At 48.1% G+C, this 143578-nt stretch overlaps 2 protein-coding genes and 1 non-coding gene across 4 annotated transcripts; 1 reads left to right on the top strand and 2 right to left on the bottom strand.

Moving 5' to 3' along the window:
* Positions 1-5584: 5584 nt before the first annotated feature.
* TRNAS-GGA (transfer RNA serine (anticodon GGA)) lies at positions 5585-5656 on the bottom strand. Its single transcript has one exon. It is a non-coding gene; the product is annotated as a tRNA-Ser (tRNA).
* A 36597-nt stretch (positions 5657-42253) lies between these two features.
* Positions 42254-65955, top strand: IGFBP5 (insulin like growth factor binding protein 5). 2 transcript variants are annotated; one of them, XM_070771965.1, is made up of 4 exons: positions 42254-43395; positions 58260-58489; positions 58736-58906; positions 61325-65955. In XM_070771965.1, exons 1-4 carry the CDS (start codon positions 43062-43064, stop codon positions 61454-61456), a joined length of 867 nt encoding a protein of 288 aa, XP_070628066.1. In that variant the 5' UTR covers positions 42254-43061; the 3' UTR covers positions 61457-65955. The 2 variants fall into 2 exon arrangements, with proteins under 2 accessions (XP_070628066.1, XP_070628071.1); XM_070771970.1 differs by having other exon boundaries at positions 42257-43395; positions 58787-58906.
* A 7144-nt stretch (positions 65956-73099) lies between these two features.
* Positions 73100-102152, bottom strand: IGFBP2 (insulin like growth factor binding protein 2). The gene is made up of 4 exons (XM_070771955.1): positions 101676-102152; positions 76981-77210; positions 75817-75957; positions 73100-73620 (listed from the first exon to the last, which is right to left on the bottom strand). Exons 1-4 carry the CDS (start codon positions 102094-102096, stop codon positions 73456-73458), a joined length of 957 nt encoding a protein of 318 aa, XP_070628056.1. The 5' UTR covers positions 102097-102152; the 3' UTR covers positions 73100-73455.
* Between the last annotated feature and the right edge of the window lie 41426 nt (positions 102153-143578).

Below are 143578 nucleotides of genomic sequence, written 5' to 3'. Positions count from 1 at the left end.
ATTACACAAGCATCTCTGGAAATGTCCATCCCATGCTGGACAGATGTCCTGAATTATCATAGTACGTACGGCCTGGTTGATAGCCAAGCCATAATATCCCGAGAACCCATTCTGCTGTCTCTCGTGGCCACTGGGGCTAGAGACTTTCATCAAAATAACTCAAACCCACCTGCCAATGTTCTCCAGGATTCCTGATTCATTTCTTCAGTTTTCCGAAAAAGACAAATCACTGCTAATCTTGACAAACTCCCTGATCTTTCTTAGGCCTCCATTCCCTCATCTGGAAAATGAGAAAACCAGGTCAGACAATCTCTCGCTAAAATCTGATCCAAGGCTAACACTATCATCCTGTGATGACTCCTGCTGGTAAAGTAGCAGGTGGTAGGAGAGAAGGGACTCAGGGTTTATGTGGGTGTCACCCCGACCTCTAGGTAGAAACACCCGTGGCAATGAGCAAAGGCTGAAAATCTGAAAAGTGTGTGTATTCACACCTGAGAGCTGGATGGCTTCCTAAGGCTCCAAGAACACAGAGCAAGGCCAGGGGCTCAAGCTGCCTAAGGGGACGGTACAGCTATCGGGCTCAAGGAGAGGGTACCCAGCTCCCATACACCTGCACCTGGACCGCATAAAGATAACTCACCTGGGGACTGGGGATTACTCTGGGGGCTGACATAGGTGGCTCCCAAGATCAGAGGAAAAACTGGAGGCCAGGTTCAGGAAGGCTGGGTCCAGAGGGGGTCAGGGCAAGTGTGGGGCAGCGAAGAAGCCCAGTGTGCCAAGAGCCCCTCTGGAATGGGCTCTACCAGCATGGCTCATCCGGCTCACTAATCTCCACTAAGTCTCAGGAGAGAAAGTCCACTAGCCTGGGGCATGGACCCACCTCTTGGTTAGACCAGGGCAGGACTTTACTGAGACCAAGTCTGCACCCATTTCCTAGGTGGCGCAGTTGGTAAAGAATCCACCTGTCCATGCAGGAGATGCAAGAGATACAGGTTCAGTCCCTGGGTCAGGAAGATGCCCTGCAGGAGGAAATGGCAACCCACTCCAGTATTTTTGCCTGGGAAATTCCATGGACAGAGGAGCCTGGCGGGTCACAGTCCATTGGGTCACAAAGAGTCAGATACGACTGAGTGAACACACATGCACTGCACCCACGGGTAATTCCACCCTGTGAAATCAGGGTGGTGTTTTCAAAAAAAAAGAGAAAATGGATCTTGAGCAACTGATACATATGTTCTCATAATCATGAAGTTTCACCAAAATGTCAGGTTGAAAAGCACTAGAACAGGCGACCCAAGGACACTACAACAACTCCTTCTATGGTAATTTCTAGGGAAAGGCCTATACAAACCCCTTCCTGAGACTATCTGAATGGATAGATTTGCCTAGAAATAGAAGAATGAGCAAGGTGACATCTTTAGTTGTTTCCACATCTACAAAGAATCAAAGTTTCAGGACAACCAAGGGGGCCTGGAAGGGTTGATGTTGTCCTTTAGTATATCATTTTATGTGCGATAGTACAAAATCAGGCTGTGGCATTCTTGGCATGGTGGTGGTGAGGCAGAAGGGGACACGATGGGGTGAACTGTTGCAATAACCACCTTTAGGCTGGCTGGGTAACATCTAATTTACGTGTAGACGCGCCTTCAGTGTTGCAGGTGTTTACGTCAAGATAGACATCTAGATGTGTTGATAGGCTGCAGGCAAATCGCCCTCCCTGTTGGAGCAGCACCTGGGATTTACAGACTTGGAAGAGGCCTCCCCATGCAAGCAACTGTCAAGAATGATGGATGCTGGAATCTCAGGTTGGAAGGAGGCATGAACCAGAGACCTGAGCCCCGGGAACCTGTTGGAACATAATTCTATTCTTTTTTCCCTCGACTGTTTAAGGACTGGTGATCCTTTCCAAGTTGCCTAGAGGACATGGAGCCAAGGCACCAGAAAGGTGATGGGAAAGATAGTAGGAGCAGCTTAAGAATTATTTCTGGGACGTGGGGGTTAGGTAAAGGAGAGGGGAAGGAGATCAGAGGGGAGTTGGTAGGGGACCCAGTGGGGGAGAACAAGAGGTGATTTTATGTCAGTAAGAAACTAGAACAATTTGCCTTTGGAATTACTGCTTTGGACAAGAAATTCTATTCTGTATTCTAGCTTTAATATCCATCACCTTTCTCCTCATTTTTAAAGCTCAAGAGCCTTTTTTCATGACCTTCCTGAATTACCCTGCCCAATTTATCTTTCTTTCCACTTCCCATTCCCCTATTTCCTATTTAAAATCTGGGAAAGATTTGCATGTTAAGCCTTCAAGATGTTAAAGCCCACAGACGTTAAATAGCAGCTATCTTTTTCATGCATATTGTCCTGACCAGATTGAAAAGCATTTTCACTTATACAATCTCATCTGATTGTCACATCAGCCTGTGAAAAGGGTAAGGCTGGCCTTGTTTTTCTTCAAAGTTAGGAAACAGTAATAGTGAAATAAGGTTATATGTTCAAGATAATACTGTACCTGGTGAGGAATCAAGCAGAGAGGTTAACCTCAATGTGTTTTTTTTAGAATTAAAAATATCTTTCATACACATATGTTTAAACACTATTCACAAGTTTTACAGTGTGGTGGTCACATTCAATTACTGCAACAGCACTGATCTTAAATCTGCTTGCAAGTAGCTCACAAAGAATCATCTTTCTCCCCCAACTTTACTGAGGTATGATCGACAAAAAAAAAAAAAAAAAGTATATATTTAAGGTGTACAGTATAGTGTTTTTATATAAGTAGATGTCTAATGATTACCACTAGATAGCATATTGAAAAGCAGAGACATTACTTTGCCAACAAAGGTCCATCTAGTCAAGGCTATGGTTTTTCCAGTAGTCATGTATGGATGTGAAAGTTGGACTGTGAAGAAAGCTGAGCACTGAAGAATTGATGCTTTTAAACTGTGGTGTTGGAGAAGACTCTTGAGAGTCCCTTGGACTTCAAGGAGATCCAACCAGTCCATTCTAAAGGAGATCAGTCCTGGGTGTTCTTTGGAAGGAATGATGCTAAAGCTGAAATGCCAGTACTTTGGCCACCTCATGCGAAGAGTTGACTCATTGGAAAAGACTCTGATGCTGGGAGGGATTGAGGGCAGGAGGAAAAGGGAACTCGATGGACGTGAGTCTGAGTGAACTCCAGGAGCTGATGATGGACAGGAAGGCCTGGTGTGCTGTGATTCATGGGGTCGCAAAGAGTTAGACATGACTAAGCGACTGAACTGAACTGAATGATTACCACAATTGAGCTATTAAACATATCCATCCCTTCACATGTTACCATTCTTGCATGTGTGTAGTGTGTGTGGTGACAACACTTAAGACCTATTATTCTTTTAGCAAATTTTAAGTATACAGTACAATATTAGAGGGCTTCCCTGGTGACTCCCATGGTAAAGAATCTGCCTGCAATGCAGGAGACCTGAGTTCGATCCCTGGGTCGGGAAGATCCCTTGGAGAAGGGGATGGCAACCCACCCCAGTGTTCTTGCCTGCAGAATCTAATGGACAGAGGAGCCTGGCAGGCTACCATTCATGGGGTGGCAAAGAGTTGGACACAACTGAGTGACTAACTCTTTCTTTTCATAGTCACCATGCTTCACACTAGCTTCCCAGAATTTACTCATCTTATAACTGAAATTTATGCCCTTAAACCAACATCACCCCATTTTCCCCACTCCACCCCCCAGCCCCTGAAAACCACCATCTTGCTCTCTATTTCTCTGTGTGGTTAGTCACTCAGTCATGTCCAACTCTTTGCAGACTGCCAGGCTCCTCTGTCCATTATGCTTAGTGAGATAATCCAGACACAGAAAGACAAAGAGTGCATAGTATCACATATATGTGAACTCTAAAAATGTAGAACTAGAGAAATAGTTCATCCACTTTTTGCAAATGTCAGATGTTCCTTCTTTTTTAAAGCTAAATAATCAGTTCAGTCACTCAGTCATGTCCAACTCTTTGTGACCCCAAGGAGTGCAGCACACCAGGCTTCCCTGTCCATCACCAACTCATAGAGTTTGCTCAAACTCATGCCCATCGAATCATGCCATCCAACCAACTCATCATCCTCTGTTGCCCCCTTCTCCTCCTGCCTTCAATCTTGCCCAGAACCAGGCCCTTTTCTAATGAGCCAGTGCTTTGCATCAGGGGGCCATTGTAAATATATTCATTTTCTTGATCCATTCATCTCTTGACAGACACTGCATGGTTGTCTCCATAGCTTAGCTATTGTGAACAATGTTGCAATGAGAATGGGCATGCAGATAACTCTTCAAGATCCTGATTTCATTCCTTTGAACAGATACCTAGAAGTGCAAATTCAAGAGTTCTTTCCCTAACTCCACACTACCTGATATCTATGATCTCCTCTGCTCACCAGAGGGAAGCATGATTTGCTCTAAACAACAGGAAGGAGAACACAGCAAGGCTACTTCTTGAAATGGGAGCCTATTCCAGATGCTCATCTAGCTGGGAGATACTGTCTAATCCATGCATTATGAAGCCATGCACAGAGCCAACAATGCATCACTCTGCCATCTTTGTTTTGCGGCACTTGTAATTTGGGTAGAGCATGATCCAACCTGAACTTCAAAGCTGAGTCCTGATTGGCCTAAGCTAATCAGATAATTCCATCCAACTTATCATAGGAAGCCATGCCGTGTGGGGCTACCCAGGACAGGCGGTTCATGGTGGAGAGGTCTGACAGAATGTAGTCCACTGGAGAAGGGAATGGCAAACCATTTCAGTATTCTTGCCTTGAGAACCCCATGAACAGTATGAAAAGGCAAAAGGATAGGATACTGAAAGAGGAACTCCCCAGGTTGGTAGGTGCCCAATATGCTACTGGAGATCAGTGGAGAAATAACTCCAGAAAGAATGAAGGGATGGAGCCAAAGCAAAACAATACCCAGCTGTGGATGTGACTGGTGATAGAAGCAAGGTCCGATGCTGTAAAGAGCAATATTGCATAGGAACCTGGAATGTTAGGTCCATGAATCAAGGCAAATTGGAAGTGGTCAAACAAGAGATGGCAAGAGTGAACGTCGACATTCTAGGAATCAGCAAACTAAAATGGACTGGAATGGGTGAATTTAACTCAGATGACCATTATATCTACTACTGTGGGCAAGAATCCCTCAGAAGAAATGGAGTAGCCATCATGGTCAACAAAAGAGTTCGAAATGCAGTACTTGGATGCAATCTCAAAAATGACAGAATGATCTCTGTTTGTTTCCAAGGCAAACCATTCAGTATCACAGTAATCTAAGTCTATGCCCCAACCAGTAATGCTGAAGCTGAAGTTGAACGGTTCTATGAAGACCTACAAGACCTTTTAGAACTAACACCCAAAAAAGATGTCCTTTTAATTATAGGGGACTGGAAGGCAAAAGTAGGATGTCAAGAAACACCTGGAAAGTGAAAGTAAAGTCATTCAGTCGTGTCCGACTCTTTGCGACCCCATGGACTGTAGCCTACCAGTCTCCCCCCTCCATGGAATTCTCCAGGCAAGAGTACTGGAGAGGGTTGCCATTTTCCTTCTCCACAGGATCTTCCCAAACCAGGGATCGAACCTGGGTCTCCTGCATTCCAGGCAGACGCTTTAACCTCTGAGCCACCAGGGACTCCAGAAACACCTGGAATAACAGGCAAATTTGGCCTTGGAACACAGAATGAAGCAGGGCAAAGGCTAATAGATTTTGCCAATAGAACACACTGGTCATAGCAAATACCCTCTTCCAACAACACAAGAGAAGACTCTACACATGGACATCACCAGATGGTCAACACAGAAATCAGATTGATTATATTCTTTGCAGCCAAAGATGGAGAAGCTCTATACAGTCAGCAAAAACAAGACCGGGAGCTGACTGTGGGTCAGATCGTGAGCTCCTTATTGCCAAATTCAGACTTAAATTGAAGAAAATAGGGAAAACCACTAGACCATTCAGGTATGACCTAAATCAAATCCCTTATGATTATACAGTGGAAGTGAGAAATAGATTTAAGGGACTAGACCTGATAGACAGAGTGCCTGATGAACTGTGGACGGAGGTTCGTGACATTGTACAGAAGACAGGGATCAAGACCATCCCCATGGAAAAGAAATGCAAAAAAGCAAAATGGCTGTCTGGGGAGGCCTTACAAATAGCTGTGAAAAGAAGAGAAGAGAAAAGCAAAGATATAAGCATCTGAATGCAGAGTTCCAAAGAATAGCAAGGAGAGATAAGAAAGCCTTCTTCAGCGATCAATGCAAAGAAATAGAGGAAAACAACAGAATGGGAAAGACTAGAGATCTCTTCAAGAAAATTAGAGATACCAAGGGAACATTTCATGCAAAGACAGGCTCGATAAAGGACAGAAATGGTATGCACCTAACAGAAGCTGAAGATATTAAGAAGAGGTGGCAAGAATACACAGAAGAACTGCACAAAAAAGATCTTCATGACCAAGATAATTACGATGGTGTGATCACTCATCTAGAGCCAGACATCCTGGAATATGCAGTCAAATGGGCCTTAGAAAGCATCACTATGAACAAAGCTAGTGGAGGTGATGGAATTCCAATTCAGCTATTTCAAATCTTGAAAGATGATGCTGTGAAAGTGCTGCACTCAATCTGCCAGCAAATTTGGAAAACTCAGCAGTGGCCACATGACTGGAAAAGGTCAGTTTTCATTCCAGTCCCAAAGAAAAGCAATGCCAAAGAATGCTCAAACTACTGCACAATTGTACTCATCTCACATGCTAGTAAAGTAATGCTCAAAATTCTCCAAGCCAGGCTTCAGCAATACATGAACCATGAACTTCCAGATGTTCAAGCTGGTTTTAGAAAAGGCAGAGGAACCAGAGATCAAATTGCTAACATCCTCTGGATCATGGAAAAAACAAGAGAGTTCCAGAAAAACATCTATTTCTGCTTTACTGACTATGCCAAAGCCTTTGACTGTATGGATCACAATAAACTGTGGAAAATTCTTCAAGAGATGGGAATACCAGACCACCTGACCTGCCTCTTAAGAAATTTGTATGCAGGTCAGGAAGCAACAGTTAGAACTGGACATGGAACAACAGACTGGTTCCAAATAGGAAAAGGAGTATGTCAAGGCTGTATATTGTCACCCTGCTTATTTAACTTCTATGCAGAGTACATCATGAGAAACGCTGGGCTGGAAGAAGCACAAGCTGGAATCAAGATTGCTGGAAGAAATATCAATAACCTCAGATATGCAGATGACACCACCCTTATGGCAGAAAATGAAGAGGAACTAAAAGGCCTCTTGATGAAAGTGAAAGAGGAGAGTGAAAAGGTTGGCTTAAAACTCAACATTCAGAAAATGAAGATCATGGAATCTGGTCCCATCCCTTCATGGGAAATAAATGGGGAAACAGTGGAAACAGTGTCAGATTTTATTTTGGGGGCTCCAAAATCACTGCAGATGGTGATTGCAGCCATGAAATTAAAAGACGCTTACTCCTTGAAAGGATAGTTATGACCAACCTAGATAGCATATTCAAAAGCATTATTTTGCCAACAAATTTCCGTCTAGTCAAGGCTATGGTTTTTCCAGTGGTCATGTATGGATGTGAAAGTTGGACTGTGAAGAAAGCTGAGAGCCAAAGAATTGATGCTTTTGAACTGTGATGTTGGAGAAGACTCTTGAGAGTCCCTTGACTGCAAGGAGATCCAACCAGTCCATTCTAAAGGAGATCAGTCCTGGGATTTCTGTGGAGGGAATGATGCTAAAGCTGAAACTCCAGTACTTTGGCCACCTCATGCGAAGAGTTGACTCATTGGAAAAGACTCTGATGCTGGGAGGGATTGGGTGCAGGAGGAGAAGGGGACGATAGAGGATGAGATGGCTGGATGGCATCACTGACTCGATGGACGTGAGTCTGAGTGAACTCCGGGAGTTGGTGATGGACAGGGAGGCCTGGCGTGCTGTGATTCATGGGGTCTCAGAGAGTTGGACATGACTGAGCGACTGAACTGAACTGAACTATCATAGGAATGGGTCCAGTAAAGGAAACCATAAACAAAACAAAAAGACAATCCACAGAATGGGGGGAAATATTTGTAAATGAAGGGATTGACAGGGATTAATCTCCAAAATATATGGATACAGAGAGCTCATGCAGCTCAATATCAACAAAACAAACAACCCAATCAAAAATGGGCAGAAGATCTAAATAGACATTTCTCCAAAGAAGACATACAGATGATAAAAAAGCACATGAAAAAATACTGAGCCACACTAACTATTGGAGAAATGCAAATCAAAACTACAGTGAAGTATCACTTCACACCAGTCAGAATGACCATTATCAAAAAGTCTACAAACAATACATGCTGGAGAGGGTTTGAAGAAAAACCTCCTATGCTGTTGGTGAAAACGTAAATTGGTACAGCCACTATGGAGAACAGTAGGGAAGATCTTTAAAACACTAAAATAGAGCTACCATATGATCCAGCAATCCCACTCCTGGGTATATATCCAGGGAAAACAATAATTCAAAAAGATACTTGCACCCCAATGTTCATTGCAGCGCTATTTACAGTAGCCAAGACATGGAAGCAACCTAAATGTCCATTGATAGGGGAATGGATAAAGAGGATGAACTACATATAAACAATGGAATATTACCCATCCATAAAAAAGAGTGAAATAATGCCATTTGTAGCAATACGGATGGACCTAGAGATTATCATACTAAGTGAAGTAAATCAGACCAGAAAGACAAATATCATACGCTATCTCTTATATGTAGAATCTTAAAAAATGATATATATGAATGTATTTACAAAACATAAACAGGCTCATAGACTTTGAAAACAACTTATGGTTACCAAAGGGGACCCGGGGGGTGCAGGTGATAAATTAGGAGTTTGGGATTAACATATATACACTACTATATATAAAATAGACAATCAACAAGGACATATTGTAAGCACAGAGAACTCTACTCAATATTATATAATAACCTGTATGGGAAAAGAATCTGAAAAAGAACGGATATATGTATATGTATAACTGAATCACTTTGGTGTACCCCTGAAACTAATACAATAGTGTAAATCAACTATACTCCAATATAAAACAAAAATTAAATTTTTTTTAAAAAAAGGAAGAATTGGTCCAAGAAAGAACAATAATTCAAATAAGCCAATCAGTTCATGGTACCCTTCTGGGAATCACAATAATTAGTTCAAGCTAGCCCCCAAAAAATAAGCATAGGACCATAATCAACCTCATGGGCATATGACCGATACAGTCACCCAGGGCTGTTCACTTACTAGGATTCCCTAATTGGTTTAAATTCTGGTTTTTCTTTTGTGAGTTCAGTTCAGTCGCTCAGTCATGTCCGACTCTTTTCGACCCCATGAACTTCAGCACTCCAGGCCTCCTCGTCCATCACCAGCTCCCGGAGTTCACCCAAACCCATATCCATTGAGTTGGAGTTGCCACCCAACTATCTCATTTTCTGGCATCCCCTTCTCCTCCTGCCCTCAATCCTTCTCAGCATCAGGGTCTTTTCAAATGAGTCAGCTCTTCACATCAGGTGGCCAAAGTACTAGAGTTTCAGCTTCAACATCAGTCCTTCCAATGAACACCCAGGACTGATCTCCTTTAGGATGAACGGGTTGGATCTCCTTGCAGTCCAATGGACTCTCAAGAGTCTTCTCCAACACCACAGTTCAAAAGCATCAATTCTTTGGAGCTCAGCTTTCTTTATAGTCCAACTCTCATATCCATACATGACCACCGAAAAAACCATAGCCTTGACTAGACGGGCCTTTGTTGGCAAAGTAATGTCTCTGCTTTTCAATATATCTAGGTTGGCCATAACTTTCCTTCCAAGGAGTAAGCATCTTTTAATTTCATGGCTGCAATCACCATCTTCAGAGATTTTGGAGCCCCCAAAATTAGAGTTAGCACTGTTTCCACTGTTTCCCCATCTATTTGCCATGAAGGGATGGGACCAGATGCCATGACCTTAGTGTTCTGAATGTTGAGCTTTAAGCCAACTTTTTCACTCTCCTCTTTCACTCTCATCAAGAGGCTCTTTAGTTCTTCTTTGCTTTCTGCCATAAGGGTGGTGTCATCTGCATAGCTGAGGTTATTGATATTTCTCCCAGCAATCTTGATTCCAGCTTGTGCTTCCTCAAGCCCATCATTTCTCAAGACCTACTCTGCATGTAAGTTAAATAAGCAGGGTGACAATATACAGCCTTGATATACTCTTTTCCTATTTGGAAGCAGTCTGTTGTTCCATGTCCAGTTCTAACTGTTGCTTCCTGACCTGCATACAGGTCTCCCAAGAGGCAGGTCAGGTGGTCTGGTATTCCATCACTTTCAGAATTTTCCACAGTTTATTGTGATCCACACAGTCAAAGGCTTTGGCATAGTCAATAAAGCAGAAATAGATGTTTTTCTGGAACTCTCTTGCTTTTTCGAGGATCCAGAGGATGTTGGCAATTTGATCTGGTTCCTCTGCCTTTTCTAAAACCAGCTTGAACATCTGGAAGTTCACGGTTCACATATTGCTGAAGCTTGGCTTGGAGAATTTTGAGCATTACTTTGCTAGCCTATGAGATGAGTGCAATTGTGCGGTAGTTTGAGCATTCTTTGGCATTGCTTTTCTTTGGGATTTGAATGAAAACTGATCTTTTCCAGAACACTCAGGACAGGCCTGGCACATAACAGTTCAGTTCAGTTCAGTCGCTCAGTCGTGTCTGACTCTTTGTGACCCCATGAATCGCAGCACACCAGGCCTCCCTGTCCATCACCAACTCCTGGACTTCACTCAGACTCACGTCCATCGAGTCAGTGATGCCATCCAGCCATCTCATCATCTGTCGTCACCTTCTCCTCCTGCACCCAATCCCTCCCAGCATCAGAGTCTTTTCCAATGAGTCAACTCTTCGCATGAGGTAGAGTGCTCAATAAATATTAGCTATTAAGGCGCAGGAACGGCTGAGAGGAGCTACCCCACGTCCGAGGCCAGGGGCCGTGGCCGGGAGGAGCAACCCCATGTCCAAGGAGCAGTGCCTGCATGGACGCAGGAGGGCCTATAGGAGCTCTTCCACGTTCAAGGTTAGGAGGGGTGCCGGTGAGGAAATACCCCTTTTCCAAGGTAAGAGAAATCCAAGTAAGACGGTAGGTGTAGCAAGATGGCATCAAAGGGCAGACACACTGAAACCATACTCACAGAAACTAGTCAACCTGATCACACTAGGACCACAGCCTTGTCTAACTCAATGAAACTAAGCCACGCCCGTGAGGCCACCCAAGACTGGCGGGTCATGGTGGAGAGATCTGACAGAATGTGGTCCACTGGAGAAGGGAATGGCAAACCATTTCAGTATTCTTGCCTTGAGAACCCCATGAACAGTATGAAAAGGCAAAAGGATAGGATACTGAAAGAGGAACTCCCCAGGTTGGTAGGTGCCCAATATGCTACTGGAGATCAGTGGAGAAATAACTCCAGAAAGAATGAAGGGATGGAGCCAAAGCAAAACAATACCCAGCTGTGGATGTGACTGGTGATAGAAGCAAGGTCCGATGCTGTAAAGAGCAATATTGCATAGGAACCTGGAATGTTAGGTCCATGAATCAAGGCAAATTGGAAGTAGTCAAACAGGAGATGGCAAGAGTGAACATCGACATTCTAGGAATCAGCGAACTAAAATGGACTGGAATGGGTGAATTTAACTCAGATGACCATTATATCTACTACTGCGGGCAGGAATCCCTCAGAAGAAATGGAGTAGCCATCATGGTCAACAAAAGAGTTCGAAATGCAGTACTTGGATGCAATCTCAAAAATGACAGAATGATCTCTGTTCTTTTCCAAGGCAAACCATTTAATATCACAGTAATCTAAGTCTATGCCCCAACCAGTAATGCTGAAGCTGAAGTTGAACGGTTCTATGAAGACCTACAAGACCTTTTAGAACTAACACCCAAAAAAGATGTCCTTTTCATTATAGGGGACTGGAATGCAAAAGTAGGAAGTCAAGAAACACCTGGAGTAACAGGCAAATTTGGCCTTGGAATACGGAATGAAGCAGGGCAAAGACTAATAGTGTTTTGCCAAGAAAATCCACTGGTCATAGCAAACACCTTCTTCCAACAACACAAGAGAAGACTCTACACATGGACATCACCAGATGGTCAACACAGAAATCAGATTGATTATATTCTTTGCAGCCAAAGATGGAGAAGCTCTATACAGTCAGCAAAAACTAGACCAGGAGCTGACTGTGGCTCAGATCATGAACTCCTTATTACAAAATTCAGACTGAAATTGAAGAAAGTAGGGAAAACCACTACACCATTCAGGTATGACCTAAATCAAATCCCTTATTATTATACAGTGGAAGTGAGAAATAGATTTAAGGGACTAGATTTGATAGAGTGCCTGATGAACTATGGACTGAGATTCATGACATTGTACAGGAGACAGGGATCAAGACCATCCCCATGGAAAAGAAATGCAAAAAAGCAAAATGGCTGTCTGGGGAGGCCTTACAAATAGCTGTGAAAAGAAGAGAAGAGAAAAGCAAAGGAGAAAAGGAAAGATATAAGCATCTGAATGCAGAGTTCCAAAGAATAGCAAGAAGGGATAAGAAAGCCTTCTTCAGTGATCAATGCAAAGAAATAGAGGAAAACAACAGAATGGAAAAGACTAGAGATCTCTTCAAGAAAATTAGAGATACCAAGGGAACATTTCATGCAAAGATGGGCACAATAAAGGACAGAAATGGTAGGGACCTAACAGAAGCTGAAGATATTAAGAAGAGGTGGCAAGAATACACAGAAGAACTGTACAAAAAAGATCTTTATGACCAAGATAATCACAATGGTGTGATCTCTCATCTAGAGCCAGACATCCTGGAATGTGAAGTCAAGTGGGCCTTAGAAAGCATCACTATGAACAAAGCTAGTGGAGGTGATGGAATTACAGTTGAGCTATTTCAAATCCTAAAAGATGATGTTGTGAAAGTGCTGCACTCAATACGCCAACTAATTTGGAAAACTTAGCAGTGGCCACATGACTGGAAAAGGTCAGTTTTTATTCCAATCCCAAAGAAAGGCAAAGCCAAAGAATGCTCAAACTACAGCACAATTGCACTCATCTCACACGCTAGTAAAGTGATGCTCAAAATTCTCCAAGCCAGGCTTCAGCAATACGTGAACCATGAACTTCCAGATGTTTAAGCTGGTTTTAGAAAAGGCAGAGGAACCAGAGACCAAATTGCCAACATCCGCTGGATCATGGAAAAAGCAAGAGAGTTCCAGAAAAACATCTATTTCTGCTTTATTGACTATGCCAAAGCCTTTGACTATGTGGATCTCAATAAACTGTGGAAAATTCTGAAAGAGATGGAATACCAGACCACCTGACCTGCCTCTTAAGAAATTTGTATGCAGGTCAGGAAGCAACAGTTAGAACTGGACATGGAATAACAGACTGGCTCCAAATAGGAAAAGGAGTATGTCAAGGCTGTATATTGTCACCCTGCTTATTTAACTTCTATGCAGAGTATGTCATGAGAAACGCTGGGCTGGAAGAAGCACAAGCTGGAATCAAGATTGCTTGGAGAAATATCAATAACCTCAGATATAGAGATGACACCATCCTTATGGCAGAAAGTGAAGAGGAACTAAAAAGCCTCTTGATGAAAGTGAAAGAGGAGAGTGAAAAAGTTGGCTTAAAACTCAACATTCAGAAAACGAAGATCATGGAATCTGGTCCCATCCCTTCATGGGAAATAGATGGGAAAACAGTGGAAACAGTGTCAGATTTTATTTTGGGGGCTCCAAAATCACTGCAGATGGTGATTGCAGCCATGAAATTAAAAGACGCTTACTCCTTGAAAGGATAGTTATGACCAACCTAGATAGCATATTAAAAAGCATTACTTTGCCAACAAAGGTCCGTCTAGTCAAGGTTATGGTTTTTCCAGCGGTCATGTATGGATGTGAGAGTTGGACTGTGAAGAAAGCTGAGAGCCGAAGAATTGATGCTTTTGAACTGTGGTGTTGGAGAAGACTCTTGAGAGTCCCTTGCAAGGGACTCCTTGTAAGGAGATCCAACCAGTCCATTGTGAAGGAGATCAGCCCTGGGATTTCTTTGGAGGGAATGATGCTAAAGCTGAAACTCCAGTACTTTGGCCACCTCATGTGAAGAGTTGACTCATTGGAAAAGACTCTGATGCTGGGAGGGATTGGGTGCAGGAGGAGAAGGGGACGACAGAGGATGAGATGGCTGGATGGCATCACTGACTCGATGGACGTGAGTCTGAGTGAACTCCAGGAGTTGGTGATGGACAGGGAGGCCCGGCGTACTGCGATTCATGGGGTCGCAAAGAGTCGGACACGACTGAGCGACTGAACTGAACTGAACGGATTATTATTTAAAGTATAATAATACTCTTCTTCATGATATTGTCCATGGTTATCTTGCATTGACATTTATCGCGTAAGTTGATGTTTAGCTTTTTGTGGATACATGTTTCCCTGGTGGCTTAGACGGGAAAGAATCCACCTGCATTGCAGGAGACACAGGTTTGATCCTTGGGTCAGGAAGATCTCCTGGAGAAGGGAATGGCAACCCATTCCAGTATTCTTGCCTGGAGAATCCACATGGACAGAGGAGCCTAGGGGGCTAGAGTCCCTGGGGTCAAAAAGAGTCGGGCATGACTGAATGACTCAGCACACACACATACCTGCTTCATCCTTTCCAGAAAGCTCCTTCAGGACAGGGAACCATCAGAACCGACTTCTCTCTTCTGTGGTGCACAGGAGAGGGCTCTGAGCTCAGTACTCGCCGAAGAATCCTTGAGTCAGTGGCCCACCTGCACCAGCTGGTGGGATGCAAGGATTTTCCTCCCGTCAGCTTTGGAAAAGTCTAGCTTTCTCATTTGCAAGATGGAGGATCTAACAAATTAACTTTAAAAATTGGCCAGTTAAGGGAAGTTTCTGAAGCTTCTTGACACGATGGGGGCAAGACATTCGCTCTTTGTGCCAATTGGAAACAACACCCAAAAAATGAGGCTCCACTACAGCTAAAGAGATTTGAGTTAGGTATCAAGAACTTCCTCGCTCTACCGGTGCTTTGGAGTGTGTTGCTATTTCCTTCAGGGGATCATCCCGAACCAGGGATCAAGCGATTGAACCTAGGTCTCCTGCATTGCAGGCTGATTCTTTACTGTCTGAGCTACCAGGGAAGCTGGGGTGAGGAGGATAATTTGGGGGAAAAGGAGGCGGGAATGAGGTGAAGAATTAATGATATAATTTCTCTCCAGCAACCCGAGCTCCTTGGGAGAAAGGTGTGGTAGGAACACTAGGTATTCTTATTCTGAATCAGAATGTTTTCTCTTTAAATCCCTTCTTCTCTTAATACTCTTAACAAAATGAACCATTTCTAGGAAAAGGGAGTAGGAGATCTGAGAAGTGGTTTTCCAGTTGAGTGGAGTGTTTTGGAACCTTTCAACCAGGTTTCCCAAACTTTCTTTTTTTTTTTCCTTTCAGGATCAAATGTCGCCAACTGACCAGACACCATTCTGTCTAAACAGGAAATCTCCTATCCCTGACCCCAACCTTCTCCTCCCTTCTCTCCTCATTATATTTACCCTTTGACCTGAACATAATATAAATATTTAATCTCGTTTATTACCTGAAGATCATCTGTGTTTATTTAGTGATAGTTACTTGAAAACAAAACAAAAACTACCGGATGGGATCAAACAACCAGCACATCTGATTTTTCCACTAAGGTAAGACTTTTTGGCGTTTAATTTAGATAACTGACTGGTCACTTCCCAAACACACTCGTCTCCTTGCTCTTGGCCTTTCCTAACATTCTCTCGAATACAACTTTTCTCTCTCTGGCAAAATCCGACCCACCTTTCAAACCCTATTGCAAACAGCCCCTTCTCTGTGAAGACTTCCCTGATGGCCCCACCTCACTCTGCTGGATCAGAGCTCCCTTCCCTGTCTTCCCAGAATGCCTTGGGTGGACCTACATCCTCGGTCTTATCACAATATGTAATTCCCTGGCACCTACTAAGAAGTTTTCGGAGAAGGCAATGGCACCCCACTCCAGCACTCTTGGCTGGAAAATCATGGACGAACAAGCCTGGTAGGCTGCAGTCCATGGGGTCACTAAGAGTCGGGCACATCTGAGCGACTTCCCCTTTCCCTACTAGAAGGTTTTAGAGGACTCCAGAATCACAATCCTTAACATCAGACGCTACAACTTTCTAGTTTCCGGAACAAAGGCAACTGTCTTAGCTTTTCGATGGGCCAGGGAGCTCATCTTACTAGATTTTATTTAATAAGCCCTCGACTTTTAGGAGATGCTATGCAGTCCTTGGAGGCTGGATATAGAAAAGGAAGAAAAGGGAATTGACTGGAAGAATAAAGATGGCGCTAAGGGAAACTAGAGAGAAGAGGCGAGGGAAGAGGAAGGATTTTTCTAAAGAGGGAAGAACATATCATTTGGGAGTGGCCGAGACCCCAAACATCTAACCCCTAAGTTATTATCTCACACCCCAACCCTGAGGCCACCACAGCCTATGGTTTGGGGGTGTAGGTTCATCTGTCAGTCAGCTCTGTGTTAACTGCTCACCGAGGTCTAGATTACCGCCCTGGAGCAGGAACAGGATGAGGCATGGGCAGGCAGGTTCCCTCGGTCTGTCCTGGCACAGCTCACAAAGTCTGCCTCTTGGGCAGGACCTCGCTTTGGGTCTACCCTGCCCCTCCCATACCAAGCCTGATCTCCTTAGCCTGGGACTGGGAGCAGCCCAAGTCGGATCCCTGGGGATCAATTTCCCCTTTTAACCACTTGTCAGACCTTGCCAGCCCCTTGCTCTCAGTGACCCATGACTGCCCCAATCACTCAAGGGGTGACCCAAGGTCCTTACCATGTGATCCGGCCCCTGGTGACTTCTCTGCACTTTGTCCCTACCTGGCTTCCTTGCTGCTGCTATTGCTTTTTTTTCTTTTTTTTTTTAAGTATTTAGTTAAGGCTTCCCTGGTGGCTCAGAGGTTAAAGTGTCTGCCTGGAATGCGGGAGACCTGGGTTCGATCCCTGGGTCAGGAAGATCCCCTGGAGAAGGAAATGGCACCCCACTGCAGTACTCTTGCCTGGAGAATCCCATGGAAGGAGGAGCCTGGTAGGCTGCAGTCCATGGGGTCGCAAACAGTCGGACACGACTGAGTGACTTCACTTTCACTTTCACTTTCTTTCCCTAGTGGCTCAGATGGTAAAGAATCTGCCTGCAGTGCAGGAACCCGGGGTTCTATCCCTGGGTCAGGAAGATCCCCTGGAAAAGAGAATGGCAACCCACTCTAGTATTCTTACCTGGAGAACCCCATGAACAGAGGAACCTGGCCAGCCACAGTCCATGGGGTGGCAAAGAGTCAGATACTTTAATGGCTGTGCTGGGTCTTTGTTACTACGCACGGGCCTTCTCTAGTTGCAGTGAGTGAGGGCTACTCTCTAGTTAGGTCCCCTGCAGCATGTGGGTCTTAGTTTCCGGAACAGGGATCAAACCTGTGTCCCCTACATTGGCAGGCAGTTTCTTAATCACTGAAATTGTCGGTCACTCAGTTGTGTCCAACTCTTTGCAACCCCATTGACTGTAGCCTGCCAGCCTCCTGTCTATGGAATTCTCCAGGCAAGAATACAGGAGTGGGTTGCCATTCCCTTGTCCAAGGGATCTTCCCAACCCAGGGATCAAACCCGGTCTCCTCCATTGCACGAAGATTCTTTACCATCTGAGTCACCAGGGTAGCCTACTAGACCATTAGTGAAGTCCCTTGCAGCTTCTTAAATACACTAAATAGGTTCCTTTCAAAGCCCTCTGAACTTGCTGTCCCTTTTCTGAGGATCCACTCTTTCAGAGACATGCCTGGCCTGCTCCCTCCTTTCTTCAGGTCTCTGCTCAAATGTCACCTCTTGGGAAATGCCTGCCATGACCACCTTACCTAAAGCAGACCCCCATCAGTAACCCCTACTTGCCCTGCTGTACTTACCTTCCCCACACTCACCTGACATTACATCTTCTCTGCACTTGTTCATTGCATCCATTGGTTTTTCTCTGCCTCTCCTTGTACATACTGTCCCTGATTGCAGAAACTGTATTGTGTTTACCAACATGTCATCAAAGCCTGGCACATCACAGATGCTCAGAAAACAACTGCTGAGTGCACGGCAGAATGAAGGAATCTGACCACCTCATTCACAGTGAAGAAGCCAGGGCGCAGGTCAGGAAGAACTTGTTCAAGATCATACATGCAGACTCATGTGTGATAGATCCTGAGTCAGCCATGTCTCCTGGCCCTCAGATGGAGGCCAGTGGAATCCGGGGAATGGCCCCCTCACTCACAAACCCCCCCGAAGTGGATTATGAATGGATGGGAAACTTAGCCCCAGACAGCCCAGTGCTCAAAGTTGCTTTCTGGCTACACCTGAGTCTCTTCACATCTCTTACTCCAAGTACGTTCTGAATCCAAATGAAAAGGTGCTTTAAAAAAAAAAAAAACAGGGACGATGTTCACAGGCTGGGGTGACCAGTCCTGGACTATGCCCACAGAAGGCAGGACAAGAGTCCACTGGATTTGATTTGCAAGCGGTTAGGGCAGAAGGAAGCCCTAACAACAAAGAACAGTTGGAACTGGAATGGGTGTCCGGGACAGGGGGAAACACTGTGAGAACCCTAGAGAAACAGGAGAAAGCCACAGCTATCCATTTATCCATTTATGTGACATTCAGCAGATACTCATTGAGCACCCTCTGGAGTGTCTGATGATATGCAAGGACTGGGTGGGACAACCTGTGAAGCTTCACAGGCCCAAGGAACCTGATCCTGTGTGACTTGTCCCCAAGAATCTCTCTGTAGAACTTCATCAGCTGAATTCCTGAGCACTGGGGAATCCCCTACAAAGAACATGACACGTTCTTCCTCTTCTTTGCTCTGGCTCAGTGACTCAGATAACAATGACATCCACACCTGAGTGATGGATGCCAGACCCTTTATAGCTCATTTTGTCCATCCCCTGCCCCTAAAAACAAACAGAACTTTTGTAAATCCAGGCAAGGATGGGTCATTCTTAGAGATTCCCCCAGCAGAGTTAGTCCCATATTTCCTTTGTTCAACACTGTATTACTATTCTCAGACTTTCAATCATAAAGCTCCTCCTGGAGTTTGTCCTCATAGCTTTCTGCTACACCTTTTCAAGTGTGCTTTTTTAAAGTCAGTCTCAGTCATCACAGATAATTCTCTAGCCATCAGACTCTGTCTGTACCATTTACAGTAAAAGTGAAAGTGAAAGTCGCTCAGTCGTGTCCGACACTTACGACCCCACGGACTATACAGTCTATGGAATTCTCCCGGCAAGAATAGTGGAGTGGGTAGCCTTTCCCTTCTCCAGGGCATCTTCCCAACCCAGGGATCAAACCCAGGTCTCCCGAATTGCAGGCAGATTCTTTACCAACTGAGCTATCAGGGAAGTTCCATTTACTAAAGAATACATTAAAAAACTAATCAGCCAACAAATATGCACTGAGTATCAGTGATACACAGAACTCTCTGGTAAGTTTGGGGAGACGTTCAAAGAGAAGACAGAGGAGAGAGCGGTGGGTCTGGAGGCAGATATTAACTTGGAATCACAGCTCTGACACTTGTCCCCATGGGGACAAATACTCTTCCCCGTGGAGTTTATCATCTGTGAAATGGGGTGAGCAGTCCCTGCTCTATCACCCTGGGTTGTTGTGAAGCTCAATAAAGATGATCATAGGCAGGAGCTTTAAAACTGTAAAATTCCACAGAAGTGTGAGTCAGTTGCAAGACTGTGTAGTGGAAAAATCCTGAGCTTACAGCCACAGAGCTGAGCGGGCTTGAATGTCAGTACTGATTCCGTCACCTACTTCCCCTAGGACTTTGGGCAGGTCATTTTACCTCCATTTCCTTCTCTGTAAAAATGGCTTATGTGCAAATAGAGACACTGCACACAGAGTATCCTTCATTGGTTCCTACTACCTAACAGATTCTCAGCTTGGATTTGTGCATTCCTTTGCAACTAATGGGGTAAGAGCAGTACAAATCAACAACCAAGAAGAGAGTGTAGTGGTGAACACCTTGGTCCAACCAGACCTGAAGGGTCAGCCTGAGGATCAGTGAAAAATGAGACCAGAAGGGCTGTGACATGAGGGAGATGGGAGGGAGAAATGCCAGCCAAAGGAGTTTGGGCTTGAGAGAATCATTTATGGGCATTATGGAGCCATGGATGGTCATGGAGCAGTAGGATAATAGATGAACAGTATTTCTGCTCTTTGGGGAAAGTGGCTCAAGAATGGGACACATTCTATAACTGTTGGGTTCTTCACTCCAGGGCTAGGTGCTAAGTAGTTGGAACAGAACACAGGTTTCAGAGGATCAAGGTCTGACCAGCACCTCTTTTGCATAGCTAGAGCTCAGAGCAAACTTGCCCACATTTCTAGAACTCAGGCCTTGTATTAGTCATAAATAGCTGTGTAACAAATTACTTCAAGAAGTAGTGGCTAAAAAGCACAACACAAAAAACTACTGTCTTACAGTTTCCTGAGAGTGTCCCAGCTGGAAGGTCGGGGCTCTGGGTGTTTCAAGATGCCAGCTAGGACTGCAGCTGCTGCTGCTGCTGCTGCTGCTGCTGCTAAGTCACTTCAGTTGTGTCCGACTCTGTGCAACCCCAGAGACGATAGCCTACCAGGCTCCCCCGTCCCTGGGATTCTCCAGGCAAGAACACTGGAGTGGGTTGCCATTTCCTTCTCCAATGCATGAAAGTGAAAAGTGAAAGTGAAGTCACTCAGTCATGTCTGACTCTTAGCGATCCCATGGACTGCAGCCTACCAGGCTCCTCCACCCATGGGATTTTCCAGGCTGCAGCAAGGAACCTCAATCACTCACCATGTGGACCTTTTCACAGGGTTGTTTGAGAGGCTTGTGGGATGGCCTCTAGCTCCCCAGAGTGAGTGTCCAAGAGAGAGCATGGTTACAACATCTTTGATGCCCTAACTGCAGAAGACACCCACCTTCACTTTCATGGTATTTTATTGGTCACACTGACTAATCCCAGTACGATGTGGGAGGGGTCTAATAAGGGAATGAGCAAGGATCTATGGGAGTTTTCTCAAGGGGATTGCTACCATGGTCAGAAGAGTGAGATACGGAAGAGAATGATCTTGGGACCAAACAGACCTGGGTTCAAATCTCAGGTCCTTGACTTACTCCCTGTGTGATCTCAGCTGAAATCTCAGGCTTTGATTTCTTTTCTGTAGAATGAGGGGGCTTCCCTGGTGGCTCAGATGGTAAAGAATTCACCTGCAATGCAGGAGACCTGGGTTTGATCCCTGGGTTGGGAAGATCCCCTGGAGGAGGGCATGGCAACGCACTCCAGAATTCTTGCCTGAAGAATTCCCACGGACAGAGGAGCCTGGCAGGCTACAGTCCATGGGTTCACAAAGAGTCGGACACAACTGAGCAACTAAGCACAGCACAGAATGAGGATAAAAATAATAGCTCCAGCATCAGAAAGAGTACAGGAAGTTACAAGGTGTTCCTCATAAAACTTTTGGTCCAGGTCAAGCCCAGAAGCTGTGTTTGGTAAACGGGAGTTTGTTTACTGGGATTACAACACAGGCAGGTAGAAACAACTGTTCTAGAAGCAAAAACCATCTCTGTTGTTAGGGAAATTAAAATGGAATTAGTCTTGCTCAGGCTTCAAAAGCAGGTGAGCAGGCCTCTGACTGACTTCTGACTCTGCCTGGACAATGTGCCTGCCAGAAAGCACAATTGTCACCAGCAAATCAAGAGGCACTTTAGATAAGAGAGGGTGTAGGTCTTGGAATTTCTGGATCCCCTGGGGACCTGGTCAGCCCCCAGGGGTCTAGAAAATCTTGTGACTCACAAGGTGAAACAGACAGCATTGTAAAAGTTAAAGAAAAACCAGAGCTGGGTTTTTCCATGCAAACTGATGACAAACCCACAAAACTGCAATTTGAAGTCTCACCCATGGAGTGGACACACCACCAGGGACCCTTTCCCAGTTGGGACTTCAGATTGCTGTCATTCGGGATTTCCCAGCACTGTTCAAGTCTGGACATGGGTTTCAGCCCAACTGGGTGATGTATATGCTGCCTACTCCTCTCCACTGTTTCTCTTTCTTTTCTTCTAAGAACTGTGTATTGAAATTAAGTTAAATAATCTTTTATAAAAATTGAAATTGTTTTTGGGTAGCCAGCGGTTTCTTTTGTAAACAAATCCTGCAAACCTAAAACAAAACTTTCAGCAAAACATCTGTGGTAGACTGAATAATGCCCCCCAAGGATGTCCATGTCTTAATCCCTATTCTGTGAATAGGCTACCTTATATGACAAAAGGGGCATCCTCAGGCGGTGCTAGTGGTAAAGAATAAGCCTGTCAAATCAGGAGATATAAGAGACGTGGGTTCAATCCCTAGGTCGGGAAGATCCCCTGGAGGAGGAAACAGAAACCCACTCCAGTTTTCTTGCCTGGAAAATTCCATAGACAGAGGAGCCTGGCAGGATACAGTCCACGGAGTTGCAAAGAGTCAGACACAACTATGGCAAAAAGGATTTTATAGATGGAAGCCAATAATATTGACATGGGGAGATTGTCCTGGACTATCTGAGTGGACCTAATGATGCAGTCACAGAGTCCTTATAAGAGGCAGATGCACTTGACTCTCTGGGACCCTGGCCACTTTTCTTCCTCCTCCACTGCTCCCCTCAAGAGCTTTGCAGAGTCAGCTCACAAATCACTGCAGAGAGAAACCTGCTTCAACCAAATTCATCCCAGCATCCCCAGAACAGCCTTGGAGAGAAGGCTCCTTGATCAGCGCACTAGAGTTTCCAACTCTTTGCAAACCCCCTCCAGGCAGGGAATTAAAACAAAAAGACAGGGAAGGAGGAGGAGCTATCTGAGAACTAAGCTTTCCCCAAACACTTGAGCAAGTCTTAAACATCCTGAGGACTCGAGCCCGACAAGTTCTAACTTACCAAGAGCTCTTCCCCGCTAGCTGTACCAACTAATTACAAGGGAAAGGTTGAAAGGGGAGTTCTGAGCTTTTCGTGACAGTGCGGTTTTCTCTTTTACTCTCCTCTCTCCTCCTCCATCTCCCTTCCCCATTATCTGATTCCTAGCAACACTCTGTTGCAAGTAGGTAGGAGCTGGCTGGGCCCACTGAGCACAGACTCGAATTGGATCCCCACCTCTACACACTGCTCACCCATCAGCATCCTCCAGAAAAAGGTTAGCAAAAAGCCTAACCTTCCCCTCAAGACAGCATTTAAAGGCAACATTAATTTCTCCTTGTACAAGTAATGCATATTCATGAAAAAGCTACTAAGAAGACACTTAAGATCATTCTTCCAACCACCAGAGATAACACACTATCAATATTTTGATGTACAGTAAATTCTTGACATTCCCAAGAACTGTATTTCAAGATCTTCATGAATCTCCAAATTTAAGAAAAAGGAGGCGGCAAAGAGAAGGCCCACTGGAGAGGAGCACGGGCTGAGATACAGGGAGGTGCTGAGCTACTTGCCCCAAGCATGCTTCTCAGGCCCTGCCTCCAGGTGTGCTGGCGCTGGCCAGACTGCCAGGACCTGTGGCAGAGCATCCTGCCCTATAACCATGCCAAGCTGTGGCCCGTCAGCCGCACTTGCCTGCCCCCTGCTGAGGGCCCCAGGCCCTGCATCCTGGGCCACTTTTACGAGCACAGACCACAGACCCATAGGACGTAAGCCCAGTGTGAACCCCACGGGCGAAGATATCTGGAACTGTATGACATTGAGTTGGTAGCGATGACTCAGAGGAAGAGGGGGAAAACGTGGAGGTCAGGCCGGAGACTTCTTGGGAGGCAAGCTACTGTCCTGCCTATGGGTGTGGATACGAGGGAGAACTTTTAGACTTGGAGAAGAAGGGTCTGTGGCTGGAACTTCTGGAGAGTGGAAAGATTGGATCTCTGTCTCTCGCTGCTGGACAGAACAAGGCAGTGACCGTACATATCAGCCAGTCATCAGACTTCTAGATGCCAACTATGCCATCCTGCAGTATTTCTTTCATAAACGTTTTCCCATCCAGTGGCAGAGAGTTTCTCCTTTTGGATCGTGCGTACATTGACTAACATCAAGAAGGGCGTCCACTTGGTGTTGTTTGACCACAGTGTTGAGGGCTTTGATTCGTGGCCTGAGCAATGTGAAGTCTGTAGGCCCCCATCTAGTGTCATTGTATGGGGCCGTCCCTAGGCCAATTCTTGTAAAAACAACCTGACCATACCTTCCAGGAGCTGGAACTACTGTCTGGGCCACCTCAGTAATCAAGGGCTTGTAGTTCCTGGCTTCCTGGGATCTCCTGGGTCCAATTAAGGGTCCGTCTGGGTCCTGCCTTTAAATTCTGGAAGCTACAAGAAGAACGTTCTCACATCAGATTTACTGGCTGCTGCTGCTCTGAAGCAGCCCCTGGTCTACGCCCCTCCGGTTCAGCCCCTGTGCCCTCTGCCCTTGTCTTCCGTTTCTGCTGCAGAGGCTTCATTGGTCACTTCCAGGAACCCTCTCCTCACCTCCGAACTAGAAGCTCATCCCTATGACTGAGTAATTGCAGTCCCTAACCTTCTGTGATTTCAAGACTGCCACCAGGACTCAGAGCTGAAAGTTAAACTAGCTTAAAGAGTTATTTGAAGGCAGAGGGTTCTGCCCACCCTGTGAACAATGAATTTGATCACCCTGAGCCCAACCCTACCCTGGATTGTATGGTGTATAAAATTATTATTTTGTTACTTTGAAATTTGAATATGGAGATAATAAACCAGGAATATATCTTCCAATCATAGATAAATATAATATATAGATACAATTTTTGCCTTAAAGAAAAAGGAAATATTAGGGGCAACCAACCTCAAGAAGTTTTACAAAGAGATTCTAACTCCATGGAAGTAACCTAAGCATCTAGTATCATACAAATAGATAAATAAGATATGACATATTCCATTATATATATATATATCACATTTTATATATACATCATACATATCACATCTTTTATCTGTATATATCTCACCTTATTTTTTATGACTGAATAATATTATATTATGCTGTTGTTTAGTCGCTAAGTCATGTCAGACCCATTTGTGACCCCAAGGACTGTAGCCTTCCAGGCTCCTCTGTCCTTGTAATTTTCCAGTCAAAAATACTGGAGTGGGTTGCCATTCTCTTCTCTTCGTGACCCAGGGATTGAACCTGCATCTCCTGCATTACCAGATGGATTCTTCACCACTGAACCATCAGGGAAGTCCCAATATTATGTTTTTTATATATATTTACATATATAAATATATATTTATTTTATATATATAGTGGAATATGCATATGCTCAGTTACAAGAGAGAATGAAATTTTGCAACAACATGGATGGACTTGGAGGCTATCATGCTTACTGAAATAAGAGGAAAACAAATACCACTTATATATGGAATCTAGAAACACAACAAGCTAATGAATATAACAGAAAAGGAGCAGACTCACAGATATAGAGAACAAACTAATGGTTACCAGTGGGGAGAGGGATGAAGGAGGAGCAAGAGAGGAGTAGGGAATTCACAGTTGCAAACTATTATGTATAAAATAAACTACAAGGATATATTCTACAACAACACAACCAGTACTTTATAACTGTAAATGGATTATAACCTTTAAAATCGTGAATCACTAGATTGCACACTTGTAACATATAGCGTTGTGCATCAACTATACTGCAATTTTTTTAAAACAGAAAGAGAAAAAATGTATTTAAAATAATGATCTAACAATAGTTTTAAAAGAGAGAGAAACTGTAACTCCATACCTAATCTTTAGCACCATAAGCTTCAAGGATATCTGTTTGAAGCTGAGGGATGGATAAAGTGCCACCCACTTTACAGATGAGGAAACTGAGGCCAAGGGGAGAGATCAATTTGTCTGTGGCCCTCAGCTAAATGGGAGTCAAAATGTAGCAAAGAAGGGAAATGCTTTGGCAGTGTCTTCAGAGAATGGGCTGGTGCGTGCATTGGCCAGGGAACAGGGAAGCCAGCAGGAACCCTGACTTCCCACTTGCACAAACAGGTTGAGCCTCCAACTTGATCAAACCCAAGTTTTATAGGATCTTCAGCCAGGCATATTGTCTGGGATTGGAAAATGAGACACTAGTGAGGTTGAACAACCTCCTACTGGCTGGTGGCCGCTCGCTGAGACAGGGCATGTGCCCCCAGGTATCAGAGCTGGGGCCAGTGCCTCCCCAGAAAAGGCAATCAGGAAGGAGAGATGCTCACCCAAATGTCACAGGAACACTTGGTTCAAGACTGTGTGTCCTACCCACACAAGCAGGGTAAGCTTGCCAGAGCTGAAAATCTAGGACCAGCCCGCCTCCCACCCCTGCCCTGCACTTAACACTGCTTAATCCTGGTCAAGTCTTCTGACAATTAGCATCATGCAGTAACAAATCTGCCTTGAACAGAAACATCCAGACACCCCAGACTGGCAGTTGAGCTTACACCTCCATTCCAGGACAACCAAAGAGCTCAAGGCAATGCTTTGGATTTCTGTTGTAACCTGTAAAGCTGCCTGTCCCTCCCATGCTCCTCCAGGATTGAGCCTGAGGCTAAAAGCCCTCACTTGCCACTCCCTTTGCACCGCCCGGAGCCAGCTGTGTGGAGTCCTCCATTCCTAGACCTGCCTGGGACTGATTCATCCTCTGCCAGATTTCCCTGAGTCGCAGCCCAGAGCCTGTTCTCACCGCACCCACAAAGCCCTGCTGCAAGCCCCTCTCTTGCGCAGGAACCTCTAAGAGTCTATTTCTTTTTCTTCCACCACGCCTAAGCTCCTAAAGCTTGTCTTCATCTTTTTTCTCCTCAGTGGCTCATCAAAGAGATGGAGGAGGGTGATGAGAACAATCTTCAATAATGATTTTTTTAAAAAAGAGAGAGAGAAGGGGGAAAGATCTACATGCTACTCTTAGAATTTTAGCTAGCTCATTCTTCCAAATGGCCTAATGCGGATTGAATTTAGAAAGATCAATCACTCAAATTTTAGAAGGGCCCTTGGAATTCCCCAATGATCTCCAAGTTCTTGGGAAATGTTTAGAAAGAAAAATTAATAAATTTTGGAATCATTCAAAATACACACAAAAAATTATTTCAGACCCAGATATTGTTTCCTCCTAAGATGCAGACACACTTTTATACAGAAACTCTTTGGTACCCATATCTCCCACATGCAAATCTATGCATATTTCACCTTCACACAAACTCAGAGTCACCAGGGACTGTGCACACCCCAGGCAGATTTGTCAAAAAAAAAAACAAAAATATATAAATACAAAAATATAGCAGTCAAATTTGAATTTCAGATAAGCAACAGATACAATTTAAATATGTCTCAAATATTGCATTGTTGTTCAATCATTAAGTCATGTCTAACTATTTGCAATCCCATGAACTGCACCATGCCAGGCTTCCCTGTCCACCACTATCTCCCTGAGTTTGCTCAAACTCATGTCCATTGAGTCAGTGATACCATCCAACCATCTCATCCTCTGTTGCCCCTTTTCTCTCCTGCCCTTAATCTTTCCCAGTATCAGGGCCTTTTCCAATGAATTGGCTCTTCACATCAGGTGGCCAAAGTATTAGAGCTTTAGCTTCAGCATCAGTACTTCCAATGAATATTCAGGGTTGATCTCCTTTAGGATTTACTGGCTTAATCTCCTTGCTGTCCAAAGGACTCTCAAGAGTCTTCTAAAGCACTACAATTTGAAAGCGTCAGTTCTTCAGTACTCAGCCTTCTTTATGGTCTAACTCTCACATCTCTACATGACTACTGGAAAAACCATAGCTTTGACTCTACAGACCATTGTTGACAAAGTGATGTATCTGCTTTTTAATATGCTGTCTAGGTTTGTCTAGCTTTTCTTCCAAGGAACAATCATCTTTTAATTTCGTGGCTCCAGTTACTAACCACACTGATTTTGAAGCCCTAAAAGAGCATGGAATATACTTATATTAAATTTATTCATTGTTTATTTGAAATTCCAATTGAACTGGCCATTCTAAACCCTATCTGGCACCCCTAACCCTAAGGGATCTACCTCTAGGTCCCCCACAAAAGTACTCTCACCTAGCCTCATATAGACACTCTACCTTGAACATGAACTTTGATCCATTGTGAATGTTCTCGATTTTCATCTGAAAATTACCACGGCTAAGGATACAGGAAGAAGAAGGCTATTTTCAGGCCCTTCACCCATTTGCCTTACGCCTGATCTCACTTAGGAAGGCAGTCAGTGGCTCAAAGTTTGATGTGTTGCAGTGTGCAAACTCACCAAGTGGCAAAGATCTGTGGTATCCCAAAAGATTATTAGCACACTTATTCTAATTTTCCCCTCCACAACAGTTCTTGTTTAGACTAAGAAAAGGCTGTAAGTATAGCTCATATGAAAAGTTTAATTCCCAGGTACTAGAGCCAGGACTCTGCAAGGCCTTTGCCAGGTCAAGAGCTTTCTCTACTTCCCCCACCCCCAACATTTCCATTGTCAAGATGAGTGGCAGAGGTTTGCTGAGACACACCAGTCAGAAGATATGACAGAAATTCAGACCTCACTTGAATTAGAAGGGATGCTAAAGAGAGGCATGAGGGGTGAGGGGCACCATGAAAAAAGTATTAGTCACTCAGCCATGTCTGGGTCTTTGCAACCCTATGGACTGTAGCCCATCAGTCTCCTCTGTCCATGGGGGGCACCATGGGCTCGGCCCAATTATAACCTAAAGACAGTGACAGAAGTGGAGACCAAAAACAAATCCTGAAGCTACTCCACAGAGAAAGTAAGAGGACAGGGAACAGAGAGAAGTGAACACAGCTAAAACACACACACACACATACCCCTAAAGACTTAGAAATAGACATAAATACACACAGAGAAACAGAGACCAGAGAGGAGGGAAAGCTGCCTTGTTTATTCTTGTGAAAGGCATCTGGATTTCTCGGTGTGATCTTGACTTGTGTTTTTTTCCTCATTTTCCAGCTGGACTGAATGGTGAAATGCCTGGCATGAGAGGTGGTGTGAGTCAGTCGCATATCCAAGTCCATCCCTCTGCCCCCTGCCCTGCTCTTTGCCAGACCACACAACCTCTCTGCCCCTCCTGCCAAGCATGGCTTAGCTCACTGTCCAGGTAACACACTTCAAAGGCTTGGGAGTGAGATGGAGTGGGCTGGACCAGCCTCCTAGGAAGGGAGTAGATTCCCCTCCCAGACCAAACACTTCTCGTCAATTTTCTTGAATGTCTTCCCTTCCTCTCATATCCCTGATACTTTGAATGACCCCTGGAAGTTAAAAGTGGAAAACCCAATTTTTCACCAGGGCTTTATTGTCATTCTCTTTTGCACTGCCAGCCTGCGCAGCTTTAGTGTTGTGGGGTTGACCAGATGTCAGCCAATGCCAAAGAACAGCCTGGCAATAATAGAGTCTGTATGTTCATCCCTGGAGTTGGTTTTCGTTTCCATGGCAATCAGAAACAAAAGGAGGTACTAAGTGACCAGAGGGCTTCCCAGGTGGCACTAGTGGTAAAGAACCTGGCTGCCAATGCAGGAGATGTAAGAAATGCAGGTTTGATCCCTGGGTCGGGAAGATCCCCTAGAGGAGGGCATGGCAACACATTCCAGTATTCTTGCCTGGAGAATGCCATGGACAGAGGAGCCTGATGGGCAAGCTCCACAGGGTCGCAAAGAGTTAAATACGACTGAAGTGACTTAGCATGCATGCATGCAAGTGACCAGAAGCCATAGGACATCAACTAAAGTGTGTGTACTATTGGGATACTCCCGAGTGTGGGTCTTACGGCCCCCAGGCTGCCTACATCTCTTAAGGTATTTCCTTTAGACTACTGGGTACTAACTATGTCCAATTTCTTATTGAAAACTGTAAAGACTTATGCACTCAAACACATTCATCTTTGTGTCTCTGGTAACACAAAGTGAAAGACAGTGCCTAGGGTAAAGTGCTCTCATTCAACATCTGCTAACTTCATTTGCTGATATCTTCCTCTGACTTTATTGAAACACAACAGAACTTGAGAAACTTGAAAATAACTTAATACTTCTTCCTCTCTTAACTCTTTTCTCTCTTGACAGTTAGCTCTATGCATGAGACATAGTACTGTCCCAAGGACTCAAAGTCCTATTATTGTACTGGTGGGGAATCTGAGGACAAAAATGGCATTGACCTGTCAAACACTGGGGTAGGCAGTATTCCAAAATGACTAGTGACCCATATGCTCTTCTCTAATCCCCTCCCCTTGAGTGTTGGTGGGACATGTAACTTGCTTCTAACCACTAGAATATGGCAATAGAATGTCAACTCCTGTAATTATGTCACCTTATATGGCAAAGGTAAAGGGACTTTGCAGATTCAATTAATTTGCAGTTGACTTTGAGTGAATCAAAAGGTAGATATCCTGGGTGGGCCTGCCCTAATCAGTTCAGTTTAGTTGCTCAGTTGTGTCCGACTCTTTGCGACCCCATGGACTGCAGCTCACCAGGCCTCCCTGTCCATCACCAACTCCTAGAGTTTATTCAAACTCATTTCCATTGAATCAGTGGTGCCATCCAACCATCTCATCCTCTGTTGTCCCCTTCTCCTCCTGCCTTCAATCTTTCTCAGGATCAGGGTCTTTTCCAATAAGTCAGTTCTTTGCATCAGGTAGTGCAGTTTCTACTCCAGCAGAATGAATATTCAGGGTTGATTTCCTTTAAGACTGACTGATTTAATCTCCTTGCTGTCCAAGGTATTCTCAGGAGTCTTCTCCAACACGACAGTTCAAAAGCATCAATTCTTCAGCACCCAGCCTTCTTTATGGTCCAACTCTCACATCCATACATGACCACTGGAAAAACCATAGCTTTGACTAGATGGACCTTTGTCAGCAAAGTGATGTCTCTGCTTTTTAATATGCCGTTTAGGTTGGTCATAGCTTTTCTTCCAAGGAGTAAATGTCTTTTAATTTAATGGCTGCAGTCACCATCTGCAGTGATTTTGGAGCCCAAGAAAATAAAGTCTGTCATTGTTTCCATTGTTTCCCCATCTACTTGCCATGAAGTGTTGGGACCAGATACCATGATCTTAGTTTTCTGAATGTTGAGTTTTAAGCCAGCTTTTTCACCCTCCTCTTTCACTTTCATCAAGCAGCTCTTCAGTTCCTCTTCACTTTCTGTCACAAGGGTAGTGTCATCTGCATATCTCAGATTATAGATATACCCTAATGAGGTGTACTATAAATGTTCCTTGAAGTTAGAAACTCAAACCAGTAGAGGTTATCCTTCTCCTGCTCCCTTTCTTTTCCTTCTCTCTCTCTTGGAACAGATAATTTTTGGTGTGGGTACAGAGGTTTGCCATCTGTAGAGTCAGGGAGTCACTTCTGCCTCTGAGTTTCCTGGGACTCCTCTCTCCTGCCCAGTCCATCCCAGCTGTTTCAAAGGTTCATTTCTCTCCACATGCCCCAATCTCTCCCTACCTTGACATGATGAGCAGTTCTTGACTTCTTTCACCAAGTTCAAATCAAACAAGGGTCCTCCATCATTTCTTCCTCCCAGTATCACTTCGCTGCCTTCCTGAGAAACTGAACAATAACCAGGTTCCAGGCAATAACTTGAATTCTCCTCCTAAGCTCAGAACAGGGTGCTCTTCTTTGCATAGCACTCTCCGTCTGGGCATTCCCGCTCACACTGCCACAATTCTGTGGACAGTCCTTGGATCTTGCCCACCATCCCTGCTATCGTCTCTGCGCTCAGGGCAACTTCAGCTGATGTACCCTGTCTGCCACCTTCTCTCCATCTTTTTTCAGTGCTTCCTCTGGATCATCTGTCTCCCACTGCATCCTCTCAGATGTCCAAACTCGGAAATCTCACAGTCACTTATCCTTCACTAACCCACTTTCCTCAGATATTCTTTTATTGATCACCAATTTCCTCCTCCATAATATAGAAGGAAAGCATCTCCCTATTTATTAGGTAGAAATGTTGGGGTGGATTTTCAGCATGCAAGAAGAAAGAAGCTCCATAAATATAACTGTGTATCTGAAGCTGAAGCATTATGTTTTCATTTTGTTTTAAAAGTGCAGTCAAAGGGAATGGAGACAGTGAAGAGAGCTGTGTATATGGGTCAGGACAGCCATGGGATGGGCTTCCCTTAGTGGCTCAGCAATAAAGAATCCACCCGCACTGCAGTAGATGCAGGTTCAATCCCTGGATCATGACAATCCCCTAGAGAAGGAAATGGCAACCACTCCAGTATAGGCTACATAGTATAGGGTCGCAAAGGGTTGGACACAACTGAGCAACTTAGTGGAGTGGTGGAGCTATGGAATAATGGTTGTTTCCAGCTGAAGAATGGACTCATGGGGATTTATTAAACTATTCTCTCTACTTTTATGTATACTTGACAGTCTCCATAATAAAAATACGATGTGTTTTGTAATAAAATTAAATATCCAATTAAATCTTTTTTTAACACAAAAACATTTTGCGTTGGGGTAGAGCTGATTAACAATGTTGTGGTAGTTTCAGGTGGACAGCGGAGGGTCTCAGCCATATTATACATGTATCCATTCTCCCCCAAACCACCCTGCCACCCAGTAAATTAAAAAAAAAAAAAAAAAGTCAGAGTAGGATGCTGCTTTCATAACCTCAAAGAGTAATGATAGTCTGAAAGTGAATTGTAACAGCACCTCTCGAACCCAAGTTTCTCCCCAGCCCCCAACCAGCCTGCATCCTGTGACTTGCCAGGGGCTATGAGCATTTCTGACATCTGTTCTACAGCTGTGAGAAAACAGCTAAGTAGATGGATAGCTATATATACGCATAGGTGGTGACAATCAGTAAATTATTAGTGTGTTTTCAGTTTTCAGTCACTTGTTTTTAGACCATGACAACTCACCTCTGGGTCTCTAAAATACAGAGCATTGTCTCCTCAAACTACCACAACCGACACTCCAGTTCCTGCCTGAGTCCAAGATTTATATAGAATTCCTGGTTTTCAGACCAGGGCACCATATGACACAGGTGGTCACATCTTCAGGACCTGAACTGGTGGTTTGTGGAGCAGAGAGTCACTGCACCAGACAAAGTGGGTATGCATCTTTCCGAAGACTAAATAAAACCCCTGTACCTTTCCAGCCTGTGGCTCCTGATGTGGCTTTTGAGTCTTCTTTGGAGAATTCCATGGACAGAAGAGCCTGGTGAGCTACAATCTGTGGGGTCGAAAAAAGTCGGACACGACTGAGCGACGAACCCACACAAACACACACATTTCCAGCCTGTGGCTCCTGATGTAGATTTTGACTCTCAACTTCTAGAGCCAATATTGACCTCGTGGGTTTCTTCCCAGACTCCCAGGATAGAGTTGGGTGCCCTTCATTCCCAAGTCCTAGTCCTGGCCAACATCAAGTCCCAGGAAGTGCTCCAAGTAGGCTCCAGCTGGCTCTAACACAGGCCCCTCCCCCACTCCCCCACCCACACCCCCACTGCCCATTGCCATCTGGCCAGGTTTCTAACTGGCTGCAGAGAGTAAGTGATTGAGGAGGATTTAATAACTATCAACAGAGGAAATTAAAATTTGTTTGATTTCATTTCTTTCCCCTTTAATACTTGGCAGTCAAGAAAAGATAACTAGAGAAAGAGCCTGGCTAACTGAGAAATCAATCCAAAGAGGGTAGGGGGGCGGGAATGGGAAGGAAGAAAGAGGAAAAAAACAGACTTTGTTCACTTATCCACAAAACTTTAGAGTGTCTGTGGTGTGCCCATCGCTGTTCTAAGCATCTAACAACACGATGGTGAACACAACTGTCCAATCGGCTGGTCTCGGGGCACTTTCTAGACATAAACAGGCCAGGAAAGACAATGAGAATAAAGAAGATCTGAAAATTTCAACTATAAAACTACCCCATGGAAAGGGGACTGAAGAAGGCATTGTGAATAATAATAATTACCACAGGGGTGTTAACTCCATGTTGTAGATGGAATTGTGTCCCCACGAAATTCATATATTGAAATCCTCACTCCCAGAATGTGCCCTCATTTGGAAATAGGGTCTTGGCAGACTTAACTGATTAAGGTGCGGTCACACTGGAGTGGGATGGGCCACTAATCCACTATGACCAGTGTCCTTATAAAAGGGGGAATTCGGACACAGACACACACTCAGGGAAACAGCGTGTGAAGATTGGAGTTATGCTGCCATAAACCGAGGCGCTACCAGAAGCTAAGAGACAGGCCTGGAACAGATCCTTTCCTAGAACTTTCCAAGATAGTGTGGCCTTGCCAGCACCTTGATCTCAGACTTCTGGACTGAGACATAAACCATGAGACATAAAATTTCTGTTGTTTAAGCCTTTCAATTTGTGGTGCTTTGTTACAGCAGCCCTAGCAAATTAATTCACAACGCAATAGGTGCTGTGCTAAACAAGTTACACAATTATCTCACGTAACCCTCACAACCACTGACAAGGACCATAACCCATTTTACAGAATAAATTGAACCAGAGGAAGGTTAAGTAATTTGTCCAAGGTTGAGCTGCTATAACTTAAAATGAAAGAAGTATTCAAAGCCTGGGGCTCAGGGAATGCAGCCCTCCACACTCAGTCCACTCTAATTCAGTAAACCCCACCTCTCTCTCCACTCAGTCTTTAGATCTTTGCTCCAAACACACATTGTCTCTTCTGTTGGTTTATGGTTAAGATGCTCCTACTTCCTATTTGGTAGTCAAATTGGTGCCTCTACCTGTTCTAAGTCTGTACAAGCAGGATGACCTAGTGAGTCATGATGGCATGCTGAATGTAGCACTCATTCACCAGCAAACAAGTGGCTGACCACCCTGGCTTCATGACCTCTCTGTGTGCAACCTCCAATATCCGCCCCCAAACACACACACACATATCAGCCATAATAGTACAGGCTATTCATGTTATTTATTTGGAGCTTTTTCTCCAAAGCTCATCACCCAGTTGTGTGCAAGTTCCTTACCTCAGCCTTGTATCCAATAGAAGACATTTTTCGTTTTTCAAAGGTGTAGAAGTCATTTAACTGCATTGTGATTGTCATGTGCTAATGGGCCAAAGAGTAGGTATGGCTTTGATCCTGAGACAACCCGTAGGAGCTGAGCAAAGGCTGGGTGTGCTGAGACTGTTATAAAAGTAAAGGTTTTGCAGTATTGTTTTGTTTTTCAAATGATTTGAGGGGTTTTCCTGGGAAATTTTGCTTATACTCAGTTTTTGTATGTCAAACTGACTTTAACCACTATCTAAGCCATGACTCCACTATGGCTTAAAAAAAAAAATAGTGGGAGACTTAAATCATCAGACAGGACATCAAACATGTGCATGCCAAGCTCAAAAACTCTGCACCATAACAGTTAAACCATAATCACAACATGAACAGTGATTTATTTCCAGCAAAACATCAACCAAACATCAACCCACACACTAAATTAATGTTGTCATTTTGGGTTTTGTTGGGTTTATAGTTTTGATTAAGTTTATTTACATATTTGTTGGAGTTTACAATGAGATAAGTATATGGAGCCCATACCTTAATATGTTTCTACATGTTCAGGTTACACTACAATTAACATATTTTAAGTCCAACAATAGGAGTACATTGGAATTTATTGTAATTTTTAAAGAGGTCATAAATTACTCACATTTGAAACACAAAGGTTGACCAGATCAGTATATAAGGTTACAAAGTAGAAACACATCAACATGAATTTTAAAACAGCCAGAATGGTAAAGAGATAAAGCTCATTTAGGAAGATGTTGGGATAATTAGGGGGTGGTAAATGTTTTTCATTCAACAATAATTTATGGAGTGCTCTCTGCTCCAGGAACTGTACTAGGAACTCACAGCCAAGAGGTAGGGAAAGAAGGAGAAGTGGAAATATGATATCAAGATGAGTAAGACCTTGGGTCCTTCAGGACATTTAGTCTAATGGGAAGATAAGGGTACAATAGGTAATCTTAAGTGCTAATGAGGTTCATATGCATGCTAAGTCACTACAGTTGTGTCCAACTCTTTGCAACCCTATGGACTATAGTCCACCAGGCTCCTCTGTCCATGGGATTCTCCAGGCAAGAATACTGCAGTAGGTTTCCATGCCCTCCTCCAGGGGATCTTCCCAACTCACGGATCGAACTAGAGCCTCTTTTGTCTCGTGCAATGGAAGGCAAGTTCTTTACCACTAGCTCCACCTGGTTCATATAGATGGCCTCATTGGAGGCTCACAACAACCCTAAGGGGTAGGCAATATTATTCTCCCATTTTATTGATGAGGACACAGAGGACCACATGGGATAAACACTGCTACTCAGCTAGGTGCTCTTAGAAAATCACACATGGGAGTCAGAGAAACCTTCCAACGTAGACATGGTTTCATCTGGGTCTTTCATGATGACTAGTATTTCACCAGGCAGCACAGAGAGGGAAAGGCATTCTTGTCAGAAAGGACAGTTGTACAAAGCCATGGGGGCACAGAAACGCATGGTTTCTCTGAGGAATGGCACAAAGGTGTAGACTGGCCCAGCTGAATCGGCTGCCTGGAAGGGGTTCTCGCCCATCCCTCAACCCTAGGAAGGGATCAAGCCGAGTCATGTCACTGGACCCTTCCTTCCCACACTAGTAGAAAAGCAGTGCTTCCTGATGGTTTGGAAACCAGGCTCAACTCTTCCAAACCGAACCATCACATACAGCTATACAGACTGTGCACTGCACAATAAGAGCCCCAATTAAGAGGCACGTATCACACACAGACAGCATAGATACATACATTCATTATGACACTTACAGGAAAGGGTAAGAAAGTTGATTTTCCCTCATAAAATCGGTATGTTATAACACTTTTCTGACAAATAGAAGAAAGGTACTAACATCTTGGGGAAGGGCATCTTTTCCTAATTCACACAAATGTGCCCTATGGGCTACTGGTGGTAAACTAGCTCTTAATGATTCTCCTTCTTGCACTGTGATGAAACCTATTCCAATCACACACTGTTACTTTATTTGACCTTTTCATGATGCAAATGCATTACATCAAACCTGCTTCAAGCAGGTAACACTTTCACTTTCCTCCTATCCCATGTCATTCCATCTTCCCTAATCAGTCCATCTGTATCCCTCCGAGATGTGGGTCTATCCACACTGTCCTCTGACTCAAAGGATCACTTTTCCTGTTGTTGTTGTTGTTGAGTCACTAAGTCCTGTCCGAGATCCCATGGACTACAGTACTCCAGGCTACCTGTGCTTCACCATCTCCCAGAGCTTGCTCAAGCTTATGTCCATTGAGTAGATGTTGCCATCCAACCATCTCATCCTCTGTTGTCCCCTTCTCCTCCTGCCTTCAATCTTTCCCAGCAACAGGATCTTTCCCAACGAGTTGGCTCTTTGCATCAGGTGGCTAAAGTATTGGAGCTTGGCTTCAGCATCAGTCCTTCCAATGAATATTCAGGTTTGATTTCCTTTAGGATCAACTGGTTGGATCTCTTTGCTGTCCAAGGGACTCTTAAGAGTCTTCTCCAGCACCACAGCTCAAAAGCATCAATTCTTCCATGTTCAGCCTCTTTATGTTCTAACTCTCTCACTCTTCCTGGTTAGTCTCATTTTCCCAAAACTCACACAGAGCCCTGGGCCTACATGTTGTCAGGACATACCAGGTCCCATGACCCAAGAAGACAAGAGCCCTCAACCAGAAACATGAAACCCTCTCTACTCTGCATATCTTTCTGGTTCCATATGCATTATTATTTGGTAGGGGGAGTGGGGTGCTGCCCACTCAGCTTCCCGAGGGGTTAAACCCGTGGCCCCTGCAGTGGAAGTGCAGAGCCCTAACCACTGGACCGCCAGGGAATTCCCAACATAAATTCTTAAAACTATTAACTGATATATTGCTTGCATAGAAATATAAATCATTCTGAGCTGCAGTTGACTCCAACTTCTTCAAAAGACAGCCTGAGGTCTGTTTAACCTCTAGTTCAATGGCCGCCACAGCAAGCCCGGCTACAAAATGAGCTCAAAAGAAGTCCGTGGGTTCGCCCTCAAAATCGTTCTAAGAAACTTCATAAAACCTAGAAAAACACTGTGCAGAAAGGATACGGAACTATTTCAGGAGGAGGGCTCTCTGCAGAGGGAAAAGTGGCATGGGCTGCAGCCAGGGGTGAGCTGTTCTCTGTAACATTGTATTTCTTTAAAAATAAAACAATAAATAAATAACCTCTAACAAGATGGCGGCAAAATCTTAAGGTGGTAAATGTGTATATCTAGGGGATATCTACTCTACTGTCTTATCCCCTGCTTTTTGAAACCTGGAAATACACCATAATTAACATTTTAAAATGTGAAACAAAAGGACATTTCTCTGCACTTTGGCTGAAGACTATTTCCTAATTATTCACCAGAGAAGCTTTAGGGCATCCTTTGATGAACCCCAAGTAATCAAGTTCTGACCTGGCCCGTCCTCAGCTCAGAGGGAAAGTGATTGTGAATACAGCTGCTGGGGGGACTTGGAAGATCTCCTCGCTCCAGGTGGATTGGTACTATCACAGCAAAGGGTGGTGCCAAGGTTGGGGTGGTGGACAGTGCACCCCGGGGGCGTTGATACGAACGTCCATCCGTGCTGTTGCTTCCCCTGCCCCCCATTCCTGTTGTCAGACTTCCACCAGCGTCAGCTTTTCCTTCTCCTGAGGAGGCGTGTTTTAAATGATGTATCCATTCTGCCACCTAGCCTTCAGCTCCATCACTACAACAAAGCTGCCTTAACTAGCTCTTCTGCACAGATCTCAATCTTGCTGAATTTCCCTAATCTTGGGGAGTAGGAAGGCACAGGACCTGGGTGACTGGGGAGACTTTATTTCTTAAAGGTCACCGTACCTTAGATTTGGACCAGGATGAAGCCGTAGCATTGAAACGCCCACTGTGAAAGGGCATTTTCCTTTGGGAAAGGGACCAGTCAATCCCATAGGACCTTTAAAAAGGAATAATAACTCACAGTTTAGGCAAATCTGTCAAGGACAGAGGGGAGAGCAATGACTAGGAGTGAATAAAGACAAAATCCTTAGCTAACATTTTTCTTCTCCAATCAGAGGAATCCATGATATTTTATGTCCCATTAAAAGCCTTGCTTCCCCAAGTCATCAGGCATCACCCTGGACTCAAAAATCACCTAGAAACTCATAAAAAATGACCACAGGAAAGGACTCAAACTTTATAAAACACAAATGCTATGTACCCTTGAAAAAGTTGTCCATACAGAAGCACAAATCTTTTACTGGGTTGCATTTCTTAAGATATTTGGTTAAATCGTTTAAAGGAATGGGAAAGGGTGATCTCTGGGGAACTGGACACAAGTGAACGATATTTAATTTCTTACTTTTCCAAGAAAGATGTAGTTGAAAGGCATCAATACTGCTTGGAAAGCAGTACTAGGAAGCCCCTGACAGAGAAGGAGGAAAGGGACCCCAGCTTTTTAATATTTGAATCTGGCAGGCATAAATGTGCCACCCCCCTCCCCGCCACAAAACTAAATTCATTGATGCAAACTTTTTTCCCCCAAAAGCAACCCTCTAAAGGTGCTTGTGACAGATCTAAGGCTTCAGAACTAAGGGGAGGGGAAAATGGAATTAAGAAAGGCTCCAAGGCATCTCCCATAATCCAACATCCTGGAACAGACCCTCCAGTCCACTGTCAGATGCTAATTACCAGCTCCTAGGGGCAAAGCCATCCAGCCAGGAGCCCATCTTTGAGCCAAATTGCCATAGACTAGCCCAGGCTACCGAGAAAGTTCTCTCTTAAGCCCTCCCAGGGAGCCTGACTCCCTGAGGGTCCCTTGGATGGCAGCTTCTGTCCCATCAGCCAACTGTCAACCTCTCATGACATAAGCCTGTTTGTTTCTCCATGGAGAGACAGACAGTCACGATGTATACAGACCTGCAGAGTACCCCTCTCCCTCTCCCTGGCCCCCTGCCGCCCTACCCCACAGACCAGCTCTGGCTTCCTTTCTCTCTACCCTTTTCGTCTTCTCTGTGAATCATCCCCTCTCCCTTTTACCTGTCTTCACACATTTTATTTTCCAGCCACTGGAAGTCGGCTAGACAAAAAGACGTGTCACTGAGGCCGTCTCTCTCAGAATAGAGGGTGGCTGGAACTAGGCAACTCATGTTTCTCTGGAAGCAGCACCACAATCTCCCCATTCATCTGAAATGCTACCAGTGTGCCCAGAGCCGGCTTTGCTGCGGAGTCAGTGCAGAAATAAGAGCAGGGGCCGGGACACACACAACACCCTGTCCGAACCTGACACAAAGGGGAAAATAATACGTGATCTCCCTCACTCCTCAAATATTCCAACCAGAGTTGGGAATATTAATTTTCCTCCTACCTTACCGAGCCCCTAGACACAGAGGAGAAGCAATACTAAGGAGCCTTGCTTGCTTTTTTTTTTAATCATTACACACAGCTCCTCCTCCCTCTCCCAGCCAACACTTAAAGCCCCTCTGGCAATACAAACAAAAGAAAACTTAAAATTTTTGCCTTGATTTTAAAATGTGCCTTTCAGCAAGTAGGTAAGTGGGAAGAGAGATCAGGATCTGGGGGTGTTAACAGCATAGAGTGAGATGCTTCTGAACCCAACCGGGAAGACAAATATTTTCTACCAGCAGAAGGAATTCTTATCGTAGAGGAGGGTGCAGTCTAGTGGCAAACTTCATGAAATGCAACCCCTTCTCCAAAGGGAAGTTAGAGCCCTTCCAGAGCGGCAAAGAGAGATGTAAAAGGGGTAAGAGTGCTGACCCAAGTTCCCCAAACAGGACAGCCACAGCTACTTAGCTCTCTCAGACGGGGCTCTGAAGGCCACACCCCCCATGCCAAGTGCAGGAAAAAGCTAAAACCCCCACCTTCCTTCTTTGAAAACATTCACTTTCTTTCCTTTCACTAAGGAAAGAAGGGTCCCTAGGGTCCCCCATAGATCCTCTGAGGTTTCAAAAGGGATCAGGGTGTTTCCGGTCAGGATCAGCTGGGCCAGCAGCTCCAATTCCTGGGCTATGCCTGCTCCCAGGAGGGTCCCTCATAACCTGGGGTCCCTCTGGTCTGTTACCTATGCCCTCCAGGGCTGTGGCCCCATAGAAATACTCCTTTCAAAGACCCTGGAGGGGCAGGATCACTCCACTCTGCCTTCCTTGCCTCCGACAACCCCACAGCAGGGCAGGACACAGGGGGCCTCCAGGCACGGTTTTCAGAACCAGCATTTCCTCCCAAGTGTCAGTCTCTGTAACTCCGTGCTGCCTATGATGCTGCTGCTATGCATGTCCCTTGGTACAAGTACACACAGTACACACACACAACACACACACACACACACACGCACACACACAGTTTCCCTGGGCCAACAGTGTAACTAAAGAAAAATGGCCCCTTCCCCCTGTGACCAAAGACAGTCACTTCACCAGCAACAGAAACACTAGATTAAATCCCCCTCCCCAGATTTTTAGGGAGGAAATTTAGTTTTTCTTTTCTATTTCCCCTCACCACCCATCCCTGGCCATCTTACACTAACACCCACTCCAACACACACACACACACACACACACACACACACACACACACACACCCTTACTTGGTCACTCAGACACCAGCAGACAGCCATTTCCCAAAGCTAAGGTAGCATTTCTTGGGCACTCTATATATCCAGTTGGCTAATAAGAAAATTCTCCCTCCAGCCTGAGCCTTGGCTAGCTAAGGGGTGGGAGGGACGGGAGACGACTTGCTCCTTATTGTATCCACCGTGCTGCAAGAACTCTTCTCCCCCTCGACCCCCACCTCCTCTCTGGGCAGCTCCAGCCCTGTTCCCCGCCCCCGCCCCCCCCCCCCCCATCCCCTCACCACTTTCTTCCATTCTAGGGAGAGGAGGGAGCTGTTCAGGCAGCGAAGGGGAGCCCCCGTGTGTCTAGAAGGCCTCTCCCCACCCCCACCCCGTGTGAGCTTGTACTCCTTGGCATACTTGCCTGGGTTGGGTGTTGGGGAGCTCAAATTGCAGCTACAAACTGGCTGCCAGCCAGGGGCCGTCTATTTAAAAGCGCCGGCTCAACCCGAGCCCGTAGTCTCTTTGGAAACTTCTGCCGGGGGGAAAAGAGCTAGGAAAGAGCTGCAAAGCGGTGTGGGTTTTTTCCTTTTTTTTTTTTCCCCCTCCTCTTTACTACCCTCTCCTCCGTTTGCACCTTTCTTCGGGCTTCACGCAGAACCTGCGAATTTCGAAAAGGTGCTAGCAGAGTGGGAGAAAAGAGGTGTTAGGGGGTTTGGTGTGTTTTTTCTTTTTTTTTTTTAATTTCTTGATTTCCACATTTTTCCCCCGCCTTCGCGGCTGCAGCCGCCGCCTCTTACCTGTTCCGCAGCAGCCGCGCGCCGCTGGCAGCTGAGGGTTAGAAAGGAGCAGGGTGTACTTTGAGATCTTAAAAATTCTGAAGAAGAAATCTATTTTTCTCCCGCAACCACCCCCCCCCCCACCTGCCTCTCCTCCACAGCCTCCGAGCTCTTTTTTCCGGTGGTTGTTTGGGGGTGAACCATTTTTGGCTCCCCCGCCGCAATTCTGACCAGGTCAGACTCGTGCGGAGAGGGATTTGTTTCTCCAGCCTCCGATTCCTCTGCGTGCACCTGGCGCTGCTCCCTTTCCCCCTACCTGTTGCAAGTCTGTAATCTTTGCAATTCAGACTTGCTTGCAGGCATTCCAGCCCTCCATCGCTCCCTACATTTTGCAATTGTCCGGGGGAGGGCACCTGCTCTACCTGCCAGAAATTTTTTTCAAAAAAGAACAACATTGCTCCGCGTGCCCTCCTGGCCCCTTTCTCCCTGCACTCTCGCGCTCCTGCCCCGCCCCAGGTAAAGGGGGAGACTCGGAGAAGATGGTGCTCACCGCGGTCCTCCTTCTTCTGGCCGCCTGTGCGGGATCGGCCCAGGGTCTGGGCTCCTTCGTGCACTGCGAGCCCTGCGACGAGAAAGCCCTCTCCATGTGCCCCCCCAGCCCCCTGGGCTGCGAGCTGGTCAAGGAGCCGGGCTGCGGCTGCTGCATGACCTGCGCCCTGGCCGAGGGGCAGTCGTGCGGCGTCTACACTGAGCGCTGCGCCCAGGGGCTGCGTTGCCTCCCCCGGCAGGACGAGGAGAAGCCGCTGCACGCCCTGCTGCACGGCCGCGGGGTTTGCCTGAACGAAAAGAGCTACCGCGAGCAAGCCAAGATCGGTGAGCGCGCTCCGTGTGCCAGGCAGCTACACGGCGCACGGGCGGGGTGGTGGGGGGTGGGGGGGGGCACGGGACAGGCTGGCCCCGCGCGCTCTGCCCAGCAAGTGGCTTAGAGCCGGGGTGCTGGCCGGGAGGAGGGCGGGGAGGGTCCCTGCACTTCGGAATCGGAGCCCCAGCCGATCCTGCTACCCCGGGGGTCGATCTAGCCGAGCCTCTCCGGGTTTTCGCTCCTTCTCCTCGTCCCTACCCCCACCTTCTTCACCTCACCCCTCCCCCCTCGACTAAACGGTGACTCTGAGCTCCTATTTCTTCTCTAGATGCAAATCCTCAGGTACTCAATCTCCAGTCCGAAAGTGTGCATCTTACGTGAACAATTCCCTCTCCACCACCCCCAATATGTTGTAGGTTTTGTTTGTTTTTTTCTGAACTTGAAAAAAAATGCCTTTTGTTAAAATATTGCTTCAACTGGGACCTGGAGAGAGAGGCGTTACCGGTTTTCGGTGCTAATTCTACCTTTGTCCCTCCCAGCCCCCTACCCCGCTACCAGTCCCTCCTTGACGTTTCTATTCTCCTACCCCGCCCCCCCACACACTCGGGCGCACACGCACACTCACGTGCACACATAACACACGCACGCACGCACCCTTGGTAGCTCTTGCCTTTGGGGCGGGGGCTTTGATGCCCCTCCCACGTGCACACTCATTGCTCTTGACTTGATATGATTGACTGGTCGTCTGTAAAACATACTGAAATGCAAAATATCTCTTTTTCCTCCCAGGAAAGGAGAGGTGACTTTGGGCAAGCTCAGAGGCGGCGGGGAGGTGGAGTAAGTCGGGGGTGGGGAGAGTGAAGGAAAGGAATAGGAAAGGTGGGCTTGATGTTCCAGGGCTGGGTGTTCCTGAATCGAACTCCTTTCCCCTGCTCCTATTCAGATTTTACCTAGGAAGAAAGGTAGATAAAGGGCTGGGAAACAAGAAGAGATGTGAAATTCAGACACTGCAGCTTCCCCTCCAGTGCTAATCCCCCACCCTGTCACGTCGCCCCTCGAGCTTTCAAACCAGATCACAAGTGGGTGTGGTGTAAATGGAAGAGGGGCCCTGGAAACGCAGAATGCAAAATCAAGGGGGCGGAGACGGAAAAGCCACACACCAGGCGCCTCCCCTCCACCTCCACGTAGCCCCGCCCCCGGGTTGCCCCACCCCCAAATTCTCAGTGCTGGGGTTTAAAAGGTTGACAGAGCTGCTTGTTCAATTGAAACAGTTCGGCTTCCTCTTGGAAAGTTACTTGATTTTAATTTTTTTTTTAAGTTTAATGAACTGTACACAAAAGTCTGGGTTCTGAGCATTGGTCCTCCCCCAAAGGAGTTAAGACTTGGCTAAATTGTGTTTATTCTGTACGGTATTTTCTTACTGGAACAATGCCCTTCCCTCCTACCTCCGTCCATTACGAGCACCCCAACATGAGTTGTCTTAACTGCAAACTACAGACACTCTCATGTAGGAAAGGAGTGCGTCTGCGGTTGAGAAGAGAGGTACGAGAGCTTTCCTGGGCTCGACGTGGATTCCCGCAAATCCTGCAGGTTTTGTCTGTACAGCTTTGCAAGAGGTAGCGTTTCTCCAGTTTACGGCCAGCAAAAAAGGGAGAGAGGGCAATGTGCAGGCCCCGGAGGCCCCCGAGGACGGTTGGTGAAGTTATTTTTATTAAGAGCCAATTTTCAAAGGCGGCCCCGCCCCCCCCACCCCCCTACCCCCACTCCCACCCCCCCGCCTTCATCTTGTGAGATGTGGTGTGGAAAAGCTTAGCACGGGCACCGAGGGGGGAAAAGGCATGAATCGATTTCCTGGCTTGGGAGAGAGAGCTCTGGGTAACAATCCGGTCACAGCGAAAGTATGCAAGGTATCGCTTGGCCGCATTCTGGCCCCACTTTTATTTGCCCAGCCGTGTGGTTGGTGTGATGTGGTTGGTGTGGAGGGTGAGCGCGCGCAATTGCTGGGAGAGCAAACTGGCGCATCCAACTTTCCAATTCAATCCCAAACCCTCCCCCCCCCCAACACACACACAAGGGCTATTGTCCCAAGCAAGATGAGATGCCCTTTAGACTTCTCTGCAGCCCCTTCCTCAGCCCCCACCTTCAAAGTGCCTTGAAGCACGGAGGGGCCTCCCTCCTCCCCCCACCCCATCCCAACCCCTCTGAAAGACTCCACCTCGCCTAAAGCAGGTGCCTGATCCTCTCTGATGGCTGGATGGCTGCCCTTGACCGGTAGCTGGAACTGATGCCTTCCTCCCGGACAGATGAGATGGGAGTGGGCCCTCCTGGCTGGAGTTTTTCAGTTTGGGTGGGTCTCCCAAAAGTTGGAGATGGTGCAGCGACAGTACTTAAAGAGAGGAAAACGAACAGAGAAGAGGGAGGAGAGTGTCCGCTCCTTTGGCCAAAATTGCTGCCCCCCCCCCCCCCCCCCCACCGACTTCCCACCGCCACGCCTCTCTACCAATAACGAGCAGTGTGAGCTGGAATTTGCCCCTTCCGATGTAGATTTAGAGACAGACATAGATGATATATGTATATATACACATATAACCAAAAATATGTGTATAGAGAGATAGATGTAGGGTTTTTCAACAACAACAAAGCCCATTTCTAGAATCAGAAATGGGGAGCAAAGGAGAGAGAGATGGCTAGCCGCCAAAGCTTGTGGGAGGAAGAGCGCAGGGCCGGCGGGGACTGGTGTTTTGCTAGGCGCGTTGCTGGGCAACGGGAGAGGGAGTCCGCCTGCGAGCCGGGTCCTGGGAGCGCTCTGGGCCCTGCATTTTATTTTGGCCAGTTCAGGGGCAGAGATAGATATAGAAACAGAGGGCGGTGTGTATGAGGGCTGGAGCTATTTATTGGACCAAGCTCAATAAATATGGGTGAGCTGGGTCGAGTCCGGGGAAGGACCGAGCTTTGCTCTGGCATTCTTTGGAGAAGGAGCCTTGTGGCTTTACTGGCCCGCATACTTTACCCGGGTCTGGAAGATCTCTCTTGTGCTTGTGAGACATTAAGTTTGGGATACAGGGAGAAGTGGGTGCTGGGTTTCAGTTCTGTCATTGAGAAATAAGAGAGAGGGGAAGAGCAGAAAATATGCTTCTCGGAAAGAAAGAAAAATTACCTAAATAAAATTGCATTCAGCCTTTGCTTCTTTGAGGGGTTTGGCCCTCCATCACCCTGGCTTCCATTCCCAGCCTAGTCCAAATGCCCTGTTGAAATCAAGTTCCAGGGTTAGGTTTATTGGCCAAATTTGTGTCTGGATTGAACAAGATCATGGAAAACTGAAGGAGCCAGATTCCTTTCCCACCCGTATCCCCTCCCTTTGAAACAAGTCTTTGAGAGGCTGGCTGTGCCCTGAGCCAACCAAAATGGGAACTGGGAAGACAAGAAGAGGGCTCTTTTAACTTGACTTTTCTTTCCTCCCCCCTCCTCTCCCTTCCTCCTCTTTCTGCTGTGTCAGCTCAGACTGGAAGAGCAAACACAGTTGGCCACAGTGAGAGTTCATTTTTTTTCCATTTCTCTTTTTCTCCCCCCTACTTTCTTATCCCTCCCTCCCATCCCACCCCCTTCTCTATCCCACCCCTTTCTCTATCCCACCCCCTCCTCCATCCCCCAACCCCAAGACACCCCCAGGGGGCTTGGCTTTTCAATCAGAGCAGCTGTGCTGGTCCTGGGGCTCAGGGTTGGATTTGAGCAGGCAGGTGGGCTTGCAGCTGCAGAGGGAGGACCGGGCTGACCTAGGAGCCAGGGGTCACTAGAAGGTTACAACAAAGAGCATGGGAGCAGGAATCCCCACAAAAACCTCGGTCCCATTAAGGCGGGGAAGGCGGGAGGAGCTAGCAGGACAGGAAGATGATTTTTGTCTAAAGCTTTTACTTTGTACTTGAGCGATGTATTTAAAACTCTGGGTTATTTAATGTATGGAAAACAAAATTTTGGAGAAGGGACCACCACACTCCAGGCCCACTGCCTGCAGAAACTGGAAGAACATTGTAAACAGATCAGGTACCTATGAGGTCCCACGGGAAGCGGAAGTGAAAAGCAGAGAATGGCTGCCATGACATGGATGCTATCTGGTGGGGTTTTGTTTGCACGTCTGTTTTGCATTTTTACTATGGTAGGTCCAGAAGTTACCATCCCCAGAGACCGTCCTTCAATTGTAACCTGGAAATATGTTTTCCAAAACAGTAAGATTTATTACATATCTGCAAAAATAAATAAGCAAATAAAAAAAACAAAAACAGTTCTAAGCTTTCACTCCCCTCTCCCTCTATCCACAGAATTCTCCATTCTTGTTTCCAGCTCCAATTCTTTCCATGGTTTCTGTTATGATGTCTTTTTCTTCTTCTTCAATATAAATCCAAAGAAGTGACTGGGAATCTTTATCAGAGGTGAAGTAGCCCTTCCTGCCTGGCCACTCAGCTTAGCTAGGTTTGAGTGTCTCTCCAGGAATTGTCTGGGTATTGGCCAAAGAATGCTACAGCTGGAAGGGACCTGCCATGATCGCAGCATCTTGGCAGTCAGGCCCTCATTTTACAGATAAGGACGCTGAAGCCCAAAGTACAAGTCACGAGCCTAGAATTAGGTGCAGGGTTAGAGGCAGAGCCAGGGCTAGAACTCAGTCTTAGAATCTTGTTGAGCCTAGCCCTCCTAGTCCTAGTTCTGCTCTCCCTGGCTTTCTACCATAAGTCCCTGGGGCTCTGGCCTGGGCCTGGTCTAACCTGCAATGAGGCCTTTGGCAAATATTACCCAATGCTGTCATCTCATAGCAGGAGGGGCAGAGGGGGCATGATATGAAGATGAAATAAGAGCTCAGAACTGGAAGTGCTCCGTTTGAGGAGAAGCAAAGTGGCCCCAAGGTGGAGAAAGCAGTACCCCTTTATTTTCAGCCTTGTTCTGTTCCATCCCTTTTTCTGCATGGTCTTACAGGCAAGGCTGGCTTAGGCGAGTGATTTGGTGTGGGATGGGGGGGGGGGGGGGGGGGGGGGGGGGGGGGGGGGGCAAGGAGGGTGGAAAGGGGTTTGTTCAGCCCAGACTTCAAGCTCCATGTGCCAAACCTCATTTTCTGAATGATAGGAAGCTATCCTGATGTGGGCAGGCAGGCAGGCCCTCACTGCCCCTTGGCTGAGCAGCAATCCACAGTCTCTAAGGAGCCCTCGGCATAGAAGTGGCCGGCTTCCCGTGATAACCAGCCTCCTCCAGCACGAGCTTCCACAGAGCGGAGCAGCAGGGTGTTGAGATCCGAGCTGGGGTGGGGTTAGGTGGGATGAGGGAGTGATTGGGGGATTTTCACATCGTAAACAAAGAGAGAAAACCACATGCCACAAAAGTTGATAAGAAAGACAGAGAGAGAGGATCGCCAGGGTTTTTAACACAGTCAAAGCCTTTTTCGAAGGAGAGGAGAGGTCCAGATTATAGCTGGAAGCCTCCAGTTGACCTGAGGAGTTGTTGAGCGCCATCCTCACACACCTTGGAGGCTGTGGCAGCTGCTCCCTTGGGGGATTCCCAAGAAGGAGGCAGATAAGATAAAACCCTCTTCCCAATGGGTTAGACCACCAAGGAAGTCCTGGAAGGGGTTCTAAAATAAATGTGCATGCTCAGTCGTGTTGGACTCTGTGACCCCATGGACAGAGTAGCCTGGCGGGCTACAGTCCATAGGATTTCCCAGGCAAGAATACTGGAGTGGTTTCACATTTCCTTCTCCAGGGGATCTTCCCGACCCAGGGATTGAACCCAAATCTCCTGCATCAGCAGGCAGATTTTTTTACCACTGACCCACCTGAAGCCCCTTAAAATAAATAGGTAATCTCATTTTTTTTTCCTTCTTGGTGGGATCTTCCAGGACCAGGGACCGAACTTGTGTCTCCTGCATTGGCAGGCAGACTCTTTACCACTGAGGCACCAGAGAAGCCCCAGGTTATCTCATTTTTGATCCCCATCCTAAACCATCAGAGACCAGCCCTTCTCTTGCCAAATCCTGAAGCAAGATCCAAATTGAATTTGCTCTCAGAATCCAGCCCCATGTGACCTATTCTGACTTGCAGTGATGTTCTGTGTGGGTCCTCGTCATCCTGAACTGTGTAGATTGTACCAGTAAAGCTGTACTGAGCATGCTCCCCAGTCTCCCTGTCCCTCAGGGAAGATGCCTCTCATTCCAGACCCTTCAGAGCAGCACTGTCCAACTGAAGTACAATATAAGCCACATACAAATGTCATTTCAAGCTTTCTAACAGCCACATTTTAAAAACAGGTAAAAAGAAATAGGTGAAATTTAATTGTATATCTTTTCAATATATCCGCAATAATATTCATATAGATTCAAAATAAGCCATTCTAATAAGCTATTTTAATAAGCCATTTAATAAGCCATTCTAATGAACCACCTGACGCGAAGAACTGACTCATTTGAAAAAACCCTGATGCTGGGAAGGATTGAAGGCAGGAGGAGGAGGGGACGACAGAGGATGAGATGGTTGGGACTCAACAGACATGAGTTTGAGTAAACTCTGGGAGTTGGTGATGGACAGGGAGGCCTGGCACGCTGCAGTCCATGGGGTCACAAAGAGTCAGACACAACTGAGCAACTAAACTGAACCGAAATGAATGAGCTATTTTACATTGTCTTTCATATTGTCTTTGAAATCTGAGGTGTATTTTACATTTAGAGCACATCACACTTCAAACACTGAATTTTCATTGGGAAGAGTTGATCTGTATTTTTAGGTTTCATAAGATTTATAGTTGAAAAAGTAGATTCATATATCTGAGTTGTCCCAAACATATTCACAACTTTTCCAATAACCAAAGGTATTGGTTGTCTAATTTAAATTAATTTAAATAAAATAAATCTTAAAATTCAGTCCCACTGGCCACATAAGTGAAGTGAAGTGAAGTGTTAGTCATTCAGTCGTGTCTCGCTCTTTTTGAGCCCATGGACTGGAGCCTGCCAGGCTTCTCTGCCCATGGAATTCTCCAGGCAAGCATGCTGGAGTGGGTAGCCATTCCCTTCTCCAGGGGATCTCCCCAACCCAAGGGTCAAACATGGGTCTCCCACATTGCAGGCAGATTCTTTACTGTCTGAGCTACCAGGGAAGCCCTAGTGTCAAAAATCACATTGGCTAGTGGGTACCTAACCAGACAGGGCAAAGGCCATCAGCAAGCCCCTCCCACAGCTGTGAAGGGAACCTGTCTCCACTCTCTGCTCCTGCTCCAAAAGAGTCAAAAAGGAAAAGAGTCTGAGCTTCAATTGCCAAAAAGAACATTGTTTGACTCCTAGCAAGTCTCTCTTAGGAGGACCTGGCCTGGGGTCGGGGCGGGGCGGTGGGATCCTCGACAAGAGTCCAAACAATCTGCTCCCTGCCGCCCCCTTCTGGTCATGCAGGGCTTTCCAGGGAATTTGGCTAAATTGTGCTGTTCTGAATGGGCCGTGATGAGTCACCAGTGGGAGTGTGGCCAGATCGGAGAAATGGCCCCTCACTTCCTCCCTCTCATTATCTCCCCTTACCCCATTGAAAGGCTGCTCCCCACCTCACTCCTCCATTACCTTCTGGTGTGCATTGTTGTTGTTCAGTCACTAAGTCGTCTCTGACTCTTTGTGACCCCAGGGACTGCAGCATGCCAGGCTTCCCGGGGGGTGTGTATAGGGAACAGATACATTTTTACTGAGCATGCTCCACCTTCCCCAAGTCTAGAGACCTGGTTAGAGATACTCACGCTGAGTGTTGTGCATAAGTATATATTTCTCATGTGTAAATTTATCACCAGCTGTTGCCCAGGGATCAAGAAATGTATACCAGAGTCACGGCCCTGCATCCTAGTTCGTCCTCAGGGAGAAAAAGTGAGGAGGATCCTTTCTTTTACCTAGAGGATGTGTGAGTGGGACCCCATTCTCTCATTCTAGGGAAGGGTCACCAACCTGACACTTGCCACATCTGCACTGTGAAAGGCGGTAGGTCAGCTTTTCTCTCTCCATCTTTAGGGAAGGAGACCTGGTGCCTTAATGCAGCATGAAGGAATGAGGTTACACAAGGGACGAACTTCCAGGCAGTGTTCTCTAAGTGGAAACTGCTTCTCAGAAGCACTTGGGTAAAGTTCCTCTCACTTGGGGCTGGCAACCTAGACTCCCCGGGGAGAGGGTAGAGCCATTGCTTCCCAGCAGACCTTTCTGCAGTCCAAGGCGCCTGAGACCTTGTGATCCACAAGCAGACACCTGTCAGCCAGTATCACAGCAACCAGATTTTTAGTTGATGATGGAAACAGGGGAGGTGGGAGGCAACAGAGTCCTTACAACGGCAGAGACCTGTACTGAGAGCTCACTAGCATGTAACAACTCATGGAATCCTCATAACCCTATGAAGAGGGGGCTGTTGTCATCCTCCCCATAAGTCAAATGAGAAGACTAAGGCAAGGAGAGGGGAGGAAGCAACTAAGAGAGGGCAAAATACACCTGCACCAGGATTTAGTGAAGCACTGTTAGCAGCCCCATCTTCCACTCAAGAAGGGAGACTGACAGTCAAGGGCTGGTGGTCCAACTCCTGATTCTGTTTATCTGCTTTGCTGTAGGTGTCTTTATTTCTCTGCTCAGGATAGAGATGTTGGTTTTCCTGGCCTGAAATGGAGAGGGGGATGTAAAGAAGCTAAGAGGGATAAGCCTATTGCTCTCAAGGTCCAGTCACTGACTCTCTGAATCTGCTCCCCACCTTGGCCATGTACCCCAAGTCAGCAAGACTCCCTCTGCAGGTCTGTTTGCAGCTCCTCCCTAGGTGCAACTGGTTCCTTTGGATGACAGTTGTATGGATTTCTTTTCCTCTTGCAAAGTCCATGCTCCTTCCCTTTTTAGCCCATAATTCAGGTGAAGAAAGAGCCCAGAATATGCATGTCTGTTACTGACCACAAAGGAAAACAATTTTCCAGGAAAGACTGGGGCAAAGTGGGCCCTGGTCAGGGATGTCATGGGCAGGGCTGGGCATGGTGCAGCTCCCCTAGGAGGCTTCACGGCCCTCCCTACGGTCCCTGTCCCTTTTTCTTATGCAGAGACACACAATGTAACTCAGTGTCTTGGCATCTGCAGCTGGGAAACGGTCAGACTTCAGGAGGCTGAGACATGTCTCACATTTTTTTCAACAGTGAACAGTTGATCCCTCATTTTCCCAGAAGCCTCATGTTGTAGCAAAGAGCAGGAGGCTGCAGGTTGGCTAGGAAACAGGGCAAAGTGGGGAGGAAGTACGGAGCACCCAGCCATTCCCAGGCACGGATCAGGGCCCTCCGACGAGCTGTCTGGTGGAATTTTCTGCAGTGAAGGAAGTGTTCTCAGTTATCGATGTCCAACACGGAAGCCACCAGCCACGTGTGGCTATCGAGCACTTGAAATGTGCCTCAAGCAACTGAGAAGCTGAATTTGTAATCTGACTTAATATTTATTCTTTTCAATAGACGCATGTGGCTGCTGGTTATCATATTCAACAGCACAGTCTTAGACCAAAGAAGCCCAGTAAATGTAGGGGACCCTACTTCTTCCTGCTCTTAAGGCCCACATCTCTGCCCCTTGTTCCCTCTGTAGTAAATTCCTGTGTTTAAAGGCAGGTCTGTGGGTGACATGACCCCCCAGGGCATCCACTTAGCTCCAACAAGTCGCAGCTTGCAGAACGGCCGCTAGACCTGCACTTTGTCCCATGAGCCAATTCACACATCTCTCCATAAAGATGGAGTCCTTTACTGAAGTATCAGATTCTTTACTGAAGACTATGTGCTGGAGAGGCTAAGATGAATGACAAAGTTCTGCCCTTAAGACATTGACTGTCTGAATTCCACAGAGGGAGCTAGAATGAGAGCTGGTGGAAACCCAGCTCCCCTTTTCATTCCTGGCAGAGAAATTCTGGGCGAATCCCTCTTGCCTTCTGGCAAGGAAAAGAGACTCTTCCTCTCCCGGGTCCAGGTGGCCTGGCAAAGCCCTACATCCTTCCTGCACTGCGAGTTCCAAGTACGCCACAGCTTCTTCAATTTCTGTAAGCAAAGTCACAATATCTGATCCATCCGTTTTTCTCTAGTTTTGACTATTAAGTCAAGATAGCGTGGGAAACAACCACCAGGCTGGGCTGTTAATGGTGCCAGGGTAGAACTAAGAGCCCCAGGGTAGAAAGTTCGATTGTAGTTTCAGTTACAGCAGCAGGTCTCCATGGTGGGCTTGTAGAGGGAAGATGCATCGGCACTTGTGCTGTGAGGAGTAGTGCTCTCCCCCAACTGGGGATGCGTCTGAGTCTGCAGCAGCTGGGCCTGCACCCAGACACCCTCAACATTCACTGGGGAAATTCTCTGGTGGTCCAGTGGTTAGGACTCAGCATTTTTACTGCCAGGGCCTGGGTTCAGTCCCTGGTTGGGGAACCAAGATTCCACAAGCTGCACAGCAAAAAAAAAAAAAAAAAAAAGAAGGTTCACTGGGACACGAGGATGACACAGTCCTCAAGCAGCTTCTCGCGTTGCCAAGGGTGGTGCCTCAGTGCATGTTGTTGTATCAGTATGAATGGGCAGCATCTTAGGATGAAGCAGAAACTGAGTTGGCTGCCCTAACACGGCAGGGCTGGGACCATCAGAGAGCCAGCTGGCAAGACTAGGGGCAGAACAGAGCAGAGAATCAGAACTCAGCCTAAAGATAACTATCAGGATGCTGTGAGAGCCCTTGCTTTCTTAAGACACTGAATTAAAGGGTCCTGTCTCCACAGCTTCCCAGAGAAGGGGACAACAGTGAACGCTCGCTGCAGAATCCTTTCAAAAGGACATAGGAAGGGAAGTCCTAGATCTGCTTCCCTTCTTTACCTCATCATTATGCTTGCATTGTTGACTAAGGAAACAGCCGGGGTTTACACACTGATGGCCTTGTCCCCTCCCCGCCATCCCTGGCCTCACGTAGGTCCTTCCCAGTCTATGCACGTCCATCTTCCTGACTCTAAATGCATGCTGAGAGGGGAAGGCTGGGGTGGTGGTCAGAGAAGTAAGAGAAGGAGACCACAAAAAGGTCCAGATTTTAAAACCGCTTACGGTTCCTACAAGGAAGCCTGTTCTGCAGCCATCAGTCTCCTCCGCCACCTACTGGCCATATGCAGGTACTGACCTGCCAGTCGACTGAGTTCCAGAACCTACGGCATTGTTAAGTACCTGAGAGACTGCTATTCACGTGCAGTGCAACTTCACCAGGAAGTCCTAAATCCTTTTGCAACCCTGACTCATTTTCTTTTGATGAAACAGCTCAGGAGCTGCCAGTCTACTTGTGCCTTCTTGAGTTATCTAAAATTTAAACCCTTCCAAAATTGCAAGCCTATTTATGACTCGGCCACACAGCAGCTGAGTAGGACTAGCTGGCTCTGGCATCCCAGCTCCAGTCTTACTTTCCAGCCCTTTAATATTCCAGGCTCCTGCTCTGGCTCCAATCCAACTTTCCGCTGTCTCTCTGGAACCTACAGGTGACCACAAGACCCTGATTAGTATCTGATACTTGACTCTCCCGCTGCCTAAGTAATAGGTCCCATGGGGTTAAGTGGCACCAAAACCTGGGAGGCACATCAAAACTTTAAGCCTGCCCTTCAGAAGCAGCCAAAGAGACTGCAAACTGGGGAGGGAACCCTACCTTGGTGAAGCCAGGGGGAGGACAGAGGTTTGCAAACATATCTGGAGTTCCTTGGAGAATGGCAACCCATTCCAGTATTCTTGCCTGGAGAATCCCCACGGACAGAAGAGCCTGGTGAGCCACAGTCCATGGGATCAAAAAGAGTCAGACATGACTGAGCGACTAACACAGAGAAGGTACAAGAATCTACGTTTTGTTCCCCGGTATTGTCCTTGCTTAGTCTCAAGGCTAACACCTTCACAGGAAAGACGAGAGAGGCCTCAGTAAACTGCCCTAAAGTTTCCTGAACTGTTGTGAACAGCCCATCCTCCTCCCAGGAAAGGTGACTCCAGGTTCAGGGCAGCCCACAGCACTTCTTGAAGATCCTAAAATATGAAGAGTCTTCAGAAGAGCTGCCGATGGTGGGGTGGGGGGTGGGGGGCATTAGCCAATGTACTTGCACGACCACCAAAGCCAGAGCCAGAAGCTCCATAAGGGAAGGTGCAACGGCATCTGGAGGATGACACCCTCTGACCAAAGGGAGACAACAGGTGGCCAGAGGGCCATGAGTGGCACCCACCCCCCAGATGTCTTTAAGAACTAGAAAGAGCACCACTGGGATGGAAGCATGCACTTGTGGCCCCAGGGGAAAGCTCACCCTTCTTCCACGCACTGGTCAGCACCCGGCTGTCTGGCCCTACTTCCCCTCCCTTCATCTGGTTACAATCTTGACTGGGGAAGGGGTGGCCGTGCACCCCCACAATGCTCCCAACCTTTCAATGGCAGCCACCTCTTGCCGTCTCCCCTACCGCACCACTCAGGTGACAGTCAGGATGCTTGGTGATGTCCAGGGAGACTGAGTGACGTGTCAGCTCACTCAGTAAGATGGGACCAGGCCATGGTCAGCTTTTCCTCTCCTCACCTACTTCTTCCAGATCGGAGCCTCAGGTTTGGGCCTGAGTTACTAGATAACAGAGCCCTAATCTTTCACTTTGTACAGAGTCCCCCAAATCAGCTTGTTGCACCCTGCCTCCTACCCCCATCGCAGCTCATCCCACTACCAAGAAAAGCTGGTTTATGCCACAACCTCACTCTGTCAGCTAATCCCCAGAGGGCTCCATTCTACAGACCTAGTGCATCACCGTGTTAGTTCATCATCCCAGCGGGTTTTGATAAAGTAGAGGCAGAGCCCAGGGCAGGACATGGTGCGAAGAGGGAGTGAAAGGCCAGAAGGGGACAGACATCCTGGTGCTGGGCTCTCTTCGGGGAGAGCCTGCCCACTCTTTTGCCGTGTGTCTCCTCCCACCTTCTTCTCCAGAAACTACTTCTCTTCTTCTCCTGTGGATAAATACCCAGATCAGCCAACCACCCAGAACACTGCACACCTCTGGAGGCTTCTTTAGGGCGGGGAGCTTCCCTAAAGGGGCATAAATTCTGGACATCCATTCGATTAAATCTGACAAACCCTGAGCCCAGAGACAAACGGGTGCTCAGGTGCTTTCTGCCACCTGCCATCCTGACCAGGTGAGGCCAGGTCTCCAAATGCCTCCCTCAACACACACCTGGAACTTCCCCTGGGCTGAGAACTCCTGCCCTGGGGATATGCAACTGTCTTCTCACCAAACTGCTCCCTCTCCACACCTCTTCTCGCCTCCTGGGGAGCCCAGTAAGAGGAGGATTTCCCTTCATCCCTGGTGGTTCAAATGGTAAAGAACCTGCCTACAATGCAGGAGACTGGGGTTCGATCCCTCGGTCAGGAAGATCCCCTGGAGAAGGGAATGGCTGCCCACTCCAGTATCCTTGCCTGGAGAATCCCATGGACAGAGGTGCCTGGCGGGCTACAGTCCATGGGGTCACAAAGAGTAACTAACACTTTCACTTTCCAGGGCCACCCCAAAGCCCAATTTTCTTTTTCCAGAATTGAGAAAGAAAAGAAAGCAGGGAAGACAGGGCTCCCTGCCCCCGCCCATCCTGCCCTGCACCTGCTCTGGCCCTGGGCATCCTGGCCATGCCCTGCCCACCTGGGAAGAGCAATCCGGGTCTGGTCGGGGTCAGGGAGCTGAGAGGAGGGACCCAGGGGAGGGTGCCTGTGAGAGGAGAATTTCATGGAAATCTGTGGACCAAGAAAAAGCCAAAGGTTGGGGGGGTGAGGGGTGGAATTAAAAGATCGACAAATAAATGAACAAAGTCCTAGTTCTTTAAAGGTCATAAGTCAGCTAAGTATAGACTGTCACCAAGTCACTGCTATATATAACCACTCCAGCCCCAGCCAGCTGTCTGCCTCTCTTGGCCGGGAGCTGTTGTGTCCCAGGTCACAGAGCGCAGCGCCAGCTCTGAGCAGGGAGCAAGGCCCCAGGCTTCCATGCCCCTACCCCCACCCGCCTGCACTGATCCCCTCCGGATCCCACATTTCTGGCTCTCCGGGGTCCCTTCCTCCTGTTTCTCCTATGATTTCCTCCCCACACCCTGCAAGTCCAGACACCCCAGGGCCCTCCTGCCCTCGGTTCCCCAAATGCAGATGTATCTCAACTCCAGCAGTTCCAAAAGCAGGCAGATCTCACTAGAGGATGGACTTGGCCTCTTGTCCACGCCCTGGCAACTCCTCTTCCTCTGACAGCCTCGACCTCCAGATGGTGTTCTTACACCTCAGCCCCACCTCCAGCCACTTCCCCCATCTATTTAGCCAGCTCCCCACCCACCACCACCAGACAGGGCCTTCCCTGGTGGCTCAGGTGGTAAACAATCTGCCCACAATGCAAGACACTTGGGTTCAATCCCTAGGTTGGAAAGATCCCCTGGAGAAGGGAATGGCTAACACACTCCAGTATTCTTGTCTGGAGAATTCCACGAACAGAAAAACCTGGCAGGTTACAATCCCTGGGGTCACAAAGAGTCGGAAGGACTGAGCGACTAACTTCCATTTCTACTTCCCAGCAAACAAGTCCCTTCCCTGCCCCCAGACTTCCCTCTTCCTCCTGCATCACTTCTCTCCTTGTATCAGCTTGACTTTCCCAGCACTCTCCTACTCCACGAAGTCACCCTTACCTTGCTCTACTGGACTTCCCACCACTCACAGGCGTGTTGGCTCGTATCCTGATTCTCATTCCCCTTTCCCCAGTTTGGGCAGCCCCGTTGGGGTGCAGAGAGCCTGTCTCCTTGCTCCAAAGGTTGGAGTTCTGGGATCCACACGGTTGGCTCTCAGCTGGCAGACGCTAATCCTCCATCCGCTTCTCCCCACAGAAAGAGACTCCCGTGAGCACGAGGAGCCCACCACCTCCGAGATGGCAGAGGAGACCTACTCGCCCAAGATCTTCCGGCCCAAGCACACCCGCATCTCCGAGCTGAAGGCCGAGGCTGTGAAGAAGGACCGCAGAAAGAAGCTGACCCAGTCCAAGTTCGTGGGAGGAGCTGAGAACACTGCCCATCCCCGGGTCATCTCCGCGCCTGAGATGAGACAGGAATCTGAGCAGGTGAGGCTCAAGGACCCTCTCTCCATCTCCCTCTGTATCCACACCCTCAGTCTCTGCCACCTGCAGCTTTTAACCTGGCCCCCAGCTATCTAAATGAGCATGTGTGGTAGCACTTGATACGCCCAGGGGTAATGGCAGGGGAGGCAGAGGAAGACCTTGGGTAGCACCTAATCTCGACAAAAGGTGGTGACTTTCCGTGCAGACCCTTGACCCACACACCTCGGCCACTGCATTCTGCACGTCTAGGTGACTCCCTGGGGTCTGGCCACGCCTCTCACGCCTCCGATCCGCACACAGGGGCCCTGCCGCAGGCACATGGAGGCGTCCCTGCAGGAGCTCAAAGCCAGCCCGCGCATGGTGCCCCGCGCCGTGTACCTGCCCAACTGTGACCGCAAAGGGTTCTACAAGAGAAAGCAGGTACGTGAAGCTCCTTCTCTATAAGAGAAAGCAGGTCCATCCAGTGCCCCCAGCTCCGCTTACTGAAGAGACTGTACACCTGTACAGCACTGTAGATCAACTCGACTCCAGTAAAACTTGGGGAAAAAAAAAAGAAAGAAAGCCGGCATGCCCCATCCCATATCCCATGTTCAGGGCATGCACGCTAAGTCGCTTCGGTCGTGTCCCACTCTGTGCAACCCTGTGGACCCCATGCCCGCCAGGGCCCTCAGTCCATGGGATTCTCCAGGCAAGCATACTGGAGTGGGTTGCCACGCCCTCCTCCACAATGGAACCTGAGTCTCTTATGTCTCCTGCACTGCAGGTGTGTTCTTTACCACTGACGCCACCAAATCTCCACCTCTAAATGCCTGGATTTCTGTACTGTCCCAAAACACTAGTACCCTTTCTTCCCACAATCATGACTGACCCCATTCCTGCTTACCCTGTAATCTACTCATGTTTTAATGAGTCACCATAGGTACATGAGTCCATCTAAAAGGAAACTTTCTATCACTGTCTCACAGCCTGTGCTGTGTATGTTATTTTCTGATACACTTCCATAAATATATGGGGCTTCCCAGGTCATGCTAGTGGCAAAGAACCCACCTGCCAATACAGGAGACGCAAGAGACATGGGTTGGATCCCCGGGTCAGGAAGATCCCCTGGAGGAGAGTATGGCAACCCACTACAGTATTCTTGCCTGGAGAATCCCATGGACAGAGAAGCCTGACGGGCTACAGTCCATGGGGTCGCAAAGAGTCAGATATGACTGAAGCGACCTAGCATGCACACACGCATGACTAAAATATGTTTTTACCATGTACCTCGTGAAATAATTTTGTGACCCATTCACAGCCAGGCTACCCTTTGTTAACCAGTCATCTAAGCTTGTTAAGGAGTACACAGTAGGGCATCAGCAGCACACGGATTGCTGGGTCCCACCCCAGAGTTTCTGATCAGTAGGTCTGGGGTGGACTCTGAGAACTTGGGTTTTCAACAAGTTCCCCCCTGGGTGACTCAGATGCTCCATAAAGTCACCCAGCATCTAAGTTCCCTTAGATGGTGGTGTAGGGATAAGGAATCCACCTGCCACTGAAGGAGACACAGGTTCAATCCCTGCGTCAGAAAGATCCCCTAAAGAAAGCAATGGCATCCCACTCCAGTATTCTTGCCTGGGAAATCCCATGGACAGTGCAGCTTTATGGGCTACAGTGCATGGGGTCACAAAGAGTCAGACACGACTTAGTGAGTAAACAACGACAACATCTAAGTTAGGAATCAAGAGCCAGGCAACTTTGGGTGAATCCTTGGGTGTCCTGCTTACTAGCTGTGTCCTCTTACCAGTCAGTTAATGTCTCTGGCTCCAGTTCCTCGTGTAAAATGGAGAATAATTGTATCTGTTGTTCTCACATGATTATGAGGAATAATGAACTCATCTTGGCAAAGCACTTAGAACAGTATCTACAGTATAGTTAAGTGTTAAGTGGTGTCTTGTATATGGTACAGCTACACAAGTGATGCCTTTTATTACTATTACTATTATTTAATGGGCTTCCCTCATAACTCAGTCAGTAAAGAAAGTGAAAGTGAAAATCACTCAGTCGTGTCTGACTCTTTGCAACCCCAGGGACTATACAGTCCATGGAATTCTCCAGGCCAGAATACTGGAGTGGGTAGCCTTTTCCTTCTCCAGGGGATCTTCCCAACCCAGGGATTAAACCCAGGTCTCCCACATTGCAGGTGGATTCTTTACCAGCTGAGCTCCAAGGGAAACCAGATATGTCGGTAAAGAATCTGCCTGCATTGCAGGAGACCTGGGTTTGATTTCTAGGTCGGGAAGATCCCCTGGAGAAGAAAATGGCAACCCACTCTAATATTCTTGCCTGGAGAATCCCATGGACAGAGGAACAAGAGTCAGACACAACTTAGTGACTCAACCACCACCACGTTATTTAAGAATCTAATTTATTATCACTATCATCGTCATGATCATGATCAGGTTATGTCGCTCTCTGGAGAATACCAAGTTGGAGAAATAAACCAACTTGTTTTGGGTGACACAAGACAGAGTTGCAAGAGCTAGCCAGGGACAGACTGCCTAAATGACACCTTTCCCCGGGTTGTCCCATGCAGTGCAGACACCAGAACCCCAAGGGGTGGGTGTTGATGTTGTTCAGTCGCTAAGTCATCACGCCACGGACTGCAGCACGCTAGGCTCCCTGTCCTTAACCATCTCCCAGAGTCTGCTCAAGTTCATGTCCATTGAGTCAGTGATACAGTGCCCTCAACTCTTTGGGGATGAGAGTCTATCTTGGGGCAGGGAAGGCAAAGGGTCAGGGAGGAGCAGAGCCTCAGGGTACAGCCACGCTCACGGCCTGTCCCTCTCCCCACCCCAGTGCAAACCTTCCCGTGGCCGCAAGCGTGGCATCTGCTGGTGCGTGGACAAGTACGGGATGAAGCTGCCGGGCATGGAGTACGTGGACGGGGACTTTCAGTGCCACACCTTCGACAGCAGCAACGTTGAGTGACGCGTCCCCTCCCCGTCTTTCCCTCACCCCATCCCACCCCCAGCCCCGACTCCAGCCAGTGCCTCCCTCCACCCCAGGACGCCACTCATTTCATCTCATGTAAGGGAAAAAAAAAATACATATATCTATCTATTTGAGGAAACTGAGGACCTCGGAATCTCTGGCAAGGTCGCAACTTTGAAAACGGCAACAACAGAGATGTGAAAAGCTAAGGAGACCCCCCCTTTTAAAAAAAAGGTTTTCTTTTTGAGGCAAGTTGAATGAACACGGGGAGCAAGAGAAGAAGAACAAGAGAAAGAGAAGGGAGGAAAGCAGAAGTGTGTAAGAGAGGGGAGGATGAGTAGTCACGAGGAGGAGAAACAGAGCTTGGGCCAGAAGCATCCATCTTTACATCCAGCCCTGGCCCGAGTGGGGAAGCCATCTGGGCAGAAGCAGGTGCGGCCCTGGGTGTGGCCTTTGATGCCACACTTGGAATTTGCCCAGCTCGGATGGGTCACAGGGGGAGAGAGAAACAGACAGCAGGCGTCAGTGCCTCTCCTGGATCAATCTCCTCCTGCAGCCAGCAGCTCACACGGCTCAAACCCTGTCCTTGCTCTCTTCCCACCTCGGCGCTGTGTTCTCTCTCCCTCCAATTTACAAAGACAAAGATGCATTCCATCCTTCTCAACACAAGGCAGATTCATAACTGAGTGATACTAGATGGTAGGTGTTCCTAAAGCAGATCCATGAATATGAAGTATGTGTGCATATTTCACTCCCCATGCAGCCTCTGAGAAATCAATCCACACTCTGATAGTGGGAAGACATGTGCTTCCAGGGTAGCTAAAACTCAGCGCCGAATGAAGTCTGTGGTTTCAGCCCTTCATTGCATCCAATTCACAGCTAGCGCAGCCTTTGTGGGGGAGGATAGGCTGAAAAAAAAGTGGGCTTGTATTTATCTACAAGGCTCCATATAGTCATATATAGGCATATAAGTCTATTTTCTTTCTTTTTTTTTTTTTTACCCCTTTCTTCCTTCCTTTCTGTCAAAGGTTTGCATTAACTTTTCCAAGTAGTTCCTCTGGGGGCATTGAAGAGCGTCCTTATTCTGGGGAAACCAAGAAAACCCATGTTCCTCTAACACAACCCATAAAACCAGTTTTGCCTGCATCCCATGAGCAGCAGCAAACTCAGCCCTCTGTGGGACACTGTGTTGGATTTTTTTTTCATGATTTCCCATGTGCACGTGTGTTCATGTACCACCAAGCCAGGTCGGTGACCACACCCAACAGTGCACCTACCAAGCTCCCAGGACGTCACATTCACCTTTAGACCCTTGGGAAGTTACTGTCTCTGGACCCTACACCCAGAGAACCCAATCGGTCCAATCTCAACCCCCTGGTCCTGCCCAGCTTTTTTATTTCATCTGGACAGACCCTGCATTTGGAAAGCCTCCCTCAGCCTTCATGCTGGCAGAGCAGGAGAGAGACTGAAATGAGAGATGGCAAAGAGGGAGATGGAGGTGAAAAGTGTAAATACGGGGAAACAATAAAAGTGATTGTTCAGGCCAGAGTAGATGGAGAGAAGGGCAGACAGCTGGAGAGACAGAGGGCTGACTGCCCCATCCTAGCTTTGGAGCAAAGCAAAAAGAAGAGGGGACAAAGCCAAGAGACACTTCCCTGGGTCCCCACCTGATAAGCCCTCTGGGATTTAAGAAGGAGAGAGGTTTAAGAAGAAGAAAAGGAAACAGGTTGTAAGAGAGAAGTGAGTTTAACCTAGCCCTGTGAGCCAGAGAAGGTGAGGAACTTTCCAGAGAAGGACAGGAACAAGGATAAGCAGAGGCCGTGGTTTGCAAGGGACAAGTCTACAAGCTCACCTGCCCACCTTCACCCTGCAGTAAGGGACGGAGGCTGGAGAGGCTTTCAAGCTCTTGGTCTTACCCTGGCCTGTTGCAGCTTCCTTCCTGGGGTGGGTAATGGCAGAAAGGCACAGGACAAGCAGTGAATGGATGCTTTGGGGCAGCCAAGATTCTGAACCAAGAAAACTCCCATTGTCCACTGATTCCCCCCACCCCTGCAACAAATGGGCAGCCCTGATGGAGAACTCTGGCCAGGAGACGGGGCTTGGACACAGCAAAGGACACCCTCTCTCGCTGTAAACGCAGCTCACTCCACTCTTCCCCAACGACATGACACCGTGGAGACTACTCCAGCATCGAACTTGGGGACAGTGAAGAGGGGCAGCTAAGGAGCAGAAACGTTTTAGCTGGTGGCAAGCCTGCAGCCCTGGGATTCGGTAGGGGAGTGTCCCCTGCTCCCCCAGAGTGGACAGTCGGCTGGAATGGGAGAGGCATCGACCTCCACTGGACAGGGGCCTGATGGGGATGGCAGTGAGGACTTCCTTGACGTGCTGTGTGTCCACGTGGCCCCTCCCTGTGCCACTGTCCCCAAACCCGCGACCCACACTTCAACGTCTTAGGCCAGTATCGTCAGCCTTTCCCACTTCACTCTTCTCTCCGCCCATCCTTTCTCTGGATCTTCAGCAGTCGCCTAAACTGGGATTGCCATGTGGATACTGGGGTGCCATTCCCCCTAAGAAAAGACTGAGCCAGGAATTTGCAGACCCCACCCCACCACCTCCCCCCAAGGCCTGGACCCAGTTCCTGGTTCCTGAGAGGGGGCTGTCTTTTCCTCCTGCTGTTTACTGGACTTTGAAGGGGCCTCAGCTCCTTCCATGGGCTCTTTGCAGTCAGCCACAAGGTGGGGGGTTAGGGCCTGCTTTAACGCAACCCCTGTCTTCAGATCTCCAGAGCTCACACTGACAACCCCAAATCTGTGAGTCTCTCTCTACTGCTTGCAGAGGGGGCGGGGAGACTCTGATCCTCTGGCCACTCCGTACAGGATGCTGGACCTTCAGGCAGAGCCCAGGGTGGGAGTCCAGGGGGAGGGAATCATGGAGGAAAGTGAGGCCTCTCTGGGCAAGATGGTGAGCAGGCAGGTGTGGCAAGCTGCCAGCTGTGAAGTTCCAAGCAGGGACCTTCTTGACCCCCGGCTCCCTGTTGGCCACTGTCTGCTCACCCAGAGGCCTCAGGCTCCAGGTTTTCTGTGGCCTCAAATCTAAACATTGGCCTACAGTGCCAACAGGAGGTCTCTTCCCATCTCCTTTTGACTCAGGCCTCACTCTAGCAGAGGAGACCGTCTCCACCACTGCGGCCAGGTGACTGAGGGGGTCCCAGCCAGGACTGAGCCCCTGCCCCACCTCAACCCGGGGAAAGCAGGCGGTCTGGGACAGAAGAGACTTGGAAGTTTCTCAGACAGCCAGGCCTGGAGAGACAGGCCTGGAGACATTCAGCCCCAACTCGGAGAATGACGGGAGGCCCTGCGTGGTCCCACCTCCTGTCTCCTCACCATTTTCCCATCACCACCTCTGTGGTCTCCATGGTAACCCAGTGGGGCCAACCTCCCCTGGGGAAGCGGGCCTGGACCACCACTCTCCCACTGCCCAGTTCGTCAGCAGCCACAGGGCTACCATGCGGCCACCAAGCCCCGCCTCCATGTGGGGCAGTGCCCCACCTCCATCCACTCAGCCCCTACAAGGGCTCCAGCTCAGATGGGAATTGCAGAGAGGAGTGGGCCAAGGAGAAGCAACGCCCAGTCTTGGAGAAGACACAGTTGGCTTCCTAGATTGAGGAGGCTGTATTTTGAGAGGTGGTTGTATGGGCGTTGTACTGTCTTTGTTTTTAAAACCACTAAAGTGCAAGACTTATTTTGCACTTTTCTCTACTTTTTTTTTCTTGTAGGTTTTTGGTGTCTTTTTTTAAGCATCCTTTCTTGGTTCCCTAATGGAGTATATAGTTTAGCCATTTCCACAGACTCTGGCCTCCTCTCTAACTTTTTTGGATGGAGGAAAGGGGAGGTGGGGGGCAGCCGCTGTGCACCCATTCACCCCACCTCTCTGGTCCCCGGCCACCAGCCCTAGTCCCGGACCGTCCACAACCACCACCAATCACACAGTAGCCCACACGGATAGACAGTTGTCAGACAAGATTCCTTCAGATTCCGAGTTGCCTACCGGTTTGTTTGTTTGTTTTTAGACAGCAATAATCACAGCACATATTACTGTAGTTCTTTATAGTTTGACATACATACATACCATAGTGCTATTCTCTCCTCTTTTTTTGTTTTTGACTTTCCTGTTTTTAAATAAATGCTCATAATCTTTACTGGTGAAAAGGATGAAAAAAAAATTAACCAGCAAACGAAACTTGTTTGTGGAAAGAAAAAAAAAAACGAAAAAGCGGGGGGAAAACAATCGCTGAATGTGGACGAGCTCACCTCCTGTTTAGTGTTTTGTACCTAAGGAAATAAAACAAAACGAAAAACCCCTGAGGATCTCACGTTTTATTAAAAGAAGTGAAGATTGCTGTATACTATTTATTCAACTTATAATTTATGTTACTCCTCGATCTTTGTCTTTTATCGTGACAAAGCATTTATTTAATAAAGTTATGCATTCAGTTAGCCTGCCTCAGCTTCCTCCTCGGGCCCAGGGAAGGTAGGCGAAGGGAGAGAGGACAAGGAGAAAAAGAAGGGACCAGTGGAGGCAGGATGCAGGCCTGCACCCTCCAGAGGCGCCCCCGGCCCTCCCTCCCACCTGGCACTCCGGTGCCCCCTTCTCTAGCTCTTCAAAACCTTTGCAGTGAGTACACACGGCATTAAGAGGGCCAGTGGTCCTGCGGGGTCAGCTGCTGGTACCACTCGGGCTATTACCATTATTACCACTTAAGCTTAGCTCCTGCTGCTAAAGAAAGTCATCTTATTATTTATTTATTGGCTTCGCTGGGTGTTTGCTACATCGCAAAGGCTTTCTCAAGGTTTCTTTAGTGGCGGCACACAGGTTTAGTTGCCTCTGGCATATGGGATCTTAGTTTCCGGACCAGGGATCAAACCCCAGACCCCTGCATCGAAAGACAGATTTTTAACCACTGGACCGCCAGGGAAGTCCCTAAAGAAAAGTGATCTTAATTGACTCTTAAGCAAGGGATGGGTCTCTTCTCAGGTAGGACTTTAAGGAAGGCATTGCTAGAATGGTCCTCGCAAGATCTTAACTCCTGGGAACCTCTGGTCGAGGTGAATCCTACCTCCTGCTTCTGCCCAGCTCCCAGCCGCCATTTCCACCCAGTGAAGAGGAATGTTATGAAATGGCTAACCCTCCATCGACACAGAGTGCACACTTCCTACCGTCCGCCCTTCCTTCCTCTGGCCCCTTCTCCTCTCAGACTCTTCTCCCCATCTCCATGTCCCTTCTTCATCTGCGAGTCCACAGCAGGCACCGCCCTTTCTGTACTCCCCTGACTGCCCCCAACAAGGGTCTCTGTCTGTGGACACAGCGGGGGAATGAGGCTGGGGGCATCTCCACTCAGCCCAGCCCAGACCTGGTACCCTGCCCCGTCCGAGTCACATGCTAAGCAGAGTCACTGGTAGTGTCCCTGCCTGGTGAGGGGCTGGCCTGTCGCTGGGCACACGGGCTCCTGAAGCATAGCTGAAGCTTTCTCCCCTGAGACGGCTCAAGCCTGTGCACAACCTTGCAGGCATACAGCTCTTCAGCCAGCACCCAGCAATGACGGGAGAGTTGGCGGGTGGGACAGCGGTGCTGGGAAGTCCCACTTTCCTCTGCAGGGGTGCTGATGAGGGGGGGAGTGCAGAAAGAGCAGCGTGCAGGAAGGCCATGCTGGCCCAAGTCCAGCCACAGGGCACCACCAGCCCCGGGACTGTCTCCTGGCCCCTCCATTGGCAGCTGCTCACCCACATACTGCCTTGGGGTGGGGGGCAGTGAGCTAGGATTTTTGGCCCCTTTGTTCCCCCTTCAAGGCTTGTCCCATCCCCGGACCCACTCCTCCATGCCCCCTACCCCTACAACCCTCACCAAGCAACACCCTGTTCACCTCCCCACGTCATTAGGAGATCTGGCTCCAGGCTGCTCTGCCCTTCAGCCTGCTCCTCCTTGCACAGTTCATCACTGAGACCCACAGCGCCTTGCTGACCATTCATTCATCTGGGGGCCGTGTGATCCGGACCCGGCAGGGGCCTGGGGTCTGCCCTCTCCCACATTCACCCTTAGGTGTGGGGACTGATCGGAGACCACTCTGTTGAAAGTGGTAGCCCTCCATCGTGTCCAACTCTTTGGGACCCCATGGACTGTCGCCTGCCAGGCTCCTTTGTCCATGAAAGAAGCTACTGGAGTGGGTTTCCATTCCCTTCTTCAGGGGATCTTCCCAACCCAAGGATCAAACCTGGGTCTCTTGCATTGCAGGTGGTTTCTTTACCGTCTGAGCCATCAGAGAAGCCACACTCTAGTCCACACTCTATTAGAAATGTCCTCAACTCCAAGGTCCTCCATCCACTGCAGCCACTCTCTGAGCCTGGGTTCTCTCAGGGGTTCCACACGGAAAATCTGAAGATGCTACTTTCCCATTCCAAGCCCAGCTAGCTCTTTCAGTGAGAGAAATGCGGTGAGAGGGCTGCAGTGTCAACGTTTTACTCAGTGGAGAACGAGAGCCTTTGGCCTCCCGCATTCTGTTTCTCGATTCATCAACACTTCCCTGGCTCAGCTTCCTTCCCCCAGGAGCCTGGAGCCCACGGGGCTCCACTGTTAGCATCTACTTGTCTGGTGTTGCCTGCCCTGCAGCCCCTCGGCCCTGGGAAACCTCCCCTTGTCACTCCTGCACAGCCCCACTGAGCCCTGCTGGAGAAAGCCCCAGCGTCATGGGGGCTGACACCACCAAGGGGTCACCAAGCTCCAAAGCCTGCCTGAGGAGTCCCCCACCTCCCCCTCCCATCTACTACACACCTTCAGGCTCTGCCTCACATTGTCATCTGGCTACCAAAGAGAACCAAGACCCACCTTTGAGTACATCCTACCTCCCCTTCCCAACCCAGATGAAGTCAGCCACTAAACCACCGTCACGTTCCACCCTTGACATCACTCTGCCTCTGTTTCCAAGGGACGGTCCCCTTCCTTTTCTCTCCCTACCCATCCCCTCCATCAGCCATCCCCTCTCCTGCTGTACTGGCGACAGAGAAGAGGCAGAGAAGGGGATGGACAGGCCAATGGGACTTGCTCATGAACCAGATACCAGGATGAGAATGACGGGAGGGTCAAGGATATTTTCTCCACCCAAAGTCCCCCAGACAACTCAAGTTCGAAGTGTCCCAAACTGATCTCGTACCATAAGCTCATGTACTTTGCCCATCTGATTTTATACCTTAGAAGCACAAAGTTCAAAACCACAAACACAATTTGGACTCGTCATCCCCCCTCTTGAACTGTTCGCTCTTCATCTCCTTTCTTCTCCTCCTTCCATCTCTCTTTGCTCTCAGAGAATGGAATCACCATCCACCCAGCTGCCTCAGCCTGACTCTCCTTAACCTCTGACACCTGATAAGTTCCCAAATCCCAGGAATAAGCCACCTCCTTGACAGCTCTCCAGTCTGACTGCTCTCATCACCTCCCCTGCCCGCTTCAGACCATGCTCTCTTCTCACCTGGGTCATTGCAGTTCCTTCCTGCTGGGACCTCCCAACCCCACTCGTGTCCTCCATGCTGGACATTGCAGTCAGAGCTCACTTTCTAACGCACAGATCATGACAAACCTACACAGGATATTAAAAAGGAGAGACAACACTTTGCTGACCAAGATCTGTCTAGTCAAAGCTATGGTTATTCCAGCAGTCATGTATGGTTGTGAAAGTTGGACCATAAAGAAAGCTGAGCACCAAAGAATTGATGCTTTTGAACTGTGGTGTTGGAGAAGACTCTCAAGAGTCCCTTTGACTGCAAGGAGATCAAATCAGTCAATCCTAATGGAAATCAACCTTGAGTATTCACTAAAAAGACTGATGCTGAAGCTCCAATACTTTGGCCACCTGATGCAGAGAGTACTCACTAGAAAAGACCCTGATGCTGGGAAAGATTGAGGGCAGGAGGAGAAAGGGATGACAGAGGATGAGATGGCTGGATGGTATCATCAACTCAATGGACATGAATTTGAGCAAATTCTGGGAGATAGTGAAGGACAGGGAAGCCTGGTGTGCTGCAGTCCATGGGGTCACAGAGTCCGACACGATTTACCAACTGAATGACAACCAGTCACATTATCCTCTGCCTAAATTCCTTGACTCTTGAGCGCTTTCAGTCCAAAAGCCTTTAGCAAGATACCCAGGTCCTTCCTGGTGGGCCCTCCTCCCCTTAAACCTCCCATTCCACAGGCAGCCTTGGCCTCAGGCAGGTCTCCACGGCCACTGGGTAGCTCATGCTGGTCCCTCTGTGTGAACCCCGCCACACACACATGCACACACTCACATACACACACCACTCCTTTCTCCAGATGCCTACTTCCTCCTTACGCCTGTGTTTTCGCATCTCCCAAGACACAGATGCCCCTCTTAATTTCACCGGGCACTCTTCTGTTGGTGGCTGGTTCCCTCCACTAGAATGTCAGCCCCTTCAGGTCAGGGACCATAATCTTTTCCTTCTTTATATTGTAAAACCCTAACAGTGAGCCAGGATGCAGTACAACTGCATGTGTGTGTGTGTTAGTTGCTCAGTTGTGTCCAACTCTTTGCAACCCCATGGTCTGTCCATGGGATTCTCCAGGCAAGAATACTGGAGTGGGTTACCATTCCCTCCTCTAGGGGGTTTTCCTGATCCAGGGATTGAACCTGCGTCTCCTACATTGCAGGCAGATTCTTTACCATCTGAGCTACCAGGGAAGCCTACAACTGCATGTAGGCAGCATTTATTATATGACAAAAATGACTTTATATTCTCAAAGCAATTCTTTGAGAGAAATTATCTCAATATTTAAAGATGAAACAAATGAGGTTCAGAAGTTAGAAATGTGTCCAAAGTCACCTAAGTCAAGGAATTCCCTGGCAGTCCAGTGGTCAGGACTGCACCTTTACTGCCAAAGGCCTACCTTCAATCCCTGCTCAGGAAATTAGATCCCACAAGTTACGTCGCACAGCAAAAAAAAAAAAAAAAGTTCACATACGCTTTTAAGTAGGTACAGCCCAAATTCCAAGACTGCCTTATCTCTAAACTCATGCTCTCAACTACCCCATCACATGGAGCTAGTATTCCAGACACAGCTGACAGATAGATGAAGTCACTACAGCAGTGATTCTCCAAATTCAGAGGGCACAAGAACAGGCAGTCCAGAATAGATTCCATTGATCGCAAGTTTAACAAGCATCCCCCAGCTGACTCAACCTGGACTCCTGGGACCAACCCTTAAGCAAATGACTCTTGGAGATCATGTAAACTCAGATGCAGTTCCCTATATTGCCACACAGTGGCAGTATAGCCCCGGTGTTCATCAACTTCCCGTCTTTAAAATTGGAAGAGGCGGTTAGTCCCAGAAGGTGAGCGATCAGCTTGACATCTCTGATCTTCAGAGATCGCTGCCCGGTCAACCATCTTCCCACGTGGGTGCAATTAAGCTTTGCCTCTGAAAAGGTTTCTAGGTCACACTATACATCAGTCAATGCGTTTCCTGTAGCAAGAGCCATAGCAGAAGGGTGCTCACGCACCCGTAAAAATCCACCTCTTCAGAGAGTTTAAGAGTACAAGGAGGCTGTGGGCAAGTGATATGAAAATGGGCAAAAAGACTGTGGCATCCTCAGGAGAACTCTGCAAAAACATTACAGAAAGGATCCACGCGAGTTAGCAACCCTGGGGCACGTGAGCTATGGTGGGGGCTGGCGTGAGCACTGACCCCAGCAATGGCCGTAGCTTCTGGAGCACAACCGCATCTGTTGTCTCATATCGATACCACGCTGTTATCAATTGGGTGACATTAGGTATCAACCCTGTTGAGGCTGAAATCATCCCCATTAGGTGAGGAAAACTGAGGCTCAGAGGTGAGTAATGTAGCTCTGGGCAAACGAATAGTAAGTGGTGGGACAGAATTCAAACCCAGGTTTCTCAGTTTTTGGTAGAAAGCAATAGAACTTTAATTACATTAACTAAAACACCTTGCCTGTGGTCCACTCTAGACCAATTAGGTCAGAATTTTTGATGGCAGGGCACAGCCCCAGGATGAGAAATTTTTTAGTGCCTCAGTCGATTCAAATTAGTTAAGTTGAAAACTGCTGCCCCACCCAGGGCAGCAGCCACTGGCTGCCGACGACAGCTGAGGTGATTGGAGAAGGATGGGGGAGCACCCCTCGTGAAGGGGCTGGTGACCCACAGGGCACAGATCCAACCAGTGCCCAAAGCCCTCTAGACTCTCCAGAACCTCCTTGCTTCTGCCCACAGAGGGCAGTATAACTCAGGGCTGAGCGGCAAACCCACCTAGGAGTCAGGGGACCCGGTCCCAGGCAGTGCAGGTTAGGCATCTCTGAGGGCCTTTTTCCTTACCTGTGAAGCTAACAATAGCATCTTATTTGTGGATTCCTGAGGACTAACTGAGCTTTAATGTACTTCCGGGGCAACCAGACCCTCGCCGGTACAGCCCAGAGGCTCTGGCTGGGGATCTGCCTGCTCTGGGGGGCGTGCTTTTTTCTCTTCTCTAAGTGAAGTTCATCTCACCCCCAGGCTTGGCCCCAGGTGTCCTTCTGCCTCCTTCCTGAGTTGCCAGGTGGCTGATCAGGAGGGTGGTGGCTCAGGCATGGCTGTCTCTGGTCCCCTCCTCCACACGGGAAGGGGTGCGATGTCACAGAAGGGGCGCTGTGGAAAGTAAGGCCGTGTGAACAGTGGGCCTGAAAGCAGGAGCACCACTTCCCCGTGGCCTCCTGCAAAGTGGAGCTGTTGTTTAGCCACTAAGTTGTGCCCAACTCTTTGAGATCCCATGGACTGTAGCCTGCCAGGCTCCTCTGTCCATGGGATTCTCCAAGACAAGAGCACTGGAGTGGGTTGCCATTTCCTTTTCCAGGAGCTCTTCCCAACCCAGGGATCAAACCTGCATCGCCTGCATTGGCAGGCAGAGTCTTTACCACTGAGCCACTAGGGAAGCCGGCCAAGTGGGGAGCCCCCTGGAATTGGCCGGGGCTGGAGATGCCAACAGAACCAAGTGGACAGAATTCTGCTTCAGAAATAGGGCCTGTGTCTGTGCCCTTTCCCTGGTCCCTCAGCTTTAGCCAAGAGGTGCTGTTCTGGAGCCAGACAGCTCCTTGGGCCCCTCAGCAAGCAGGTCTGAGACTCCCAAGTCACAACAGCCCCACTCACTTCCCTTGGGGGTGATTACATGTCTCCTGCGGGGTAAGAGAGCTCTCCTTAATTGGGGGGGCCAGAGGACCCCAATTCCAATTTCCAGGATCCCTTTCTTCCTCTGCAATGTCATCTCAATGTGAGATGGAAGAAGAGACACTGGGGTCCACCCCTCCTCCCCCAGAGCCCACCCAGGGGCAGGGGAGGTTGGCCAGACTCCTAGGGCTGTGCTGGGGGGCTCCACCTGGATTCCTGACTTCCTCCCGCCCCATCCATCTCATTTCTGTTATGAACCCGAGGCTGGCCTGCCTGGCTTCCCCACACAGTCGGGGCAAAGCTGGAGGGAAGGAGGCTGGTAAGCCTCAGAACCTCTTTTGGGCATGGGAGTTGGAGGAGGTTGGGGGGTGAGGGGGGTGGGGGGTGGGGCAGCAAAGACTCAGGCAAAAGACACACAAGCTTTATTTTTCCTTCCTTTAATCTTAAGCAAAAGAGACACAGGGGTTCAAAAATAAAAATTTCTTTTTTTCCCTCTCCCAAACATTTACCCCAGCTCCGCCACTGCAACCATCCCCTTCCTGCCCAGCAGGGCCTCGAGCAGGGAGGGTGCAGGCATCTCCGGCTGGGGAGGGGGAAGGTGGGGAAGGGGGGGGTGGGTGTGTGCCGAGCTCGGTGCCGGTCTCTTTCGAAATATAAATACACATGTCAGAACTCCTGGAAGCTCCGCCCCGCCACCCACCACGCATGCGCTCTCCATGCTCTGCCCGCTCCGAAGAGGGGTGGAGGTGGGGGTGCCAGGCACCGGCTGGCTATGGTTTACTGCATCCGCTGGGTGTGCACCCCTCGAGCCCCCTGCTGCTCGTTGTAGAAGAGATGACACTCGGGGTCTCCCCGGATGGTGGGGGCTCCCTGGATCAGCTTCCCGGTGTTGGGGTTCACACACCAGCACTCCCCACGCTGCCCGTTCAGAGACATCTTGCACTGAGGAGAGAGGAGGACATAGAGGACACCCCGATAAAAATGAGGGGTCTCACTGAAATGCAGGCTCCTGTTCTGAGGTCTGGGTGTACCTGCCAATTCCACACGGTCATTTACGCTCCAGTGTGACGCGTGATGCTGGCCCAGGAACTGCGCTCTGGTTATTAGCAAGGCTGCTGGGGGTGGCTTCAATAGAAAGGCTTGGCCCCCACACGTGGGGAGGTCCCATCCAGCTGCCGACCCAGTGTACGGGATAGTTGGATGTACACTTGTAACGGGAGGTCGGGAATGCACATAATGGTAAAAGGTGCTGGGCGTGGTGTAAGCAATCTCTATGCTGCTTGCTTACAGTTCCTATCTAACATACACTCATTTACCTCCACAATCAGCTTGCGAATTAAGTACCAATGTTTTACCACTTTATAGATGATCAGAAGGAAGCACAGACTTGGCTTGTGTCACAGAGCTAGGGAGAGTCACCGCTGGTACACCAACCCGGGCATTTCCCTGGTGAGAGCCACAGATGGTATACCAACCCGGGCATTGCCCTCCCAGGGTGCCTGCTCTTTCCCATGAGCCAATTCGTCTTGAAAATCCCGTTTATCCATAAGGTTTGGAAGAAAAGATTGCTATTGCTTCTTTGGCGCTCCAAACAAAGTAGCTGGCTTACATTTAGAGGGTAGGTGTGCTTTTAATGGCAGACTGATATTTCAAGGGACAAAGATGCCTGGGCTAAGAAGATGGGGAAGTGAGATCCCCTGGGGTGTCAGGAGAGCCCCATACCCCATCTTCTGGCTCCACACACCCACCTTTCCTTTTAATTTTTTTTATTTGGTTGTACCAGGTCTTAGTTGCAGCATGTGGGATCTAGTTCCCCCATCAGGGATTGAACCTGGGCCCCCTGCACTGGGAGTGCAGTCTTAGCCACTGAACCACCAGGCAAGTTCCCACATACCCAGCTTTTAAGTCAGCTCCAATACCCACTAGGATCACCAGGGGAGCCTTTGAAAAGCCAGTGCCCAGAAAGCACCCCAGACTCACAAAATATGGATGTCTGGGGGTGGGGCCCAGGCATTCGTATTGTTTAAAGCTCCCTAGAGAAGCCCGTTGTGCACCTGGGCTCAGATCCTCCACTGGAAAAGAGAATGGCTGGTGGAGCCCACACTCTCTCAATCCTGCCTTACGTGAAATGCGCACGGACCTCTTCTCCCTACACAAGGGATGAGCCTGAGGAAGTGAGCAGTGGGGCAGGTTAAAGGACAACCCACCAAGATTAAACAACTGGTAACAATCACCACTATAAACTCTATGTGGTTAGGTAAATACAGATATACACGTAGGTCATTAAAAGGCATATGAACAGAGTGGAAGGGGGAGGAAAAGGGGTTCTTTTCTTTTAAAAACTTAAACTTTCTTAATTTTCTCTAATGTATTCATGTTGTTGTTAACTGTTTAGTTGCTAAGTCATGTCTGACCCTTTTGACCCCATAGGACTCCAGACCATCAGGCTCCTCTGTCCATGGGATTTCCCAGGCAAGAATACCGGTGTGGGTTACCATTTCCTTCCCTGGGGATTTTCCCAACCCAGGAATCAAACCCGAGTGTCCTGCACTGGCAGAGATTCTTTACTGCTGAGCCACTAATGGAAGCCCTCTTCTATTACCTATTTTAGTAATATTTCAAGTGGTGTTTCTCCATTCTTTGAGATACTGGGAAACCAGAGAGGCTACCTGGTTTTAAACAGTTTAAGTCAAGTGATTCTGGAAGTGGGGTCCAGGGACCATCAGCATCCCTGAGAGCTGGTTAGACACGCAAACTCTCGGACCCCACTCAACCTTCTGAACGGCAATCTCTTGCGGCCGGGTCCCCAGAATCACCGGCAGGTGATTCTAATGCTCAGTAAAGTCAAGAGGTGCTGTTATGAGGCCCTATCTCTTCTCCAAGAGGCTCCCTCTCATACTAACCACTGCTGGCAGGTAGCCGGGGAATTGAAGTCAGCCTCGGAAGGGACTGAAGCCAACAAGCCCCGCCCCACCCTCCCTGGCCTGGCAGCTGGCATCCCCACCCTCCTCGGCTGGCATCCCTGCCCTCCTCCTCGCAGAAGACTGGTCTTGGGCTCAGCGCTGAGACCTCAGGGGCTTACTGGCGGTATGGGAGGCAAGAACAAGGCACACCCAGGCCAGGGACACCCTCACTCACCTGTTTGAGGTTGTACAGGCCATGCTTGTCACAGTTGGGGATGTGTAGGGAGTAGAGGTGCTCCAGGGGACCCCGCTCATCCGGAAGGCGCATGGTGGAGATCCGCTCCAGGACCTGGTCCAATTCCTGCTGGCAGGGGGTCTGCAGGCACAGGCACACAGAGAGGACACTCAGAGTGAGAACGGGTTCACGCAACGCCAACCCCGGCACAGCTTCAGAAAGAAGCCCGTGTGCAGAACACCACTTTCCCAAGACCACACAGCAAGCTGGCGGAACCAGGAACTTCCGACACCCAGCCCAGCAAGCTCACTGCCTTACCACCAGGCCCCGCCCCCCTCCAAGAGAAAGTCAGCCTGCAGGTGAGTCTTCCCTCCTCTCCTCCCTCCTTTCAGGGGTCAAAATGGGATCTACTTGCAAACAGTGAATTCAAGTATCTCTACCCCATCCAGTGGCCCAACCATCATTCCCTTCCATAAACCCATCCAAGGGCCAAGACAGCAGAGCTGAGCTGGAAAGAGAAGAGGGGTGGCTCAGTGAGGGTAGCGTATTGCAACAAGAGTGGGCAAGATCAAGTGGTAGTGGTGGGGACGTAGTTGCTAAGCTGTGTCTGACTCGTTCGATTCCATGGACTGTAGCCTTTTTTTTTTTTTTGCGGGGGGGCGGTGCTATATCTCAAAGCCAAGCAGTGCTTCCGCAGTAGCTCAGCAGTAAAGAATCTGCCTGCCAGTGCAGGAGATGCAGGTCACTTCCTGATCAGGGAAGATCCCCTGGAGCAGGAAATGGAAACCCACTCCAGTATTCTTGCCTGGAGAATCGTGGAGCAGAGCAGCGTGACGGGCTACAGTCCACGGGGTCACAAAAGAGTCAGACACATCTTAGCAACTAAACAACAGCAATGAAGCCGAGCAGAAATGTGGAGGCTTTAGAAGCGAGGGACTTCAAGAACCCATACGTCCAGCCCATCTCACAGCCAAAGATGCTGAGGCCCTCAAAAACACACTGACGTGCCCGAAAAAACACTGAATGTTAGCAGCGGAATCAGAAAGAACTCTGCCCGCAGGCACACAGGACATGGATCTCACGGCAGTGCTCCGGACCCCTGCTGCCGGGACCCTCGCTTTGACCGTCCTCCCACCCCTCCAGCCAGACCCGACCCTCTCTGACCCTGGCAGGTGGCGGCCGCAGCTTCTTGGGCTCCTCCAGGCCGAGGTGATGTTTGCCACCCTTGCCCATCTGCCGGTGCTGCTCCGTGACCTTCTCCCGGAACACGGCCAGCTCCTTCATGCCGGACTTGAGGGGCTTCCGACCGGCACCACCTCCACCTCCCATCAAGTTCACGTTCCCGTCCACGTGGTTCTCGACCAGGCCTCCCTCAGAGTGCTCCTCGCCGTTGTCTGCAGGGACAGAGGAAGAGATGGAGAGCTGCAGGTCTAGCTTCCCCAGATGTGAGCTCTCCAGGGATTGGCTGACCCTGACAATGACAAGAAAGGGGATGACCAACGTCTCAGTAACAGCGCTAAGCAAGATACGTGGGCGATCAATTTCAGTTTCACAGCCACTAGGAGTACCAACATCCCCCAGCTTCTACAGACGGAGAAGCTGAGGCTCACGGAGGTCAGCTTCTTGACCAAGATCACAATCCAGGATGCGAACACAAACTCTGACTCCAGAAAGGAGCCTGGGCCACCTACTCTGCTCTGTCCGTATCCCAGGAGGCCAGGCAGGGTTGGGGGATCGAGTGGGCAAGGCCCTCACCAGGGAACGGGATTAAGGCCATCAACTCTTCCCTAGAAACACCTCTCAGATTCACCCACCACTAACCTCCCCTGTTTTAAGTCTTCATCATGTATGGTCTGAAAAGGCGCACATTGGATGAGTTTTTGAAATTCAAGCCACAGAGAGCACTGGGCTGTGTGGTGTATGGTGGTTAGTGAGGTGGAGAGTCAGGTCGCCACCAGAACTCAGTGTCCAACACCGCCTCCACCGTCATTCTTCATCAGCTCGCCTGCCCCCTCTTGTGCTGCCCGCGTGGACACTCCACTCCTACAGCGCGACCCAGGGTCCCTGACTTGTTTCCTGGTCTGTCTGTGCATGCTGCCCCGCCGCCCCACAACAGGGCTTCCCTGGTGGCTCAGATGGTAAAGAATCTGCCCGCAATGCAGGGGACCCGGGATTTGATCCCTGGGTGGGGAAGATCCCCTGGAGAAGGGAATGGCAGTATTCTTGCCTGGAGAATCCCATGGACAGAGGAGCTTGGCAGGCTATAGTCCATGGGGTCACAAAGGGTCGGACACAACTGAGCGACTACCACTTTAACCCATGGCATCGAGAGCTCCCAGAACGGGAACAAGGACCACGCTGTAGTTTTATCTTATTGCAGGGCGTGTAGCCTCATATCCAGATGACTCTCCGAGGTCCACCCATTAAGTTTTTGAACTTTCTTAGACCCCCAGCCAGTCAGCCACAGGGAACAGCTCCTACTGTGTGCACAGCTCATGTGGCATGCCCCACACCCCCGCCATCTCACACAGGCTTAGGTGTGTGCAGCCAGGGAACAGTGAATGGTCTGGAAGGGTCCTGACCAGGGAGACCATGTCCGGAGAGCTCTAGGCAGGCCAGGTTGCACACAGCCCCTAACAGACACAGCAGGGGCCTCAGGGCCTCAGACAGCCTGCAGCCGCCTGCAGCCCCAGGGAACACTCAGGGCTGTCTCCAAACAAACCTTGCACATTTTCTCTTCCCCTTTAGCGCACCTCCAAAAACCTACAGTCTGGATAACAAACCCAAATGTCTTACGATAAATCCTTCCACACAAGAATTTCAAGCAAGGCGCTCAGGACTCAGTAGTCCCTTCAGAACTCAGGCACAGCGTGGCGGGCTGAGGCTCGCTGTCCCAGGTAGTGCTGTATGGAGGAAAGAAGCTGACCCTTACCTGTAAAAGGAGGGCCCGTGATAACCTCTCTGGGTTGTTCTGAGCTTTGGTGTTCACTCCCTCATGAGCTAAGGGGTGGGACCCTCCTCCGTGCCTTGGGGAGCCAGTACCTACATCCTCCAGGGGACCAGGCACCAGCAGGGTCCCCGCAAACAGAGGAGTTCAACAAAGGTTGGCTCCCATCCTTTCCCTTCACACCAGACCTGCTGCCTGTGTGTCAGATCTCACTAACCAGAGAGGATCCCTTTAGAACCTGGTACATTATTTCCAGACTGGCGAGCACTGGTTAGCAGGGCAGACTCAGGCTAAATCCCAGCTCTACCATTTTTTATACCAGCCTGTATTTCTCCTACATATATACTCGCTCTGTGCCTCTGTTTCCTCAACTGCAAATTGTTGGATGATAATAGTTCCTACTTCACAGAACAGTTGAGTGTATGTTAAAGGGAAAGCTGTTGAGATACGGGCGGGCGCAGAAACTACCCCTGTTGGTGGTGATTACTTTGATGACGAAAATGGTAATAGTGATGATGGGATGCTGATGACATCTGCCTCAGTGATCCGCTACGCTGGCCCTGTGGAACTTGACCCAGAGACAGGAAGCAGAGGAAGATAAGTTTCACAAGCCTCAGAACAGCAGTCACCACGTCCGAGCATTGTAAAGCTGTGATGCTTTCCCAACAAGACAGGGAAAATCAATGCATGAAGAACCCTGATGGTTCACAGGAGCACTGCTCCAGTAAGCCTGGTTTCTGCATGTCTGGTTTCCAAGGCCACCACAAATAAAATCAACAAAATTAAAAGGAATAAGAAGGCAGGCATGTTGTCAGCGCAAGAAGTACCAAATGGCAGAGAGGATAGAAGACAGTTAAAAAAAAACAGACAGAAGAACTCTGGGGATGTTCAGTGCCCCACAAACAACTCCACAGCCATTGATGACCCCTGAAAACTTCCACATTGTGTGGCCCAAAATAAGATTCATGTTGATAATATGACCTTGTGTGTGTGTTAGTTGCTCAGTCGAGTCTGATTCTCTGTGACCCCATGGACCATAGCCTGCCAGACTCCTCTATCTGTGGAATTCTCCAGGCAAGAATACTGGAGCAGGTTGCCATGACCTTGGGGCATGCAATAAGGGAAGGGGTAAGCATGTCAAGTATTCAGTATTTAAAAAAAAAAAAAATTTTTATATCCAAAATTGTTACACTTTAGGAAAATAAAAATTGAAGTCTTTAAATGAGTAAGCCTTCTGAAACCCAGAAAATGTTTCTCCAGAATGGCTATTTCCCCAGAGGCTCTGAGTAGCCCTGATTCTATCATAAATAGCCAAATGCAGGTGACTCCCTATTCCAGAAACCCCAGCACCACCCGCAGGGGAACGCGGGTCTGAAGCATCTGACACCAAGTCGGGTGGGAATCGGGATCCACCGTGGTCTACATCAACCTGCCCCAGACGCTCCTTACCCTGCCCACCTCCGCTTTCTGTCCTTCAGGCCCAAACAGCAGAAACCCAGAGGCCCTAAGAGAAGGCGCTCCTGGTTCCCCAGCTCAGCTACTGGCCACGCTCCCCTGAATGGGGGGCTGGCTACAGCTTTCCTCTGGAGTGTTCAGGCAGCTGAGGTCAACCACAAAGAAGATAAGATCCCCCTCTCCCTCCTCAGATATCAGAGGTGGAGGGCAGCAGGCTGCAGGGAAGGCTTGAGAGAATCTGAGATAAACCCGGCAAATAAACAGGATGGTCTGATCCAGGTAACCCTCCATCTCCTTCACGTTAACCTTGATGCGTGTGGCAGATGTTGGCACGAGTGGAGAAGAGGACTCAACCCCAGCCTCACCGCCAGTTCTGCCATTTCCGTTTTTACAGGCTTCTTTGGCCCTGGACCCGTGGGGCAATTTCAGGCTCTCTGCCCCCATCCCTGCTGGCACGGCCCAGGGAACACAGGAGGAAAAGAGCAAGATGGTTACAAAAGCCTGCTTCCACCAGGAACCCGGCAGGACCCCATGGGAAAGACAATACAGGAACCTGCGGATTGCCCTCGCCTAGCCCCAGTTCACCCTGGGCACGACCCCGACCTCACCATGCCCTGCCCAGCCAGCTTCCTGCCCCACCGTGGCAGAATTTCTGTAGACCTCAACACTACTTCCAGCACTCCAGACCATGCATTCTGCTGACCAGGGAACTAGACAAGGGCTCTGGGAATCTCCCACCATTTATGGACCCATCCGCTCCGCTGTCTGAAGCTGTGACGCTCAGAAGCTCACTTGGCTCCTCTCTTTTCATGGGAAGCCACCCCAAGGCTTAGATGAATACAGCCTGTCTCCACTGTGGCTATAATCACACCACCTTGGGTTGGAAGAGGGCAGGTCAGCCTGCGTGTTTAGTCCTCTCGAGGACTTTTGGAAAGGGCCCACTCACAGGAACCAATGTCCGGAACATTCTTGAGGCTGGGGTCTCCTAACCTCAGCACTACTAGTCTTGGCACCACAAGATTCTTTGTTGGGAGCTGTCCTGCCTGAGGCGCCCAGCATCATCCCGGACTTCCACTCACCAAATGCCAGCAGCACCCGCCCCAAGTTGTAATCATCAAAAAATGCCTTTGAACATTACCCAATGGCCCCGGGAGGCGAAAATGCCCCCAGGCGAAAACCACTGTTCAGGAGTTAGGCTTTCTCCAGAGGCCTGATGCTCTCCATGGCTCAGTGCTCAAGACCCCCAGCCCCTCACAAAGGCTGTACCCGCCTCCCCGCCTCAGCTAAGACCCCCTCCACCACGGCTCCATCCCCAGGCATGCCTCTGGTCTCCGAGCCCGCCTTCTTGGCGATGGTGGTGGGGACCTCAGAGAACTGGCAGCCTGCTGACCCCTCTTTCCCAACTCTCCTGGGCACTCGTACCACTGTGCCTAGAGCTGAGCCCACAGCTGATGCTCAGAACCAGGCCCTCGGAAAGCTCTGGAAACACTGGGCGGAGGCAAAGGGTACAGAGGAGAATGCTTATTCAGAGCCTCCGGCTCCTGGCAGGGCTGGCCTGCTCATCACGGACCACGGTGGGCACAGTACCCAGAGCCCCAGGAAATGTTTTCATTTCTTTTTAAAATCAGAAGAAAAAATAATAAACTTTTAAGTCACAGCAAACATCCTCATATAACACTGATACGTGTGCAGTTATAAAAATATGATTTTAAGCCATTTTTTGTGGGGGAAGGGGCCCATGGAGGCACACATGTCTAGGGCCCCCAAGTCATATAAAATCGCCCTACACTGGGTCCCAGAAGACAGGGCTCCAGGAAGCAGCCTTATCCCAGGAGGACAGAGGCGGTTTCCTGTCCCGAGATGTCCCTGACCGTTCTGAGCTGAAGGTCAGTTTGCCTACCCTCACGGAGGCCGCCTGGGCTCCAGGGTATGTTCCTGGAACCCACTCCTTTATTGATTTCATCATTGCCGATGAAAGCGCTAATAAGATGAGGAAATCCACGGGCCTGGTTCGCTGACGCAGGTGCTGACGCCCCCACCACCTTGAAGTGGAAGCCCAGAGCCAGGGAAATGCAATCGTTTCCTGGGATGGAGATGAGAAAGGCCGGTAGGCTGAGAAGAGCCTTGATTCCTTGACTGCTCCTATTACCAGCCAAAGAGGTTCAAGCACTCAGCCTACAAAGCCTAATCGCTTGGCTGAATCCCAGCTTCACCACCGAGCTGTGCAGCCCTGGACAAGTTACCTAAACTCACTGTGCCTTCACTGCTCATCTGTAAAATGGGCACAAACAGGATCCACCTCCCATGGGCGGCAGGCAGGATCCCAAGGGCGGCATGCATACACAGTGCCGAGCACACAGGGCTGGCCCTCCCTCGGGACGAACCCACGCGGCACCCCTCCCTCTGCGGGACAAGGACATCAGCACATGTTACCAAGCTCTGCCCATCTGTTCTCTTATAGGTGACAGGGCAGTCCGCAGGAAAACATTCCACAGAAGAACTCCAGCTAGAGATGGAATTTGCCCTCAGGAACAAAAATACCAAGTTGGAATTTTTTTTCTTTCTGCCTAGGAGAGTTTGGTTCAGAATAATATTTATTAAGCAACACTTATGTATGCAGCTCCATGGGCTGCAGTGCAAAGGTCACTCTAAGAAATGGTTCTTAGCAACCCGAATCACTGAACTGGAAAAGCCTGAAGGCTTCAGGATGACTGACAGGGAACTCCAAGACCCCTGACGAGATACTGCCTAAGGATTAGCAAGCAGTAACTGTTCTCTGCCTAGTGACCCAGGAAATGGGTCAATGCTATAGCAGGCAGTTTCCTAATGATACATAGAAGGTCAAGCTTTTCCAAGTGGGGAAGTGGGGATGATGATAGGAGAGTAGAGCGCACCTGTGGGAGACTTGTAGGGCAGGGAGAAGGCTGGTCACACAGCAGAGACACTGTCCCAACTTCACCCCTTACACACCTGGAGGAAAGCTGAGTGAGAAAGGCAGAAGGAAGAGAAGAAATGGATGAGGTGTCCCATTTTACAGACAGCAAACTAGAGGCCCAAAGGACCAGTACCTGGGTCTCCAGGAGCATACACAACCTCTCTGCTATTGTTACAAGTGTTCCATAACTGGCCTGGGGTCTCCACACTGCTCTGTGATCCAGCCTTCCTAAACCTACCCGAGGAGGGTGACATTCCAGCTGCCTACTTCTATCCATAAATACTGAAACTTAATTTTGGGCACAGCCCTTTCCCCCTCAGTGTCTTCTTGTTTGATTGTAGCACTGACAACCTTATTCAACGAAGACCTTTGTGTCCAACAGACCCTTCCTCTCATGAAATGTTACTTTCTCGTACTGCAATGCTCTGACCTCTGCTCCATTTGACAGCTGGCAGGTTTGATTTTCTTGGGCTCCAAAATCACTGTGGACAGTGACTGCAGCCATGAAATTAAAAGAAACTTGCTTCTTGGAAGAAAAGCTATGACAAACCTAGACAGCGTATTAAAAAGCAGAGACACCATGTCTGTATAGTCAAAGCTATGGTTTTCCCAGTAGTCATGAATAGATGTGAGAGTCGGACCAAAAAGGCGGCTGGGTGCTGAAGAATTGATGCTTTTGAACTGTGGTGTTGGAGAAGACTCCTGAGAGTCCCTTGGACAGCAAGGAGATTAAATCAATCAATCTTAAAGGAAATCAACCCTGAATATTCATTGGAAGGACTGATGTTGAAGCTAAAGCTCCAATACTTTGGCCACCTGATGTGAAGAACCAACTCACTGGAAAAGACCTTGATGCTGGGAAGACTGAGAGCAGGAGAGGAAGGGGGCAATACAGGACAAGATGGTTGGATGTCCTCATCAACTCAATGGACTTGAGTTTGAGCAAACTGCAGAAAATAGTGAAGGACAGGCAAGCCTAGCATGCTGCAGTCCATGCGATCACAAGAGTCAGACATGACTTCGAGACTGAACAACAACAATTTCCGATTTAGAATAAATCTTAGCACACTCTGAGGAAAACAAGCCTTAAGACTCTAACAGCAACCCCCTACCCTTTCCTGCTTATGCACGGCTGATGAGAAAAGATCTTTTCCAAAAACCATCACACATCTTCATCATAGGTCAATACATCTCCTTTTTTATTCTAAAGAAATCCTAGCCATTTTCCAACCTTCTGTCTCATAATTATTCGGAAATCTAAGGGCTGAGGGCACCATAGAGATGATCTAACCCAACCCTAAATCCATCACTCATTCTCTCAGTGAACTCACTTCCTTCAACAGGTACTAGCATCCCCAGGCCCTTCGAGAATACACTGCAAGTAACAGGCTAGGGGAATGTTGGCTCCTTCCTTGGTTCCATCCCGGCTGCATACAGAAGTCACATGGCTCTTTGTTGATTTCCCCCAAAATGCACTTAACCTTGACATATATGTTGGGCAAAAACATAAATACTAACTACCATCTTTCTCCTCCCTCTCAGATAACTTCTCCATTAATATCCATAGCCATGGACAATTCATTCACAAACTCGAATGGTCAGGAGTCAAGAGCCCTGAATTCCAATCCTGGCTTTGCCACTGACAGGTCACCTGTGATTTGGGCCAAACCCTTTAACCTTTCTGAGCTCTAATTTCTCAAAGCTGAAAAAAAAAAAAAGAAGAAGAATCACTGTACTTAAGTGAAGGCTGGAGCTGAAGCTCCAATACTTTGGCCACTTGATGTGAAGAGTCGACTCACTGGAAAAGTCTCTGATGCTGGGAAAGACTGAAGGCAAAAGAACAGGGTGGCAGAGTATGAGATGGTTAGACGGCATCACCAGCTCAATGGATGTGAATTTGAGCAGACTCTGGGAGGTGGTGGAGCACAGAGGGGCCTGGTGTGCTGCAGTCCATGGGGTCACAGAGTCAGATATAATTTAGCAACTTAACAACAACAAAAGTGAAGGCTGCTACTTAAATAGTCTACAGCATTTGTAGACTCCCAATGTGGGCAACCAGGCCTTGGAAGAAACACACGAATCATCTAGTTCTGGAATGAGTAAAATGAAAGGTGCATTTGTCAGGCAGAGGGGAATGGTGGGTGATATCTGATCTGCAGAATGGCCAAATGCATGGAGTTGGGGGTGGGGGTGGGGCTGGGGTGGGGACTTGTGAAAAGAGAGTTGTGCAAAACCATCTATTCAGATATTTCTTCTGAAACGATTCTGTTGATTATATATATATTATGTTGCAAACATCGAAGCTCTCTGCCATCTGATGAAGTCCTTGGGCAAGGGTGGATTTGCCGAAATTACTTTAACTCTGCTTACAGAAACTAAGGGAAGGAAGGATGGGAGGATAAGGGGAAGAAAGAAGGCAGAAAGGGAGGGAGGAAAAACAAGAGTCTCATGCCCACCGTGCACGCACAGGTGAGGCTGGACTCCCAGGTAAACTTGCCAACAAGCTTTCCACTTTTGTTGGAGAGAATCTGAAGCCAGTCCCTCCGTTTGTATGGCTGACTGTGCTCACCAGACGCGCCTAGCCTGTAGCCACTGTGTTCAGTAACACAAGCCGCCCAGAGGCTGGGGTGGGTAATTCAGGCCATGCTGGGAGGTGGGGAAGGTAGGGGCAGAAGTTAGAAATGGGTGGGGTAGAAAGGGGCTTCCCTGGTGGCTCAGAGGGTAAAGAATCTATTGCCAATGCAGAAGACCTGGGTTCAATCCCTGAGTGGGAAAGATCCCCTGGAGAAGGGCATGCTAACCCACTCTAGTATTCTTGCCTGGAGAATCCCATGGACAGAGGAGCCTGGCAGGCTACATACAGTTCATGGTGTCACAAAAGAGTCAGACACGACTGAGCAACTAACACATATACACAGGGTACAAAGGGGGCCTATTTGTTATTCTTCAGCTAAAGTTAAACCTGAGGTCCCTAGTCTCTCTGGGTGAGAGACATCACATGTCATCCTCTACTTTTTTTTAGATGGTCACGGGCAGCTGGCAACTGAGACCTCTCACATGGGAATCCTGAGTAGTGCACGCATGCGTGGATGTCAGCAGTGGCAACATTCCAGCTCAGTTAATGACTCTCCTGGATCAGGCCATCTACCCCCTGCTCATACCCAGATTCATTGCAAACTCCCTTCCCGTTCTTTCCCCGACTCTGAGCCCCTGCTCCCTGCGAGGACGACCGCTAAGCAATCTGACCTCTCTCAGCTGCCACCAGACCAGCAGCGCCTCTGCATGGTTTGCAAGCAAAGCAAGTTTCAAACAAAAGAGGTTTCTGACCACCCTCTACGTAAGGAAATGGCTGCAAGTAAGCAGCCTCTTCTGACGTTCTAGACTCACAGAAAGGAGGGAAAGCTAGTAGGGCTGCTGACCATCTTGATATCAATTTCTCTGGCTCTTCAGGGACAGCTTGGCTCACAGAGCCCCAGAGAACCGTGCTGAATTCGACCCAGGTGGTCACATCATACAGGTGCAGGTACTGACCTTTCTCACCTGAGGACCGTGGCCCTGCACCCCCACAGCTACCAGGGCCCACCACCCAGCTAAGGGCTGTAGAGCTGGGTGAAGTCTGTGGAGGGGGATGGCCAGTGGGCACCCAGTCCCATCCTCATGCTGGGAAGGAACCACTACTGGAGACAGCGACAGTGGCCAACAGGAAGGCAGAGGACAACCACCTGCCAAGCCATTCTGAGCCCTTGTAGGATTTCCTTTGGAACAAGGGCTCTTGGGCTCAAAGCTTTGGCCAACCGGTTCCAGTATGGTGGGAAGGGCAGTGCTGGCTGGGAAGTTAAAGTCCCCAGGTTCTGATCTTGAGATTACCTCTAGGCCTGGGGTTCTGGGTGATGCCAGCTGGGTGTCTCAGATGTGCAGGCCCCCGTGTGCTCAGCTGTAAATTCAGGGAGTGAGACCAGGCAAACGTTTCCTAATCATAGCTGTTCATCAGATAGCATCTGAAGAGCTTGTGGAAAAACAGAGTCCTACACTCCAGCCCCAGGGTTCCCCTGGTGGCTCAGTGGTAAAGAACCTGCCTGCCAATACAGGAGACACAGGTCCAATCCCTGGGTCAGGAAGATTCCCTAGGGAAAGAAATGGCAGCCCACTCCAGTATTATTGTCTGGAAAATCCCATGGACAGAGGAGCTTGTCGGGCTACAGCCCATGGAGTCACAAAAGAGTCAGACATGGCGACTAAACACCACCGCTCCAGCCCCAAAGCTTTGGAGACAGCAAGACCTGGGTGGGCGTCAGAGACTATACTTTTAACAACCCCCTTCTAGTTCAGGGCCCCATTCCTGCCTCGGTTTCCCAAAGAATTTCTTGGTGGTGGGAGAAAAGGCTTCTGCTCAAGAGATATGGCTTCACGTGTACACCTTGCCAAGACAAAGATTCATACGCTCTTTGCACCTGCGGACAGGCGGGTTCGTAAACAGACACGTGTCTATGCTTGGATGCACACAGAGGGGCCATCCTTGGCCAGGCACCTTGGAGGTTCCTAGAGCAGCTCTCATCTCACCCCCTCCCTGCCAACCTGAGTGAGCAGAAACACAGCACAGGGCCTCTCTGCCTCTGCGATCTCCAAAGGGCTGCTTCATAAACACCAGGGTCATTCCTGGAATCGCCAAGGCCTGGGGAGGGTCAGGGTGGAGGCAGACAGTTTGAGAAAACAAAAACATGCTGAAATTCAACACGGTCCTTTGGGGCTCTGCAAGCCAGGCTGTCCTTGAAGAGCCAGAGAAATTGATATCAAGATTGTCAGCAGCCCCACCAGCTTTCCCTTTTTGCCGGGGGTCCCAAGCATTTCTCTTCTGGTTCAACACAAGTCATCTGAGAACCTGGCCAGGGGATCCACCTGCTGAAGGCCCAAGTAAGCAGAGAATGTGCTTTGGTGCAAACCTGAACCAGAGGCTAATAGGAAAGAGAAGAATGTGCCTGACCCAGTAACTGCTTCTCTCTGACTTGTGCACAAAAACTTTCATTACAGCATCACTGTACTTGTGAAAACTATTTAGCAACTGTATCCAAAAGCCTTTCAACAGATGAATGGATAGATAAATCAATAAAATAATACAATGAAATAATTAGAGCAGTCAAAAAGAATAGCTCTGACCAGTGTCTATCAACATGGGTAGATCTCAAAAATCTAAAGTGGATGGGGGGGAAAGTTGCCGAAAGAAACCTTTTATGTACATTTTCCCATTTATTCTCAGAGAACAACTCTGAAATGTTGGTCATCCAATTAGCAAATCTGTTTAGTTAAGAAAGAGAAGCAGTGAATAACGCTAAGTGGTTGTCTAGCGAGCAGGGACAGGGGACGGGGGTGGCTGGTGGAGAGGGGACGCTTTAAAAAAAAAAAGACTTGGAGTAAATGTGACAACAAACATCATCCATTCCCAGCTATGGGTGGTAGACTGGCATTATTATGTCATTCTTAGTACCTCTCTGCATTTTTAAAGATAAACTCACTCCAGCCACTCCTCACCCCTCCTTGTCAAGCAGGGGCATCTAGTAATTACAAGGTGCTCCGTGAACCCCAATGGCTGAAAGAGGACGGCACCAGTGACGTGGCCAACTTCACCTACACTCTCAGAGGGCAGTGTAACGAGAGCTACCTGGTGCCAGCAGGGCACCATGGGCTCCTGGCAAGGTCTCTGCAGCATGAAGAGCTGGGAAATGAATCAGGAAAGGCTTGAAGAGAGCACAAGAGGGCCACAGGGTCAAGGAGGGGAAGATGCAGGTATCGCCACTCAAGGGCCACTCACGCCCAGTGAAGGGAGATGACTGTTTTGGCTTCTTAAGAAGCAGAGAGGTAGCAGCCTTAACCTAAAACGGGAGAGATCCAGCTTAGAAGCCACCCAAGAGTTTCACGGGAAGAACGAAAACGAGGGACAAACTGCAGGCAGAAAAAAATGACACATCTGTAATGAAGTTACACATCATCATTCAGGAGGAAGGACAATGCCCTCCAAGTGTAATGCAGAAACTTGACTGAGTGGAGGACGCGCATTCCTGGGCCAAGCACCCTTGTAATTGGACTCAGCTTCCTGCACTGCCCTGGAGCCCGAGTGCACTGGCACAAAGCCACGGGTCCATGCTTTTCCTGCCTCCCCCGAAGGAGGGAGCTTCTTGAAGACAAAAACTTGGACCTAGCTTCCATAGAGCTTTTTTTTTGTTTTTTAAAAAAAGTACTTATCACGAAAAGAGGGCAGGAAGGAAGACATATTGTGTGCTCAATTTTTTGGAAGAAAAAGGTTGTCCTTTCTTTCGTAAGACTGGAGATACCCTTCCTTCTGAGATTTCATCCACCAGAAAAGAGCCGCATTATTTCACGAAAGATCTTCCCAAGAGCCTTGATCAAAAGGCTAAAAGAGCCACTTGCATGAGATTTAAATACATCTCTACTGACTTGATTTCTTCTTGGACAATAATCAACTTTTTCAAATGCCTGTCTTGCTCCCCTTTAGGATCAAAAAGCATGTGTTGTTGGGGAGGGATAGATTGGGAGTCTGGAACTGACGTGTACACACTGCTATATTTAAAAATACATAATCAACAAGCACCTACCGTATAGCACAGGGAACTCTTCTCAATACTCTGGTGGTGGTGGTGGTGGTGGTGGTTTTAGTCGCTAAGTCGTGTCCGACTCTTGCGACCCCATGGACTGTAGCCCACCATACTCTATAGTAACCTAAATGGGAAAAGAACTTGAAAAACAACAGATACATATATATGTATAAGCGGGGCTTCCCTGGTGGTTCAGCGGTAAAGAATCTGTCTGCAATGCAGGAGACAAAGGACACATGGGTTCAGTCTCTGGGTTGGGAAGATCCCCTGGAGGGAATGGCAGCCCACTCCAGTAATCTTGCCTGGAGGAGCCTGGCGGGATGCAGTCCATAGGGTAGCAAAGAGTCAAACATGACTGAAGCGACTGAGCGCCCACGCACATACATATAAACTGAATCACTTTGCGGTCCACCTGAAACTAACACGATATTGTTAATCAGCTATACTCCAACATAAAACATTTCAGAAAGCATGCACTACATAGGTGGTGTGACTGTATCTGCAGAGTCAGTCTCATAGCTTGTACATGTGTTTAATCAGTGTTTAAACATTAGGAAAACGGACTGTCTGAAAAACATCCCACCACTCTGGCCTAGAGCATCCTGTTATATTACTCTTCTTCTCATCTTTCTGGTCTCTCCCTCACCATCTAAGCCCCAGAGCAGCGAGAAGAGAAAGGCAGTGAGCAAAGTGAAGCATGAGCTGGAGAGAGAAGCCACTTCCCTCAACTGGGACCCACATTCAAACAGCTGTCCCTACACTCAGCTCTGATGCCACCACACGGACCCCCTCCCAGAGAGCCATAAACACTGGCTTCCGCCCACTTCTCTCCTCCCACCCTCCCCTTCTGCCACCTCTTCTCCATCCCCGGGCCACTCCCAGATACCCCAGGCCTGACAAACTGAACCCACAGGATGCAGAAAGAAACTAAAAACCTGCAGAGATGTCCAGGATTGCCGGCCACACTCTCAAACCAGCACAAGAAGTGTCTTGAATATAAATAAGTGTCTTTAAATAGGTCACCATGCTTTCTTTTCCTTCAACTAAAAGTTCACTAATCTTGTCTGATATAATCCTGCAGCACATCAGTTGTCTTCCTTGGTTACGCTCTCTTGGTTTAGAGGCAACAAAGGAACCAGAGATAACTAGCAGGGCCTCAGGTAAGAACCCTCCCTTCTGGGGAATGAAGATGCCCTGGTAGAAACACAAGGCGTAACAATGGCATCAAAGGCTTCGACTGCCCTCTGGAACATCGTCCACGACTGACTCCATTCTGGACTTTCCAAAGCAAAGGGCGGAGGTCCAGGTAAGCCACACCCTGTGGAAGTTAACTGTGCAACTCAGATTGAGACCTGAACCCACAGGCCAGGACTTGAACCCACGGTCTTTTAACTTGAGATCACACACCTGGTCTCAGGACTTAATGAAGCTCAGGTTCTTGATGTCTCATCACAGAAAGAATTCAGTGAGAGACAAAGTGATAGGTAAGAAGCAGATTTATTTAGAGAGAAACACACTCCACAGACAGAGCGTGGTCCATCTCAGAAGGCAAGAGTGGCCTTGAAATATGGCATGCTTAGTTTTTATGGCCTGGTCATTTCAGGGGCTGGGCTTCCCTGGTGGCTCAGACGGTAAAGAATCCCCCTGCAATGGGGGAGACCTGGGTTCGATCCCTGGCTTGGGAAGATCCCCTGGAGAAGGAATGGCTACTTCAACATTCTTACCTGGAGAATTCCACGGACAGAGGAGCCTGGCAGGCTACAGTCCGTGGGGTCACAAAAGGTCAGACTGAGCAACTTTCACTTTCTTTCAATGAGTGGGAGGATTATTCCAACTGTTTTGGGGAAGGGGTGGGGATTTTCCAGGAATTGGGCCACTGCCCTCTTTCTGGCCTTTGATGACTGGCCTCAGAACCACCATGGCACTGCTGGGTGTGTCGTTTAGCATGCTGAGATATTAAGATATGCTGAGGCTCAAGGGCTAATAGAAGCCAACTCATCCACCATCTTGGCCTTACTTGATTATAGTCAGTTTACATCATGCCCTCGGGTTATGTCATTCTTTTAAAGTTTGTGCCCTTCCCTCCTTTCAGAAGCAGAAACACTTCCCTGAGATTCTCAAGTGCTTCTGAGTTTCCAATCCTGTGCTAAGTAGTTTGTGTACAGAACTTTATCATCAAGCAATCACATGAGATTGATAATTTGTCTCCTCTCACACTTGACTAAGAAGCCACAGGATGTGGGGCCAATGGCACAAAGTCACATAGCAACAGCAGAGCCGAAACCAAAGCCCACGTGGTTTCCCTCCACAGCACTTAACCAACCAGAATGGCACTTGCTTATTGGCATCTTGGAAGACTCTTGACAGAGACCGTGTAACCTCAGGGCTTCCTTTCTTCTGTTCCCCATCATTTTGTCCCTTCCCACCTCCACAAGACCCTCTCTTGTCTTCCCAGAGAAGGAAGCCATCAGTCATAAGTGGCCCCCTGCTGCTGCTGCTAAGTCACTTCAGTCGTGTTCTCTGTGCGACCCCGTAGACGGCAGCCCACCAGGCTCCCCTGTCCCTGGGATGCTCCAGGCAAGAACACTGGAGTGGGTTGCCATTTCCTTCTCCAATGCATGAAAGTGAAAAGTGAAAGTGAAGTCGCTCAGTCGTGTCTGATTCTTAGCGACCCCATGGACTGCAGCCCACCAGGCTCTTCCGTCCATGGGATTTTCCAGGCAAGAGTACTGGAGTGGGATGCCATTGCCTTCTCCAAGTGGCCCCCTACCCGACCTCAAAAGCATTTAGGATCCAGTAAGCCAATCCATCCCAAAGAACATTTGGCTCAGGTGGTAACAAATCTGCCTAAAATGCAGGAGAGCCAGGTTTGATCCCTTGGTCAAGAAGATCCCCTAGAGAAGGGAATGGCAACCAACTAACATACATACACATATCCCTTCCCACCTTCCTTTATCTTGCCTGACACACCTTGCCATTGTTCCAATAGAAACCACCCAGTGTTATCAGGCAAATGCAAGGGCAGGGCCCAGGGGAATTGCCATTTTCAGTTTATCATGGCCTCAGGCACTTTAGAAAGTACGTTCTCCATCTACAGGCATCTTGGCACCTCTATCCAGAAGCCAAGACAATAGACCTAAAAGAAACTCCCTGGGGAGTTGCATAAAGAAGATTTTTGAGAAGTTATGCCTTAATTACTACCTCCCAGGGAAAAGGAGCTTTTCCGAGCAGCAGTATATAATTCACTGCTTCTCTGCATGTGTGAGTCTGATGGGATGGAGCTCTGGAATGAGAAGCTGGAGCCCCAGACTCCATCCTGGTCTGTACTTGCCTTGGCTTTGGAACCTGAATGCAGCCTTGAATTCTTCACCCGTCAAGTGGGGAGAATCCTGAGGCTAAAAAGTTGCGGGTGCTGGGGGGGGGTGCGGGGGGGAATCCTACTGGCATTTAGTGGCAGTGAACAAAGTCTGGGGAAAAAAAGCAATTTAATTATGATTATTTTGCCATTTACCCTGTGAGGTAGACCCTTCGTTCCCTGCAGTCCTACAACTTGGCTCACTCCCGCTAGAAAGCACCGATCTCCCCAACCCCTATCAGGAGGTAACCCCTGAGCCTTCCCCCGCTCCCCGCCCCCCTCTCTCCCCAACTTACAAAGGCCTTCCTGGGCGCAGTACCCCTCCTCGAAGGGCTTCCTCGCTCCCAGAGCTCAGTTCCTTGAATGAACGAAGGCTGACACACCTATACCCCATTCACTAATTAGAAGCCTCCCCAGGCTCTGCTCCGGGCCAACTTAAGCAAAGCCTGTGGGCCAATTCCCCAGCCTGGCAGCTGGAGGCCTGCCAGCCCCTGCCCCGCTTTCTCCCCAACCTTCACTCCTGCCCTGCCTCCCAACAGCCAGGAAGAGACATGGGGCTGGCAGCCAGAAGGGGCCCCAAGGGCTGCCAAATGCTCCCCTCCACCCTGCAAAAAAAAAAAGGGGGGGGGTGCGGGGGGAAGGAAACAATTCTTGACTACAGTCGACTCTGTATTTCTTTCCGGGGGAGCCGGCTTTCTGAGCAAGGTCTCCCTCTGCGTCCTGACTGACACCCAGGAGCTGAGCCAGCCCAGATCTTCCCTGGCTTTGTTAAGGAACAGGAGTGGCCCAGGAGGGGAGGGGAGGGAGGGCTCAGGAGCCAAGTGTGGGGAGGGGCAGACAGAGATGGTCCATTTTCCAGTAGGGGGAAAAAAAAATTTCCTATGGCCCATCCACTCTATTCACAGTGGGGGTGAGGGTGACAGAGGGGGCAGTTACTCTGGAATCTAAAAGCCAACACATTTCACTTCCCTAGACCTACCACCCCATCTGTAAGGAGAGCTTATCCTCTCCTCCCCTCCCCCACCACCAACACCAAGGTGTCTAAGAAGAGCCTCCACCCCAGATTCCCCGGGAAGCCTTGTCTGCTTCCTGGGGTCTAAGCTCCATCAGAGGCTTGACACTGAGTCACTGTGTCATGTCACTAGCCACTCAGGCCATTCAGAGGGTTTTCCAGGACCACGGGTGGAATCGGACATTAGGAAGAACCCCAGCGCCCAGAAAACATGCCCCCACATCTACTGAGAACCCTTCAGTCCCCACTCCACTCAGGAATGAGGTCAATGCTGGAGACAGCGGAGTAAGGAAACATCACTTTTTTGGACAGAACGTCCAGTTTCTTTGCCAGGATCATGTTCAACGTTCTGGCACCCGAGGCTCAGACAGGATGGACCTGAAAACCCACGTTCCTGGAGCAGGGAAATGGCGTCATGGGGTCTTCACTGGCTGCATGGACAACACAACGGCTCATCCTGCACACACCCTACGTTAGCATGTTAGCACACGCCGTTCTGATCCTCGTCTGCTGAAGCTAAGTCCTGGAAGGTGTCCTGTGGAGGCCAGCCGTCCATGGAGGACAGTGCTGCCCAGCCCCGAACGTAGCCTCAAGGACTCCCCAGTCCTCTGAACGCCAGCAACTGGAGGGCTGGGTCCTAGAGTTTGGCTGGCAGATGAAGGCAGGACTCTGCTTCTGGGAACTGAGCTAAGTTCCTAATAATGTCCGACTGTACCCATCCCATTTCTGAGCAGCACCAAGTGTCCAGGGTCAAACTCTGGGGCCCCCTCTGCCTCCACAGCCACTCCATCCACATTCTGGGCGCTACAGTCTCATTAGAAAAGACCCTGATGCTGGACAAGAATGAAGGCAGGAGGAGAAGGGAACAACGGAGAATGAGATGGTTGGATGGCATCACCCACTCAAGAGACATGAGTCTGAGCAAAATCAGGGAGATGGTGAAGGACAGGGAAGCCTGGCGTGCTGTAGTCCATGGAGTCTCAGAAAGTCGGACACAACTGAGCAACTAAACAACCACAAGAAGCTGCCAGAGGAAGAAGGGTCAATCCCAGACCTTAGTGCACAAGCCCTAACGAGCACGCCTCTCATCCATGGGCGTCCATGATAGCTCAGTTGGTAAAGAATCCACCTGCAATGCAGGAGACCTGGGTTCAATCCCTGGCTTGGGAAGATCCCCTGGAGAAGGGAAAGGCTACCCACTCCAGTGTTCTGGCCTGGAGAATTCCATGGACTGTATAGTTCATGGGGCTGGAAACAGTTGGAGACGACTGAGAGATTTTCACTAACTCATCCATGAAACATGTAAGTCTTGGACCTCAGTCATCTGTTTACTGTCAACTGGGTTCATGCCACATCGAAAGCACAGTTTCATTACCTTTTCTCCAAACAGCCCCACTACAGTCTGCAAAAGGGATCCGATGCAGATGCTTCCAATGTATAGACAGAGAGGTGGAAATCAAGTGAATCATCCCAAAAAGAAACTGCACCCAAGTGCTTAGGCTTTATATGTATTATTTATCTTTACACACTCACATACACATGTGCAGACATGACCCTATGCAGTTGATGCTATCAATTCTTCCTTTACAGATAAGGAAACGGAGGCTCAGAGAAAATATATCTCTTGCCTTGGGTGGCAAGTATGTGGTAGAAAACAGGGGTTTGAACCAAAGCCGTTTCATGCCAGGATGAGGCCCCACAACACCAGGTACAACCTGCAGAGACAAGTGGCCTGCCTGACACAGCCAGTTTGGCCTTTGTTTTAAAGGCTGGCTGACTAAGCATCAGAGAGGAGACGTTGCTTACCAAGATTAAGGCAGCTAAAAGAACCTACTATGTGCCGGGCATTCTGTATTATCATAGCTGACCTCACACACACCCCATTTGAGAAATAAAATCATCCTCATTTCATCAAAGGACAAGACTCACATCACTCAGGTTCTCAGAGACAGGCTTGCATCAGAACGCAGGTCAATCCGCCAGCCAAGGCCAGGCTGCTTCCACCATCATTCCCTGCCCACCAGCTCCTCTCCAGAGGCCTGTGCGGGGGCCCTTCTGTGCCTCCTGGCTGCTGCACGCTGGCCACTTCCACTTCTGAAATCCCCAAGCTCCAGGAGTTGTGCCTCTCACAGTGGCCCAAGCATCGCCTGCATGTGGCAGGTGTCCAGGAACAAACCTTCTGATGGGGTCACAGGCTTTTGCTGCCAGAGGCCCCCACTCCCCTGCTTGGCCATGGAGGCAGAGGGGTTCAGAAGAAAGGGACCCAGGTTAGCTTCTCACCTCACTACTTAACCTGCTAAGGTGGCCCCTCCACTGAGCCCCAGAGTCCACACCTGTGACATGGAGGTAAAAGGCCTCTCTCACAGGGTTGCTGTTAAGACAGGAGATGAAGCAGGCAAAGAAGTTGGTTGCGACCAGGACGGGGGCAGATGGGAGGCTGCCTGCCATGTCAGCGAGCTGGCCAGAGGTTGCAAGGAGAAGCAGAGGGGCTCTGAACACCTGCCAACCAGACCACCTGGGGCATTAGAAGTATTACCTCACTGATCTATGTCTTGGCTGTGGCAGAAGAAGAGCCTGAGCAGGAACCCCCTGGGAGGATAAGGTTTCCCCCCTCTACCCCCCACCAAGCCCAGTTCCTGCACGGCCAGCTAACCACCCTTCTCATTTAAGAATCAGGTTTGGTTCAAACATGCCAATCCCCAATTATCTATGTGGTCTCCATCTACTTCTGGATCTCTGAGGATGGCTGAGCCAATCTATTTCCCACGTCATTTTTTTTCAAGCTATGTTCTCCTGCTTAGCATCCAGCAAGGTGTTCTAGAGCCACAGGAGGAGAAGCACGGGAGAAGAGACCGGTTCACAGGCTGGAGAAAGCAGAGAAAGACTAAAACTAAATGCGGTCCCTGGATATGCAGTCTCCTTGTGATAACCAAACTTTTTTTTTTCCCGGTAGTTTTGTAGTATGTGAGGAGGACCAAGGACAAAACCAAACGTGGGCCCAAGCCTGTTCATCTTCTGCTTCTCCCTCATTCCCTTTAGCACTTCCTGCCCTGCCCTCCCCTCCTGCCCACCCCCCACCCCGCAATCCTGCATTTCATTAAACCAAGAATTTTTGGAACTTGCTCATATCAAAACTAGCAATTGTGTTCCATTTTCCATGGCAGTGAATAGCTAATCTGAGAAACTAGAAGCTAACCTGATCAATGGGCTAGAGAACAGAGACGCTCTCAGTCACCCTCAGTGTCTGACAGCTGATGACTCTAGCTGAGTAACAGCTACCCTGCAGGCATTTCTATAGGAATAATTTCCCCCAAAGAAACTATGTGCATGAAAAGCTTATTTGAAAGCTGAGTGCTAAGGTAAGCAAACAGTGAGAAAATCTAAGCCTCCCTTTTCCCTCTGCCTGCCAGGAAACTCAATGATCCAATCAGGTCAAGAATCACTGCATAGAAAGACACTCATGTCCGCAACAGACAAGTTCTTCTTTCCCCCTGGACTTCACCACCTATCCTAATTCAGAGGCTCCTTACCTCTGGTTTGTTTCTCTAAGTTCTTTGACACTGTTATATAGGACTTTTTTTTCCCTCAAAGCTCACTCGAATACCTCATCAAAGGAATAGATGGGGTCACTGTTGTTTAGTCACTCGGTCATACCCAACTCTCTGCAACCCCATGGACCACAGCACGCCAGGCTTCCCTGTCCTTCGCCATCTCCCAGAATTTGCTCAAACTCACGTCCACTGAGTCAGTGATGCCATCCAACCATGGGTCATTATTTCTACACAAAGGGAAGAAGCTCAGTGAACTCTAGGCAGGAGTGGAAGGTGAGCAGGGAGCCTGCAGGCAAAGATTCCAACGCGGCCTGCCTCTGCCAGGCTGGTTCAGAACCTGGAGAGTCACATCCTCTGGAGGAGCCCTGCCTCCAAGGCCATAGAGCCCAGAGCCACACCCAGCTTGATCCTGTAGTCCAGGAACTATAAGTCTCCCGTCTCTCCAGAAGAACCCAGGAGCAGCAGCCCTCTAGTCCCCCATCTCCCCTTCCAACATACTCAGGCAGAGTGGCTTAGCAGAGCTAGTTCTGGGTGTTCTGTCCAGAAGGGGGTGGGGGTGGGGGGCCGGAAGGTAGTGATGCTAGCAATCCGTGACAGTGGGTCCCACTCATTCGAGACTATTTTACAAGTTTGAACTCAGTATGCAAATTTATGCAAGACAAGATGCAAAGCAGTGCTCTGAGCCAGAAGTCCCGTTGCTTTTCTCCCCCTTCTTTGAAGCTGCACTGAACCACTGTAAATCAGCCCTCGCCTCTGCCCCCCTTTATGCTGCCCCAGCAACTGCAGATGCAAAGCCTCCCCTGGCCCGCCCGCCCGCCGGCCCGCCGGCCCGCCTGCCCTGGGACTTTGAATGACTGCACATTTCTATAGCACCTTTATAAGTGCAGCGGGCCAGACGGCCACTTGGGCGGCTCCGCCCCTCCGCATAATCCCCGGCATTGTACGCGGCGGGGAAGGAGGCTGGGGAGATGCTGGAGGGAGCCAGTCCGGCCCGGCCGAGGCCCTGAATTCTGAAAGGGCCCGAACCGGCCCAGGCCTGCTTCCTTTTCTTTCCCTAACATTTCTAGGCACTTCTGCACACTCCGCTACCGAACACACCCACACATTTCTCAGGTCCAGACTTCAGGCAGGTCTCAGGGTCCCCCTGCTATTTTTCTTCCAGGCCCACCTACTCCAACCCCCACCCCCCCGCCAGCCCCCAGCCTCGCCTCCGTGTGACTTCTGGGTTTCTTTGAAACCAATTGGTCCCAGCCCATGGGATGCAAGCTCAGCACCCGCTGATGTGCCCAGCCCCACCCCCAGCATCCCAGCCATCCCCAGGAAGCCAGCAGCACAGCCCCTGAGTCCTGGGAACAAAGACAAAAGAGCTAACAGCAAAGCCGGAACTGCTGGGGTTTGCTGCCTCGAAATAAGAAGGGTGTGTTTAAAATTCTCAAAAAGCAACCTGCTCACAGAGGAAGGCAGGCTGGGATGGGGAGGGGGGCGTTATTCTTCAGAGTGGGGGAGAAGAGAGGGGTGATGGAGTGGAGGCAGTGGCGTTCAGTGCTAAGGTCTTATCTGGGCCACCCCACCCAACTCGGACCTCCGCATTCTTCACTCAGCATCCCAATCCCTGCTCCAGCCCAGAACCCTCTCCTGCACAGGAGCCTCCAAACTCGCCCTTCTCTCTTCCCTGCACCCCCGGCTCCCCAGCCCCCACCCCCACCCTTGCAAGCCCAGGCTTCGCCCAGCAGTGTCCCCTTCCCCCCAGCCCTCCTCACACTGCAGACACCCTGCTCTTGGCACTTCTTTCCAGGGCACCCACTCAGCTTCCACCCCACATTCCCCGCCCCCCAACCCTGGTGTCCCCTCTTCCCAACGTGCAGCACAAGAGAAAAATGCGGAAGGCGGCTGTCTGGCCATTGGGAGCAGGCAGAGGAGGCAGCTGGGGCTAGCTGGCGGAAAGGAGTCCCATAACCAGGCAGAAAATCCTGTGACATTCTTCCCGTGAACTCACTCCATTGTCCCCGAGTTCCCCTGACGACTGCAGGGAGGAGTGCATGGGAGAATTCCCCGCATCTGGTCCCTTCCGAAGAACCCTAACCTGCCTCCGGGGTTGGGAGGCAAGAGAGTTGGTTTTTCAGGCAGAAAGTAAGCAGAACGAAGAACGAAAAAAAAATACTAAAACGTTTAGGAAGGACGTGTACTACCGCACTTGGTTACAACAGTCAAAATCCAAAGGATTCTATGAACTTGGAGGCCTTTTGAACAAAAGTTCACCCTGCTGGGGGAGATGTTTAGTTTGTCAGAGTTCAGTTCAGAAAACCACAGTACCTCCCGGTGGACCACGGGGTGCTAGCGGGCGATGGAGGAGGGCCGCGGACGCAAGGCTGGGGGGATGGGCGCCCGCGGTGAAAGGACTTTGCAGAGTCTTTTCCCTGGCATCAGCGCTTTCTAAGAGAAGCTGGAGGGAAGGGTTAACCTCCAGGCAGGCTGGGGAGGGAGGCAAGCCCCAGCCAGAAGAAAGGGACTGAGGGGTTCCGCTGGAGGAAGCCCTAACTTGCTGTGCACTCAAGGTCAAAATGCGACCGAAAAAAGATTTCAACTCTGACCCCTACTTGTATTCTCAAGAACAAGCAAAAAACAATAGCAGGCAGAAGGAACGGGGGTGGGAGGTGTGCAGGGGGGAGGGGGTCAAGACCACAGAAGCTAAGAAGGGAGCAAGAATTTTTCACTTTTCTTTTTTTCCTTCCTTCTTTTTGTAAATATCTCTTAAGTTTGAAAAACTTGGTCAGACTCGCTTGCTTTTTAAACAACGGCAGCAGGCAGTGAACACATTTCACCACTGTCTCCAAGAGGAAAGAAAATAATTACAGCTTCCTCCAGACCACTGAAGCAGGAGGCTTTTGTAATTTAAAAAAAAACAAAAACAAAACACGCAACAACAACAACAACAAAAAAAAACACGTGAGATATTTATAGTCTGGTTGTGTCCAAAAAAAAAAAAACTTTTTGGGGGGGAGGGGCTTAGAGCTCCTTACAAAGAATTTCGGAGCCCCCATTCTATGGGACAGGAAGAGCTCCGTCAATTAGGATGCGACGGCGGGGGGCGACACCTCGCTCCGGTAAGGGTAGTTGCGTCCGGGCTGGGGCATCCTCCCGCCCGGACGCCCGGGGGCCCAGATGCTAAAATGAGCGGCAAGGCTGCCCGCGCCGCAGACTGCATGCAACCGGCGACCTGGCTTGAGTTACAGTGACTCAACGGTTGGGGTCTCCTCGCCTCCCAAATGCTCCTCTTTCATCATTCCACCCAACACAAAAGCGAGCGCCTTCTTCGTCCTCTCTGTAAAATAGCAGCGTTCCTTTTTTTTAACTCCTAGGCAGCCCACCCTACAAAAAGTATGCACAAGTCTTTTCTTCTCACCTCACAATCCCAGAAGGAAGGGACCTCAATGCGCCGCTGCCTTCTCCTAGCGCCCCCTTCTCACCAGTGGTCCCTGGTGTCACCGGTACCCGCCAGCCTCCGCCCCGCACCCCCCACCCCCACCCCGGGCAGCGTCCTTCACCAGGACCTCTCCGGGAACCTTCGGCCGGCGACCACCAGCTCAAGTGGTGCCCCAGATAAGCCTTAAGCTCCTACTCCCACCGATCTGACCAGCACCCTCCTCCCCAGCAAATCTCCCCTCCAAAACAGAAGTCGGGTACCTTCCACCAGGGAAGCCTATGGTAACAGGGATGCCTTCTCTCTCCGTATTATTCCCCAGCAAATTAGTAGCCGGGGATCTTCCGCCCTCTCCAACTCCAGGTCCTCTCCCGGGACCTGACTTTCGGGTTTTCCCCCCTCCCAACAACCACCGCCTCCACCCCAACCCAGAGCCGGCCCAGGACCCTGCTCTTCCTCCGTTAAAACGGTCTCTGAGGTCCCGCCGCACACTCCTTCCCTGCAGAAGGGCCGCTAGCCGGGCTCCCCCCCGCCCACTAAGTTTCTCCCAACTAGTTATCCCAGCCCCGCGTTACCTGCAACCTGCTCGGGGCTGGCGCTGTACTCAGCATCGCCGTGCTTTTCGCAAGTGCCCTCGCCGTGGACCAGCGCCCTCAGGGGCAGCTCGGAGCCCGGGTTGGGATAGCAGCGCAGCCCCTGACCGCAGCGCGGGGTGTACACGCCGCACCGCTCTCCCTCCAGCCGGGCGCACACGGAGCAGCAGCCGCAGCCCGGCTCGCGGACCAGCTCGCAGGGCACGCGGGCGTCGCCGGCCGGCCCGGCCGCGGCGCCGGGCGGGGGCTTGCAGGCGGCCAGGCTCTCGGGCGTGCAGGGCGGGCAGCGGAACAGCACCTCGGCGCGCGCCCCGCAGTCGCCGCCGCCCGCGCCCAGCAGCAGCAGCAGCAGCAGCAGCGGCGGCAGCAGCAGCAGCGCGGGGCCGCCCAGTCTCGGCTGCATGTTGGCGGCGGTGAGCGCGACGGCGGCGAGCGAGCGGGCAGGTGGCACGGCCCTGCGAGCGCGGGAGCCGCCTCCTCCGCTTCTTTCTCCACCCCCGCCGCCGCAGCCGGGTCCTAAAGGGCCCTGCTTCTCCCCGCCCCCTTGCCTTCTCCCCTCCCCCTTTTGGAGACCACCCCCTTCCCCCCGACACTCCCGCGCGCGGGCCTCTGCGTGCGCGCACGCCCACTCGCCCATCCCCACCTCCTCGCATGTAACGTGGGTCCCCTACACCCTCTGGCCTCCGTCCCTTCACCCACTGCCACCCCGGGCTCCCTGACGCCAGGAAAATGAGAATAACTTGGGGGTTTGGGTTAAGATCGACGCGGGAGTGGGCAGGAGTGGGTGCTTTTGTCTTCTGTTTTCGGTTCAATTCGGAAGGACTTTGTGCGCTTCCCATGCGGCCGGCGCTGGGCTCACTGCTGGAGGGAATGCAGAGGACGTCAGGCATGACCTTCAAGTAGATTTCGGTCTACTCCCAGCTGTTCCCTCCATCCTCGGGGTTTCCCTCACTGCTGACGTGCTGCTTGGGACAGTGACTTCGGAGTCAGGAGGCTGTTCACGTCCTGTAGATCAGCCTACCCCCCGAACTGCCCCTCTTAGGGACCATTGCAATTCCCCAACCCTGCAGGCATCTGGTAACGTGTAAGTACCTGAAATGCAATTTCTGGACACTAAGAAATCTCCCCTCTTTCGGGCTTACTCAGCTCCACACCCCCTCCCTCGACAAAGAATCCCTTGGGGACCTGCCTCACCACACCCACTCCAGCTCTGAAGGCATTTGCTGCAGGACAGAACACCCTGCTTCAGGGGTCTTAGGTCAGATCAGTTTTCCAGGTGTGGGAGAATGCCCTGCAGTAAGGTCATTTAGAGCTCACTCCAATAAATGCAGGTGGACAAGAATGACCTCCCTTCATCGTTCAGCTTGATTTACTGATTCATCCATCCAAGCTGTCCCCAACTCAGAAATTCCAGACTGGACCCCACTTTAATTATCACATATCTCTTGTAACCCTAACAAAGATTCTTGTCAGATTCTCTTGGTAGGGATTAGGACCGCTGAACTGCCTCCAGCCTGGGTCTAATTTCTCAATACCTCCATGCCACCCTTCCACGTGGCCACCTGGCCTTGAAAGTTAGCTCCATGCCCCAGGAAGGCAAGTGCCTGATCTTAAGGAACCAACAATGTTATGGGGGTGAGTTTGGTGAGATGAACAAATAACTGGTTGTCAGAGGCTTTGAGGAGGAGAAATATTTAAATGGCAAGGTGATGGGGATTGCAGGGGTGGATCAGAATTTAAATTGAAGCTTGGAATTCTACCAGGGGACATACAGGCATAGCAAGGGCATCCTGAGCAGAGGGACCAGCTATAGCAAGGACCTGAAAATAGGAAAGCAAGGATGAAGAAAGGAAGGCTTGGAGGCAGGGGGAGGACTGGCAGGAAATCCAGACTTGGGTGGAGGTTTGGCTTCATATAATGGGCAGGGAGGTGCAGCATCCGTGTTTGGGCAGAGGAGTGAAATAGACAGAGCTGGACTTCTGGAAATCACAGAGCTGTATCTAGTGCAGATCTGATGGAACTAAGAAGAGACAGGCATGGGAAGCTGCTGGTCACTCTTTGCTGTGCCCTAGCGTCCTGTGCCAACCTTGTAACATTTGTTTCTATTGGTCTCATCCGTTAGAGTCTGAGCATCTTCAGAGTAGATACACTCTGGCTTGATGCTCTCCGATAAAAATCTATTGCAAACCACAAACGTGAACCACATGTGCAATTTTCAATTTTCTAGTAGTCATGTTAAAATATAGTAAAAAGAAATAGATGAAACCCATTTTAGTATATACTTTATTTAGTTTCTTTAAAATATCATTTCAAGGTGTAGTCTATATTAAAAGTTATTAGAGATTTAACACTCCTTTTTTCATACTAAATTCTCAAACTCTGAGGTGTATCTTATGTTTATGTGTCTGTGTGTGCTCAGTTGTGTCCGACTCTTGGCAACCCCAGACTGTAGACTTGGGCTACAGCTACAAGGACTGTAGCCTGCCAGACTCCCCTGTCCATGGGATTTCCCAGGCAAGAATACTGGAGTGGATTGCCATTCCCTTCTCCAGGAGATCTTCTCGGTGAGGGATCGAATCCACATCTCTTACACTGCAGGCAGATTCATTACCACTAAGCCACCTGGGAAGTGCCAATTTTATGCTTATAGCACATTTCAATTTGAACTAGCCAAAATTCAATACTTTCTAGCCATATGTGGCAAGTAGCTGCCAGATTGGACAGGAAACAGGTCTAAAATATAGTGCCTCGCACTTTATAGGCACTCAATAAATGTACTGAATGAATGAAAAGTATGGTCTCTGGAAATACTCCTCTCAGGGCCCTGATAATCAGTTGCCATTGCAGTGACCAGTAGCTAGAGATGAAAGGTAAGGCTCAATCATGACACTGTTGAGAGGATAGGAGAGGCATTCATTCATTCGTTCAGCTCCTCACTTATCTTTTGAGACACAGTCTTCTTCCATCTCCTTTGAAGTTCTTGATCTCTTAGCCAAGAACCATGGAGATGAGCAGGCAAAGTAAGGCTAATTGACACATGCCAAGTGCTCAATGAAAGTTTTCTTTCTGATGAGTCTGAAGATCCTCCACCAGTTCTCTTTGTTCCCTGATTAAGAGTAATCCTCCTCCCTGTGTATGCACATTCACTCGCTACCAGCAGCCCCATCTTTTTGAAGTCCTTTCCTAACCACCCTGAAGTCCACAGTCCTACTCCAGAAAGACCAGCTTCTGCTGAGGCTTCAATCACAGAACATCTTCAGTGGACTGAAGTCTCAAGAAGAGGAGCAAGGGCTTGACCAAGACCCCACGCAGGTTACTAGCTGGCCTGGGACTCCTCCATTTTGTTCATCACTGCAGTCCCAGGGCCTAGAACGGCGCCTGGTACACACAGAATGGATAAATCCTGAGTGAACCCAGGTACTCAGCTCCTAGCCCCATGGAGCATATCTACCTTTTCATTTCTCATGAGTTCCTCTGTGATGTCCTTAGGCCGGTCCTGAGAGCCTGTCTCTGCTAAGGATGAGGCAGTAAGGACTCCCTGAGAGATAGGGACAGGCTGCAACTGGTTTACTCCCCTCCCCCTAATCCCTGCCTTTTTCCATTTGAAAAGTGCTTCACAAACCCCACCCTCACAAGGTTTACCGTAACTAAGTACCACCTGTACTATTATTTACATAATATTTTCTTAATGAAAGTCAATCCCCCTTTTTTTTCCTTTTTTACTTAAAGCTTTTTTTAATGCAACTTTATATCACTACCATAAATGGAAAAGCAGTATTGATGGATGGCCATATATAGATAGCAACCATAAAAATAAACACAATGACAACAAAACAATGTTACTCAGTTCAAGTTGCATACCTCTTGCTTACTGCAGCCTCTGAGGCTGGCATACTCCTCTGGTTAACAAAAGATGAGCCGAGTCTAAAGAGCAGTAGTAAAGGCAAGCCTGACCCAAGCTGAAATTTTTCTCCATTAAGTCATCGGAAGGAGAGGAATATTTTTAAAAACATTTTATTGAAACGTAACATACATGCAAAACAGTACACGTATCATAAACTTGAGGAATGTTTGAGGAATCCCATATAACCAGAGGATGAGCATCGACAGAAGACCCCTGCCTGCGGCCTTCTAGTGGCTATGGCCGCACCAAGGGGAACCATCATCCTGACCTCTGCTAGCATGGGTGAGTTTTGCCCATTTTTACATTTCATATAAATGAAAACATACAACGTGTAGCCTTTTTGTCTCTGACTTCCCTTGCTCAGCCCTACACTCATGAGATTTGTCCATAATCTTGCATGTAGCTGTTCATCCCTTCTCCTGCTAGGCACACATTTCTGTGGCCTCCCTTCCTGGATGTGGAATTTCTGAATCATGAAGTGTACCGATGCTCAGCTCTAGGAGATCTAACCAGAAAGTCATGCCAAATAAATGTATGACTCTAACCTCCTATCATCAGTTTTATGAGGGTTGCACTTTCTCCCCATCCTTACCAACACTTGGCATTTTCCGTCATTTCTCAATGTATCCATTCTGATAATTGTATCTGATTATGGTTTTATTTTGGAGTTCCCTGATGACTGAAGAAGCTGAGCACCTTTCTAATGATAGACTAGGAAGAATTTTCAAAGGGAATTGTGTCATATAATGTGATGTAATGTCATGTCCATGTATCATGATTATACATCTTGAGTAGCACCTAAAATGATCTTGCATGTAGGAGTTTCCACCTTTTTTATTATGGAGGTTTTAATTGTAGTTGTTTCAGGAGGAAGGGAAAAGAGTAAAGGTTAAGACTATTGCTTGAGCAGAGGAAGTGTTCTCTACTCTCTATCCATCCAGTAAACCAGTGAAGTTGCTCAGTCATGTCCAACTCTTTGCAATCCCATGGACTGTAGCCCACCAGGCTCCTCCATCCACAGAATTTTCCAGGCAAGAGTACTGGAGTGGGTTGCCATTTTCTTCTCCAGGGATCTTCCCTAACCAGGGATCAAACCCAGGTCTCTTGCATTGCAGGCAGATGCTTTACCATCTGAGCCACCAGGGAAGCCCTTACTGCAGACCAGCACTATCCACCTCCTCTTTGATGTGTCCTGAAACAGAATAAACAGGCAAGAGGACCTTCTGATCCAGTGGTTGGAAACCCCACCAACCAATATGAAAACTGAAGAATGTGCTCTCAGAGGCCAAGGCTGCATGCTTTGTGGGGTTTCCCAAATGAGCATCGGGTACCAGGGCAACAACATGATCAGATCACCATCATCATCTTGGTCTTCAGAACATCTTTACCAAATACCTCTCCCCAAATGCTGGCTTGGGCTTTTGTGCAACCCTTCCTCTTAGAAGTTACTGAATCGAGTTGGATGGCTTTAAAGTGACCAAAAGGAGAGGATACAAAGGGAAAGAATCAGATGACAATGTGAGCACTGGAGGCTGGTGGAAGAGTTCAGAGAAGGCGCTGCAGCCGGACTGTCTGGATTTGTGTCCAACTCCTCCCCTCCCTGGCTCCATCATTTGGGACAAGTTTGCTTCCCTTCTCTGAACCTCAGTTTCCTCATCTGTCATGAGGAGGTGATAATAATAGTACCCATTTGAGAGAGTTGCTGCAAGGAGTGAATGAAATGATCAAAGTGAGTCCTTCACACCCCCCCTGGCACACAGCCCTCAACAACAGACAGCCGTGCTGTTATTACTACCTGATGCTCGGGAGACTGAGAGCTCCTCAGTGTGGGGTCAGGAAAGTCTCACATCCCTTCCTCTAACACAGCTGGTAAAATGTCTGCAGGGGGAGGAATTCATCGAGCTTGACAGGAAGGGGGAGTGGCTCCCTAGTCTCTAGTGAGGTAGGGCGGGGATAACTGCATGCACTGAAGAGTGACGAGGAAGGGAAGACATCAGAGCACAGATGCCTCAGAGGCCTGGCAGAAAGCGCAGATTCCGAACCTTCTCCCTCCTGTAAGTAGAAGGTCCAGCGGGCCTACACGGCCAAAGCAACAGGCAATGAAGTGCAGTGATGACAGGAAGAAAAGAACAAAACTAGGAGCAGTAATTCCATGCAAATACTTTCACAAGAATTACCTCATTTCTCATAAATGTCATCAGACGCCCAGAGAGGTTAAGTGACCTATCTGTGGTCACCCAAATAGTATTACCTTTCTACAATCCCAGAGAAGCAAAGAAACCAGCACTCAGTTCCAAGTCAGCTGCTGACTTCAAGGTGTATGACCCTAGTCATTCCGCCTGCTCATCACGGCCCCCATTGCCTTTGTCCTGGTCTGGTTATTTCTCACTGTGGACCCATCACCCCAAAGCTTAAGTCTTAAACATGTGTATCATCAGTCGTGGTTCTATGGATTGGTCAGGCTCTGCTGGGTCATCGTCACATGGGTTCCTCCATGTGGCTATAGTAGATGGAGTCTGGGACCTGGGTCAGCCTAACTAAGCTTAGCATTCAAGAGCACTGTCCTGGCCAGTAGTTGAGCCAGGTGATTAAATGAATCAATGCTTTTTCTTTGCACTGGGTTCTGTCCCTCCCAGCCTCCAGGGCTCATGGTCTTACACCTAGCGCAGCAAAGTTCCACACGGCAGAAAAGAGGTGCTACCCATTAAACAAGTCACATACTTTCCCTCCTTTTTTTGAAGGTTGTTGAGGTCAACGTGTTGTGGAAATTCCTGATGGGTTTGGGACCTTGGTTTAGTTCAGTTCAGTCGCTCAGTCGTGTCTGACTCATTGCAACCCCACAGTCTGCAGCACACCAGGCCTCCCTGTCCATCACCAACTCCCGGAGTAACCATTGCCTATCAAAGAGAGGCACTGAGCAGAGCATCCCCCAGCCTTCATATCAGGGTCCAGAAGACATTTTTAGTTTCAAAAAACCAACCAAACAAAAAATAACCCTTCAGTAAGTATTTTAGGCATAGCTGGCCTCATATGGTCTCTGTCACAACTGCTCATCTCGGCCATCCCAGCCCCAGAGCAGCCAAGGATTATAGTCAAACAAAGGAGCGTAGCTATGTTCCAATTATGTTTCATTTATTAGAACAGATGACGGCCAGAATTCACCCCGGGACAACAGAATGCTGACCTCTACACTAGGCCCTCCTTGATGCTAGACAGCAGGCTTTCAAATATGGTCAAACCCAGGAGATAATATAGGCCCTGGAGTGCTACTCCCCAGTCTGCATCCAACTGACCGCCCACTAGAAAGTACCTACATGCAACCACAAGGGAGCAACAGGATGCCTGTTGAAAAGACCAGCTTTGTCCCTCTCCAGGGATCCTCGTTCCTTCCCAGAATTCCACAGTGAGCTGTCTAGATCCCCAGGTCACCAGAAGACGATCTCAATCCGGCATCTGGCCAGGCCCAGGGAGACCCCCACTCCTATCCCCACCACCCGACCCCAGTCTTATAAGACAAGACTCAGAGTTCAATAGGATGCTCCCTGAGACTTCCCAGAGGAGGAAGGCAGGACAGGCGGCACCAGGAGGCAAGGCAGATGCCATGGACCCGAACAAGAGAGCACTGGCTTCCCTGAAAAGGTTTTGAGCAGGGTGCAGCATCTGTGAAAAATTCGAGCAGGGCCACTGCTCCCATTAGATGGGCCTGCCCCCCTCCTCCAGGCTGCAGCTTTTCTTTCGAGGAACAAGACTACATCTGTTTGGCGATACTCTATCTGGAATCGTTAAATAAACCTTTCAGGCCCTGGCAAACAACAGCGCATCTTATTCCGATGGGGGAGCTCCTGAAACGCACCAGACTTATTAATCCTAAATCTGTCTGCACGCCCCACCCCCGCCCCCACCCAACTCCTCCCCGGGCAAATCCCCACCGCCCCCACTCCCAGCCCTCCACTGGGGGAAAGGCTGCTCACCCTCACCACCTTTGGCCCCTCTCGATGGGAACAGATTCTTGGCTTTGAGTGTTTCTTCGAGTTTACTTTTAGTATTGTCTACTTGGTTTTTTTTTTTCTCCCTCCCCCACTCTTCCCAGGGGGTCTCTCTCCCTCACTGACTTGTTCAGTGGATCACAGTCACACAATACTGTCTGAGCAAACTTGCTCAGGGCCCCACAATTATCTCATCTTCCCATTACCCCCACCCTCACCCCCTTGGGGCCACTGAGAAGCAGGCAAAGCTAAACAAATAAAGGATGGGAGGAGGGATGCAGCCAGCTTTTCCAAGGCCCTGGCCATGTGGAATTGCAGGCTCACAGCCTCAGTTCAGCTTGCCTTCTGCTCCCCAAGGGCACCAGCAGTATACACACACACACACACACACACACCCTGAGCCCCTCCTACAGCTGAAACCCAAGTCCACCACAAAAGCCTGTTGCAATGCAGGCTGAGGGATCTGTGTGTCCAGCTGTGCACACAGACCTCTGCACACACACCCCCTTCCCCCCACCTCCAGTCGTCTCTGGCTTCCTACATGGTGGCACACACTTCATCACCCTGACTCCCCTTTCCAGGAAATCTGTTGCCTCCTCTGAGAGTCAGGGAAGGCCTGAAGTTGCCGTGGGCACGTTTGGGCTCTTACATAGTTGCTGCCGGGTGCTGGTGACACATGGGTTTGAATGTGCCCTTCTGCCCGCCCGTTCCCCTTTACCACCGGGGAGAGGATTGCATGGGGACACCTTAGGATCCAACACGCACTCATTTGCTCTGCAATTAAAGCCCAGCCTCGCCCCTCCAATCAGAATCCCGCTGGTGAGAGGGGCCACTGCTCAGCGGAGGTTGAGGGGGAAGGGAGAGAGATTTGAGCAGGGGAGGAAATGATGAAATCAGCCAGCCGGTCTGGAAGCTCAGTCATTGAGGGGGTTGGAGGTAGCAAACAGTCATTCCCTTGGGGAAGAGCAGGACCCTCCCAATTTAGAGACTCTAAACAGGCCAGTGTGAGGATGAGGGAAGTTTCCTGGGAGGCGGGGGGTGGGATGGGGGGAGCAGTGAAGACTCTCTTCTACTAGCATTCTTGCTTCACTCCCTGTAGAGCACCTTGGGCGGGGGGTGGGTGGGGGTGGGGGGGGTGGGGGGAGGCCACCCCCATGTGATCCTGCCCATTGTGCCCAATACCTGAACACTGGCATTCAGGAGTGGAGCTCTGCCGCAGCTATTCTAAGATCCGAGTTTATGTTACTTTGTGCTTTTGTGTTTTCCACCCATGTCCCCAGGCACTGTGAGGGTACACACCTCTTCTGCCTGGCTTTGCCCACAGCAGATGGAGATGATCCCACCCTGCCTAGGTGCTGACACGTGGGCAGGCTCAGCGAGTCCTCTCTGCACAAATAGAAGAACTGCGGCCTGAGGAAACCAAGCTCCTCCTGGTTCAAGGCCAGGGGCCCAATCTGCGGTTTCACTCCTGGAGCAATGGTCACTCCGTCTGGCACTCGTGTCTCCTTATCTTGGCTGTGGGCAGGCCATAAACCGCAGTGACTGGGCTGTTGCTGACAGAGCAGAGATGCCTAGCAGTGTTTCCCAAACATCAGTCCTTTGGAGACCTAGCTTTGAGTGACTTCAATTATTTCTTCAATACTTACCTTTAAATCAACTCACATATTTTATAATAAAATACTGCAGTAGTAATATTTCTGAAAACAAGTTGCATATATTATGTTTCCTTTACACATGAAAAAGAAAAAAGCATAACTTAAAAGATGTTCTTCGAAATACACCTAAAATCAGCTTGTATACTGTACTCTGGTACACAGTATAGAAGATATTTTAACCTTTGAGCCAGGTGAAGTATTTCAAGCAAGTCTCTGAGGTTCAGTCCTCTCATCCATAAAATGGGAATGAAAGTACCTTACTCTGCCTTCCTGAGGGTGTCAATACCCCACAAAGGACAGTGGGCGCTATACAGAGTTATCAGGTAGAAAGGGGATTTTTAACAGAAACTGTATCCAGGAGAATGTCTCAAAATTTAATAAGCATGGGAATTGTTCAAAGTATAAGTTGCTAAAAGAGGAAGGAGTAGAGAATGCTGTACATACTCAAAAGAACAGGAGCCCTGCACAGATCCTGCGAAGGAGATCTCACAGAAATAGTAGAGAAATGTACAGGCTATTAAAAGAAACAATACACTCCCACATGAAAAACACAAATAAAAGAACCTATAGAGATTTCTGACCCTGATTAGAATCTCCTGAGCCACAAATGTGAAGTGAGGGGATGAGGAGGCATTGGGCGACTCAGGGGGAGCCCCACAACCTAAACAGTGGCCTGGGAAGCCTTCCTGGAGGTGGTGTCAGAAATCAGAGCTCTTTATCCCTTCCCCACATCTCAGCTCCACAACCCCTCGGGTTCCTGTCGTGGACAGCGGGTGTGTGTTGGAATCGACTTTTCTGGAGGCTGGTAGTGGTTGGCAGGACATTGGGGCTGCTAAAGGCAGCAATGCTGTGTTTCTGGGGTGTCACCCGGTGCTCAGCATCCTCTGCAGCTTCTCCACAGCCCCCCACGCACCCCCTCACCCACAGCCTCCTGAGTGCACGTTCTTCCCACTGGAAATCTTTCTGATTGCTGCCTCCAGGGAAACTTGTCTTCCTCATTTTCTGTAGTGTTTCTCTCTCTTCTGTGCAACTGTCAGAGTGCAACTATTTCTATCTTCTCTGCTGTTGCTTCTCTCTGCTACTCTGTAGCTTATCTTGGTCTTTTTCTCTGTGTTCTCTGCCTCCTTTCTCCATCCTGGTTATCTTCTTTAATGATATCCTTTTCATATCCTTTTCATCCCACGCTGACGCCCAACTCAAGGCCTCTTTCTATACCCCATCCTTTCGTTCTATAGAGAAAAGTCCCAGGGACTCTGCTCTATTGTAGTGATTATCAGTGGCTATGGGACTCTAAGGTATTGTCCTCTGGGATCTGGGCAGAAGGGAAGGTTTAGAGTCACAGTGAATACCCTAACACCGTTACACACAACGCATAAAACACACCCACAGTGCGGCATTGGGCGTTTTGCCAATACTTTCCAAATTGTGCCTCCTGCCCACGGTCAGAATGAAGAATCGATAGTTATTTCCATCCACATCTTTACGAAATAGCTACAACCCAGAAGCTCAGCCAAATGACCTCAGTTTCTGCTTTTGGTCCAGAATCCTGATCTCTGGACCTTCAGTGTGTAAAGGGACATTTGAGTTGTAACTCTAAGGATTTCATAGCTTGAAACAACCAGGACAAGCCCACATACCTTAGAGGCGGCTCTGTGGGGTCCCAGTGCCAATTCTGCCCAGGATGACTTTATACGTCACCAAACAGCTTGGAGCCTCAGTTTAACCATCTGCCAAATAGGGGAAAGAACACGTAGCTCACGGGGCTTCTGGAAGGATTGAGTGGAATCATCCATGACAGCCTCTGGCAGGATGTCTATTCCAAAAAGCAGGTTCAACCTACTGTCTGCTGAACCCAAGGGGGTTCTTACTGTGAGGATCTTGCTTCTCGGAACAGTCAATCCCCTGGCTGTGAAAACTTTGGTCCAGGACATGGGGTGCCTGGTATCCTTCAAGGCCACCTGTGGGCACCTGAGCCTCATCCCACCTTCCCTCCAGGCCGGAGCGATGCTGAAGGCTCCACCCACTGGCACTACCCCCTCTGGAGACCTTCACCTTGTAAGAGTGCCACCTGCCGCTGCCTGTCCGCTCTGCTTGGTCCTAGCCATCTGGAACAGATCCTTCTCTCTGGGAAAAATATTATTGTTTTTTTGGCCACTTGTTTGCTCCTCCAAAGTCAATATTTGTGGAGATAAGCACCGTGTCCTGTAGCAGTGCAGTTGTTTATGATTCTGTCCACATCCCATTTGATTCCAGTTCCTTCTGGGCCACAGTGGGAGGTAAGGGCGCATTTCAACCACAGTGGGTCCCATTACTCACCCAAACTGTCTCATCCAATGAGGAGGAAGGGCTGGGTTCAGTCTTCTCCAGATCCTGGACGTGTGCTCCCAGCCTGCCCTGACAGAAGCTGGACAGGAATTTAATGTGACCTTTACAGGAATCGAACCCAAGTCTCTTGTGTCTCCTGCATTGCAGGCGGCTTCTCTACCCGCTGAGCCATGGGGGAAGCTCTCCAGGAAGCTGGCAGTCTGGACTCCTATGCATCTAGGCCTTTCCTGTTAACACATCCCAGGCCAACCCCAACCTTCTACACTAGATGATAAGGTCCTGGACTGGTCCTTTCTATAAAAATGAGATTTTCTGTTTCCACTTCACATAAAAATGCCTGGTGAGATTTTTTTCCACCCAGACTGGAGAGATTATTTCAAAGGATTTGACTTAAAATATAGGTTGTGAGGGGTATGCAAAATTCCCTTTGAAGTGGCCTGCAGGGAAGGGCATTCCCCAGAGAGTGGGAAGCCATGCTCTTCTGCAGCTACATAAGAGATGCCGTGGCAGGCTGGGATGACATCTGATTTAGGACAGACACACTACATATATTAAGCCATTGAGAGCAGAGAAAGCAAGTGTGGTTTCAAGTGAAGCCCCAGAGCAATAGGCATGAGGACATGCAAGGTTGCAACTGAGCTGTTTCTCAGGTGGGCAACTCTATATAATTATAAGGGAATAGAAGCAGGAATTATGGATTAACCATTATCAGTGGCTTTCTGGGGGGCTTCCCAGGTGGCACTAGTGGTAAAGAACTTGCCTGCCAATGCAGAAGACATAAGAGATGCCAATTCGATCCCTGGGTCAGGAAGATCCCCCGGAGGAGGGCCTGAAAACCCACTCCAGTATTCTTGCCTGGAGAATCCCATGGACAGGGCAGCCTGGTGGGCTACAGTCCATAGCATCGCAAAGAGTCAGAGACGACTGAAGCAGCTCAGCACACATGCACACAACGGCTTTCTGGAGAGACACCAGGGAGGCTAGCTAGTGAATAATAGTAATAACAACAGCAACAGGAGAGAAGGAAGAACAGGAAAGGGAAAGGAGAAAGAAGGAGGGAGAAAGGAGGGGGAGGGGAAGGGGAGAAGGGGGAGACGGGGAGGGGAAGAGAGCAGTGGAATAGCTGAGTGGTCTGCTCTGTACCAGTCTCTTAGCAAAAAGACTTACAAAAATAACCTCACTGAGTTACTTAATTCTCAGAACAACCCCACAAAGCAGTTCTTATCATCCCCATTTTTCAGATAAGGAAAGTGATACCCTGAGAGGTTAAAGTGACCTGTCCAAGGCATACGGCTTGCAGAAAGTAGGCGCCAAATAAGATTTTGCTGACCTAGATCAAGCAAACTCCCAAAGATTCATTTTTGCAGAACTCATCATTCTGTACTGAAGACAGGCCCTTATTATCCTGTCTTAGTCATTTCCTTGATTATTCTTCTTTCTCCCTTTGAGACAATGGGATCCTTTGAATCCTTGGCCTGAGCCCATGCTAGGCTCCAGGAAAAATTATTCAAATGAGTCAAGATGACCCATGCCTGCCTTAGCCACCCATGGATCTGAGACTGCCATAACCCTTCCTGAAGCACTTGGAAAGTTTGGAGACCTTCAGGAATTTGGGGCAACTTCTGTGCACCAGGAATGGTTTTCTTTGTTGGGATAAACTGGTGAACAAAGCGGACAATGCTCCCTTTCCTGGTGGAAGTTATGTGGGAGGAGGGTAGGGGACACGGAGGTGGTGGGGAGAATAGATCTGCCATCAAGGGCCTAGGTGGGGTCCCTATCCATCTTGAGCCTCACTGCACAGCAAGCCATCTCCCTTTTCTAAGTGGCGCTTCCAGTCCCTTCCCTTTTTACCAGCCAGCATCTCCTTCAACCATCTCCTCTGTCATCTCAACCTTCTGGAAGGCCTTCCCCCACATTGGTCAAACTGTCCTTACAGACTCCCCAAGCACCCTAGACCTCTCTGTGGCACTTCTCAGCCTTATGGCTTCACCCTGAGTTAGGCAGGTAGCTGATGACTGTCCCCCACACCAGACAATAAGCTCCTTACGGTCTGACCACGTGGAGGTAAGCTCCACACAGGACTGACCGTTGCACTCACCACCGTGTGCCTAGAACTTAGCCAGGACCTGGTCCAACACAGTCTGCTGAATGAATGACCATTCCCTGCACCCCGTACCTCTCATGACCGTCTCATCTGAGGGGTGCAAACTTCCCTTTCCCAAAAAGTGAACAGGCATGGGGGTTAAGAGCTGAGGGCAGGGTCCCCATGACACTTCAGCCTCCAACCAGTATCTGTGGTCTCAGAGTATAGGTGCATATATGAGGACAAAGAACGTTTGACTGCCCACAGTCCAGGTCCTACGGTCACAGCACCTGTGATGGAAAACATTCCACTGCAATGCGAAATCCTGGAGAAATAACAGTGTGAAATGAGTCACTAGCCAAATCCATCTCTATAAAAATGCTGAGCAGAAACCTTCCAGCCTCACGAAGATTAGAGTTGCAAACCCAAGAACTCTGTTGCATAGCACCTACTCCCCTTTCATTGGAAAAGTACAGGCCTGGGCTGCAAAAGCTACCTTTTAATTGGAGAAATAAGAGGCATCCCTTCACTTACTCATTGAATTAGTATGCATTGATTAAGCTCCTACTGTGCTTTTGCTGTTGTTCAGTAGCAAAGTCATGTCTGACTCTTTTGAGACCCCATGGACTATAGCCCACCAGGTTCCTCTATTCATGGGATTTCCCAGGCAAGAATACTGGAGTGGGTGGCCATTTCCTTCTCCAGGGGATCTTCCTGACCCAAGGATCAAACTCACATCTCCTGCACTGGCAGGTGGATTCTTTACCACTGAGCCACCAGAGAAGCCCTCCTGTGCTTTAGGGATATAAAAATAAACTAGACCATGAACTCAGAGTCTTGCAAAATGAACAGAGCAGGCAGGCTGGGTGGAACAAATGGTAGGGGCAATGAGGCAGATACCTACCTCAGCACAGGAAGGGCCTCTTGGAGATGATAAGACCCAGGAAGAGTCTAGAGACAGATAAGAGTTGGGTTGGGTTGCAAAGGGCTTTCCAAGCCATTGGAATGACACAGACAAAGGCATGGTAGTAGACAGAGCCTGGGTTGTGGTGGGAATTGCTGGAGGTTTGGTATTGCTGGGAAGTTAAGGGTAAGACTGAGAATGGAAAGAAGGGAGCTGGAGCAGGAGGGAGGAGACAGGCCTTAGATCAGCTTCTAAGTCCTGTGAAGAATTGTGAAAACGTTCATGTCCAAACAAAGGAGGAGCATTGAGCACTTTAAGCAGGAGAATAACATGGATAAAACTGCATTTTAGGTGGCTCCTAATATGGGGATAAAAGATTTGTAGGGGACCAAGAAAGGCCATGCCAAAGAATGTTCAAACTAACGCACAATTACACTCATCTCACACACTAACAAAGTAATGCTCAAAATTCTCCAAGCAAGGCTTCAACAGTACTTGAACCGAGAACTTCCAGATGTTCAAGTTGGATTTAGAAAAGGCAGAGGAACCAGAGATCAAATTGCTAACATCCATCCACAGAAAAAGCAAGAGAATTCCAGAAAAACATCTACTTCTGCTTCATTGACTAGGCCAAAGGCTTTGACTATGTGGATCACAAGAAACTGGAAAATTCTTCAAGAGACAGGAATACCAGACCACCTTACCTGCCTCCTGAGAAATCTGTATGCAGGTCAAGAAGCAACAGTTAGAACTGGACATTGAACAAAGGACTGGTTCCAAATTGGGAAAGGAGTACATCAAGGCTGTATATTGTCACCCTGCTTATTTAACTTATATGCAGAGTACATCATGCAAAATGTTGGGCTGGAAGAAGCACAAGCTAGAATCAAGATTGCCAGGAGAAATATCAATAACCTCTGATATGCAGATGACACCACCCTCATGGGAAAAAGCAAAGAAGTACTAAAGAGCCTCTTGATGAAGGTGAAAGAGGAGAGTGAAAAAGTTAGCTTAAAATTCAACATTCAGAAAACTAAGATCATGGCATCTGGTCCCATCACATCATGGCAAATAGATGGGGAAACAATGGAAACAATGACAGACTTAATTTTGGGGAGCTCCAAAATCACTGCAGATGGTGACTACAGCCATGAAATGAAAAGATGCTTGCTCCTTGGAAGAAAAGCTATGACAAACCTAGAGAGTATATTAAAAAGCAGAGATATAACTTTGCCAACAAAGGTCCATATAGTCAAAGCTATGGTTTTTCCAGCAGTCATGTATGGATGTGAGAATTGGACCATAAAGAAAGTTGAGTGCCAAAGAACTGATGCTTATGAACGGTAGTGTTGAAGACTCTTGAGAGTCCCTTGGACTGTATGGAGATCAAACCAGTCCATCGTAAAGGAAATCAATCCTGAATATTCATTGGAAGGACTGATGCTGAAGCTGAAGCTCCAATACTTTGGCCACCTGATGCAAAGAACTGACTCATTGGAAAAGACCTTGATGCTGGGAAAGATTGAAGGCAGGAGGAGAAGGGGACGACAGAGGATGAGATGGCTGGATGGCATCACCAGCTCAGTGGACATGAGTCTGAGCAAATTCTGGGAAATAGTGAAAGACAGGGAAACCTGGCATGCTATAGTCCATGGGGTCGAAAAGAGTCAGACTCGACTGAGTGACTGAACTGAACTGAAGGGGACCAAGGAGAGGAGAGAAGCCAGTTAGAAAGCTGTGGCCGTGTCTCCAGATAAGAGACAAGAGCACAGTATTGAGTTATAGGAGAGGCATAGGGGGAGGGTTTCAAGAAGGGTTTAGAAATCTATACTCAGAACAACTAGGGTATAATAGAAGCAATAACCCACACTTTACAATTCTGAGTTCTTTCTACATGCTGGCCACTCTGGAAAGCTTTATGTACATTATTATAAGTTTTAATATTTATCCAAGTAGGTGGGGGATCCAGGATGAGAAAGGCCTGGAGGCTCTGGGACCCTCTACATAGGGTCTAACGATCTTTAAAATGCTCTACAGATGCTAATGTCAACCGAGCTTAGATTATGGGAGAGGAATGAAGTAGGTGATGGAATGTACAGTAGAAATGAAAAAGAACAGGTCCCCATGAATAACGAAGAGAAGAATTTCATTAGGGACTTTGGAAGAAAGTAAGTTTGGACAAAAGTTTGCAAAGTCAAATGTTTCTGTGTGCCAGAAAGTGAACGCAAGATCAACAGGCAAAAGGCCAGGCGGTTAGGAGCGGTGGGGACCGCGGCAAACGGAGAGTCTACGTGCCATCAAAAGAGTCAGCTACTGCTCAGTTCTAGTTGCAGTAGCCTTTCGAGAAAGAGGGCTCGAGATAATCAAACTAGCTGATGCTCAAAGCAAAACCAGTTCTCCAGACTTTTGCCTGAATTCTCCCAACCTGAAAATATTGGTAACTATTTGAAAATTTGGAAAAGTAAGAAAAACATTGTACAAAGCACCCCAACCTGCCTCTAAGTTGGACAAGAGTCTAGGACTGGCAATGTGAGTGCTCTGCTGTCGCCTGTCAATCCAGCAACTGAGCACCTCAAGGAGAGGGAGACTCTGGATGGGGCACACAAGTGTAACCAGGATGAAAGGAGTGGCTCAGGGTTCTGGAGACTTGCCAGCTTCCTGACCAAATGCCATTTGGAGAAGGAGAGATCAGGCGTGGTAATGTCTCGTCCGCATAAACTGAGAGGATCTGCAGAGACATGCCTTCCTAGGATGAGTGAGATCTGTCACACTGTCAACAGGGGTTGTCAGACACCAAGAATATCTTCAAGATCTAGAAGCTCAAGCAGCAAGTTATATGCTCAGCATCTGAAAGGCAGCTGCGAGTGGGCTAGACTGCCTGTTGGAATTCTGCCATCATCTCCCATCCCTGCCTCCTGGGGCCATCCTCCGCTGTCCTTGCAGAGTCCCTATTTCACTTTCTATCCTGTGACTCAGGTCCAATGACCCTCATCCCCATCCCTCCCTCTAGATGTCTTCTCTTCAGACCCCAGTGACTGGCTTCCCTTTCCTGGTCTACCCCTGACCTCTCTGACTGTCCTAGTCATGAATCCACTGCTCTGGGCTGACCCCATGACCCAGGCGTCATTGTGATTTAAGGCAGCAAGTGGGGAGTCTAGGAAGAGAACCTGAATCAGTACTTACTGAAACAGCAAAGAGTGGGAATAGAGCTATGTCCTCAGAGAGCTCCAGAAAGAGGGTCAGTGGAGAATGATCCTGGGGGTTCAATCAACTCAAATCAAGGAGCCTCGGCTAGCACCCGTGCCCCTCACTCTGTGCCCGGCAGTCCTGGTGCTCCCCTCCTGAACGTGGAGAATCTGAATGCTCCCAACAATCCCACTTTATTATCCCACGTTGCAGAGGAGAAACTGAAGTCCCAGTGGAGAGGTTAAGCAGTCACTCGCCAGAGGACCTGTAGCCTCTTTCCCAGCCCAGACTCTTCAGAGTCTGCTCTTAACAGCGCTTCTCCAGTTACCTCTGATGGAAGCCCAGTTTCCCCCCAGTCCCTCAGGGACCTGACTCTTGTAAAATACAGTAATAGATGAATTAACAGAAAAAGGATCATGCGCTTAGATGGCGTGGGCAACTGGCAAATTGCTGTGAATGCTTCTGGATGCTTCAGTTTCTACACCTATCACGTCGGGGGCGGAGCCAGAGGGACTGAGAAACGCTAATCCACCTAACTGTATCCTCGCTCAGCTACTGAGGATGGGAAAAAAAAAAAAACCAAACACTTGTATATATTCCAAAGGCTGAACTGTTCACCTCACTCCAGTGGTGCCGCACTCCAGTACTCAGGATGCGCCAGAGCGTCCCGCCCCGCATTCCCGGTTCGGGTGACTTAGGGCAGGGTTGCCCCGTTACCGTCCAGGGGTGAGATTCGTTAGCTCCAAAGGGCCCTTCCAAAACCAAAACGCTGGGATTCGGCCTCCTTTTGCAACCCCCCAGCTCAGCAGAAATGTTTGCAAGGGCCAGCTGTTTTTGCTCCCGCATTCATTAATAAAAGTAGTGAATGCAGCCAGGGCCACCCTTTTCTTTCCTTTGTCCTGTCCTGAAAAGGGGCAGGGAGGGAACAGGAGAGCCTGCAGACGCAGGGGACGTGCCAGACGTGCAACAGGAAGGGCTCGGAGATGAGGACTGAGAGGAAGGAAGGCAGGTGGGCGGATGGGGAGCGGGGGCGGGGGTGGGGGGGAGCGGGCGCGGGGCAGGGGGAGGGGCCGTGTGACAAAGGCGGAGAGACACGTGGAACTAATTCCCCGGGGCCATGGGGTGGGGGTGCACCTGAGGATTGAAAAACACCTGGCAGTTTCTGGAAACAGGAGGATTAAGAGCTGCTGAGAAAAATGGGGCCGATGATAGAGCAGGGCTGGCTGGGGTGGGGGGACCCTCTGGGAACTGCACATCGAACTCTGAGACCTTATTTTTGATCCCTTAGTGACTGGGGAGAGGTTAACAGTGCATCAGTAGGCGGGTAGCGGCGGGTGGGACACTCTAGGTCTCTTATTCAGTCTTTAAAGCAGGGAATTGGTTACAGAGGGTATCCAATTGTTTCCTTGGGCTAGAGGGAGCACAGAGCAGTTGAAGGAGCAAGGATTCTCTAGCAGGAGTTCCCACACAGAACACCAGACGCTGGTTAAATTTCACAGAAAGAAAGTATTCTTACTAAAAGCACTTTTGTTAAAAAAAAAAGAAAAGTTAGTATATAATGTATTAAATGCCACAAATGCCACAGAATTGTAGATTTTAAAATGATTTAAAATGGTGAAGTCTATGCTATGCACATTTTACCATCATCAAAATTGAATATAACATTTTCTTTTGTTTATCTGAAATTCAAATTTAACCAGTGCCCTGTGTCTTATTTGTTAAATCTGGCCACCCTACACACAGCAAGAGCTAAGACAATGCCAGGGGGCTTCCCACATGGAGCTGGAGCCACAGAGACCCAGCTACTGCTGCAAGGGATGGAGAGAGACTGGAAGTCCAGGGAAAGGAGGGAAAATGGTCCTGCTTCTCCTCTCCAGTGACCCCCAGTTCCTCCCTGCCATCAACCAAAGTTCCTAGAAGCCCAAGGGCAAAGGAGTCTCAGAAATACAAGTGCAGGGAAAGATATAAGAGCAAACTTGCAATTGCTTTACATGACCCAGGAAGGCCACCAGTGACCACACTTTTATCTGTATCAACCAAAATAATAATAATGACATGACATTTGTGGCAAAAGGCCACAAATATGGTTTTAAGATTGCAGTCTGGAAAACACAAATCTGGGGTAACTGCAAAAGAGTGTTCCAGAAAAGAGAAAGAATCAGGGGCTTATAAGGACAAAAAGCCATGAGGTCCCTGGGTCAGGAATATCCTCTGGAGAAGGAAATGGCAACCCACTCCAGGATTCTTGTCTGAAAAATGCCATGGACAAAGGAGCCTGGCGGACTACAGTCTAACAGGTCACAAAGAGTTGGACATGACTAAGTGACTAAGTACGCACCTTAAGAGTTGCCTGGCAAGAACTGTGATTGATTCTGACTTGAGTCAGAAAATATTTGTCCTTAAGGATTCATGAGTTGTTTTAGGGTAAGGGTCCGATAACTATAGACAGGCTGTCATGAGTTTCTGGCGGATGTTTGGGATGACTTAACATCAGGGCAAAAGGTCAGATTCCATCCAGGCTGAGACATGCGTAAGTCACACTTCATTAATGGCTCTAAAATGAGAACTCTCTTAGCAATACCAACTTCGCTTTGATTTTCTTTTCACATTTCTCCCTTTTGATTGATTTCTTCCTTTAAAAAGCATCAGTGATCAACCACTTGGGTTTTGGGCATCAGTATGAACTCCATTAGGACTGGGAAGGCTCATTGCCAGAGGGTTGTGTCCCACAGAGAGGGGAGCGGGGTGATTTGTGGGAGAGGTCTGCTTTTAGAGAGTTTATAATCATATTTGAGCAACAAGGAGCCATCCAGGAAGAGAGTCTTAGGCAGTGTTCCAAATGGGCATGGATCTTTATCAGGAGAAATCTTATAGGAGTGAGCAATCACCTCCAGATGTCAATCTATCATTATTTCTGAACTGATGCTTTCCAACTGTGAAGCTGGAGAAAACTCTTGAGAGTCCCTTGGACAGCAAGGAAATCAAACCCACCAATCCTAAAGAAAATCCGCTCTAAATATTCATTGAAAGGACTGTTGCTGAAGCTGAAGCTCCAATACTTTGGCCACTTGATTCAAAGAGCCGACTCATCAGAAAAGACCCTGATGCTGGGAAAGATTGAGGGCAGGAAGAGAAGGGGATGACAGAGGATCAGATGGTTGGATGGCATCACCGACTTGATGGACATGAGTTTGAGCAAATTCCGGGAAATAGTGAAAGGCAGGGAAGCCTGGCGTGCTGCAGTCCATGGGGTTGCAAAGAATCAGACGTGAATGAGCGACTGAACAGCAACAGCAGAGAGAAACACAAAATCCAAACAGTTTAAAAACAACAAAAGAGAGAACTGTTAGAACAATGATTAGTAAAACTGGTTGCAGTTCAGATTGCACTAAGCCACCAAGACCAGAGGGGAGTCAGCTGAAGAAGACTTCTAGATGTCAAGGTTGAAGCATCTTTTGGAGTTTGAGATGTCTCTGATGACATCATCAGTTGTTTAGGTAAAGGCAGTTTTAATTGTCAAGGATTCCAAGGATGGGAGAAAAACTGAAAATATTTGGAGAGCCATAGATCCTGGAGGAGTAAGAATTTAGGATCTAATCTAGTGCTAAGTCACCTCAGTTGTATCCAACTCTGTGTGACCCTACAGAATGTAGCCTGCCAGATTCCCCTCCCCATGGGATTTTCCAGGCAAGAATACTGCAGTGGGTTGCCATTTCCTTCTTGAGGGGATCTTCCCAAGCCAGGGATTGAACTCGAGTCTCCAGTCTCCTGTATTGGCAGAAGGATTCTTTATCACTAGCACCAGCTAGGAAGCCCCAGGATCTAATCCAGTTTACAGGTAAATACTGAAACCCCAAAGAAAATTAATAGCACTAGAACCTAATATCCACGAAGGTATGATATTGAAACATACTTTTTATCTCTAACATCACCATTATTCCCATCAAATATAGTCAAAATGAGACTAATTTGTTTGCAAAATAAGTACGGTTTCAATAATGTGACCTGATTACATAAATATAACAAGAATACTGTTGATCTGGACTTCCCTGGTTGGTGGGCAAGTGGTAAAGATTCTTCCTGCCAATGCAGTGACACAGGTTTGATCCCTGGTCCAGGAGGATCTCATATGCCACAGAGCAACAAATCCCCTGTGCTCTAACTACTGAGCCCTGAGCCTGGAGTCCGAGAGCTGCAGCTACTGAAGTCCGAGTGATGTAGAGCCTGGGCTCTGCAATAAAAGAAGCCACAGCCACGAGAAGCCCACACACTGCAACTAGCGAGTAGCCCCTACTTGCAACAACTAGAGAAAAGTCCACCTGCAGCAACTAAGACCCAGGGAAGCCAAAAATAAAAAAATAAAAGCATTTTTTTTCTTAAAAAACAATAGCAATTGATCTTATAGGCTCTTTTCTTTCTTATTTTAAATTAATTAAATATTTATCTGACTGCCAGGGCTTGTAGGATCTACTTCCCTGACTGGGAATTGAACTCAGGCCCCCTGTGCTTTGGAAGTGTGGCATCTTAGCCACTGGACCACCAGGGAATTCATTAAAGGCTCTTTTAAATTTCTTTGCTGGAACTTTTCATAAGAATCTGAGATTGAACACTTAAAGGCCTCTTGGGGCTAGAAAAGCAATACCTGTAGATTGATGTGAATTCCTCTCTTCTTGAGGTCCCCAAAATATCTTGAAGTTCCTGCACTGGGAAGGAAGGGCCCTTCCTTACTCCCTGGTAAGGCTGCTGGGTACCTTGTAAGTAAGGTATCAGGCTGTTTTTCAATGGGTCTTTATTGGCTCCATAAAATCAGTCTTAGCTTTTTAAAGCTGTCTGGTCATATCTGAGTCTATGCATGTTTCTCTCAAATATAACATTTTAGTCAAAATCTTGGTAACATAACCAAAGTTCCCAATTGTATTCTGTTATAAGGAGAACAGATTCTCATTGAACTTATACAAATAACTATGTTACCATCAAAATAAGAATACTCACTAGGAGTTTCCAAATTCTAGAAGGAACAGAAAAAGAGGAATCAGAAAAACGATAAATGTTTTTTCTTTGTCGACAAGGGTATGCTTTACCAAACTGCGGCAAGTCAAAGATAGTTTGGGAGAAAAGGTTTCCTTAAATCTGAAAAAGCAAAACATAAAAGAATTAGCAATGTGTAAAACAAAATGTCATACAAATTATAACTATCCTCATCCCTTCATTCAGTCCCATGGAATTAATTCTTGATTTGATCTTTTGTTAGCAATTTTATGAAGCCATCAGTTTCTCTGTTAGTGTTTTGTAAATTCTTACCCAGTTCAATGGTATGATCTGAAAGTCTTTCAGAAACCTCTACTCTAGAGTGTTGATGTCCTTTCCATGAATCTATCGGAAGATGAAACATATTTGCAAAAGCATGAAGAGTAAAACAATACTGTTGTTGTTAGTCACTCACTTGTGTCCAGCTGTTTTGTGACCCCTTGGACCGCTGCCTGCCAGGCTCCTCTGCCCATGGGATTTCCCAGGCAAGAATGAGTTGCCATTTCCTTCTCCAGGGGATCATCCTGACCCAGGGATGGAACCTGCGTCTTCTGCATTGTCAGACCAATTCTTTCCACTGAGCCACCAAGGAAGCCCAGTAAAACAGTAACAGTCTATAAATGACTGGCAACTTAAAAACACCCACTTTTGAAAATCTGAGAGTTCATTATAATGGAATTGAAAAGGAAATTTGGTTATTTTTGTGACACAAAACAATTTAAGATAATAACTAGAATTGTGACTGATAACATTATACTAGGACATATCAGATATCTAGAAATTTCACATGGTTACTGGAACACTTACATACTTATACAGACACAATGTAAGGAAGGTTTCGTGTTACTTATTCAACAGTCCTTCCCATGTAATTTAATATCTAAGCCTAATTAGTTTAACAACTCTACTTTTATAAAGAGAGAAAATAAATCTTTGGATTTTCCAGGCAGGAATACTGGAGTGGGTTGCCATTTCCTTCTCTAGGAGATCTTCCTGACCCAGGTATCAAACCCGGTCTCTCGCATTATAAGCCGACGCTTTACCATTTGAGCCACCAGGGAAGTCCTGAGATAGTTCAGGGGCCCTGGAGTTGCACAGAGTCGTACACAACTGAAGTGACTTAGCAGCAGCAGCAGCAGCAGAAGCATCTCATACCTCAAATTAGTTCTAAATTAAAAAAAACAATAACGATCACTTAGAATTTGATTTGGAGAAATTTGTCAAAAGTATCAAAAGCTATAAAAAAACATTTGGTCAAATAGAATCATAGGTCACTGTGAAACAATGCTTAATTACCTATTTAACCAAAATAACAATTAAAGGCTTCATGGGCAGATTTCCCTGGTGGCTCAGAGGTAAAGAATCCTCCTGCCAATGCAGGAGACACAGGTTTGATCCCTAATCCTGGAAAGTCCCACGTGCCACAGGGCAACTCAGCCTGTGTACAACAACCATGAGCCTGCGCTCAGGAACCTGGGAGCCGCAGCTACTGAAGCCCACGTGCCCCAGAGCCAGTGCTCCACCACAAGAAGAAGCCTGAGCAATAAGAAGCCCTGCACCACAACGCCAGAGTAGACCCAACTCATTGCAGCTAGAGAAAAGCCTGAGCAGCAATGAAGACTCAGCCCAGCCAAAAATTAATAGACAGAAACATAAAATTATAAAAAAAATGTATGAAAGGCTTCATGGGCAAATGTAAAAGGGTGTATACTTATAAAAAGCCTTGTGCTGTGCTTAGTTGCTCAGTCCTGTCTGACTCTTTGTGACCCCATGGACTGTAGCCCACCAGGCTCCTCTGTCCCTGGGGATTCTCCAGGCAAGAGTACTGGAGTGGGTTGCCATGCCCTCCTCCAGGGAATCTTCCCAACCCAGGGATTGAACCCAGGTCTCCCTCATTGCAAGTGGATTCTTTACTAGCTGAGCTAGCAGGGAAGCCCATAAAAAGCCTTTGCTATAAAATATGAAATCTTTGCTTGTCTAGTCAGATTACATTAAAGATAAAGAAAACTTTTATCATTTCTCATTAAGATTAGACCAATAATCCAAGAAAACTTTGCTGTTTTAATAATAGAGAAAAACCAAAGTTTGATTTTGTACCAGTTTATTTTTAATATTAAGACTCATTTACTTAATTAAATTCATTTCAATCTTAGCCAGTCCTGATCACGCGTAAAATTCTTTTCCAAAGATTTCTTTTTTATTTTTACCTCCACAAACCTTCTACAACTTTCTATATCCATTTTAGTTTGTCCTTTTTTTATTCCCATTTAGAAATAACCAGCTTTAAAAGAAAATCACTCCCTCTTTCCTTAAAAAAATGCATTTTCACTTCTTACATCTTTTCTTAAAAATTACTTTATAACAAAGATGCTTTTCTTATTAATTTTAGTAGTTTTAATTACATATATTAATTAGAATTTTTAACCCTTTGAAACCTTAATTTCTTTTGAAAAGAAGTAAGCAATTATGAACTGCTTTTTATATTAGAATTCTATAGATTGGCAAACTTATAAATATCTTTTATAATCTCTAAAAGCCTGTGCTTTTTTTATAGAAAATTTCTCAGCATGGCACTAAATGCCTTTACTTATAGTCCCAAATATCTTTAGTTTTCCTGTGAAAGGAAGCCTATGTTTAGTCATTAATATTTCAGCATCTTATTTTATTGGGGAATGATCTAGATATTTAATAACTTTCCATCATTTAACTTAACCTAGCAAAAGTCTGGGAGGAGGCAATGGCACCCCACTCCAGTACTCTTGCCTGGCAAATCCCATGGGTGGAGGAGCCTGGTAGGCTGCAGTCCATGGGGTCGCTGAGAGTCGGATACGACTGAGCAACTTCACTTTCACTTTTCGCTTTCATGCATTGGAGAAGGAAATGGCAACCCACTCCAGTGTTCTTGCCTGGAGAATCCCAGGGACGGGGGAGCCTGGTAGGCTGCCGTCTGTGGGGTCGCACAGAGTCAGACACGACTGAAGTGACTTAGCAGCAAAAGTCTAAAGTTTCAAGTTACCAAAAAGATTTGAGGAAACTGTTTTAAGTAGACATATCATAAAACATAATTATTCTTAAAGAGTTCACCTAAAAACTCTTATCCTATTTACATGTACTTAATTGATTGATACTTATGAAAATATAGTATCAGTTTATTTTTCTTGATGACAAATTCTATAACAAAGATAACACATGAATTTATTAGGTACAATAAAAATATTATACTTAATGCTGATGACTCTAAAGATATGTCTGTATTAATTAAACTGAAAATCTTAAACTAGCTTTAATAGTGAATATTAGCTTAATACTAAATATTTCCCAGATTCTGTGAACCTATAATTCATTTGGATTAGTTTCTATTGTATTTCTGAAAATTTACATAAGTGCTTGTTTTCTTTAATCCAATTAAATAGAACTCCTTTACAAATTAATTTTGGCAATACCATCTACTATCTATAGAAATAGATACTATAGATATAGATAGATCCCATATCTGTTATGTATACACATAGATACACATACATACAGATAGACACAGACAGAGGTCTTATAGTTTTCATTTTAAAACTTTAATCATGAATCAAGCATAATACAAAATTTACTAGTTCATAAATAACAGCTAGAATAAATTAAGTCTACTCACTCAAATGGCCTAAATCTTTCATTTTTTTTGCAGAGAAGAATTTTAAAATCTGTATTTGCCCTTGACAAGCAATGTTAAGGAGACTGGGCAAGAGAGTCCTTTTTACAGTTTGAATTTTAAAAGGCCTCTTTTCTTTTTCTTCTTCTTCCTTTTTTTTTTTTTTTTTTTCAGTCGTAAAAATTAGAGATGGTCTAAATAGTTCCCTGAGATGACCAGGTAGAATATTTACATCTCAAAGGCACAAGGAGAGAAAAGCAATTTCCTCTAAGAAGGGCTTTTGTTCCTTTAAGGTCAAAACTTTAAAAAAAAAAATGCTTTTTCCAAATTGCCATAATAATGATAGACATTTTTCTTAGGCCATTGGATGCATAATTGCTTTCTGCAGGCACTCAAGCTCACCATCATAAAACAGAAGTTCAGAGAGAAATGGATAGCAAGGAGGAGAGCATGGTGGTAGACATTCTGAGGTCCACAAAGGAGCAGAGGGATTCAGAGGGAAAGAGAGTGAGCTTTCAGAAGCCCCAGAGGATTTTTCCGATTTGGAAATCCTTTGAGATAATTGTCAGTTTCTCTAAGGGAAGCAACAGTGTATACCTTATTATGTTTTTGGAGGCCTCAACATACCAATTGAAATATGCTTCCATTCTTGTCTTACATTCCTTTTCTAATTGACCATACTGACAAACTAATTTCAGAATTTTGAAGGAGTCCAGGTTGGTCAATTTAATTGCAAATCATCCTGGGTAATCATAGTCTAGCAAGGCAAATACTTGCAGGACTAGGGCCCATAACTCTTATACACAAAAACAGCGGAAGTTCCAGAAGGAGGCTGCTCTGAAGTCTTGCCCTTAGAAAGTGAACTCCCCGTACTACAAGAGCAATTACACAGCAGAACAAAAACAGGGAATGAAATCCTGAGAACAGAAGCAGGCAGCCCAAACAATATGGGAAGCAAAATCCTGAAGGCCATTCAAACAAAACAAACAAAATAGGAAGTGAAATCTCAAGGTCACTTAAACAAAACAAACACAAAATGGGGAGTGAAATCCTAAAGGTCACTCAAACAAAACAGGAAGCAAAATCCTGGAGGCCCTATATGTAAAACAAACAAAAGTGAAAAAGTGAAAGTGTTAGTCACTCAATCGTGTCTGACTCTTTGAAACCCCGGGGACTGTAGCCTGCCAGGCTTCTCTGTCCATGGAGTTCTTCAGGCAAGAATACCGTAGTGGGTAGTCATTCCCTTCTCCAGGGGATCTTCCCAACCCAGGGATCTAACCCAGGTCTCCTGCATTGCAGAAAGATTCTTTACTGTCTGAGCTGCCAGGGAAGCCAAAACAAGCAAAATGGGAAGCAAAATCCCAAAGGACAGAGCTGGTCCCAGAGGGCAGCCAAATAAGTTAGAACCTCTACCACGGTGGAAGGAAGCCTCCACCACCACAATCTGGGAACACTGAGAAAATGATAGCATCCAGTTGCCTCTTGTGTGGGTGCGTGCATGCTAGGTCACTTCAGTCGTGTCTGACTCTGTGCAACCCTATGAACTGCAGCCTACCAGGCTTCTCTGTCCATGGGGTTCTCCAGGCAAGGACACCTAAGTATGTTGCTGTGCCATCTTCCAGGGGATCTTCTTAATCCAGGGGTTGAACCTGTGTCTCTTACATCTACCTGCATTGGCGGGTGTGGTCTTCACCTGGGAAGCCCCAGTTGTCTCTTACCTTACACAAATTCATGACAATGCTGGAGAGTGGGTAAGCTGTTCTGCATCCCACTTCTGACACCATATAATGTCAACCAAAAAATAATGCAGGAGGTTGCAATTAAGAAAAGTGTTTATTTGGAGCTTTAAGCATTGCAATTCAAGAGACACAAATTCGGGTAACCCCAAGAGAGTGTTTTGGGAAACAGAATGAATCAAAAACGAGAAAGGAGCCATGAATTGCCTGGCCTGGCAAGAATTGTTGAAAATGTTAAAGAGTTGCCTGGTGAGAATTGTGACTGACTCTGACATGGATTAGAAAATATTTGTCCTTAAAGAATCACAGTTGTTTTAGAGTAGAGGCCTGATAAGTAGACAGGCTGTCATGAGTTTCTGGCTGATGTTCTGGATGACTTTATAAGATCCAAAGGTCAGATTTCATCCAGGCTGAGATGTGCGAAAGTCACACTTCCTTAATAGCATCCCAGCTCCATTTTTAGAGAGCTCTCTTAGCAATACCAACTCCATTTTTATTTTCCTTTCACATCTGCCAGCTGAAATGAAGTCCCAAGTCTCAATCAGGTCATTCTCTTAAGTCCTTGACCTAGCTCACTCTCATGATCAATCCACAAGCAAGTAGTTACTGCTTGCTGCTAAGACAACAGATAAGAGCACATTTGTAAGCATCCTCAAACTAAGAATCAAAGAGAAGTGCTTTGTTTAGAAAGTGGAGGATATGGTTCCTTTCTTGAAGCTGGGACCCCCAATGTCTCTTCATTCTTTTATTCAATGTCTACTTGGGGGAGAGGCACTGTCCTTGGCAATTCAGTGTATGTCAGTAAATTAAACAGATGCATTCCACATTCTTAAGGTGCTTACAATTCTAGTTGGTATAAAATGTATGAAACTTTGCTAAAATATAAGATGTGAATGACAAATGCAAGAAAAGACAGAGAAGTGACAGAGAAGCTTATAATGAATAGGAAATAGATGACTTAGGTGATATCTATAATAGGTATACAGTGTGCCCAGCTTGGTGCTAGGTACTAGGGGCAGCAGAACAGAAATGGACACATGACCCTTCTCCAGGAACTCATGATGTTGTTTACAAGAATCAGCAACAGATATTTGTCCGCTTGTCCTGACTCCTTAAAACCTCATAGAAAGCCATTAAATAAAGAAAGCAGATTTACAGATTTAGTTGCTCAGAGGTCTTGGGTTCCCATCAAGCTTTGCCTCCAGCTCTGTGAATCCTGGGGCCTCTATTCCCCCATAGTGGAGGGAAACTCTGGCCTTGTTGATCTCTGCCTCCTCCTGTTCTGTTGTATCGGTTACTTCTCTGTTTCAAGTCACTGGTTACCTCTGGCAGCCCCCTGAGACGTGACAGGAGCTGAGTCACATCACTGGTAACCCTGGAGCAACAACCGCAAAGCTGTGAGCAAATGACTTGCATATTTATGGCCACCCTGTGCAGGAGTAGCACAAAATAGCAGCAGGGCTCTGGTGTCAGGCTGCTGGGATTGAATCCTGGCTCTGCAGATGACCAGCCTGAACCAAGTTATGTACAGCCTCAGTGTGTCAGATTCCTCATTTATAAATAGGAATAATCATAGTGCTCCATCCGTTTGTAAGGCTGAATAAGATAGTGCCTGTGAAAGTGTGTAGAACACTGCTTGTTAGCTATCATTATTTATTATCGCCCTTCATAGATTTAGAAATGGATAATACGTTCACTTCTTCACTTTCAACTGCCTACCTCCAGGTCACTGCTTTGTCTTGCAGGATCCTAGTTCTCAATCGTTGATCAAACCCAGGCCTTCGTTAGTGGAAGTGTGGAACCCTAACCTCTGGACCGCCAGGAACTCCCCAGGTCATTTCTTTTCAATCTATGGGTTACAAACCACTAAAATTGAACATTACTCAGTCATGTCTGACTCTTTGCAACCACATGGACTGTAGCCTGCCAGGTTTCTCTGTCCATGGAATGAATTCTCCAGGCAAGAATACTGGACTGGGTAGCCATCACCTTCTCCAGGGGAATCTTCCCAACCCAGGAATCGAACCCAGGTCTCCCACATTGCAAATGGATTCTTTACCATCTGAGTGAAATCACTTTCATGAATTTCGTGAAGTCTCTCAGTCATGTCCAGCTCTTTGCTATCCCATGGACTGTAGCCCACCAGGCTCCCCCATCTGTGGGATTTTCTAGGCAAGAATACTGGAGTGGGTTGCCATTTCCTTCTCCAGGGGATCTTCCCAACCCGGAGATCGAACCCAGGTCTCCTGCATTGTGGGCAGACGCTTTACCGTCTGAGCCACCAAGGAATCCCTCAAATTTAAGACATTAAGTTATGTATTAAAATAAATATTATAGCTATATACCTAAACACAGGTATGTAACAAAAAAGGAGAAAGATAATAGAATATCATCTACTATTATTTTATTATTAATAAAACAAAATATTAGTGTATAACATGCAGTAAGGGTAAGTATTCTGTTCAATTGTGTGTGTGCATCGGTGTATACCACGTTGCAATGTAAAATTTTTCTCTCATTGTGGGTCATGGTCAAGAAAATTTGAAACCACTGTTTCAGGTTAAATCACTACTGCTCATAATTCTACCTTTCCCTCTTTTCAACACCCTTGCTCCTTCTGACCCCCAGGCAAATACCACTTACCCTCTTCCTCACACACATATTCATCCCTTCTTTTCCTTTCCCTTCCTCTTTGGGATCCCAGCGACCTGGTCTTTCTCTCCATCCCTGCTCCCCCCGAGTGGTCTCCTTCCTCTGCTGTCGGACACCAGAAAAGTGCTCTGGGTACCAGGTACGGACATGCGGAAGGCCACAGAGTTGTCCCCAGATATCAGCAGTCTTGGGAGGGCGGAGGCAGTCAGGTCTGGCTTAGGGGAGGACACCCTGGGAAGCAGGCTTTGGGTTCAGCTGATGGAGGGGAGTAAAGCTCTGGGGCTGGGTCACTTCTGAGGGAAAGACATTCCTGAGGGGGCAGTGGGCTTAACCTGAAGGGAGGCTGAAGAGGAAAGAAAAGTACTGGAATGAATACCCTGAAGGGGAATCACTGAGACAGGAGTCAAGGAGGTGCTGGAAAAGGGAAGTAATGTGTACAGCAGAGAAAGACTGTCTCCAGGTGGGCAGAGGCTCAGTGTGCAAGACCCATCAGCAGGAAGGGGTTTCCAGGGAGGCCTGGAGACCACCTTTGGCCTTGCGGGGGGTAGGGGGGATCCTTTTCCCCTGCTTTCCATTCCTCCTCCCCCTCATCCCTCTTCTTCTCCCCTCCCCACTCTGTCAAGTGAAGTAATAAATAACCCAGGTTGTTCAGGGTTAAGTCAACTTAGCCGCAGCCATCACGACTTTAGCCCCCGGCCCCATGGCTTTGTTCATTCCAGCTCTGGGTCTGCTAGTGCTGTGGGATGCCCAGCTTGCATGATAAAGCCTGCTGTCCAGGCTGGGCCCCTGCAGATGTCCAAGACTCTCTTTAGCACAGCCCCCTCTCCCATCCCTCTTTTCCACCGAGGGTATCTGTCAGGTTGAGAGCAAAGAAAATTAACAGACCCACTCTCCCAGCTTGTCCAAATGTCAAGGCCAAGGGAAATGTCCTTGATCATCCAGAATCTCATCCTTGAAAGCGTTCCAGTGGATCAACGTTGGGGTCCCAACGTATAGACTGGACGGGCAGGACCAGGGGCTCTGGGAGGTGCTAGTTCCGACAACTAATCCCTTCGCCTCAGTTTCCTCAAGAGGGCAGATCCGAGAGTTCTCTCACCTTGCTCTCGCTTTGAACTTAGTCCTGATGGCCACCCATGCCACCTCCCCTCTGTGGGCTCTGCTTCATCATCTGTGTGAGGTGGCGCTCCCATTGAATGACCGGTAACACCCTTTATAGAAAAACACTTCTGTTACAGGTGTTACCCAGGGTCGAGACAGGTAAGGGCAGTGAGGAAGCTTGGCACCCTACAACAGGGAGTAATGAGATGAGTCAAATAGGAGAACCCTTAACTGTCTCAAGGGGCAGCTGCTCTTCCACTCTGCCGCTGACAGAGAAGCTGGAAATCTGAGATTTAAAACACTGACACTTAATTTTAAACACTGACACCTAATTCCAGATTTTTCAGCCATCATTACAGGCCAAGCTTAATCATCTGCAAGCCTGACTCAGCCTGTGAGTACCAGTTATCTGCCACATCCAAATGGTTCTCAAACTTAAGCCTGCATCAGAATTACCCCAGGGGCTTGTTAAAACATGGGTTATCAGGCCCCACCCCCAGAGTTTCCAATCCCGTTAAGTCTGAACTGGCGCCTGAGGAACTGCCTTTCTAACAGGCTCCCGGGTGATGTTGCTGCAGCTGATCCAGGGAACATACCTTGAGAACCACTGCTCTACTCTATGGGCTTCCCTGGTGGCTCAGATGGTAAAGAATCTGCCTACAACACAGGAGACCTGGGTTCAACTCCTGGGTTGGGAAGATTCCCTGGAGAAGAGAATGGCAATCCACTCCAGAATTCTTGCCTGGAAAATCCCATGGACAGAGGAGCCTGGCAGGCTCCAGTCCATGGGGTCACAAAGAGCCGGACATGACTGAGTGAGCCCTACTCTATAGGAAGATGACCACTAGCCCACGTAATTCTTTATGTGATGCCCAAGCAGCTTCTTGGGAGCCACTGTCAATATTCGAGTTCCATGATTTGACAAGTAGAGTGAGGATGACAATGATGATCACAGGGATGGTACAGAAAGCAGCTAACTTCCTAAAATGCATACTGCAAACAGCAAGTATTTTACATGCATTATGGCTGTTAGTCTTCAAAGGCCTCAGAGGTTGGCATTATAAACAGTCCCTAATTACAGGTGAAAATAGCTAATACGTAGTGGATTTGAAGCCAGACTGAGACATCAGAGGTCACCTTCCCCCAACAAGGACTCACAGTTTTCTTACACACCCCATCACATAGTCGAATCCTCTAGATCCGTGGTCCCCAACCTTTTTGGCACCAGGGACTGATTTTGTGGAAGACAATTTTTTCATGGATGTTGGGGGGGTTAATTTCGGAATGATTCAAGTACATTACAGTTACTGTGCACTTTATTTACATTGTGATATATGCTGAAATAATTATACAACTCACCATAATGCAGAATCAGTGCGAGCCCTGAGCTTGTTTTCCTGCAACCAGAGCAGCTGTAAATACAGATGAAGCTTTGCTCACTTGCCTATCACTCACCTCTTGCTGTGATGCCCAGTTCCTAACAGGCCATGGACTGGTACTGGTCTATGGCCTTAGGGTTGGGGACCCCTGCTCAAGATCATACTCTTCATGAGTAGATCTCCGTAAGTCAAAGCAAATTGTGTATTGGTTAATCACTCATTCACTCAATGAATGTTTGAGTTTAAAATATAACTGCAAGTCAAGCTACATGAAGTAAACACAGCAGACAAGGTAAAGGCACAGATAGTGACGGGGCGAGGCGGGCAGGGCTATTTGGAGACACAGCGGTCAGGGAAGGTCTCTCCAAGGAGGTGACATTTGCACAGAGACCAAGTAAAAGGGAGGAAGAGGAAAACAGGGCAGCGGGCACAAAGGTCCTGGGGTGGAAACAAGTGTGGCATCCCAGGACCAGCAAGAAGACCGTGCGGCTAAGAGTGAGCACAGAGGAGGGTGGAGAACGAAGCAGGCATCCTTAAGTCCACACCAAGGAACCTGCCTTTTATTCCAAGTGTGATGGGGGAGCCGTGGGAGGGTTTTGAGTTAGCGAGTGATTAGCTCTGATTAGGTTTGGGCCAGAATCCCTCTGCTCACAGGGTGAAGACTTCGGGGAGGCTAGAGTGGAAAACACAGAGCTGATGTCTAAATAATAAGATCCTCAGAGACGCCTGAGCTGTGAGCTGATGCAGCCTGTCACTGCCTTGGTGGGCAGGGGAGAGAAACGGAAGGAAGGAAGGAAACGGATGCCAGATGCAAAATTAAAGCTATCTGTGGAGTTCTCTAGTGTCCAATGATTAGGACTCGGTGCTTTCACTGCAGTGGCCCAGGTTCAATCCCGGGTCAGGAACTAAGATCCCACAAGCCATACAATGTGAACAAAAGCGGGGGAAAGCTATCTGATAAATGAGGGCATGGGTCCCCATCCGGGGGAGGCAGAAAAATGGCAGGGCCACTTCTAAGGACAGCAGCAACTCAGGTTTCCTGACTCCTGGTCTCAGTACCTGGTGCTTGACCTTGTCGCGGACAAGAGGTGTCTGTGTGAAGTTCAGAGCTGCAGAAAGACAACTCCAGTCCTCGGACTCGTCTCCTCTTAAGCCTGTCTTAAGTGCTCAACATTTCCCATTATGGGAGATGGAAATATTTGAAAACTGGATTGTGGTGATGGCTGCATTAACTGTATAGATTTACTAAAAGTCATGGAATTTACTAGGGAGTGAACATAATGGTATGTAAATCCTACTTCAATAAGGTTGCTTAAAAGGGAAAAAATCTTAGCTCACAAGGGAATCATCCTTTGACCTTGAACAGTTTGTCTGTCACTAAAAGAGCCCACAGCACTTTGAAAATATACACAGTAACATCCACTGAATGGAATAACAACCATGGCGATCGATACTTTTGAAGAACACTTGAAAATTTAGATATAAAACTATGTATGTAATTTCAATCGTATCATATGTATTTGTGTGTGTGTATTTATGAGAGAGAAAACCCAGACATTAATTCTTGGTACTGGGATTGTTCTATTCCTCTTTTTTTTTGTTTCCAGCTTTTGATTTTCCAAGTTTTCTACTATGAATGTTGATAGTCAAGATGCCCTATTAATCCGGAGAATGCAAATAAAATCCATATAAAATTGAGTTAGAAAAAAAGGCCAGAAAATAGGTCACATGCACTTATTGCCATGCACATTGTCTGTATGTAAGATCAGCAGAGGCAGAGACAAAGTAGGAAGGAAATGAGTTATGTTAATAGAATCACAGGTGATTTCAACATTTTTCTCTTTGCCTATCTACGCTGTCTCATTTTTCCACCATGAACATGTATTATTTGCCTAGTGAAAAGGAGGCATACAATCTTCTAAACCATTGGCACTCTGGTTTAAAGATTACTTTCTGCTTTTTCATGGACTATTTCATTCTTCTTTTTCCACTGTGAAGATTTAATTTAGTTCAAAAATTTCACAACTATTTATGGAACGCTTATTCTGTGCCAAGCACTGAACTAGGCACGGCAGGAAATGGAAAGATTATTAAAGGAAGATCGGGTCTCTTTTCCCAAGTAGGTCATCGGACCAGTCAGGGAGGCAGATACAGATGCAAAGAACGATACGGCTGCTCCACATGGTCACAGGGCACAGAGATAGACATATAAGGTGCAAGGAGAGTTCAGCTTATTAGTCAGCAAAAATGCTTTTTTTTTTTCTTAAAGGAAATTCTTTTATTATTGCAAACACTTAGAAGTAATCTCTCTTGCCTTACTAGCTTGCCAAGTAACAGAACTCTGATGGCCTGAGCTATGCGAGTAGGTGGGATATTTTTGTTCGGAGCTAATTGGACATCAGCTGTGTGGGGCGAGGTGAGGTTTCATGTTTCATCCTCCCCACTCCATGATGCACATCATGAGAGACAGGAAGAATATTATAGCTGCTAGAAGACCAGGCTCTATAGTCAGGCTGCCTGGATTCTACTTTAGCTTCTCTTGCTCCAGTTACAGAACCTCCAGCAAGTTTCTTAACCTCTCTGTACCTCAGTCTTTTCCTCTGTAAAATGGGCATAATAATGGTACTCAGCTTATGGGGGTCTGTGGCAAACACCAAACACCTCATCACGCACTCAGCATTAGAACCAGACACACAGAACACACTCTAGGACTTCCCTGGAGGTCCGGTGGTTGATTAAGGATCCACCTGCCAATGCAGGGGACATGGGTTCAATCCCTGGCCCGGCAAGATTCCACATGCCGGGGAGCAGCTAAGCCCATGAGCCATGCACCGCAGCTTCTGAAGCCTGAGCACCTGTAGCCTATGCTCCATAGCAAGAGAAATGACCGCACTGAGAAGCCCGTGTGCTGCAACTAGAGAAAGCCTGTCTGTGACCATGAAGACCCAGCACAGACAAAAATAAATAAATAAAATAAAAAACACAGTCTAGGATTTTATTATTTTATATTTATCCACCACATAAATATTCATCTTACTTTTATTACCTTTTTCATGCACTGCTTTAAATGTTTTCTCCCTTAAGACTGAATTTATGACAATGATTCAGCCAACATTTCTGATCCTCGACTGTGCACCGAATTCTGTCTCCTGTGCAGGGACAGCAAAGAGGAACAGACAGGACCCCCCACCCCCCCAACCCCACCGGGGCTGCTCGCAGATCAGCGCAGGAGAGAGAGACAAACAAACAACAGGACAGGGCTCACAATTAGTAACAGAGGTTGCCTAACGTGTCCTGAAGCCCCAAGAAACATTTGTGCCTCTCTCTCTCTAATAGAATGTGGTTCCCCTTATCATGTTTATAGTGTTTGCTTGTGCAGGGAAGAAGGAAAGAAACTTTCCTCGTTCATCTGGTGTGCTGGGCGTGGTGGGAGTGCCTGTAACAGGAGGAGGCTCACCGTGTACCTGTCCCGTGCTGAGATCCACGTAAGTTTATTCTCATTTAATCCTATGGAAAGAGTACGTGATTATCCTCATTTTCACGTGGGGAAGTCAAGGTCTTTAGTTCAGAGGTCAAGAAACTCCCCTAGGTTATATTGCCAAGAAATGGCAGAGTCGGGATTCAAAATCAAGTCTGTGCTCTCTCCACACTGCTGTATCTCCTCCCAATATGATATACTACACGGCAACCCACTCCAGGATTCTTGTCTGGAGAATCTGTGGACAGAGGAGCCTGGCGGGCTACAGTCTATAGGATTGCAAAGGGTTGGATACAACTGAAGTGACTTAGCATGCACATGTCATCTCATCTAATTCTCGAAGCAGCTCTTTGAGGGAGATGCTATTATGCCTGTTTTTATACAGGAAGAAACTGATGCTCCAAAAAAGTAAATGTTTTGCCCAAGGTCAAAGACTTAGTAAGCAACAGACCCAAGTGTCTCTGAAGCTGTGGTCTTTTCCTGGTTACTATGAAGTCTCCCATCTCCTCCCATGTGGATTGAAGTTGAATTTCCACCCAGGCCTGCAAGAGCGCACCTAGCTCTCTGGGGTGGGTGGGGGGGCGGTGTGGGGAGGCGTTGGGAACTTGACTTCTCATCCTGACTCTGTCCGTTACAAGCACCATGGCCCGGGACAGATTGTCGTCCCTCTTGAGGCCTTCATGCCCTCATCTGTCAAAAGATACTGTAAGGTTCATACTTCCTAGGAGTCTCCAGAGGAATGTAAACAGAAAACAAGCTTAGACCAGACTCTGCTGGCGTAGACCTAGGGTGGGAGCCTGGGGTGAAGCCCAAAGAGTGAAGAGGGGAGAGTCTCTGAAGATAAACAGCTCCATAGTTGTGCAGCAAAGGGGTCTCCATCCTGCCATCTGTCAGAGAGGGAAGTGCAGCCCGGCAAGTACACAAGTTCATCAGGATTAACAGATGTTCTGGTTCATCTTTGTCAACATCAACAAACACACGTGAACACTGGACATGAGGCTCTAGGGTTACACACAGTCCTTGCCTCGTTGGAGAGACAAGGAGAAAGAAAGAAAGAGAGAATAAAAGAAAGGAAGGAAGGAAGAGAGAAAGAAAGATGGAAGGAGAGAAGGAAGGAAAGAAGAGTTTAGAGGAGGCAGCAGGGCTGGAAGAAAAGAGGAAAGAGTTTATAATGAGGATGGAAGGGCCCTTGAGGAAGGACTCGAATGGCTCACAAGAAGAGGAAATGAGGGCATCTTGGACTGAGGGAATTCTGGAAGCCAAGAATGGACAAATTGCATCTAATTAGACCAGTTGCCTATAGTGGATAATCTGCAAGATAAGATGGAAAACTGGAGGCCAGTTGTGGAGGACTTGAAATGCAAGGATTAGAAAACTGTTTTTATCCATTTATCCTTAAAGAATTTTTAGCAGGAGAATATTACCTGGAGCCATGTATGACATACAGATTAAAGTCCAGAAAAGATGAGCAGTCGAGAAAAATACGATAAGAACAAGCAAAGATCAATGGATTTGGACAATAAGGCACCATGGATGACCCTGCCATAGTGCTCCCAGAGTGACCTAGGTGGAAGCCAGGTCACAAAGGAGGGAGAAGAGGGTAGCTAGTGCTAAGTGAAGATGAAGAGTATTACAGTTTTAGTGAGAATCTTCTGAGTAAAGCCTAGGTCAATAGGTTATGGGACAGATTCAAGGACAGCTGTGTTTTTTTTGTTTGTTTCCCGAACAGGTTAAAGACAGAAATGAAGAAGTTAGCAGAGAGAAGGGAGAAAGGTGCTAGAAGAAGGGGCAGAGTGATGGAAGGACTACTGAGAGGTAGAAAGGACTCCCAGGAAAAGGTAGACAGGGGACTTCCCTAGCGGCCAGATGGCTAAGACTCCACGCTCCCAATGCAGACAGCCTGGGTTCAATTGCTGCTCAGGGAAGTAGATGCCACATGCTGCGACTAAGACCTGCTGCAACCAAATAAATATTAAAAATAAAAAATGGTAGACCGGAGTTGCCAACTTTTCCCTCACCCTTCCCTCCCAAGTTAAGCTATATGGATATATTTGTCAGTTTAAAGGTTTGGATCAGAAGTGAGTAAATGAGGTTACAGAGCTCTTCACAGAAACTCAGTTCAGTTCAGTCGCTCGGTCGTGTCCGACTCTGCAATCCCGTGGACTACAGCACACCAGGCTTCCCTGTCCTTCACCAACCCCCGGAGCTTACTCAAACTCATGTCCATGGAGTCGGTGATGCCATCCAACCATCTCATCCTCTGTCGTCCCCTTCTCCTCCCGCCTTCAGTCTTTCCCAGCATCAGGGTCTTTTCAAATGAGTCAGTTCTTCACATCAGATGGCCAAAGGATTGGAGTTTCAGCTTCAGCATTAGTCCTCAGAAACTCAGCTGGCCTCAAACATTCTGCACAGGAGATAAGGTTATCAGCTGTGAGGGAGAAAAATGAAGGGAGGCTTTTTCTTTTTTTTTTGCAGGTGGGGGTTGTGCTAGGTCTTCATTGCTGCACTTGGACTTTCTCCGGTTGTGGCAAGCAGGGGCTACTCTTCACTGCAATGTGAGGGCTTCCCACTGTGGTGTCTTTTCTGGTTGCCGAGCACGGGCTCCCGGTGCACAGGCTTCAGCAGTTGTGGCACATGAGATCAGTGGTTGTGGTGCACAGGCTCAGTTGCTCCATGGCATGTGGAATCTTCCTGGACCAGGGATGGAACCCATATTCCTCACATTGGCAGGTGGATTCCTATCTACTGGACCGCCAACGAAGTCCCGAGAGATGGTGTTTTGGTTTGGGTATCCCCAGAAGCAAACTCTGAGAAAAGGATTTGAGACAAATAGTCCATTTAGTAGTTGATTCCAGGAAGCAGAAGAAAGGGAGCAGGTAAGTGACACAGGGAAGGGAAAGTAGCCAGGAGTGGGTGTGCACGCTCAGGCTGGTGACTACGGTGGGCACGTCATCCAGTGAAGACTGGAAATCAGCAGAGAACAGAATTATCCTGCAAGAGAGGTGAGGGAGCCAGGGAATTTATCTCCCAGCTCCCATCAGTCACTGCTTTTGGGCTGATACACGAGCAGACAGTGGCTTGCACACTGGCAGAGAGGGCACTGCAGGCCCTGGCAGCCAGGTGCAGGCAGTTGGAAGAATGTCTGCAAAGGATACCAGCTGAGAAGATGCGAAACCAAGAACATCTGTTAGAGACAGGAACAAGGGGTAAGGAAAAATGTTCGGAATAGACAATAGATGAGGCGCGTGGTAGTGGTTCTTCGGAGATACATAAAGGGAGTTCTTAACAACAGTGAAAGTCAGTTCAGATTAAAAGATGTGACTCTGTTAATGATCTAACAAAAGACAGCTTAAGACCCAATCAGATTCCAGAAACACTTCACCGTCTGAGAGATGAGAACAGGGAATGCAGAGGGGCAGAATGCGCTATGGCAGGCAGAAAGGGGCATAGGAAAAAACAAGGGGGATGAAAACAGTCCTAGTGCTGGAGCCCCAGAGATGGGCTGATGGTTGCAACATCTAGGCATGATGGAGGGATGCAGGAGGAAACGCCACCATGGACCTGAAGAACCGGAAATGGGAAAGGATTGGTTGGCACTGCCCTCATTCAACTGATGGAGGAGCTGAGAGGAACAGAGAGGGGAAGTGACTTGGACAACGTGGCACAGCTGGTGAATTTCAGTGCCAGAATGACAGCCCACATGCCCCACCACTGCCTTGGGCTGCTTTGTCTTTGGACAGATCCCAGGGATTATTAAAGGTTGAATCAGCAGACAGAGGGAAGCAGGAAGGTAAAGAGCATGTAAGCAGAGCATGGCTGGAGCTGGAGCAGCTGCCTGGTCAGTGACAGTGGGGCAAAGTTACGGGTTTACAGAGATGGAGGTAGAGTGGCTCTGCCATCCAGGCAGCCCAGGCTCCAGAACGCTGGTACAGGAGGGTGGGGGCAGTCTGATGGGAAATGGATTTTGTGGATGTATCTTGTAAGTGTGTTTCCATAGAAAGCCATGTTTTCTCAGATTTGGGGGGAGTATTGGTGAAGATTACAGAGAATGAGCTAAAGCCCACTCCCTGCTTCCAGCAAACCCCTCTATGGCTCTGTCATGCATGTGTGTACGGGTGCGTGCTCAGTCACTCAGTTGTGTCCGAATCTTTGTGACCCCATGGACTGTAGCCCTCCAGGCTCTTCTATCCAAGGAATTTTTCAGGCAAGAATACTGGAGTGGGTTGCCATTTCCTACTCTAGAGGATCTTCCCAACCCAGGGATCAAACCCACGTCGCCATCTCCATCATTGGCAGGAAGATTCTTTACCACCGTGTCACCTGGGGTGCTGTCATAGATCAAAATAATGGATGGATCATCAATATGGATGTCATGGAGATGTTGGGTAGAGAAAATGTTTGTTTTTGGCAATTTAGCCCTAAGGAACGAGCAATTTGTTTGGTTTTGCTTTTGAGAATAAGCCTAAAGCCATAATTAAAAGCTGACCTGCTCAGAGCCCCAGAAGCCCACATGCCTTTTCTACAATTTCTTGTGCTGTAAAGACATGACAAGGAGGTGCAAGTCTTACTCTCTAATATGTTCGTCCCTTGTTTGGGGTTGGGGGAGGGTTCAGGGATGGGGCAAACTGAGAAATTACCCACAAGGGGATCACACGACAGTCATGCTTAGAAAGGGTACCTCCATTCGGTCTGTGGGCTGTGGGCAGAGAGTTTCAGTCCCAGTCCCACCCAGTTGGTCTCCTGCTTAAGGCCTCTGTGATTTTAGGTGTGTGAGCAAGCTGCTAACCCACGTTTAAAGGCTGCTGAAACTTATTGTCTGAGATCTTCAGGG

The sequence above is a fragment of the Bos indicus genome, chromosome 2, assembly GCF_029378745.1.
Source record: "Bos indicus isolate NIAB-ARS_2022 breed Sahiwal x Tharparkar chromosome 2, NIAB-ARS_B.indTharparkar_mat_pri_1.0, whole genome shotgun sequence".
Classification (NCBI taxonomy): domain Eukaryota; kingdom Metazoa; phylum Chordata; class Mammalia; order Artiodactyla; family Bovidae; genus Bos; species Bos indicus.
The sequence above is the reverse complement of the archived record's forward strand: the minus strand, read 5'-3'. Positions and strand labels throughout refer to the sequence as shown.

What these genes read in the sequence shown, in the direction of transcription:
- IGFBP2 (XM_070771955.1), bottom strand. Translation starts at nt 102,096, where the DNA reads ATGCAGCCGAGACTGGGCGGCCCCGCGCTGCTGCTGCTGCCGCCGCTG. An exon ending in CAGCCCCGAGCAGGTTGCAG is followed by an intron (nt 77,211 to 101,675) that starts GTAACGCGGGGC and finishes CTGTCCCTGCAG; the next exon opens with ACAACGGCGAGGAGCACTCT. An exon ending in GCCTGTACAACCTCAAACAG is followed by an intron (nt 73,621 to 75,816) that starts GTGAGTGAGGGT and finishes CTCTCTCCTCAG; the next exon opens with TGCAAGATGTCTCTGAACGG.
- IGFBP5 (XM_070771965.1), top strand. Translation starts at nt 43,062, where the DNA reads ATGGTGCTCACCGCGGTCCTCCTTCTTCTGGCCGCCTGTGCGGGATCG. An exon ending in CCGCGAGCAAGCCAAGATCG is followed by an intron (nt 43,396 to 58,259) that starts GTGAGCGCGCTC and finishes TTCTCCCCACAG; the next exon opens with AAAGAGACTCCCGTGAGCAC. An exon ending in TGAGACAGGAATCTGAGCAG is followed by an intron (nt 58,490 to 58,735) that starts GTGAGGCTCAAG and finishes CTGCACGTCTAG; the next exon opens with GTGACTCCCTGGGGTCTGGC.